This window comes from Lichenostomus cassidix, chromosome 5 (genome assembly GCF_008360975.1).
Source record: "Lichenostomus cassidix isolate B80296 chromosome 5, HeHo_3.0, whole genome shotgun sequence".
NCBI lineage: Eukaryota > Metazoa > Chordata > Aves > Passeriformes > Meliphagidae > Lichenostomus > Lichenostomus cassidix.
Window position 1 is genome coordinate 60,973,964 of NC_139486.1, and position 131,466 is coordinate 61,105,429.

At 42.7% G+C, this 131,466-nt stretch overlaps 2 protein-coding genes and 1 long non-coding RNA gene across 7 annotated transcripts in view; all 3 read left to right on the forward strand.

Annotated features, from left to right (window-relative positions):
* Positions 1-2,754, forward strand: part of LOC146436933 (uncharacterized) — a 3,130-nt gene extending 376 nt beyond the window's left edge. The window contains exons 2-4 of the long non-coding RNA XR_014852938.1: positions 415-481; positions 562-644; positions 2,316-2,754. This is a non-coding gene — a long non-coding RNA (uncharacterized LOC146436933). The remainder of the gene's footprint in view (positions 1-414; positions 482-561; positions 645-2,315) is intronic.
* A 47,209-nt stretch (positions 2,755-49,963) lies between these two features.
* Positions 49,964-121,551, forward strand: ANO1 (anoctamin 1). 5 transcript variants are annotated; one of them, XM_085063331.1, is made up of 27 exons: positions 49,964-49,982; positions 80,102-80,271; positions 82,856-83,182; positions 85,535-85,633; positions 86,597-86,748; positions 88,015-88,069; positions 90,417-90,468; positions 92,991-93,056; positions 93,554-93,609; positions 95,111-95,152; positions 98,174-98,238; positions 98,772-98,906; positions 100,166-100,326; positions 103,188-103,270; positions 104,861-104,872; positions 105,687-105,758; positions 108,894-108,968; positions 110,353-110,554; positions 111,017-111,128; positions 111,300-111,357; positions 111,471-111,571; positions 111,697-111,842; positions 113,000-113,152; positions 114,601-114,653; positions 116,171-116,355; positions 118,043-118,148; positions 119,040-121,551. In XM_085063331.1, the coding sequence occupies exons 2-27, from the start codon at positions 80,164-80,166 to the stop codon at positions 119,286-119,288; spliced, it is 2,925 nt and encodes a 974-aa protein (XP_084919457.1). In that variant the 5' UTR covers positions 49,964-49,982; positions 80,102-80,163; the 3' UTR covers positions 119,289-121,551. The 5 variants fall into 5 exon arrangements, with proteins under 5 accessions (XP_084919457.1, XP_084919453.1, XP_084919454.1 ...); XM_085063327.1 differs by lacking the exon at positions 49,964-49,982 and adding an exon at positions 50,203-50,364; XM_085063328.1 differs by lacking the exons at positions 49,964-49,982; positions 104,861-104,872 and adding an exon at positions 50,203-50,364.
* A 9,405-nt stretch (positions 121,552-130,956) lies between these two features.
* FADD (Fas associated via death domain) overlaps positions 130,957-131,466 on the forward strand; it is a 3,818-nt gene continuing 3,308 nt past the window's right edge. Inside the window, exon 1 of the mRNA XM_085063332.1 lies at positions 130,957-131,466. This exon is cut by the window's right edge and continues 279 nt beyond it. Within this exon, the coding sequence (XP_084919458.1) occupies positions 131,154-131,466 (313 nt within the window). The 5' untranslated portion in view covers positions 130,957-131,153.

A 131,466-nucleotide genomic window follows, 5' to 3' on the forward strand; every position in this document is an offset into this window, starting at 1 on the left:
TCATGACACAGGAGGGGCATGGATCTTGTGGATGAACATCATGATGGATAGTCAAGTCCATCAATTAGTTAAACTGGAAATATTATCCAAATCAAATTTAAACAAAAAAAATTATTTTTGAACATGACTGTAGCTCAAAGAACACAAACCACTTGAAGATGTGCAGCAGAAGTCTGTGAGATTTTAGGTGCTGTTGCTGCACCTGTGTAACTACGGACAAGCAGCAGGATATATCATAGACACATTTCTCAGCCCTGAATGCTGCAAGCCTGGAATCAAGGCAGAACCTGCTCTGGGAGGAAAGCAATCAAAAATATGACCTTTCATGTAGGCAAGGAACACAGAGTTACTGGGGTTTATTCCTTAATTGCTTTTTCTGGAACATTACCCAGGCCCTGTGTTTTGCTTTTTCAGCCTGTTGAAAGTAGCAAAGTCATACTGCTGACTTCCTGCTCATTAAAAGAGGAATTCCAACAGATAAGTCAGTCATAGAAAGAAAAATAATTGTTAAAAGCAAAACAATTGGTGAAATAACCATCAATGATAAACTTCTAATTGTAGGGTTTATCTCCGCTCTGCCTTTCACCACCTGTCACAGATTTGATGGCTTATCATCATTTTCTTGTTTATTACTGATATCCCAGGTGAGTAATACGTGAGAGGGCGTATTCCAGGAGTACCATGCAGAGCAACCATTTATTGGGATTAATGAATGCAAGGAAACTCATTAATCCCTATGGGAGGTAGCAGCAGTGTTGGACATAGTCGTGGGGAGAAGGACATCTGAGGCAATGATTTGATTAAACATTAAAAAATGGTCATTTCTAAATGTGCATCCACATTTCTAGCTAAACCTGACACACCTCTTAGCCCCTCTCTCCCCTTGGTCTATGTGTTTTACATTTGGTAAACTCAGCACCAAACCCAGTGCAACAGAATTCCCAGTCATCCGAATTTGTTTGAAATGTAGCCATTAAAAGCTAGTAAAACATTCCAAACTCCATAGAGGAACAGTTTAACCAACCCAGGTAGTGAAGCTCCTAGAGAACATCAGTGTAGTTTGGTTTTGCAAGTGTTTCTTAGGGGGGGAAAAAAAAACCAACCAAAAACTAAAAAACTCCTGAGTGTCTTCAGATTGTGTCTTTACACCTGTGAATGTCAGCGTAGGTCAGAGGTGAACTGTGGATTTTTGCTGTGGTCAGGGATGGCAGAAAAATCATCCAAGAATTTGCATTTCACCCTGTGTGTAACTTAACTTCTTTGATCTCTAAGAAATCAGGAATCCTCTAGTAAATCATAAAATATCTCAATTCATACTAAATCCCAAAAGATCTCAACTCTAAAACTAGCTGATGATAGCCACACCAAAGCAACAGTGATGTCAATACTGTAGACCCTTTCTTAAGAAAAGTATATCCTCCAAAAATGTGTAGTCTAATACGTGATTTTTTTCAATGATTAAAGTTCTTTTCCTTTTCTTCCTCTGTAAATTCTTGTATCATTCTGTAGAATTAGTCACAGACAGGTACATTATTATACATCTACAGTGCTTACATGATAACACTTTAATTTTAAATCACAGCACATGGGAACTGGTTGCCTCCTTCCATCAGGACTTCTTTGGAAAACCTAGTTTTTGTCTGTAAAAATGTGATCTCAAGTACTTTGCAAAGAGATATACATAACATATACAAGTCTTCCTTAAAAAAATAAACAAAAATTATACAAGCAAAGCACCTATGACTCAAAATATTTGCCGTGTGATGTTTCAGAAGACTTTCCGAAAGAGGAAAGAATCTGGTGGCTGAGACATGATATTTATTCACAGTTCAGATTGCAGTCACTCTGGGTGTCTGGATGATGGAAGGAAAATCTGTTTCCATTCTCCAGCAGCCAGACTTTCAGGCTTTCAGACTTTCAGGGAAGCTCTCAGGGAGTTTTGGCCCAGGGTGGAAGCAGATGAAAGTGTGGAACTGAGGAGCTGATGTCTTGGCGTGACACCAGAGCAGAGCACCAGCCCAGCACAATTTGTGGAATGGCCTCAAAAATGTTGGCATTTTCTTACTGCAATTGTTTCATTCTCCCTTGCTCTGGGCACCTTTCTCTGCAATCCAAACAAAACTGCCAGGGATTAGGCTGAATCCACTTGCTGCTAATATTTTAATCCTTTTGCAGCTCATTGCCCATAGCTGAACTAAGCGCTGGTCAAGTGCCATGTCAGTAGTTCAATGGAATTCAGACTTTGGCACTCTGAAAAAGGCAACAGATGTGCTTTAATGATTATCTAATAACTCGGGTTTGGTTTTTTTTTTCAGTTTGCTGTGCTAATGAAATCTAATCTCGTTGACCCAACAGACAAAACCGTAGCAGTGGGGACATTAATGGCAAGACAAAGGACGTGAACAATGCCACACTTTGGAAAAAGGCCAGAAATCCAAGCTCTGCAAAATGTCCTGGGAGCAACAGACAGGTTGACTTCCAATTCCATGAGCAGTTACCTCTGGAACATGTGAATTAACTGCAGGGATATGAATTCAACACGCCTTCATATAAATGTCCTGAAAAATCACTGCTTTTCCTGGGATGGGGAAAGACCAGAGCAAAATTTCTCTTAGGAATCACTAAACATTCCAGATGTCCAGATCACAAGTTTACCCCTGGACTGCTTCACTAAGGGGGTGTGTAAAAGATTCATTCTGTTTATGATGCCTGGTTTCACACATGAAATTTAAATACTGCAGGAAGCAGTGCATTTTAAGGGTCTTGACTTGTGGTCTCCACTTCGTGTTCAGTGGCTCCCAGCTCATGTACTGGGCAGCCTAGAAAAGTAATTAACAACATGGCATTTAAACAAAACTGGGGCTGCTGTTGGAGGCATAAAAATAGGGGTTTGCAAATCAACTGGACTTAAAACCTGTCATCTTTCCCAAACGCATCTGGACGTTGTGGCAGCTGAGTTCACTGTTTATCACCAACCTCTGATGCTCTGATTAAGAACAAGTGCTGAACTCCTGCTGGTTTCTCCAGGGGTTTTAATGGGAGTGAAGCATCTCTGTGCTTTTGTGGGCCTGGTGCAATTTTTCAAAATACCAGAACTTGTCTGGCAATATTTGGAGCTGCATATAGAACTAGAAACAAACCCTGCTTCAGAACTGTCCTTTAGGTCCTACTATCACTTCTGTACTGAGCCTCATCCTATGCAGTAAAAGTATTGTTTATGAGAAGCTCAAAAAGAGCCTGAGAAGGGAGGAAACAAGCAGCTCTCTAAAAGACAGCTTTTTCTCTAGTGCTGATATTTGTAGTATTTTAATATTGCTTTATGACTATTGTTTATTTCTAATGTTCTTTATTTGTCTCAAAATGTTGGGCTGTGGAGCTGCTCTGTTCCCTCAGTGATTCCTGGCTTCATTCAGTAGTGATATTGCAGTTTTACAATTATATCACTAAACAAGGCGATGAAATGTTTGCTTCAGCCTTGTGCAGCTGGAGTGACTAAATCCTGGTGGGCTGTGGGGCATTAAGGAATAACAACGAGCTCAGAATCAAATCCAAGCACACAGATCTGGGCTAAAGCATCAGAGGCCCTGTTTGAATGAAAAAAAATATATTGGAGCCTATTGAACTACAGGGCTTGTTCTCTCTGTACATCTACTTCCACAAGGGCTGTTTTCCTAGTGATCCCTCCTTCCTGGCTGTTTTCCTTTTGCCTTATCCAGGCTGAATTTGATCTAGCTATCTCTGCCTGGAAAGCACCCTTCTGTAGGCATTGCAATATCCTATTTATATCACCAGTGACACGGATGGCAAACGGGGCACATTCGTAGCATCACAGCAGAGTTGTCAGATGTTGAGGCCATGACTTCTCTTTATCTCTCCAGATGACAGCAAGTAAATATTTTGATGTAAGGGACTTAGATAGAAGCCTTTGATCTCCATGTGAGCCCTGCAGAAGCTTCTGGACTCCAGCAGGCATCAGTCAGGCTAATAGACAGCTGTCAGAGGAAGCCATGGAGCCTTTAATTGGCAGATTCTTCATTGATCGCTGAAATGTGGGTGAGAAGCTGAAAATTGCCATTCTGTCTTCTGCAGGCTTCAAGCCTGGGAAAGGGATAGAAAGGGAATTCAACCTACTGGCACCTGTGAGCAATTTTATTGACTGTGGGGCTGCCAAAGGGGACTGACCAAAAGATCAGAGATGAGCTGATTTACCAGCTGCTGGATGTTGTTTTCGTTTGAGCTCCAGTGAAACCTATGTGCTTTTGGGAGCCACCAGAGATAAGAGGAGGAAAATGCTCAAGAGGGAAATGACCTACCTTGCTGGACATAACAATCACTCTGGCAGGAAATTTTGTTGATGGGAAGTTAGAAACATTTAGCCCCATCCTGCAAGGCTTTGGCCCATGGATTTTGTTGGAAAATCTCTCTTGCTAACCAAAGAGACAGGAAGCCTCAGTGATAAGTGCTGCAAACCAAGCTGAATATGTTCCTCTTTCTGCATTTCCCAAGGACAAGGCCAGCCTCCCACGTAACCCATAATTCATCAAGGAGAGATTGAAAATCTATCAGAAATCCACAGCACTTCTGCTTGCAAATGTTGAATTAAGCTGTGGGATACAGCTCCAGGTTAGGACTGGGGATGCTTCCTTCAGGTCTTGTTTGATTGGTGGCCTGCAACGAATGTAAATTTTAGCAAATAATTTCACCTCTGAAAGTATCCATTCAGCAAGCTGTAAGATTAAAGTGCTTTCCACTGCTTTGTAGAGTTCCTTGCCAAACTTTATTTAGGTAAGCACCTAAGTTGTCCAGAATTTAAATCAAAATAGATATGAGCAGGCAAGTCAGTCTATTTTAACTACCTCCATTCCCTGTGACTAAAGCTTCTCTCATCAGCAGGCAGCTCCAGACTTTAGAGAAAACACAACCCTTTTCAAGTTCCATTGCGTTTTGCAGAGAAAATTTATTTACTATGCCTAAACTGTCATGGTCTTACAGCAATAAAACACCCTTTGCTCTAAATTTGATGCTTGAGGGTATCGCTGGCTCTTGGAGTGTTGGGTTTATTTTAACAAATTCTCTTTCTGTTTTTCTGTCAGCTTCTCTTTTTCCTGTCAACCTCCAGTTTCCCATCTCTCCATCTCCGTGGCTTTGAAGCTTACCCCTGATAAAAGACAGCACTTATGTCAAAATACACTAATGTCACTTTGACACACAAGTGCACAGTCTGGAAGCCGTTTGGCTTGGCAGAATTATCTCCTTTGGCAGCCTCCCCACAGCTGGGTTGAGCTGCTGGGCACTCGTGTGTTTGTCCCATTCTTTCTGCCAGAGGTAAATCCTTGGGACTTTCATCAGCTCACATGAAATAAACACCAGTGAAAATAGCTCTGGAAAAACACACCAGTCTGAGACTCTTTTCTGGGAAACAGTTTCTTGTTAGTTTTGGGGGTTTAATTCAGGGCACCAGGGTAATCCAGGGAAATGAGTAACAATGGCAGACACAGCACTAGCTCCTGTCCTTGCTCTTCTTCTGCTAAAATGTTTTTAGTGAATGGAGGTGATAAACAGTTCAGAACTACTACAGATCATTTCACTGGTGTTTCTGAATAACTCTGTCGTGCTCCTGACTGCAGATCATCTTTTTACTGATTACTCTCTAGGTGACCCATATTAATAACAGCTTTTATCCACATAGAGAAGAACAATCTTGTGACTTGGAGACTGGGCTTTGGGTCTAGATCCTCCTTTCCCAGTCTGACAGGAGGAGACAAATACTGTCAGCTACATGAGCTGTAGGTCACAGGCCCTGCAGCTCAGTGTGAGTTTTGGAACTTACAGTGCTCTAAAAGCAGCTCTCTGGAACTTGCTGCTCCTCAGCGAAACAGGACGTTCCTTACCTGGCACTACCCTGACCTCTTAAGGGCAGACTGCCCAGTTATTTTGAGCTTATCTTTCTCATTTAGGGCTAAAACTTGCATTTCTCATGATCTGGTGCCTGACTTGATACACTGAGTTTGTGGGGTAACAGAGCACTCAGAGGACCTACTGAAGAAAAGCAGCATTTCCCCGAAAAATGAGTGTGCTATGTGATGTTTACACTTTGAATAATCAGATCTCATGGCTCTCAAGATGGGTACCTGCAGCCAGAGAATATTACTGATCTCTCAGTCTCAGCTGTGAGCTGTAAAATGACAGTGTAACACCCCTTGTCACCTCACAAAGATGTTGTGAATACATGAATATTCCTGCTTGTGTTGCACTTAGCTACCGTAGTGAGAAGCACCATAAAAATGTGTGAGGAATTTGCACAAGTCTGTGGAACAGTGGTGCAGTTCAGTCAATGAATGCTGCTGGGTTGGTTTTAGAGTGGAGAATATTTTTGCATATTGAATGAATTACACGAAGGGGAAACTTAGTTGTGTAGCAAACTTAAAAAGGAGGAAGAATACTTTTGCTTAAATCCTTCAGATCTTAAGTAAATAACTGCAAGCAAATCCCAGCTAGTAAAGTAGAGGAGCTGCTGTTTTCTCCCCTAGAGTTAGAATTAATTCCGCAGTGCATATTACAAGTACAGAATAGGCATTATGTGCTAATGCTACATGTTTTAATGCTCCCACAAAACACATTCAGGACAGTGGGTCTTTCCAAGAAGGCAGCATGGCTGAGAAAATCATGACAATGAAATCAAGGCTTAAAATTATCACTGAATAGCTTTCCATTGAAACATGGAAACACTTTCGTAATTAGGACAAAATCAGTAATAATGAAGATGTAACTGAATGTATTAACCCAGAGCCATTTAAAGAACAGCTCTCTGACCACAGCACTAAGTGGTGATGGAGCTTTCCACAAAAAGACTCTTTTCTGCTTGGATTTAGATCAGTACTTTGTTCAGTGACTCTTGATGCTTCATGCATCACAGTATCTCTAGAAAGAAGAAGAAGAAGAGCCTTGTCTCTCTGCGAGCTGAAAACAAGTGATGGTAGTAACAAAACAGTTGCAATATCTCAATACATCATTGTTATTAAGGGGATTTATTTTAAAACATGACTTAGAGAACCGCAAAGGCCTCATCATGTTCTCAAACCAAAGTCAAGCATCATCCAGCAATTCAGAAAATAATGAATGCAGGCAAGGACCATAAAACTGAAAGTGCTGTGAATTTAACTTATTTTTGAGCCTAGATGAGATTACAGCCAACAGCACTAAATAGACACATGAAGATCATTTTACAGATTAGGCTGGGGTAACCATACAATGGGTTTGATATTTAAAAGACACCAGCATTAAACTTTTAATGAGAAAACACTCTTTCTTGGATGAGTAGTCATCTCACAGGTGTGAGTGCTCAACATTGAACTTAAAAACAAGGGAGAGAAAATGAGGGGTTTATATCTTCTTCATGTGATCTCTAGTAAAATGAGTTGTAAAGAGAAACAGGCAAAACACTTCTAACCAGAATTCTGGCTTTGGGGGGCACATTTCTTTGGAGTGAGAGGTTCCAGGGGAACTTGCAGCAAAAGCCCACTTAGCCACACTTGGGGAGGTCTGTGCCGGTGTCCCCCAGGTTGCCACAACAGCTGGTGAAATTCAGCTGCCACCGGGGTGGGCAGCAGCAGTGGGGGGCCTTGCTTGTTGTCTGGCCACGGGGGACCACTTCTGCAAGCTGTCATCACCCACCTAATGAGGCTGAAACCAGAGCAAAGGCTCCCTGGCCGCACTTTTGCTATCTTTAGGAGGGGTGGCACCGACCCACGAGTTCCGTGTGTGGCAGCACCAGTTGGAGGAGCTCTGGGGAATGATGACAGAGTGTCAGCATCAGTTCACACACTTAATCCCGGGCTCAAGCAGGCAGGCTCTGCTATTCCCAGCATACAAGCACACATGTGCTTTTGCTAGTTCAAGCTTTAAAAGATCTTGTGATTCTCTGAAGCCCTGGTGTTCAAAGTAAAACATCCAGCATCCTGATTTTGGAAGCCTGTCCTTTGGGTGGCCAGTTTTTAAAATTTTATTTATTAATGGCTCACTTTTATGGTGGAATAAATCCTGGGACTAAACAAAGTGTGTTTATAAATGCCATGGGCTGTCCTCAGTTACATATGGATCAACATAATAAACATGGTGCTGTACCAGCAACTGCATAATGATTTAAGAACATAAAGTCCTCAGCAATAAAAGCTCACTGAACAACATCAATACCTTTACGTCCAGGCACAGATTTTTAGTATATCAGCTAGATTTTTGTCACTGGATTTTTCCATCCCACTATGAGGATCTGTGCCATTGGAGGGATTTGACCTCAGGTTTGCAGGGATCTGCAGGGTGGAGGCAAGGAGAGCTCCTTCCTTGGCAGATGACAATGTTGGCTTCACAAACCCTGTGCTCACTTTTCAGAGAGAAGCCAAGGGATGTGGCAGTCAAAACAGCATGGGGAAAATACCTGTGTATTATCCATATCTCAACATATTTATCCTCAGGCCCTGTTGTGAGTTATTTATATATATATATCCATTGTGAGTTATTACCTGCTGAATCAAGCCTTAGGCTGCTTTAATTACAGCTGCATCTTATGAAAAGGGAAGGAAATTAAAAAGAAAATCAAGACAATGCTCCTGGAGAACCATCTGCATCGCTGTCTGGAGCTCATGACACATTTCAGATCTTAGAATTAGCTATCTCAAATACATCACCCTCAAATATCAAGGAATAATTTTCTTTCAGATGCAGGATCTCCTCATCCTCAAGATGTAGGATCCAAAGCCTGCAAGTGTTGATTTGGTATCTCTAAAGTAAAAATGAGCTCAATTTGAAATTGGTTTGTGCATAAATTTCACAAATTAAAAAAAAACAACAATGCAGCTGGCTACCTAGAGGTTTTCAGGATGACAAATTTTAAATCTAGATCTTCATGAACTGAAGGCATTTTAACAAAAGTGATTGGTCAGTGAGGGCTTTACTATTATTTCTCACCTCACACTCCTGTGCAATTGGAGCTTCTGTCTTCTCATCCAAGGCACAGGAAACTTGGGGTGAGGGAAATCTCCTGTTAATGTCTGCTAGCAGTAAATGAAGGAGGGCTGAAGCACCAAACTCAGACTGAAGTTACTAATACCAGAAAACCCCAAAGATTTGAGTATATTCCTGGCAAGAGGATTTGGCCAGTGTTATGAAACCAGCTCCAAAATGTGGATTTAGATTCCTGTTACTACCAGAAAGTTCACAGGCATTTCAGTCCCTAATTTCAGCTCAAACTTCACTTCATTCTCATGCCAGAAGTGCCATGGCTGTGATGGTAACAGAAGCAGAGAATGCTACACCTAATGTTTCCTTTGCTTTGTCTATAGGGTAGGCTTAAGATCTCCAAAAAGTTTAACCCATGGATTAAAATACTGGATTTTTAAGCAAATAATTTTTTTCAAATCTCTTCACTGACTACAAGGATAATGGATACCTAGCTCTTTGGAGGGGGAAAAAAAAAAGCCATTGTGGAAATGCTTATTTTGGTTTGAAGGTATTGGCATTTTCTTGTAAAACTGGGGCAGGAGAGCACAGCCAGGAATTGAGCCTTGCAATCCTTCTACAGCTGAATATTATTTGCTTTTGTTACTGGGGACACCTTGCAGTGTAAGGATGTTAAACTCCATGAATCAGGCACAGGGATTTGGGCTACTGCTTTTGGGCTCAACCTGGGTATGTTTTCCCAGCAAAGCCCTCTGTAGCCCCGAATTCCGTTGCAATTTCAAAATCAGAGGTGTTGATTTTAAAGCAGCAAATTGACTCGAGGCTGAATCTTTCAGCTGTAAATGACTGCTGAGATGGAGAGAAAGTCAGGACGGAGTGTGGAGAGCAAAGGGATCACCTCAAAAGGAAAATGCTGCCTAAAGCTGCATTTAACTTCACTTAAGAAACCTGGATTTCACTGAAATATGTCGAGGCTGCCATCTGCTGACAGCAGGAAGAGCCTGGCTACCTACAATGATGTTATTTCAAATATTCTTTGGAATAATGTCATTTCAAAGTCAACTGCTTTCAGTTCTAGATAAAGACTTAATCTTTAGCTAAAACTGAGAGTTTTCTTGTCTAAAATGTAGCAACAATTTCTTTGAACATTTACTTCTGTTGTTTCAAACCAACACTTCAATGTAAAATTTCATTTCCAAAACTGGCAAAAAATAAAGTGAAGAAAAGGACACAAAAAAGGTGTTTGACTCTGAAATAATAGTTTGGAATTGAAATGTTTGCTTCTTGTTAGCATTTGCCAACTAGTCATATTATATTTGGAAACAAAAATGGATTGATTTATTGAAAATCTTCTAAATGAGAAAATATGTATTACAATTAGTGGAGCTTCTGATTTCCCTGTAGTATGGTCACATATCCCAATTTTTTTTTCTTTTTTTTTGGTAATACAAGTGTAACTTTTAGGAGTACAGAGAGGACATTTTACAGGTGTGACACGAGTTTTTATATGCGTGAGCAAAATTGAAATATTTCTGCAGCTCATTATATTTTCTATTCCAACATATTGGTGTTTGGGGCTTGGAACCAATTCAGAGCAATGTGCCCTACAAGCCATGTTTAAAAAATTAAAATTAAAAGTGTAGAAAAACAATCCTCTTCCTCATTCTTCCAAATATTTTGCAGATTCATGGTAAGGTTTGGGTTTGCCCTAAAATGAAACCACAGATATTTATTTTTAAGGAGAAATCAAAATATGCTCAGCATCCAGTGCACTTGCTTCTCCTAATTAGGCCAAGTGGGGAACTGACATTGAATTCTATGAATCTTAACCTATCTGTGGTGTTCTGATTACATTAGCTCCTGTATTTTTAATCAGGAATTTCATCTTTGTCCTGAGAAATCTCTCCTAGAGATTTTCTGCTGAACTGAAAGTTTCTGCTTCACTCAAAGGTGTCTTCTAAAAGGTTAACTTGCAAGTTGTTGGTTTGTTTGCTTGTTTGGCTGCATTAGCTTCTTCAGAATTATTAATTTATTCGTACAGCAGAATCCTTTTTTTTCTTTTTACAAGCTTCCCTCAAGGGAGAGCTCAGAAGGAGGAGGATGATGTAGCTTCATAAGGGTTTAGAAGACAGCATGGGAGGAAGCAGGGCTCTCTAAAGTTTGGAAAAGTAGCAAGTTTGCAGTGGGAAGCTGCTGCTCTCAGGGGTTGATTGGGAGTCAGAGGTGATTAGAGCTGATGCTTTGGAGCAGCTTCAGCCAAATGCATTTCCATCAAAGTATGTTTTCTTAACTGGAGTCAAGCATTTCGCATCAGATTAGAAAAAAAGAAAATCTAGTGAAACTTCCCAGGGAAAGTTTGGTTGGGAAGTGTGAAGAAGATGCAGAGAGAGAATGCACAGACAGATTGTACTCCATCCCAACTCGCAGGAAAATGAATTTTTCAGTCTCCAAATGTCCATGATGTTGCCTTTCCCTACTGGTATTTCAGCAGAGAACAGGGAGAAGCAAGGTGCAATTCTGAGAGAATTTCAAGGTCGAGACAAGTCTGTTTTGTTGGATGCAGCAGAGATGTGAGATTGTTCAAAGAGAGGAAGGCCATGGTCAGAGCAGCAGGAAAATAGGAGGGAGCTTTGTGGCAATGGCTCTGGAAGGGACAGATGTCAGGGCAAAAGGGAAAACTGCTGGGGTAATTGCAGAGTACAAGTTATGCACATAAAAATACACCCAGCAGAACAGTTTGTAGATTTAAAATATGCAGCACCAACTAGTACAGCAAAATGCAGGGCAAAATTAAATCCTCTCTGTGGTAAATCCTGTTATGTCTTACTGCATTAGGCAGAGCTGTTCAAATCCTTGTTTTTCAAGGAAAAGAAGGACAGCAAGGATACCCAGAAAACATATTAAGAAAAATAAAGATTTTTTACTATTTCTTTATTTTTTCTCTCATCACCCTACATTTTCTTTAACAAGCTGTCAGGATACATTAAAATATTCTTGAAGCCCATGTCCAGTTTAGAGATTCATTTTGGGACTGTGAAGACAAAGTCCTGCAATTCTGTACTTAGAGGGGCAGGAGAGGAGGGACTTTTCCCCAGTTATGTGTCATCTCCCCGTTCAGAAATAATCAGAAGTTGCCCCCAGCCCTCTGCTTCCTTATCAGATGACTTTAGGCCCAAATTCCCCAAATATTTCTGCATCTATCTCATCCAGATTTCTGTGAAGGGAAATGTCTGCTCATGACAAATTGGCAAGGCAAAATAAAGAGCGTGAAGTTGTTTGGATACTGGAGCACTGTTGCTCCCCATATTTGACTGGTGAGCTCTCTTCTTCCAGTTATCAGTGCCTTAGGCTGCTCCAGGAAATACTAGAGGAGAATTTTGCTCTTAGTGAAGACAAATTATGTGATTTGAGATACCAGCATTTCCCACTGAGCACTCTGAGAAAAATGACTGGAATACTGTCTCAGTGTCATGAAAGTACCAAAATATGCTTCTTTTATTTAGTTTATTTCACATTTTGACTATTTAAGGACCTTGGTATTAAACTCAAGAGTCCCAGTTGGTTAGTCCCCTTTTTCTGAATGAGATTACTTCCATATCTACAGCTGAATAAAATCTTCCAGGATGCTTAAGGCAGTCAGAAGCTGCTACAGGCAAATCCTTTATAAATCAGATATTTCCCTCACATTAATGAAGGCAGGTAAGGTGCTGTTCAACAGTGGAACAAGAAAAATAGTAAAAGGCTGGAGTGTAAAATTGACATATAAAGCTACACCATATGAAGTCACATATTGTCTTACACATTTTATGGCTTAGGGTGGTCCTGGAGGAGGGGATTTCTGTGGAAATCTCCCCTGAAGGAGTAACAAACAGTTGTGTAAAAATAGAAATGAAAAAAATGAATGGGACAGTCAAGGACATCTCTAAAACAGAGCTCCATGGCTTGCCTGAGAAAAGTTGTCAGGCTCAGTTGGAAGCACTGGAGGAATTTCAAAGAGGGATTTTGAATGAGGCTGAATGAGGAGGAAGATTGAGGATATGAAGGAAGTGACATGAGCAAGTCCAGGGTCATGACTCTGCCAAGGATTTTGGAACAGATACAGGGAGACAGGAGAGTATTTGCCAAGAGCAGAGCTGGGCAAAATAGATTTAATTATTTAGTGAGTTTTAGTCGAAATGAGTGCCTAAACCAAAACAGCAAGAGAAATACAGGAAAAAAACCCAAACCGACGCACACAGAAAACCACAAACAAACCAAAAAACCCAATCAAAAAAGTGATTATGCTTTCACAGTATTTTCAGTTGGTGCTTTTATTAATCTTCCTATTGATAGTGTTATAAAATTACATTGCTGTTGTTCCTAAGCTTGAGAAAAGTAAACAGGGAAGGTATTGTCAATGACCCAATGCCTTGGAACAGAATTTGCAAGAGACTAAAGATGGTTGAAAAATAGCAGATACATTATTTATGTAGTCACCAGTATTTTTCAGATGTGATGAAACAGACACTTTTCTAGTAATTACATCTATTTAAATACATAAAGTGGGGACAGAGGGACCAAGAGCTGACCTTTGGGAGATCTCCCTCCATTCTTGCCTCAGGAAAGAGGGAAACTAGCCAGGAGAGGGCAGAGTCAGAAAAGCTAAAGGGAGGAAAATGTTGGAGCTTGGAGCTGATGGTCAACAGTACAAACTACGGGAAAATGGGGAAGGGATTGGGTTTCCCAGCTTCACCTTTGCAGCAGGATGAGCTCTGCAAAGAGAAAGGGACCAGGGCAGCATCTGGGCCAGATGAGCAGGGGGGAAGTCCCAGTGGCAGCTGGAACATCCCCTCAGCTGACTTGCACTGCAGATTAACAGGACTTGCTTGTCCTACTTTCCTAATCTTGGTCCATGTAAGGCTTCAGCATAGAGGCTCTTTTGGAAACAGGATGCAATTTCAGGCAAGAATGTTCCCTCAAAAGTAAATAAACATGAAACGGATAGGATGTTATGTTCTATTAACACTAATCACAGACTTTGATTGTTGAGTTTTCTGAGCACCAGATTCCTGTCAAGACTGTTCCTGCTTTCTCCTTCTTTTTCTTTTTTCGGCTCAATGAGGTTAAAAATCTATGATGTTTATTGTACATCAGTCAGGAAGAAATGCACTTCCTCAAGCCTTTTATATCTTCAATATCTTGAAAGTAATTTGAATTTGCATGAAGCACTGCTATACAAGCCTTGCTGTTCTGTATTTGAGTTGCCTGATTTTATTTTATCATGAATACACACAATTTAAATAGTGCCCATTGACTCAGTGTGACTTTAGCATGATGTATTTTTATCTCTGGGTTATCAGAAGTCCCACCTGACATAAAAACTGCAGGTACAAGGAGCAGTTGCCCTTCAAAATGATCATTGAATTTATTTCCAGTCTCTGAGATTTTATACTTGAAAGCAGGCAGAGTGTATATGAAAAGGCAGAGTGTAAATAGAAATTATGAGTTTGAGATAAATACTGACAAAAAATTAATTTTGTCTTCTTGGTTGAAGGATGAGATGTGTCTCTTTTTGCAGCCCACATTTCCTCAGCTGCTGTTGTTCCCTGCTCACTCACATATGGCAGCTGAAGGGAGATCTCCCCTCCCTTTTTAATCATCTGGGGACTATTTACAGGTATGAATTGCCCTCCTTGATACCACTAAAGAGTGACTGAATTAAGGATGAACCAGGCAGGTCACAGCCTTGTGGAAATCTGTCTTTGGGATGTGAGCACCACAAGAAACAGATTCCTGCAATCTTCTCTGGTTTAGCTGTATGGATATTGTTATTTATGCACAGCTCAGCACCCCATGCAGTGAAAGTCTTTTCTCCTATGCTCACATAACTCAGCAAATATCACAAGTTTGAAAATACAGCTGATATTTAAATAAAATGGATTAACATATAATGGAATTGGACAGAAATTCTGTGGAATTACCTGTTTGTTTTTTGCAGATAGACCCAAAACACAGTGTGCTGAGTTACAAATTTTGATGCCAGTAGATGGAGCTTGACACTTCTTGGCAAGATCCCCTCATGTTAGAACAGAATGGGAATTCTTATTGAAAGCAGAAAAGCAGTTTTTCTTCTTTTCCTTTCAGCTTAATTTGCTGTTGTGGGTAAGATTTGGAATGAAAAATACTGTCCAAACACTACCTGTTGAAAGGCATTTTCAGATCCTATGACTGTGCAGGAACACAGTGGGGAAGCTAATTGGTTCTGCTTTAAAAGCATCGTGCCTCCAAATTGTTCTGGACTGTGTATTTTGGCATAACTTTTCACAGAGAGTCAACAGAAGTCTTGTGCTTATGTGAAACTGAGGGCAACAGGACTTAGTTTGGGGCTAAAGAAGGCATGTTCTGAAAAGCTTTGGCACTTAAGGATAGAGTTGAGCAAAGCTTTACATGCTTTACTGCTCTTGGCCTTGGTTTGCCTAGTTTTTTACTAACAAACACTGAATAACGTAGGGATGTTTCTCTCTTGAGAACAGAGAAAATTCAGCTCTTAGTCCATATATTTAAATCCTAATCAGAAGGGTCTCTGTCTCAGTTTTTTGTCCTCAGGAAGACTTCACAAAATTTGTGTTTACAAACTAATAACACGCTAACTTTCCCTCCAGAACTGGTAAGATAATATACAGGCTCTCCCACCTTGGAGTTAGGAGTACAGCAAGCTGTTCACTTCCAGTATTACAGGTATTTTTTTTTCAATAGGATGGCTACTTCGTGCTGTTTTCTGGGAACATAATCCTCCACAAAGGAGTGACTTAGAAGCGTTTGGCCCTCAGGACAGCAGGAGAGCCATTCCAGCTGGCGCGGCACCACAGCACCGTGGGTCATGCCTCCTTCATTACGGAGCCACAGATATCCATCTTGAACGACGTGGGGAGAGGACTCCTGCCAGGCCTCCGAGTCCTCAATAAAACATGCAGAAGAGCTGAAGGGATCGAAGGTTGCTGTGGGAAGCTGTATTTCATGCCGAGCCCCAGCACACGCCATGGCGGTGACAGCAATGGCGGCGGGATGGGGACAGAGCGCGGCCGTGGGAGGGTGGCACGGCCTGCATGAGTCACAGCGAGCCTGCAGATAAAACGCAGCAAAACAGCTTGGCCAGGACAGCGTGAACACACACGAGGAGAGATAAAGTCAAGTGATGCTTTGAAGGTGGTCTGATCTTTAAATGTGCTGCGGATTAGAGAGGCTGCGAGAGGCCTAGGCCGCGCTGAGCAGGCCTTGGGTCGTAATTCCCGACTTCTTCTCGGCATGAGGAAATGAGGGAGCCGTGTTCCTGCAGATAACACAGCAGTGCTGCCCCAGCCCTGCTGCCAGCACTGTGCAGCCCTGCCTGGTGTCAGTCACCTCCAGAGCCAGCCCAGTGTCACACAGGGACAGTCCTGACCTCAAACGATCCCACTGCCGCAGCACACTGTGGGGGGAGCTGACTGTATTTTTTTTTAAATTCTTTCAAGTAAACTTCTGTCAATGAGGACGAAACAACATGAAGGAATCCCAACTACTGTTAAAGCTCATCCCAGTGATCTTGCTTGGGGTACTCAGCAAGTGGCACCAGTGGGTGTCCTCAGCACAGTTCCTGCTTCGTTTGTAAGCAACTCCACTTTCCCTTGTGCCTTGTCCTTCTTCCTTGGAAAAAATCACATTGGACTAAGCTCTGTCCTTTACTACTTTCCAAACTCTTCAGAGGTTATTTCCTTTCTTGCTTAGCACACGAGAAACAATCTTAATGGTACAGGTAAATATTCAGAAGTACATATTTTTTGAACAAACTTGTAGGAAATTAATTGTTCATTCAGACAGCTTCAGTGACACCAAATCAAGGCCCTGCTCAGCAAACCTATTATCCCTTTGTTGTTTTGGTTATCTTTTTATGTTTAATCATTCTCTTAATTTTCTGCTGCTCACCTACTCTGGATACAAAGGATATCCTACAAAGGATATCCTTCAGTCTGGTGACAGCAGATTATATGTCTGGCAATGGGTTTCTTACTTCTTTTCTGAAGCAATTAGGATGTCTTCAGGCTCTGGAGCAAAAATAAATGCTGACTAGTCCTTTTGATGCAGAGGAATGTTACAACATAGTCCATTACCAGATGATTAGAGGAGCAGAAATAAACCTTGAGCATGAAGCTGTAGTTCCCTGCTCAAATGACACTGACCCTATTTATAGACACAGAGTAAGCAGAAAGGAGATGAGGAACCAAAAAATTAGGGAAATAATTTTCCCAGGCACCACCAGACAATGACAGAATTATCTCAGTAGTATTTAGCTTTTGATATTGGAGAGCAGGAAAGTGTGTGAAGGGCTCTGGGACAGGCTCCCTGCACTGCCCAGGAGGAGCAGCACAGCTTGGAGGCAGCTGTGGAAAGGCTGAACAGTCTGAGGTGGACAAAGGCCTGAACAGAATGTGCAGTGTCTGCGTTTCCAGGGAAGTGACTGAAATTAATGACATCCTTCATGATATTTTTAGGCTTTCTCTAATCCCTTACTCTTGAGGGCCGAATGATGAGCAGAGTGGAAATGATCGTGATGGGAGAGTGCCAACATCCAAAGCTGGCAGATGCTAAAATTGGAAGCACTGAAAGGTTGATGGATGGTACAAGATTCTAAAAGATTTGAAATTTTTGGATGAATGTGTTGAAAGTTGGACACACTGAAGTGGAAGAGTTTTTATTTACTGACTCCATTCAAATGACACAATCACATAAAACACCATCCTTGGAGGAGACAAGAACCCAACTTCTACTGTAGTCACAGACTTGCAGAATAGAAGTCTGATAGAAATTATACAAACATTGATGGATTTATACCAGAGATGAACTTGGACAGAAAATATTTTGCACAAAAATTAAATTTAGGCCTGAGTGACTGGGATTTGTCGTGAATTGCCATCAAATCTTTATAAGGAGAGGTTCTGAGGCCTACAGCAGGTTAGATATCACAGAGCTCTGAGCCAGTCTTCTGGGTTTTTGCTAAAGAGAGGGTTTTTACATGTTAGCTCAGACAAATTATCAGTCTGAATGTGTTTTCCTACAAAAATGTTACAATGAGAGCAAGTCTACTTTAGAAGTTGGCCTCTTTTCTTCTGAAATTACATGAAACTCACTGCTTGGAAGGTATAATGTGAGATATGTAATTTGAAATCCATTTCCTTTGGTTTCAGTGGTATTGTTCAGGGTTTATGTAGACTTAAGTGGCAACAATCTGCAGCCTGGCCATAGCATCTATTTCACACAGCTGTAGAGAAATTAGCTTTTCTCAGGAATTCTTGTTGCTACAAATCAGCCAAAGCCAGGGTCTACTGAGGGGAAACGAGGAAGGTAAAGAGAGAAAGGGGAAAGAATCAGAACATGTATATGAAGAAGAGAGATTAATTCAGTGAAAGAAAGAGGTTTAGTTCTAGAAGTAGTGAAAATGTGTAATGAATCATCATAAAACTGAACAGGAAACTACAGTGAGAATGGCACATGCAGAATGAAAATGGAAAATTAAGGCCAGACTGAGAACTCAAACTCTGAGGTTTCACCAAGGTAGTAAACACAGGAGTAATTTGCCAAGTAAGGTCACTAAGGAAGAAAAGGTTGGATGACTTGTGAGTAAGACAGATGTTCTGCACTTGAGAGTGGATTTAGGGTTTTACTGGCACTTCAGGAACAGGGAGAAGAGATAAATGTAAAAGGCTTGTTGGACTCGGGACACTTTTCCTTTTCCTGTCCAGCAAGGCCTGTTCAGCGCCTGTCTCTGATGTGCTGTTCCAAAGGCAAGCACAGGTCAGGGGAGGACAGCTCAGTCAGGTAGGAGAACACAGCTAAATGAGCTCTCAGTGTAAACCCACTGAAAGGAAGGCAGGAAAGCAAGTTATGTCAGAGAGGAATCTGAATTGATTTGTCATTTCGCTGGAATTAGATAACAGCTCTTTCCAAATCAAGGATAGAGCATATGAAAAATGTCAATAACTAAAACCTGTCTCCTGGAGAGTTTCTTTCCAAGACCGGGGCCAGGGAAGGAGGTTTTTTTTCTCCCCCTTCCTTTGGCAGCTCCTAAAAATGTTTTTAATGAGCGATTCAAATGTGCTATGGACGGAGCAAAAGGTGCTCAGGCAGATAATTCCATTCTTCATAAACTCATTAATGGCAAGCTGGTGGGAGGCAGATAACAGCAATGGCCATGTCCCATGACAGGTAGGAGAGGAAGAAAGCAGGGAATACAAAGTGCAATATGCCAGAATAAGCCCTCTGATCCTGTTGTGTGGGAACGTGCTGAGTTTAGCACCAAGAACAAAGCATTGAAATCTGTCCCAGCAGCTCTGTGTGCCATGAGGGAAGGCAAGGAGTCCAGGAGGTGTAAATCCTGTGGGGAAGCCAAGAGCAGTGCTGAGGGGAGCTGCTGAACCTGAAAGCCAGGACAAGTTGGGATTTTAAAAGTATCACAAGTTTTGAATGCTGCAGACTCCTAAAGGTGGGAAACTCAAAGGTATCATGTGGTTATGATGAATTACTGTGAAAAGAGGGATTTAGGTAAAAGGGAAGAGAAAAATAACTTTCTTTCTTTTTATTTGCTTATTTTTATTTTCTGAGGAAAATTCTTGTAGGCAGTGACTCCCTAGTGAAAGGGAAAACCAAAGGGTCTAAAACTCACCTGCACTACCTGATGAGGCAATCAACATTGCCCCCAAACTGCAAATTCAATGTGTTTCAGTTATTATTGGTCCCTTCACAGGAATATTTTGTGTCTGATGCACTAGAGAGCAACCATCTCTAAATAAGCACTGAAGAGTCAGTTGTTTCCATACAGCCCTGTGACCAGAAGCTGATGTTTCACTGTAACTTTTCCTCAATTTTTATTTTCACTTCATAGATTTTTATTTCTTTTCCCACAGAGAAAACAAGCATATGCTTTAGTCTCCCTATAGTCTTACTGCTTTCTGCTTTTCTTTCCTGGACCCCAGACCAGTAGGAATTTTTCAGTTTTTTCTTCATTCTTTTGGGGAATTAACTACAACTTTCAGTACTGATCACTTGGAGGCTATGATCTCTTTTACACTCATCCTGTGAAATAGACATTTCTATGTCCATGTGGTTGTTGGATGCAGAAGAAGCTGTAAAAAGGGCAAACATTCTCTGAGATACCAAATTTCACACTTTTCCTTTAGTTTTACCCTTTATGGAAACTCAGGACAGCAGGCTGGGGATTGCATTAGGCTGCTGTTTTTCCAGGTTAGAGCTGTCACTACCAAGAGTTAGCAAATAAGACTTGAAGCTCCAGGATTTTGGTGAACCCTGCTCTGCAGAGTTGTCATTTCCCACATCTCCTCCCCACCTATTTTCTCATTCATCCCTAATATTATGGGAAGAGTCATCCTAATTTCTTGCTGGTCTCAGTGTTTTATTCCTGCTTGGATTTCTCAGCCAACAAATCAATTTTAAATCTCTGTCTCAAAGGACAAATAAATCTACTATTTTGTGCCTTCTGCCTCTCATTTCTCCTCATGGGCTTTCTTGCTATTTTCACTCCATTTTATACTTCCCACCAAACCTTTTCCCATCCTGCCCTCCTTTTTGCCTCTCTTCCAGGTTTCCCTCTTTATCCTCTGCTCATTTTAAATAAATTCCTCCTTATAACACAGTTCTTTCAGCAAGGCTTTTGGTGATGATCCCACCCACACAGCCTTAATCAAAGCCCCATTGAAGACTGTGGAAAGGCTTTAATGGACTTTGGATCATGCACTGAAAGTGGTGGTCCCTGAGGCTGCCTTCTGTTGCAGTCTGTGGAATAAACTTCAGGAATATTTAGTGAATCTAAGTTAGTTTTCTTCCTGAAAACTGAGGTTTTGGTGTGTTTAAAGTACACCCGCTATTTTACTCAAGGTAACTGGATGTATTTGTAAATTTAATCTGAAAAGGAATAAATCTTGGATAATGTTCAAACCCAGAGATTGTCTAAATAAGGAAAGGATTGAAAAGAAAGGAAAACACCAGGAAAGTAATGGATTGAGAGCTTCCTGGAGACAAGAAGCAGGTATAGCCAAATGCTGGAGTCGAGGATTATTTAAAATTCCTTTGACCAGTGTATTTCTTTGTGAGATGGATCAAATACTGTTTCTATTAGATGTCAGGGGTTCATTTCCTTTCCTTAGATAAACACTTTAAGGTGCCAGACTCCTCTGTGAGATGATAAATGACTTCCTAGACGTCATCATAAAGGAAGTTGTTCCTTATAACTGTTCTAAATCTGTTACATATCAAATTTCCTGTGCATGGCTGCCACTCTGCAGCGCTTTCCAAACTGTATTTCACAAATGCACAGTGTGTCTTGTAACACCAAGACACTCCTTTTCAGGCTCCATCTTTAGCCCTGTTCTCAAAACACAGGAGGTCACGGATTGGATTTAAAAGTTAGTATAACACATCCTGCCTACCTTGAATTACAAAAAATACACAATCTGGATGAGTGATTAATGAAGGCAGAATTGCAGATAGGACTGCTCTGTTTCAGTTCAGCCTGGCGAAGCTGAGAACAGCTGAAATCTGCTTATTTCAGCGATAGGAAATTCATGAAGAAGGTTATTGCCCTCTTTGTTTTGGAAAATGCGGATTGTGGTTTATATGTCCTACTGGAAACAACAATGGAATCTGCTTGTACTCATGTCCTTTCAGATTGCCTGATAGACCAATAAATATCATGCCAGGCCTTTTGGGTCTTCATCCATTTCCACTGGCAACAAATTGTTAAAAGAAGCCTCTCTTTTTGTGGCACTTGACATTTGAAATTGAGTGCTCATTGTCAGAGCATGTATTCTTATCAAATTAATTTCTCCAGTGTCATAAAAGAAAATTGCAGAGTCATAGAAAAGTAGAGAAGTTGTGGCAACTGTATAAGTAGAAGTCCAAATACCTGATATTTGTCTCTGTGGTTGTTCATCACCAGATATTCTTTATGTTGAGATTTGAGTTTTGTATCTGAAAACACCTCTTTTTAACTGAATATTTTTATTAATTCCTAGTCTTGAGATACATGAGAGACACTTGGCTCCTTTGAGCCTCAGCCATTTTTTCCTGTCACTGGCTCTGTGTGACTGACAATGTCCTTTGGTGCTCCTTGGGCCAAGATTCATGTGGATTTCAGGTGCCTTGAATTTCCATCACCAAGAAGTCCTGTAAGACAAATGCAATTCCTGTGACCTTTTCTTCCACCTCCCAAGCTATTCCAGTTTTCACAGACCCTTGCTCTTGATCTGGTTCTGTAACATCCTCTTCAAACAACACACCTTTTTGAAACTGCTTTCTGGATTAACGAGTTCACATGCAATTAATTCAAACCACTAAGGCTTAAACATGTAGTGACCTGAGGCACAGAGGCAATCCCAGGAAAGGCAGAAACTGGAATTACTTGCTGGGAGTGAATGCTGGGAGAATGTTTCAGAATGGCTTGAACAGTAAGAAATGTGTGTGGGATGGTGAAAGGAATGGTGAAAAAGCACAAGTCCTTGACTTTAAAGCTTTTTGGATCATGGTCATTCCACAGCTTTGCCTTCCAGTGACAAATCTGAAGGTCTTAGAAAATAATTGTTTAAGTTATTCCAGGCTGGTGTTTACTGAGCAACCTTTGAAACACTAAAGATTTCAAATCCCAGTCTGGTTTGGTTAAAAAAAAAACTGAGCAAAGCAAACTGTGTGTTAGCACAGAAAAAAATCCAGCAGCAATGGGATCTACCCCAGGCTATCATAAAGTCATGAAACAGGAGGGCTGAGAACCACCACTCTGAAATAAAACAGTGCAATCAAGGCACTTGTTCTTGCACTGTAGAGATCATATTTTACCATGAGGTGTCTAGTTTGGATACAGGCAATGGCCCCGAATTTAGCCCAACACTGATGAAACCAGCTCCAGCATTTCCATGCATCTCCCAGCTCAAGGAGATGCAATAATTTTTCTGCACATTTTATTTCATTGAAGGCTTCACCAAAGAGGAAAAGACAAATGTATGATTCATATTCCAAAGAGTCTTATCAATATTTTCATCTACCAGTGAACAGTTCATCTACTATGTTTTGAGAGGTAAATTACAATTTCATCTATATAAATGCCAGGCTGTCCATTAGCAGAATAGGCTTTTTAGCTGTTTTGGTGGCTTCAGTTTCCCTAGCAGAAGAAAGAAAATGATTGCCCAGCCCACATGGAAATCAGGCAGCTTCAAGATGTCTTCAGTGGGAATTCAATTCCCAGGAAAAAATCTTAGGCTCAGTTTGCATGGACTGCTTATGATACTGATTTAGCAAGGTGTGCCTTCAAATCCATATTTTGTTGGAGAGAATAAAATACCCATGGCTCTATATCAGATGGTATAACTGGGACAGCATTTTCCAGGGAGTTTGCAATTCCTTTGTCCCTGCAGTCTCTCTTAGTCTGCAGGACAAACATTCCCAGGAAGGATAAAGATATTTGAATACAGGTGTTTTACCTGAGCATAACAGTAACTGTCAGAGCCCTCAGGAATACCTAAATGCTTCAATCACCTGGAGACACTGATAGCTGTACAATCTGTTTTCTTGGGGAATCATCACTTGGCTTATGAAAGATCAGAAGACAGCTCCTGTGAAATGCAATGTTTGTAATGATGTTACTGTAGCCAGTAATTATTTCCAGCATTTTTCTTCCTTATTCTGTCAAATGTCAGCCTTCAGAGAGGTGATTAGTATTGGGTTTGAAATCTTGGCCTCCTTTAGTTTTTACCAGGGAAAAATTCCTTTCTATTCTATCCCTCTTACTGTGTCTCCAACCAATCCTTCAGCACATCCCTGAGGAGATCCCATTTTCCACCTTCCAGCTTAGTGGGGTTTTGTTCTTCATACTGATGACATCCCCAACATCAATTGCCATTTGATCTTAATTTTTACATCACTTAGACAGCCTAAAAATGTCAAGGTGTCTGAGAGTGGGACCAAGACCCTGTGACTAATACTGGCCCTGTATTTCTCCATTTTCCCACTGAATGAGCAATATTTTAGCATCACCTTTTCTATTTTTCTATTTTTCTATTTTTCTATTTTTCTATTTTTCTATTTTTCTATTTTTCTATTTTTCTTTGTTTTTATTTTTCACAGCTCCCTTCAAGAGGCAATTTTTCTGGGCTGTGTGGCACAACAGGCCGGGGTAGAAGAGTGACTTCTTACCTCTGCAGCTCCTAGGATGGGAAAGTATTAGATGAGGACATGTTCTTACACCATAATAATTCCAAAATATTTACTTTGATTTGCATGTTTTTCAGATCTGGCCGTCCCCATCAAAGATTCCTCTGGTGATGAATTGTAGCCCAGAGCTCAGTACAGAAAGTGCAGAAAATGCCTTTCCCCAAGAAGCTGTCAGGGAAAACTCTCCCTAATGTGACCTTGCCGGTGAGCCTGGATGTACTCCAGCCCAGGGGAGCCCTTTGAATCTAAAATGTATATAAACACGAGTACACAAATCCAGTAGCAATACAGAGCTGAAAAAACGTCAGGACATTGTCTTTGCAATAATAGCTCCGGAGCAGGACAGCTTCTCGTGGCTGCTCTGCCTAAAATGGGAAGCAGTGAGCAAGAGCAGCCCCTGGAAGGAGGCACCACGACTGGCTGGAGCCTTGGGCTAGGTGATAGAGCACCACACGTGTGAAAACAGAGAGGCTGAATCCCATCTGATAGAGCTGGTTTGAAAATCTCTCTAATTTTCAGTGCTGGAGATAAAGTCTCTTATTTATGAGAGCGAAAACTCCTCTGCCCTGAGAGGGATTAAATACAAACATCTGCTAAACCTGCTGCCATGAGAAATCCATCTGGGCTTGTCCCTTCACTTCTTGTGTGCCCACAAAGAAAATACACTCCAGCTTCAGACGATGCATTTACTCAGTACCAAACAGGATGTAAAATAATAACACATAGAACTAAGAAAAACTGTCTACATTTCCGGCTGGCTTTATTAAGTGACAGATCTCCTGCACTGTAAAATGCATCAAATGCTTCCCCTTTGAAAAATGAGGCAGATAATGGCTGACTATTAGCACTAATTGTACTGTTATGTTTGGGAAAACTCAGAAAAGACTGGAAGAACAGCCAAGAAAAGCTGAGAAATCACTACAATGATTGATTTAATGAAGTGATAAGGTGTATAAAACACTCTCTGCTTGCAAGTGAAAAGACACTTCTCCTGGTTTTGATTTGCTGCCAAAAGTAATAAAAGATACAACAACTGTGGAAAAACAAAAGCAATCAATAATGCAACCTATCTGCATGATCATTCTCCTGAAATAAAACATCTTGGGAAATAAAAAAGTACCAGGTTCAAAGAAAAAAAAGAAACTTGTGCCTTGATTTGAATATTGCTGCATGCAGAAAAAAGGAATGGGAAATGATTTTTCTGTACGTGGTTATAAATCACATGATTTAAAATCGTTCACTTAAAATCATAGGGCGAAAATTAAAGATGGTGACAAAATTTGAGCACCAGACACTAAAACCCTGGAACATTAACAGAAATTGATTTATTTATTTCCCCATGGCAGAGAGGAATGACCCCTGGAATTGTAGCTGTACTTCTTGCCTGTTCAGCTTCACCCTTTTCAAGGCTCAATATTAGTTTTGCAATAAAACCACTCTAATCCACCAAACTTTTTGATTATTCAAATGTTTTTTTCTAGCCTAGTTTTGGGGAGAGTGACCTTGTGTTTGAATATTAGTTGTATCCTTTATTCTCTCTAACTTATTTCCCACAAAGAAGAATTCATAGCACTCATGGAAATAATTTGGCAATTGTCAATTGGCAAATTCTGCCACATGAACAATCACTTTTGATATGTTTTTATGCATCTTCCTTTGTTTTTTTTTCATACCAGGCTCTAGAATCTCACAGTAGGCCCTGCCACTATGCCAGAAAAATCAGTTGTAACATTTTTAGCCATTATTTATTTGGCTCGTTCGAGTCCTTACCCAAAATTCCCATTTCTAGGAATTGCATCAAGCAGTGCATATGTCTGAATGGATATTAAATATTAATATTGGGAAAAGGAAGACTGTTCTGTCTTCTTCCTCTTGTAAAGTCCTCCTTTGATTTACTGCTTTCTGTAGACCCAAATGTAAATAGTGTCACAGCAAATAAGTGTTTAGTGTCTGTGAAGTTTATTCTATTGGTCTATTTAGGTTCTTAAGTCTGAGTTATAATGCATATAAATTAGTGGCCAGTGAGTGTTGTTTAATTATCTGGAAGCCTTGTCACTGACAAAGTGAACTGTGCTGGCTGTCTTGCCAGGAAGGATTGAAGCTGTTATGCTAAAGTCTGGACAATTTGATGTAAATATTTACCCACCCAATAAAGAGGTGTTAAAGCTAATTCAGCCTCAGGATGTTAACTCCTGGAGATCACACAAGTCCCCATGGGAAGCCAACTTCAAGTTCCACAGGGAAGCTTCAGATCCTGCCGTGGGAAATGAAGAGATGCTCAAACAAGGTGATGATAAGGAGAAATTTGGGCTGGATCATGAGCTTGCCTGGGAAAAATTATCTGCACACAAAAAGGGATCCACATTTGGAGCATCTGAGATGCACCAAAGAATTCTGCTTGGTTTGTCCCTGGAGCTCCAGGTATGTCTCCCAGACTGAATATCTGAGCTAGGCTGGGGTGGCTCACATGGCATGAGACAGCTGTGTGTGAGCAGCTGGAGCAGCTCCTCATCCTCAGCCAGTCAGGATGATGAACACCAGCCCAGGGGCTGCAGTTTGGGGCAGTTTGGACACTTCCTGTCAAAATCACGGTGGCATAGGGATGGTGATTTTTGCTTCAGCAGTTTGTTTCTGTATCCCTCCTCTGACAGATGAGCTGACACAATATTTCTGGGATGACTGATGTTTACTATCTTCTTTTTTCTGCTGAGACTTTGAGAGGGCTTGATGCCCAGGACAGTATTGGATCCATTGACTTCACACTGCTCAGAGAGCTTCTCTGGGTGTCCATCACTTGTGGACAGTGGAGCAACCAAGATCAGTCCCACAGTGTCGGTGCTTAGCCAGCAAATTTTGGATAGGAAAGGGCTTCATGGCCTGTGGGCACAGGGATTTGGACCACAGGCATTGCCAGGACAGGAGTTCCTGAAGAGACAGGGTAGGAAAAGCAGCAGATCCCACCTGGCACTGCCTTCCCACACACTTTGGAACTCCTTGGTGAATTACAAAGTTGGGGTCAGCCAGGCTGAGGGTGGGGTGCCTCAGAGAAGCTGCAGAGCCCCCCAGAGACAGGACTGACCTCGGATGACTCCTCTGGGGACCCTCAGGGTGTCCCCCAGGCAGGATAGAGCAGAGTCCTGTTTCATCAGGCTTTCATCTCTGTAGCTGCCACTGAGAAAAGCATGAGGACACTGGAGAGGTAACCCTTAACGTCATTAGACAGCAAGCAGGGATATCCATGTTGAACTCACACCTTCCTTTAGAAGCACAGCCTTGTCCTCAAAGCTCTTTTTTTTCCAATAAAAAAGTAGGGAACAGAGAAATCCGTTCTGCCTCCGCTAAATTAGAAAACTTATCTGTGTATTTGCTGTCTGATGCAGATCAAGGACCAACATCATCAAGATTGTAAGGGAAAGTATATTTTCTCTTCACTTTCAGGAAAAAACGTAGACAGAATTAAAGCAGATCTGCTGAGCTTAAGTTGTTTTCAACTTGTTCCAAGAGAGGAATATCCCAGTTTCCAATTTCATCTTCCTCAACCAGTGATGCTTGCAGAGAATTACAGCAAGCCTTTTCCCAGGATTTTTGCTAGAAGCCAGCAGGAACCTGCAAAAGAAACGACCTGACAATGCCCGTGTATACACATATTTGAAATGCCAGAAACTGCTTTGCCTGCATTTAAAACCACCCAGACAACAAGGTGACTGGCTCCACACACCCCAGCACTGCCTCTTGCTGGCCACACAAAGCAGAAGTGTCTGCTCAAATTCCAGGTAAACACAGCAACAAATAAGAATACAGGAGCAGGATTTTAGGCTATGTTAAGAAAACAGAGCAATGCCATTCTTGATTTGGTTCATGTTTGTCCTAAAGTGGGAGATGAAGAATGCAGAAATTTGGGTTTAGGGGCTAATTCTGCTCCTTCATTCTTCGCGACATAAAATGCACCAAAATTGCTAATTGGCATAACCGAGGACAAGTTAATTTGGATGTCAGAGAATGTGGCTCCACATGTCTCAGACTGTCCATCCTGTGTCTCTCTCTCTGCTTTTCCCTTGCTGTTATCTCCCTTCTGTCTCTTGTCGGCTGCAGAAGGGAAACCAAAGGCTCCGACCACCCACGGTGCCTCCTCAGCAGCTGCAGAAAACAAAGGTGCCACGAGCCAAAATGCCTCTTCTCCAGCAGTGGCATCTCCTGTGGCTGGGCCTTGGGTTGGCATCAGGGACCAGGTCTGATGTCAGCCAGGGAATTTCTTTGAAAATGCAAAAGGAAAGCATTCTTGCAGTGCTTCCCTCTGAGTGTTTCCTCTGGGGAATTTGCTGCCCTGTTGGATATACAAAAAGAGGATCTTTTTTTGGGGTGCTGGGGGGCGTGGTTGGGTTTGTTCTCTGTTCCAGGCCCAAATGGGTTGAGGGTTCTCAGCTCTTTATGGGAAAACAGGCATGGCCCACCTTGGCTTTTATGGGAGAGGAGGAATGCGAATCAAAAATTAAATTCACAGAACTTTGTGGGTGGCCTTCCCTGCTACGCAGAATATCTTTGTGTACACTCATGTCTGCCATGACTTTGAGAAAAAGCCCTTTACTTGTATGGCAACAAACTCATAAGTCAGAGTGTTTACATTCCTCAGCACTATATCATATTTCCCGACAAAGTTAATGAAACAAATTAAGCAAAACTCCACACAGATTCCTGCGTTCACAGAAAACTTTGCACAATTCTTACAGCTCCTGGTTGTGGTGGTAGCTGAGTGTGCTGAGCCTTGTTTTCCATCTGCTAAAAAATCACGGGCTGACTGGCCTAGTCTTGACTTTTTTTGTCTTGAGGAATGGAAGAGTAGGTTAAAACACTCTTTAAAACTACATCCGACTTCTTTCAACTGCTCCAAAGTCAGTTTTCAGAGTGACCCAAAGGCTTGGTCAGCCTCACAGGGACCTGACATATGTTTAAAGTTAAGAAAATGATTGATGACAGGGAACTCTGAACACACATTCTGCTGACTTGGGTCATTAGGCGAACGAGTCACTAAATCCATTCAATGAGAAAGCTGCAGAAGCATCAATATACAAGTGGTTGCCATGCTGGGTTATTGATGTGGTGTCCTCCAGAGAGATCTCATCAGGTCTTAGAGATGCCAGGGAAATGTGCACAGCAGTGCTCAATCACAGGAAACAGGACTGTGCTTCTCCACTTATTTTATATTTTGGATCAGTTTTGAAACATAAAAACAATGGAGTATCCAGATCTGCAGCTAAAGAAAAAGGCTTTTCTGAAATACAAGTGGATTTTGACTTTCAAACTGGTTTTTCACACCCATTTAATGCAGCTTCAGACTGGTTACATATTCACTTTTCGAGGCAAGGCACCATGGAAAGACATTTCAGCATATAAATGGGAAAATGTTGCTCAGGAGATACTTCTCCATTTACCTAATCATACTTCTGCAGCCAAAACTTTCTTCAGGAAGGGGCCTCAGGAAGTTCCTCACCCATGAAGTCCTGTTGACTGTAATGGAATGGGGAGATATGAGTAACCAGCCCCAGAGTGTAAAGCCAGCTCAGAAACCATCTTTTTACTATCAAAATTCTCGAGTTTTTCGTTTCAGAGTTTCACATTCATGCAGATTTCCTACACTATAAAAATTTTCCAGATGAAAACTGTATGTAAATTAAGACTATGCCATCTGTTGTATGTATAGACTATGGATAATATGCAATAATATTCTAAAATATATCATGTTTTAGATAAAATGAGAGTTGAATATTTGGATCTTAAAATATGGATTTTCAATTATGCCTTACCCCGACTTTCTGTTGATATTTTTTTTTATATATTAATGACATAATTTACCCAGCAATAGTTGGATTTTTCCACATAGTCTTTCTCCAAATTCTCCAATCTTCATCTAACAAAAAATTTCAACCCTTCTGAAAATTTGTTGAAAACACTAATATAAATTGACAGGAATATAACGTATTTTTTTAAAATATTCCTTCAAAATCACCCTGCATCTCACATAAAAAGGAACAATTGGATTCTAAACTATGCACAGTTCTAAAGGCTTACTCCAAAGCATCCATTTTTAGAAATACAGAACAATTCCTCCAGCTTTTTAAATAGCTGAGACTTAATATGCCATAAAAACATACTGTAAATATTTCTGTTGCTGGAATGGTGTCTCTGTTACCACAAGGAGTTGCTAGGATATTATCTGTGCCAGGAAGTTTGTTGTGCCTTCATCAAGGAAAACTAACAGTCATTTTGATGCATTATGCAAATAATATCCTGTTTTCTCAACAGATTCCTTTGGAGCAATCAAAAAAAAAAAAAATAAAGCTCCCAGCCTCTGAGCAGATTTCTGTACTCTGCTGGCAGCTTCCCTGCCAGGAACACTTCCATTTTTCCTAAAGTGATCACAGTAGTAAATAAACCTGTGCTTAATTGAATTTAGTCCTCGAGATCACACTGCAGACACACCTCAAAAAACCTCTTCAAACCCAGAAACAGGAAAATGTTTAAAATGTTATAAATACATCGTTTTTATCACCAAACTAATATACAGAAATTACTGCTAAACTGACACCTCTGTTTCACTGATGGTTATTGACTATGATGAACTTAATAGAGGAGTAAAGTGGTGAAGTTAATCACTGTAAAAGAGAAATTTGGGGTTTAAATTTTTCTGGCCCCTGTGATTCTGACACCTTAAAAGAACCTGTGCTAGAATTTAACATTATTAGAGCACTTATAATAGAAAGAGGAAGTTGTTTTCTCTTTAAGACACATAATTTATGCTTGACTTGTCTTTGAAGTTCCCAAGGTGGTTTGGTTTTTGTTGGTTTTTTTTCTAGTGTCAGAGGAGGAAATCACTTCAGTCTAGCTTAATTCTAGGCAAGTCACAACTTTGCTGTGCTGAGTTTGAACTTCATTACACTTTTAGGTGTTATTTCAAGGGTTCACTAATTCCTCCCTCATTTCTGTCCATTCTTGTTTTCTTTGTCTGAATAAGGACTGAATTCAAGTTAAGGCCACCAAATTATGTCTACTGTTCCTTGTGAGAGAAAACAGTGATGTTGGTCTTTGATGAAATGTATAGGATATAAACTGTAGTCCCAAAATCTAACCAAATATACTGAATTTTTTTTGAGCTTGGAAAGCCTTGAAGTTTGTGTTAATTGTTGGCGTTGCTTGGTGGTGCAAGAAGCAAAGGCTCAGAGCTGCACAAGAGCATTCAGTGCCCTGCTTCTGACCCAGCAGGGCGAGGAAATGGCAATATGATGAGAAGGTCTCAGGAGATCTGCAGTGGGAATTCCGGGGAAAAGTTATTCAAACAAGCATGGAGTGGATTTTGCGCAATCTATTGCAGTTTAGCTCATTAGTAATTTGGTTTTCTGATGACCATTGAGAAATTGAAAGGGTGAGAGGAAGTGTTTTTCTGAGATAATCTAAGTGGAACCTATGGTAAATCTGGTTTTATCCAGCACTGGACTCCTAGTATTTGTTCTTTAGACAAAGGGAGCTGTGAAGAGGAATTAGATATCTTCATAAGATTTTTTTTCTTAATTATGCAACTGTAAGCTAGGGGAAAAAAAATCCTGTATCCAAATATATGCCCTAAATGGTTTTCAGATGAATGTCAAGTGCAGAAAATTTTTCCCACATGTTGATAATGTATGACTACTATTGACTGGTAAATCAGAATTATTTGGGTTTTAAAGCCACTGCACAGGACCTGCTTTAGCAATGAAATAAAGTTAATGATGAAAAAGAGAGAGGTTAATTATTATTTCATCAAAGGAAAGCCACTCTAAATGTATTTAGCATTTATATCACTAATATATTTACAAAAAAAGTTAAGTATCAAGTATTTATCTTAAAATATGCATAGGAATAAGAATGGAGCTCTGAAGCACTCAAAGGTCTACAAATCTATTTTTCCTCTATTCAACTGTCTAAAATTTTAGTGGGGTGGTAGCAGGATTGGATAAAATACACATACTGCTGTCTTAAAATATTAAACCATATTATTTTGTTATTATTACTTTATTAAATAATTAATATTTTATTATAAAACAAAATATTAATATATAAATAAAAGAAATATGAATATATTTATTAAATAAATATAGACAGGGTAATGAAGTATAAAAATAGATATTTACTATCATTCAAATGGAAAAACAGTTCACATCTGTAAAGCAGTTTGAACAGTACATGACACCACCATTACTGTAGCACAGTTCACACAACATATAACTAACTTTAGCTGAGAATATTACAGAGAACTATGATTTTCTAAGCCCAAAGGCTTTTAGTGAGATCATTTAACTTGAAGAGAACAGAATGTATTTTGAAGGATTGAAGTGAAGCAATAATACCATCATGCTGATTAAGATTTTCAGGGAGTCTAAGCATTTCATCTCTGCTAATTCCCACACAGCATCACCCATTTCTTTTAAATACATGGCTTAATTTTCATTGTGTAAGGAATGAAAAACAGAGGAATAACTCAGGGTTTTCCTCTGTTCTCCTGACAAAGAGGTGCATTTCAGCTGTTTGCCATTCAGCTGCTCTCAGCAATTACTAAATACCAGCCTCCAGCTCTGTTTACCTGATATTCTCTTTCTACCAAGATTGCTAAGAACCTTTATTTTGCTTTGAAATGTGTGAGGTGTTAATCTTAATCCTCCCATTTCTCTAAAGGGCTAAAACAAGTGTCCCAGTTCCTGGTGATACAAATTCCCATTCAAATAACCAACGAAGCTCAGACATCCTGCTGAGGGGCAGAAGGACCTGACTGACCTTTTTGCAGTGGCAGCTGTGTTGATCCTTTCTGAAAATGGGAATCCACTTGGAGAGCAAAGAGTGTCAGCAAAAACTTGCTTTGTTTTGGTACAGTGTCTGCAGCACAGCGAGGAGGACTGCAGCTCATCATCAGATTAGAAAATTTCCAAAACACAGTTATGTGCAGTCTTTTTAAATTAAGTAGATACACATTCTCATTTCCTTAGGGAAATGCACTTAAAAGGAGGTCTCTTTGCAGTGGGAAGAGAAGGGCAATTTTTAAGGCACAGAAGAAGGAGAAGAGGGAATAACAACTTCCCCCTAAGCTTCAAACTGCATTTTCCTTGGTAGCAGTTTGCTGTTAGATTTGTTGAATCCCAAGTTTCTGCTTTTGAGCAATAGGATTGACTGGGGGGTAAAAACTCCTGTATTTATGGGGTGATTTGAAAACAGCCACAATGCCAGAATCTCCCTCTTCCTCCACTGGTACATGTAGAATAATATTGGTGTCAATTTTAGAGTGAGCAACAGGGACAAAAATCCAGGAATCCATGCCTGGGTGACATTTCTTCCAGTATTTTGACTTCAGTACAAAATCCAGATTGGTAATTTTATCTGTAATGGATGCAAAGTGAAAATCTGAGCTGTGCAAAGTTCTGATAGCAAAGTGCAAAAAGAGATGTTTATCTATTCTCACATTTTCTCACTGTCTAAGGAGTCAGACTTCCAAAAAAAGTTTGGAAGCATTGGTGAGCCTCACAAACTACCTGAATTAAGTTTTGAATTCCAAAGCTGCTTTTTCTTCCAGGCTTGGGCAAAAGGTGCAAATCAACCTGCAAATCTTCAACGCGGGTCAAAACTCAGTCCTGAGCAGTAGATGTAGCACAGCCTCACACCAGAGACTCTGCCTGAGGTCCCTCTGTGCCAAGGGCTGTGTGTAGATAAATACACTTTGTTAGATGTCCATGCACCACAGAATTTAAAATCCAACCAGGCAAGATGCAGAAAGTAATCCAAACTCCTTGTTTTACACATAGGGAGTGGAAGCACAGCTGAATACCTGTTTAAGTTCATGCAGGAACTCTGTGCTGCACCTGAGATGTGAACTCCATTCTCCTGAGTCCTTGTCCAAAGCACCTACTTAGAACCAACTCATTTTTCAAAATGAAGAACAGTTTTATTGAAAAAGGGCACAGATAATGCCCAAATATGATGAGTGTTTCTAAGAAGGCACAATCTAAGCAGACCAAGAATAGAGAGAGATACAGGCACAGGGAGATAGTAAAGGTCATGCATTACGTGAATAATTACAGGAATTAGGTCCTCTGAGTACTTACTACCCTGCTGTCCTTTTTTCCTGCAGCTTTTGCTGGACTTTTGGGATTCCTTGGTGAATCAAGACATGGAAACTCCCATGGACCAGCACTTTGAGGCAAGCATAAGGGCCTTGAGTAATCTGCATACCAAACAGGCCAGGTTTCTCACAGTTTCATCCTGAACATTGATCATATTTTATAATTACATCCTATAAATTTGATCAGTTTAATTCAGCCTATTTATGCTGTAAAGCATCTCCTTCATATAAAGCAACTCCACTGTTTTCTGGAACCTGGGTGTTTTCAAAGCACAGCTTATGTGAGAGAAATTATAAAAAATTTCTCTCTTGGTTAAAGGTCTTACAATTGCTCAGTCAAGCCTATAGCTTGCCTTGACTTTAGAAATGCTCCTGGACTTTTGAGAGAAACCCCTAATTATCAACTGCTGTTAATAAAACAAGAAACATCTTTGACCAGGTTGATGTAGATGGTCCTCCCCTGGTGTGGTGGAGCTCTCCAAAGAGGGCAAAATTCCCCTTCTTTGCATGTCCTGGTGATCTCCAAAGCAGCTGGGGACCATCCTGAATGTCACAACCTTCCAAACAAAGTTCAGGGAGCATGTCTGGGAGGTTGATCTCTCTCTAATTTGCGTGCAGAGCTCTGAGTGCCTCCATGCACATGTTGGGGTGTGTGTGTATCATAAAACACACTCCACTGATCCCACTTTTCCCACTGGGAGGGACAAGAGGGATCAGGCACATGGCACATGTCAGTCCTGTTGCTCGAACACTGCTGAAGGGCATTTGGATAAAGCAGGAGCAAGTGGGGTATAGAAATCCATGGAAAAGCTGCATTTCTACCCCAGAGTCTGTGCCATGACGAATCCTGCTCTGCCCCTGACTCACCCTCCCAGGCAGAGGCTCTCCAGTTGGAAAATGGGAAAGAAGAGACCTCAGAAGGAAATGTCAGGGCAGTCATTTTCTCATAGGGTTCTTTTTGGCAGCTGGAGCCCGTGGCTGTGTGACATGCTGCAGTTTGGAAGGGGGATTCCTCCAGAACGGAAGCATCCTCAGAAGGACCATTTCCCTGGCTGTGCTCAGTCCTGTGGGAAACTCTTACCCTATGACGAGTCCTTCTGAACTAGATGGGATTTATATTTGTGCTTAAATGGTGTCTTATTTTTGGCAGCTCCCCCACTGTTGGCTTGACATCTCAGAAACGAGACCCTTCAGATTCTCAGAAGCCAGAAAGGCTGCTGACAAAACTAACTCAAAACTGTCCTCGTCAGCCCTGCTCACTTGATAACATTTTCTTTCCATTCAGTTATTCCCTTCCCTGCTAATTCTGGAACAGTTTTGGTGCACATTAAAAAAAAAATAAAAATTTAAGACCACTCTGCTGGATGCACATAATCCAAATTAAGAGAAGCAAAGAAAAGCTTTATCTGCTTAACCTGATTATATTTCTAGTTCATGAGGTTTGGGGTTTTCATAGTAAGACTCAGAGAAAGGTGCTGAATAAATCTTGTAAAACAAGTCAAATTTGGGGATGTCATTTTAAATGTATTTTGTGAGTTTTGGGGTACCCTAGATTTGTGTCTAGAAGATTCCATTCACTCCACTAAATTTCAGTCACAATTTATCTCAGCTATGGCTGTAATGGCTCAAGTGGCATTGAGCTTCTTGTTGTAGCATTTTTTTATTCCTTCCTCTGTAGACTTTGCAATCTCAGTCTGAGAGCTAAGAATGAGCCTGGATTCATTTCTAATTGCTCAGCTTCACGAGAAAGAACAGATTTGCCAGTTTGCCCAATGTCTCCAGTGATATTTCTTAATCTCATTAATCCCTGGGACTCTATTAATGTGAAGTGTACTCATGTAATAGACCATTCTGCTGATTATGTGCAGTGTGTGGGCAGATTTGAGATCAATATTTTAATTTTACTGGTTGTTCACATTTGGCAGGAGCAAGGAAGAGTAAAATCTGCCTCTCAGAGATGGAGGGATTCCACACACTGACACTTTTCCACATTCCAAACAGAAGCACAACCTCATATTTTGCTATATTTTGTTCTCCACCTGACTTGTAACTCTTCCAGTTTTCACCCAAGGGTGAGGATTTGGTGACTTCAGGTGTTAAATTCCCCACCAGACTCTTTAGTTGCATTCAGTACCAGCTACTGGAAAAGCTGACAGGCAGAAAAATTAAGGGACTTTTTAAAAATACAAAATTAAATCCTCTCCAGAGTGATAGAGGCTGGGTTAGGTGCTCAGAGTTTAGATTCCAAATTTATTCCAACAGACAGGTAATCTGAATGTTTATGTTATAGATGTGTTTTCTCATGGCCGTGGATAGTAAAGAACAATTTAAAAAAGTTAAAATCATTGAACTCTCCTTTTTACTGTAGTTGAACTTGGAAAAACAATGCTCAATTTTGATTTTTTGAAAAGTTCAAGAGGATTTCTGTTTCATTTTCTAAATTGTTGGGTTTTTGTCATTACAATCTTGAGTTATTTGCCTGGCAGTGTCAGGCACTTACAGAGCCACCTTATGTCGAGTATTAAAAATCTCTTGGCAGATTTGATCCCATACCCCCCAAAACCACCCAAAATTGTGAGTCTAAAACATTCGGGACACCTTCATCTGAAGGTATTAATACTTTTTGGTGGTTTAGCACCTCTTGGAAGCAGACTTGCCACCCATGGGCAGGCAGTGGCAGATGTGGTGTGAGATCAACTCTTTCCTCCCAAATAAATGCCATTAAAGAGTGGGGGAGTTCCGTGGTGATTCAGCCCTGAGCACTGCAGACAAAAAGCACAAAGCTCTCAAATGCTAAGTTTAGGCTAAGATTGCAACAGATAACCAACCTGGGAAATGGGATGCAGAACAACATGAGGATTCTGACACAGACTAGACTTCCAGTCACTGAATATTACATGATCTGAGATAAACAGAAATCTTTGTCGTGAAGCTTTAAAAATAAAACCCTCAGGATGGAATGCTTGTTGAACATAATGCTGCCTAATTTCGACTCTGTCAGCCGTAAAATTCATCTCCTCATTAAAAAAAAAAAAAAAGTTAAATAAACCAAAGTTTATGAAACATATGTTTGCATTTAAAACTGTTTTGCTGTTCACTCTGAGAGGACTTTGGAGACATGGCCTGTGTTATAATACCACTTCCATTAAACATTGGAAGCTCAACTTTTTCACAAAAAAATTCACACAAACATTCTGCTCTTAATCCAAACAGAGGGGTTATGAACTGAACCTTCAAACAGAGACTTTCAATATTTGGCTTCTCAGCTCAGTAGCACCAATCTGGGATGCCAGCTAGCATGCAGTGTAATTAATAATTGTTGTAAAAAAAAAGTTCCTAAAGGCAGAATACCCAGTGCATATAGCTTGTCTGCTTTTTTAACCAAATAAGGGAACAGGGCATTTCACTGTTTATAATAGCAACATGAAATACGATGTTTCAAACTGTTAAAGAAAACACTTTTAAACTTTTCCTGCCCATTTGCAAGTTTCTTCAACTTCTTAAGAAAAAGAAAAAAAAACCAAAAAACCAAAACCAAAAACCCAAAGCTGGCTACAACTCTCTGGCAGATTTATAGAAACCTCCGTTTTTCACTTTTCAAAACACTTGAACAGAGCTCCAGAGATGAACCACACATCACCCAAGTTCTGGCAGTTAGGCAAGGATTGTACACACAGTTCCCAAAGAGTAAACACACAAAAATCAATCCCAGGGAATGACAGAAAGCGGAACTAATTAAAGACTCCACAGCAAAAGAGATCATTTTCTAAGACAAACATGTCAATATTTATCACACGAGTGAAGCTGGTGCTACAGTGAGTCTGGTGGTATTTATAAACACACATCTGGCACAACAGCATGTTGGTAATTGTAAAATGAATGCTAATAAAATATGTATGAATACTTAAGCCCCACACTAGGCAACTCTTAAGCTGCTGCTTTAGCCTCTTATCAAAACTTAAACATTGGATTGTCTGACAGCATCCTAAAGCTTTTTTAATGACCAAACATTTGTTACTATCCCCACTTACCATTAAAACTTTTTGACTTAGCTGGAGTTGCCTTTGATTACCCCAGCGAAAGGAGACAGATTTAAACACAAAGTCCTCATTACCCATCTTTCTTCCCTGTGGTTTTATCACCCTGCAAGCCCAGGAGCTGCTGAACAGAGTTCCTCTGGGATCTCCTGGGGGTTATGCCCTTCCTACCTAGTGCTGATTGCCCCTTCATCCTGCTGGAGGCTTCCCTGGCACCAGAGCCAGGCCAAAGCAGATGAGATACATCCCCAGGACTGTATTCCCTGCTTCTAGCCTGTGTTGTGTTGTGTTGTGAACTGAAAGTTTAAGTCAGAGGGTTTTCACTCCCCAGAAACAAGGGCAATGAAGAGCATTTAGGAGGAAAGGACTCTTCCTCCAGCCTGACAAAAATCAAGAGAGCTATTATGGTTTTTACAGCTTCACAAGGCTCAGGGTGCTGCTGGCACAGCTCTGCCAGATGAGGTTTTTCTCACCAGCCCAGTGTTTGATGTTCAATAGCAGCACAGCCATGCACTCCCAGAGTGCTGAAAGCACGGCTGACACCTCCCTTTTCCCACAGCAGCTTCTTTCCAGGCAAGGAGTGTGTGTTTATCAGAGCTTTGTTTTGTGTCCAGCAAGGGGTGCAGCTGAAGCAGAGGCACCTGAGGAGGAGGCAGCTCTTTCCCCATCACTGAAATGGTCCTGTGTGGGCTGGGGCTGAGTGGTAGGAAGTGGGGAGAGAGGATGGGTGTAGGAATGGGTCTGAGTTCCATGAGCTCTGTGCACTTCACTCATGTTATTACACTTTTCTGATTCCCTGGTGTGTTTTATTCTCTAATTCATCTGAGGTTTCCAGCTCCTTCTGGGTCTTGCAGGTATCAAATGCATTCAGGAAACACTAATTCCATTTAAAGGACAGCTCCAGAGCTGATGAATAAAATTCAGCTTTGCAGATCAAAGTGCCTTTTCCCCCTCAATACAAATTGAGTATTGCAAAATGAAGGGGAAATCTGCAGCACACCTCCACAGCACAGAAAAGAAACAGCACTGTGGCTCAAAAGTTTTACTTTTGAGCTTGAGTCTTGCAGTTTGGAAAGGTTAAGGTACAATTTCTTTCTATGTTTTTGATTGTCTTGGGTGGAAATTTAAATGTAACAGCAAGAAAGCCAGGTTGTATTCATCACTTGACTTTATTTCTACTTGGTTGGTTAGTAAGAGAATTTCCTGTCTGCAGGAAAGCTCTGTGCTTTGGAAAGAACACTTTATTTTAGAGTGATTGAAACACTATATGCCGTAGTTGACAGCGTGAATGAAATAAAGTTCAGGAAGTTTTCATTGCTGCCTGAAAGGAAATTTTATTAGACCTGACATTCACCATGTTAGAAGCTTCAGTGCTCACAAAGGGCCATGTCTTAACTTTTTTGTGACTGATTCCAGTTCAGGCTCTGGTACCACATTCAGCAGCACAGGATTTAGGATTATTTAGGATTTTATAAGTAACTCTTTCCCCTTTTCAGAGCTGCCTCCTGCTCTGGGCCATCACCAGCATGTGTGCTGTCCTTGTGAGATGGTTTGAGGAACTGGTTCAACTGCAAAAAACCCCAAATCTTCGTTTTCTTTTTTTCCCTCATTCAGGTAAGTTGCCTGGGTTGTTTCTCACAAGCTTCCAGAACCACAGTTCAGAGGAAATAATGACTCCCAAAAGGTAAGCAAAGCACACTGAAGGCCTGAGCTAAAGCACTGGGTGATGATGCTCAGTTTTAGTGAAGGAGCTGATTGTTGAATGTCCCAGCAGTGTCAGAAGGAGCAGCTCTGCTTGAAGAGATGTTGTGCAGTTCAGCACCAGCAAAACTCAAGCTCTTGCAAGTACAGGAATCAATGCTGCAACCAAGAAACACACAGAGAAATGCCTGCATCATGAACATGATTGGAGACCTGGGGTATAGTGCAAGGAAAACTTCTGGTATTTTTGAAATTAAGTAAAAAAAGAGAGAAATTAGGATTAGGCAACTGTTGGACACTCCTAAGCTAACCTGCTCCTCACCTCCACTCCATCCCAGCACCTAATGAAGGTTAAGTGATTGAATAAAAAGCCCCTCACTCACCTACAAACTGCATTAAGTCAGAGACCCCCCTGATTTCAAGGGCTGCTAAGTGCAGTGGGAGCTCTCATGTCAAGGCTGGAAAAGCCAAGCTTTGGTCCCAAGTTTGCACAAGTGATGGGTTTTTTTCCTCATAGTTGGGTCTGGTGTCAGTAGTGCACAAGGTAAACATTCACACGTGAGAATAAAGCACAGACAAGTTCTCTGACTCATGTTCACAAGAAAGGTGTGAAAAGGATTTATATCTCCTGCCTCTCTCTTCTATGTTTTATCCACAAATCCATTTTTGAGTCATGGGAACTCTCTGGCTTTCCCAGGAATTTAAAGAACACATCACATCTTCAGTACATACATACTTAGGAAGCCCAAAGAGTTTTCTCGTTTTGGAAACCATTTATCAAAGGTTTTACCTACCTTAAACAGGTAACAAACACCACAGGGAGCAGGCAGCTCATAACCTAGATGAACACAGAGAATGGGAAAAGCAGCTCTGTGCAGGTCCAAACACAGTCAGTTATCAGGAAAATCTGAACCATGAGATCTGTGTCACTGTAGAACCATTTTCCCAAGGTGAATAACAGAAGATTGAAACCTTCATACCTGGACCATCATCTCATGGATGGAATAATCGACCTGTGCATGGTCTGACTACATTGCAAAGACATTTCACCTCCACACAGAGCTCAGCTGGGATTTTAGATGAGTTAAACCAGTTTAACACTTGCAAAAAGAAAGTATTTCCTCCTTGTGCTTGTTACCTGCTGACTTAAGGAATCCACCTCAACGAGCTCTCAGCCAGGGATGTCTCCCTTGAGACCTCATGTTGACCTGGAAAGTGTTGATTCCTTTGAAAACTCGTTCTGCCAATGTTTGTTTAGGCTGGGAAGAGGGAAGGGCTAGAGGAAAAATTGCCTCGTGAGTTAGGAGAACATAAAATAATCCAAGAAGAACGAGAATGCACCTAAGAAAGCAGGAAACTCCACAGGAGGAAACCTTCAATACCTGAAGTCAAAGAGGAAAAAAAAGGAAAGTTAGGAAAAGTTAGAAAGGAAAACACTCAGTCAAAGGCATTCCCTGAAGTCCCAGAGGTGCCTTGCTTTCACTCATTGCACTGAAATGTGGCATTCCTTTGAATTCAGCTCCCTTTTAGGAGCAGCAGTTGGAGGATCTCAAGCTCACCTCCTTCCCTGGGAGGATTCCCTAGGTCTGTGTGCACATCACCCCTATTTCAATAGATGGGGTCACATGGCATTAAGAACTTCCACATCTGAATTTTCATATAATAACTTCCTTTTTAGTCAGCTTTGTTATGGAAACACAGATTGATTGAAAAAGAGCTGGGGATTTGAGTAACATAAACATAAACATAAACATTGCTATTTCAATGGTAAAATAGAATAAAAAGATCTAACAGTCCTTCGTCCCAGCTTTGCATTTTGGGGGGTATTTGGCATCTTTTAGCCTCAAAGCTGGATTCCTCCTTTATAAAACCATGGACACAGGATTCCACCTTCCTCGAGAACCAGCTGTGGTGGGAAATAATCCAAATTCTAGCTAGTAAAAGAAATGAGGCAGCATAAGATGCACATGGCAGGGATTAATTTATCAGTCTTTTCAGATGAGGGAATGATAAAATGTCACATAGTTTTCCTTTTTTTTTCCCAAATCTCTCTCACTTGACAAGGCTATCAAGAGTTGTAACAGGGTTTTTTTTTTTTCTGATTTATTGTATAGGAAACGTTTCTATCTTGCTCCTCTGGCTTTTTGGTGCCCCCTCGTGTTTAAAAGAATGTGATAAAGATCAATTGCATCTGTGTGTCTTTTTAAGACACAAGATTCATGGAGAAGAACTTAAATAACTCTGCCTGAGAAAGGTGTGAAAATTAGGGCATAGGGAAAAAAAAAAATCTTAAAAGCTTTTTTCCAGAACTGAGAACAGAGTTTTAGCTTGTAATTTTTAAAGATTGTTTTTACATATTTCCAGATATTACCAAAACCACTGATAAATCAAAGGTACTTATAAGTTTATAATAGGTGCATTTTTTAAAGTATTTAAGAATATTCAAAAATAACATTGGGATTTCTTCTCTTTATTCTGTTCAGGCTTATTGTCCATAATCAATAATGAAATTACACTCCTTATGATCTGATGGTGAAAGGTATCTGAGGACTTGTTTCCAGGTACCAATATTTTAAGGTGTGTGAGTTACTGGGTGTGCAGGCTGCACATGGGAAAAAGGAGTTGGAGCAGAATGAGCCACTGGAATTTCTCCTCTTGTGTCACTGGTCCTTTCCAGACTGTGTGCCAAGCACCTCACCTCAGAGCTATTGATATCCTCATCCTCAGGGTATGTGCTGGCATCTTCCCAAGGGAATTAAATTTGCTGTTAAAAGAATTCTGTATACATATTTTAAAAATAAATAAAAAAATATATGTATAAAAGAACTTGGTTTTCATCATTTGAATAGCTGATAAAATAGGCCAAAGAAAGATTACATATCTTGAAAACCCTGTGTTTTGAAAAGGAGCATTCAGGAGCTGCTTTTGTAAAGAAACCACCAGAATCATTAGAAATCTGTGTGAATGTGTCTGTTTCCCACCTTGACCTACATAAATGATACACACAGAACTTCCTGAACCCACTCAAATTCAGTTTTCATCTGTGGCCAGCAAGGGGCTGCTGTGATTTGAGCTCTCCCAAAAGGCAGCTCACAGCTGAAAGAGAAAACTCCTTCATGTGGTACCTCTTGGATCCCAGTCCTGACAAAAATAGCAGTGGAACACCCTTTCTTCTTTTCTTGCAGACAGATTTGACCGTCTGGAGGGGAGCTACAGAGAAATTCTCCCATGACAGATTAACTCCTAAGTGGTGCAGTTAAACAGATTTATTGAGATTCAGAGGAGAAGGTGGCACTAGAGCAGGAGGAATGGCCTGGATGTCACACCCACCCTGACAGGAGGCAACAGCTCCTCAGAGAAGTTTGACTTTGGATTAGTTGTGGTGAATAAGACACTGGGAGTTTACAAATTTTTTTATCACACTCTTTTATCTCTTCTTGTCCAGCCCTCCCCTCTTACCACTAAACCTAGCCCACAGCTCCAGGTTTTTGCATCACCTTGGTTTTGTCATCTCCTCCAGCTCTGCCTGACTTCCCACCCTGATTTTTCCTTGAGGGAAGCAGAGACCTGGGCTGTGGGGACACACAGGACCCAGGGTGGGCTCCTTGCTTTTAAAACACCAGGGTGTGCTGTGAGTGGTGCCTTTTTATGGCACATTTGTGTACAGGAGCAAATGGCCTGGCTTTGTTAATCTTAAGCACCCATCTGGATATAGACAGGCTACTGATATTTACAGATATCACACAGGAAGGTATGTGGTGCTCAGTCTCACCAGGAAACAACCACTGCTGCATTATTTTATTTCTATGGATTCAAAGACTGTATAAAAAGGTCTGTATTCTTTCTTGGATCCATGTGACACTCAAACACATGCACATGAGGACACAGCCATTCCTGAGTACTGAGACCAGGACTCTGCAGCTGCAGGTGATGCTCTGTCTTGCTAACATCTGTCTCAGAGGGGTGATTGCAGATTGAAACATCTTTCTCCCATTTTGTCTCCGTTTCTCTCTTCCAACACCTGTCCTGCAGAAACACAGAGGTCTGGGGCTGGAAAAGTGAACACAGCTGCTCCTTTAAGCAGCTCACCATTTCTCATGCTTTGGAAAATATTGGTGAATCTCTCTGAACCTGCCACTGAGTCACCCCTGGACTGGATTCTCAGCTCATTGTCCTCTTGTTCCCAGGGAGTCTTCACAGAGATCCCGACTCAATTCATGATTCATGTGTTTAAACCACAAACACCTTGGAGATAAACTGTGGATATTTAAAAAAAAAACCCAAGCAACCAAACACACAGAAAGCTGTGACCACCAGTTGCAACGGAATATATGAAAGTATAGAATTTAAACCTACAGTTCAGTGATACTCATATGTGTAAATTCATCAGCAATGTGTTGCAAAAAGGCCTTACAATATTTGCAGGTAATTGCTGTGTGCAGACCATTGAGAGCTGCACTGCACTAACTCAAAGCAGAAAAAGCAGATATATGAGTGTCATATTATCCAAATCTTAGTGCAACAGGTTCTTTGCTGTTACACCACAATCTGGTGCTGCTGTAACTTCAGGTCTGCACTCATTTACAGAAGTACAAATTTGGTACTTGCTGTGAAGTGTTTTCAGGAAAGGGAGGTCAGTCTGGGCTCCTGGCTGCTTAGCAGGAGGGATGGACAGGGAGCAAAAGCCCATGGGTTGGGTCTCTAGGTGTGATCTCTGTTATCCTTGGTGGCCTCATGGATGGGCTGGGAGCATGGATCAGCATCTCCTTTGGGAAGTGCTGTCAAAACTCTCCATTTTACAGAGGCTAATCTCCAGTGGGTATCAAATGTTGAGCTGTTTTAGTGGATATCTGCTGATAACAAAGGAGGATATGAAATATTTAGGTCCTGGCATGTGAAAACCATCGCTGCTGATGGCAAAACTCCCATCTCAGTTAATGAAGTGTTAAAAACTTTTCTCCCAGTGGGCTGCCAGCCCATGAAGTCTTCCAGCATCCAAGCCACTTAAAGGGTATTAACCTGACTCAGTGTTAGTGCCTCTTTGTGTTTTATAGCAAAAGGCTTTGCTGCCTCAATTATAAATGGTGAAACCACTGCAGGTTCAAAACGAAATTGCAGCAAACACCTGCAATAAATGTGTGTTGAGGGAGATGCTGCCTCCTATAAATGCAGAGTGGCAAGTGGAGTCACAAGTGAATGCTTCACCCTTTTTTCCTCTTTGCAACCCAAGTGACTAAAGCTCTGAGAGGAACTTCAGCTAAGCAATTTTTTTTTCTTTCAACCTTCATTGCTTAAGACCAAAGACACAGAGGCAGGTTGTAGCATGCAGGAACATGGAATCACTGTGGGCTGACTTTTGCTTTGGATTGTACAACTGCAAAACAAAGGAAAAGAAAACCATTGAGAACCATTCTGCTTTTTCCTCTCCTGGTTACCTGAAGACTCAGTTCAAGAAGGTAATCAATACATGCTGCTGCTAGTCACACAGATCAAAGAGCAGGAACACACACTGCTGTGTGATGGAAACGGCCAGGGACCAGCTGACTTGCTCTATAGCAAGAAGTGCTTGAATTAGGAAAAACCTTTCTAAATGGATAATTTTAAGCACAGCACCAGAATCCCACAGGAGCTTGAGATGGATGATGGCAATCCCACCAAACTGGAAACTCCGACCAGCAGCACTTTGGCTCCGGTTCAACCTGCTTTGGGATGGAGAGGGGGACTGGATCCAGCGGCAGGAGGTTCAAACAAACCCGTTTACCTCCCCACCCCTCTGAGCGGTGCAGCTGAGCCACGGCTGTCCCCATTCCCTGCCGTGAGGAGCGCGGGGACAAGCAGGAGCTGCTGTGACCCACTGGGTCCGATCAGCCTTGTCCCTGAGCTGCCGGGAGAGCAGCTCAGCATCTCCCCGAGGCATCCCCAGGGCTTGCCGGGGTGCTTGGCTGGTTCTTCTCAGCTGCGAGCTGCCCAGGGAACGAGTGGGAGGTTCCTGCAGCCACTTGTGTAAAACGACACTCGGAAACTTCGGCGGCATGGATGGGAAAGCCCGGGGTGTTTCCCACATTCGTGGCTGACGGCAGCTGGGGAAAGTATTTCGTAGGGATCTGGGAAAAGGGAATAGTCTTGCTCCTCCTGGACATTAGTATTTACAGGCAGGAATATTTTTCTCACTGGGCTTTGAAAAAAGTTAAATCACACTCACAAAAAAATTTAAAAAAATTTTTTTAAATTTTAAATGGAAGAAGCAGAGACTGCTCACAGAAGTAATATTTAATAAAAGCATGTGCAGAAGTGCCTATGCTTGACCTAAATGAGTTCAAGCCAAATAAAATGGTCTGTGCGTCAGGTACATGGGCTCTACATAAATTCTAAGGCACTTGCCACACTCTGAGGTCCACCAAGCCCCAGGACCACTGCCTGCCGGGGGTAAGTAGCAAGGGAAGGAGATGAAAACAGAACATCCTTCCCCCAAAATGCCTCTCCAACCATCAGAGCTTTGGGAGCTTACTAAGCTGAAAATTAGAGTCAGGCTGCTTTGTACAGTACACACTATTAGAGCTATTTTTCACAAATATTTCTCATCCCTTTAAAAAAAAACTTCTGACTTGACTTGCATCTCAGGACAATGTCACAATGTTCTGTATTCTGTATCTAGTTTTGTTCTATTTACTATTATATAGCAATTTACTTAAGAATCTTATGGTTTCAGTGTACCACATGGAAATGACACTCATCCAGTTCATTTAATCTTGCCACCTGCTAATTCCTCTGGGTATGCCTTAGCTTTTACATTGTGCCTCCCTGTTTATCTTTCTCCCATTGCCTGTGCTTTCGGGGCTCTCTGGAACTTGATTCCATACAATATATCCATTTTTTTGGCCATGAGTCCACAGCAGCCAGGGCTGTGAGGTGCTGAGGGTCAGGAGCAGGGGCTGTGCTGCTGTCCCAGCCAGGGCTGTGCCGTGCTGAGGGTCAGGAGCAGGGCTGTGCTGCTGTCCCAGCCAGGGCTGTGCTGTGCTGAGGGTCAGGAGCAGGGCTGTGCTGCTGTCCCAGCCAGGGCCAGGGCTTGTTTCACCATCATGTGATTGTGTTCACGCTGCTCAGGGTGCCTGCCAGGGATAGGGGCTCTTATCTCTGGGTGCCCCAGCTGAGAGCAGAGCTGGGCTGCATGCCTGCCTCCCCTGCCTGCCCCTCAGACGTGGAAAAGACTTCAGAAATACAGTCCAGAGAGGTGGCTGAGGTGGGTTGGTTTGCTGCTTGGTGGGGCTGGTGCCACACTCAGGCATTTCCTCAGAGCCAGGAGCACCCAGAGCCTTCACTCAGCTCCAGAACCCAGCAGCCCAGAGCTGTGTTATTATTGTTAGGAAGGCACACCATTCATTTCACAGACTGTAAATATTTCCAGCAAGAGCACTCACTGTAGGTGTGGATGCCAAGCCCTGCTGTCGCCTTCCTAACTGCTGGGAGAGCATTTTTGTTTTACTGCACAGACTGTGGGCTCTCCAGCCCCCCACCACTCTTCTCACAAGTATGTGTTGGGATGGCACACTGGGTTTATCACAGGCTGAGGAAGAACACTGGAGCTGGAGGCTCTGCTTCCTGTCATCCCAGCAGCCTGTTTTAGCTCGTGGGGCTCTTGAGAAGACAAACTGCATTTCCTCTGTGCCTGTCGGAGCCTCAGCAGTGCCACAGCTCAGCCCTGTCACCTCAGGTGAGTGGTGCAGCCCTTGCCAGCCTAATTCCAAAGTCCTTATGCCCAGGCAGAGGAGGGAATATTGACAGGTGAAAGGAACAGTGTGGGGAGAAGCACAGGGGGATGGAGGTCAGGCAGGCTCTGCCCAGACTCATGGCTTTCCTGTCATCTTTAGAGCAGTTTCCAACCATGGGCTTCTCCAAGGAAGTTAAAGGATCTGCTAGAGCTCATCTAGGGCTGTGGGAAGGGAGTTTGTTGTCCTGCCTCTCAGCACTACTGGGTGGAGCACAGGTTCCTCAGCACACGGAGATTTTTCCATTTCCACCCAAATCTGGGCCGTGTCAGCCCAGAACCTTCTAAAGTAATACCAGGCAATTCATGTATTTCAATTGTGAGGACACTTTGAAGAGAAATAATTGTTCATTAAGACTTAAACACATGGAATGAGGCAGTAATGTTAGGGGGTTTTTTTTTCTTTTTCAGGTGTGAAGCTGGAATACAAGCCTAATTTTTGAAATCTGGCTAAAACTTCCTAAAACCTGTTACAAAATGATGCCATCAGTCAGCTGATCTACCTGTGGCAGGGCTTTCAGTAGGGAGTTACCCACAGGAAAGGTGGCACTTTAGTGATGTTGGCCCTGTGCATCCATCCAGGCTGAATTCCCAGCCCAGCTGTGTCCAGCAGATGCTCACGGAGCTTGTGGTGATGATGAGATGGGATACTGGAATCCAGCACTATTTCCAGATCTCTTTGTGTCTCACATTTGTAAAACAAATATATATGTTGGTCTGGTGCCCACAGTTGGGTCTGTCGCAGATCTCCATCCAAAATAAATTAATTACAGGCGAAGGGAAAAGAGCAAGTTCCCAAGTGCCTTTGATCTGGGGTTAAGCAAGCTGGTGAGTGAGGCTTCAGTGCAACACAATCCACTCGCCCCTTCCCCTGCTAATAATAAACCCAGTGATGTGCACTTTAAAAATAGCCCCATCCATACTGTCCCAAAAGCAGCCCAAAAGTTAGAATGGAGTAAAAAAGATAGGAAATGTAGCCTGAAACCACCGTGACTCAGGGCCTCTGGGGGTTATATGCCATGAAGGAGAAGTCCAGATGCATAAATTCCCTTGTTTAAACACTTACCACAATGAGTTTTCTGTCTCTTCTGTCAAACCCCCAATCAACCCAGGAAGAGATGCTTTTATGAATTTCCAAAAAACAGCCCCACAGAGACACCTAAGCCATAACCCACTACATTTTCAGTAGCAAAGGGGAGTTCAGAGTGGAATCAGAGCCATGATTTGTAGCCTGGGGACAAATGCCACCAGCGAGATGCCACTCAGCAACGTCCCTTTGGTGGTTCAGGAGGGCTGGGAAGGGCCTGGGGTACAGCAGTGTGAGGAGCTTGACTCATATGGCAAATGTGGGATACTTGGGACCTGCCTGGCAGAGTTGGGGAGCCTTCTGAGCCTTCTTCCTTCTGGCAGAGCCCTTGCACAGTCCAGCTTTGCATTTTTGAGGGGTAAGTGCTTGTCTGAGGTTGCAATAATAAAAAGAGAAAAGTCAGAGAGAATGGTGCAGATAAATCTGTCTCAGTGTTGCCTGAGTGGGTTTCGGGCAGCAACTTTGGAGAAGACCAGGGAATCCCTGTGGGGCACTGAAGGGGGGAGTAGCCCGGAATCCTATTGAAACCCTGTGCAAACACTGTATCCGCTCAGCGGGAGGTGTAAAAAGAGCGTGCCAGCTATTTTACACCTCACTTTTCTAAAACAAAAAGTTTAAGAAAAATATTCTCCGAGAGCCTGAGTGGGTTGGCGTCTACGGTGACGTTCAGAGCATCCCTCCAGGACCTCACCGGGGAGAAGCAGCTTTCCTGGGCGACGGGCTGCCCTGGCTGGGCGGAGGAGAACCTTGTCCCCGCTTCGCCAGCTGCGGATCCCGTCACCTTTCCCACCGGGGCGGCAGGGACGCGGGGAGTGGCCAGCCCGCCGTTCGAGCGCTGCCGGGGCTGCACCGGCGAGCCCAGCCGCGCTCTGCCTTCCCCCCGCGGGAAGCGCGGCCAGGTGCGGAGCTTTGGGGAGGGAGCCGGGCAGAGCTCCGCGGCGGGCTGGCGGCAGCGCTGTCCGCAGCGCAGGGCGCGCTGACCTTTCCGGCCGCGCTGTCCCCGCCCGCAGCTGCCGCCGTCGCTCCGGCGCCGCCGCCCCGCGCCCAAGGTCAGCGCCGCCGCCGCCGCAGGTACGGCGCGGGGATTGCGCGGGGGCGGCCGGGCGGGGAGGGAGGGAGAGCCGCGGCGTCACCGGGAGAGGGCGGGAGGAGGGCCGGCTCCCCGCGGAGGGCCGCGCTCCGGCGGGCCGGGCTGGCCGCCGCCCGGCGCCCGTATTTAAAGTGTGCCCGGGGGCGGCGGAGCTGCGCGGAGCGGCTCGGGGAGCAGCGCGCCCGCCCCGCGGCGAGGGGGGGACAGCGACAGGGAGGAGCGGCGGGAGGAGGAGCGGCGGGAGGGATCCCGGCAAGTTGGCTTTGGTACCAAGGGGCAGGCGGGCTGCGGGGCTCGGACGGGCGATGGAGAAGGATGAGATCCACCTGCGCAGGCTGCCGGCCGCCGCGCCCTGGGGACCGCGTAAGTGCCAGCCGCCGCCGCGCTGGGGACGCTGCGGGATGGGGTGCGCTCCTGCCCGGCCGGGGACGGGCTCGGCGGGCTGCCCCGGGTGCCCCGATAAGGGATTTATTATTAGCGTTTCATCGACTATTTTTAAAAATCCAGAAATAATCGCCGCGGAGTACCGGTGAAACGAAATAGCTCGACTCCCATCTCCCGCTTTCCGCCGCCCCCCCGCTCCTCCCCGAGCGTAAAACAGTGTAAAGTCCTTTTAACCTATGTTAATATCGTAATTAAAAGCTCGTCTAACCCCAGGAAGCCAATGTAATTATGAAAAATTGCTGGAGTATGAAGTATATGTGACAAATCCTTGAGTTGATGATTGCTGTTAATTCACACTGTGCTGCGGAAGAGGAGCTTAAAAAAAACCTTACTAAATGAAATGGATCTGTCTGAGATTGTCAGTAATGTTTTTACAGAACTGACTAAATCATGTATCTCGGTATCATTAACTAATGTGTGCAGCAAAATAAATTATATATATTGGAAGGGGAAAATACATTCCTTGGCTGAGAAGTTGCAGAATGTTTGGAGCCAAAGAGCAGATCGTTTAAATGGTAGGGGGTGGGAATTTCCTTGGCTTCCCTCTGGAAATAAATCACAGCTCAGTGTCTGTGTGCAGGCATGTGCATCCACATGTGCATTTATATAAAATCTGTGTGCAGAAAACCCTCGTGCACACGCACTGGGACACGAATTTTGCAAGTACTATTTACTGAGCTCATTTTTTCTACCAGTTTGGAGACAATAAAACCAGAACTGAGATGCTAACCAGGAACATACTGGAGCACTTCTGATTATCCGGCTGAATTGTATACAAATGAAGTAAATTTAGCATGGCACCATTTATAAATTCCATGCTTTACAATCAAAATTCCAAATCTAGCTGTTTGCAGCTAAGAATAGCGTGGGGAGCCCTTTTCTTTACTCCTTCTTTCTGGATTCCCACGAAAACCGTTATCCTAGAGCCTACCCATTAAATGGCCAAGTATTTCACTGGAGTTCAGCCCATTTCTAGGAGAAATGCTGTGTACTCAGCAAACCTAGGCTGGTCAGAGCGCTCAGAACTGAAACTTTTTGTTTGATGTCTGACATGAAACAGGTGGGTTTTCTACCCAAGGAGCAGGGGACAGGGTTTCTGCATGACACTGGTTGTCTCACCTTAACTTCTCCCTGGGAATGAGGAGCTCAAACTTTTCCAAACTGCGGTGGAAGGCAAGCAGAGCATGGGAAGCTGAAGTGTTGTGGCAGTACATTAACAGAGATATCAGTAAGAGGACTAAATGATAAAATGGCACTGGGAACTACCATTACTCATGGGGCAGGTGGCAATTTATCACGAGGTAATCGCAGCGAGAGGGTGGTGAGAGTCCTGAGAAACCGTTTGAGTGGCTTTTTATCTTTGAGAAGCACAGTCTTTTACAGTGACATTATTTAATTTACTGAATCACCCTTTAGCAGCATGAACATTCATTGATGAGTTCAAGGAGCAGTTTTGTTCTCGGCAGTGAGTGTTTGTATTTCTGTTGATGACCTATCCAAAAGAGCTTGTTTGTAAAAGCTGTTTATAAGACAAAGCTCCTGTCTAATGGCATAGCAGCATTGGTGGTACAGATTGTTTCGTAACTTCTGTGTTTATTGCTGGAGAGACGTGTGGAGACCCATCCTTGAAGTTTTTACACTCAGTGAAATCCTCCTGCAGGCAGCAGAGGAAACTTGCTTGTTACAAGGAGTTAGGGGAAAGTTGAGGGCAGTGAGAGGATGATGGAAGGCAGGAAAGCAAAAGGGAAACTGTGCTCCCCTAAGCTCTGGGTAAATACTATCTGTTGCCTACATCCAAAGTACTGTTTCACTTATCACTACCAAGGAAAAAAGTGACCTCAGCACATTATTTTTGGCCCTGTCGGTGGCATGAAAGGACAGGTGTCCTGAGCTACATCTGTGCCCTGAGGAGCTGGGCACTGCAGCTGATGCCTGCCAGCTCATGGTGTGCCCACTCCTGCTTTGTGCCCTGCTGTAATGAGTGTGCCTGGGGAAGATGGGCTGGGGTCACGGCTGGGGTGGGCTCTGGGGTGACAGAGTGGCACATTGGCTTCTGAAAGGACCGTGGTGAGATCCTGTCACTGCAGAGCAAAGCTTGGAGGCACAGGGACAAGTGGCTGGGACTAAGCACAGCTTTAGGAGTCAAGTTCTTTACCCCTTAACCTCTCCGCAGTCAAAAACTCCCTGAGCAAACATCTGCCCCGTTTGAAAACAAGCTTAAAAGTTGTCAGACCAGCATCCCAAAAAAATGAAATGTTTTTTCCCCTCTGCTCTGGAAGACTTTGTTCAGTGCAGAGCTGGGAGTTCCAGCATGTCTCCATAGGTTTCTGGTGTGTACTGCCCAGCTTCCCCTGGTACCACTGCAGCTCCTTCCATTAACAGTGAAAATGATGGAGCATATTAAGCTCATAATTAATCAGAGATGACAAGGGACTAATAACTGTATTGATTTAATTAGGACTTCTTTTCCAGCTCTGTAACTTGCAGTCATGCACATCATTAGCTTAATATTTTAATTTGCTGTAGTAACTTATTAATTTCTGGGGGTGAGCGTGCTCACAGCTGGGGCAGCAGCTCTGATTTGTGCTGGACTGCAGGCATGTGCCATGGGGAGCATTCCTTGTCCTGCCCAGGGCTGACAGCAAGCAGGGCAGCTTGGCAGTCACTGGGAGCTGTGACAGGGCATCAGCATGGTGGGAAATGGGGTATTGTGGAGTCAGGAGTGGTGGATGTGCTGGGAAGATGGTGTGGAGCTCTGGGGCCACATGCTGAGGCTGCACAGGTGTGACATGAATTATAGGGTGAAAGCAACATGCCAGAACAGAAGGCAGGCAGCAGAGTGACCCTGGGAAGTAACAGTATTTGTTGGCATCGGGAAGGGAAAAATGCCCTTTGTGACTCGAATTGCACCCGTTGGGTTCTGGCAGTTTGGAGGAAAGGAAATGCTTGGGGACGTGCTGTGGTTGGAAAATAAGGCTCACTTTTATTTAGGATCACTTTGGGGAAGAGGAAGAAGGGAAGAGGCTGTGACAGGCATGACAAACTTGAGGACTTTGCTGTGTGAAAGGCTAATGAATGCCAGTTTGGTCCCACCTCCCATTTTACAAGGATACTTGGCACCAGCTGGAGCATGTTTGGCAGGTAGCACAGCTGGGTCCTGAGCGAGATCCCCTGGGATACACTCCTGCCCAGAAACCTCTCCAGCAGGAAGGAGCTGTTCTCACTGAGATCAGAGTGCTAAAGAGGTGTTGGTATCACACTGTACAGCAAGGCTGGAACTCCTGGGGACAGAGACTCCACACAGAGCTCAGCATCCTGTTCCCTATTGTCCAGGTGCTTGCAAATCCCTGTCCTGTGCCCTCGGAAGGTTGGTCCCTCTGCTGTATCCTCGTTTGCCACAGAGGGCAGTCAGCACAGGGATGAGATCTGGGAAAACCAAAGGCACCGAGCAGGCTCCAGAGCAAAGCCTGTCCCAAGTCCTTGGCGGTGTCCTCCAGCAACATGATGGGGAATTTGGAGTATTTACACAATCAAAACATGGATCTCATATAGAATTGTTGGGTCACGGTGTGCTCCAGGAATGAAGGCACCACTCTCCTTGTTTCTTGTGAGTGTTTCCAGGGATTCTGAGAAAGCCCTTCTGCTCACAGCCTCACATTTTATTACACAAGCCAAGTTAGCAAGAGTGGGGTGAAGCAGCTATGATTTCAGAGACTACAGAAGGTGCTCAGCTGGTGTGGGGTTATCCACCTTCCCGACCTCACCATGTTTGCAGCCAAACTGGAGATTAGGACAAGCCTTGCAGTTCTGCCATAGGTACAAATCCCAAGGGGAGGGGGTTTCACAAATGACACATTTCCCGGGGTTGGCAGCTTTGCTGAGGCCTGTCCCAGGGTTATTTTCAGTGGTGCTAAGTCATCTTGTGCCAGCTGTTAGATCTAAGCAATGCCACTGGCGCTGCGCAACTTTGCTCTGCTGCTTTGAAGAGCACCGAGATAGTGGTGTCTCTGCTCTTCCTGCGAGCTAATTTATGGTAAATGTGGGCCTTTTAGCAACGACCACAATGTCTGCCTGGCTTGGGAGGCTCGGAATGCACAGGAAGCAGAGCTCCTCATGCTGGGCTGCATTAGTCACCACGGCTGCGTCCTAGGCGAGCCCACATGCCCTCCAGGGAAATAGACTCTTATTTATTTGGTTTAGGCTTTGATTTGTATCCCTCGTCCCTCTGTTTCTGAAAGCAGCACTCCATCCTGGTGGGAGGGCCAGCCCTTCTGCCTGTCCCTAACCTCGCAGCATCCTTTAGCCTTTCCGTGCAGCAGCTGACCCGCGTCCTGCTCCGTCCTCGCCTTGCCTTTGTTCGTGCCTTTGTGCTGCTCCGGGTGTGCTGTGCTCCAGCCCCCTTTGCTCTCTCCAGCGCCTTGTCCCTGCCTCTCCTCTGTGGCTGGCCCACATGCCAGTTTGCTGTCTTCTTCAGACTCCCACAGTTCACATTTTTGAACCTTCTGCTGGCAGTCTGTCCTTCCAGCCATTACGGAAACTATTTCCAGATTGGAAGCGATGGGAAGATAGCAGTAACACCAGATCCAGTGCCATTCCTCTCTAATATCTTTGCCTGCTTACCTTATCTACATATCTGATTTATTCTTGGCAGCCCTCTATCTGTGCAAGGACCTGGATGTACATTCTTATTCCTATCAGTGGTATATTAATAATGTATACAATTACTGAGATGGCCTTTCGGACTGCAAAGGCAGAACCTCTTCTTTTCTGAAGCTGACACAAACACCTAGGACTTTTCCACACAACTGGAAGTGCTCCGAGGGAGTTTTAAACCCTGAAATCTGCTATGAAAAGCCTAAGTGGTTTGCAGGCATTAACTGCTCTTTTCACATCCTATAAATTATTGAACTCCTATCATGACATCAGTGATACACAACATGAGTTATGCATTCTGGCTCCCACTGCTGCTGGTTTACCTCTCCCTCTGTTTGTATCCTGATGAGTACATACTAAAACAAGAAAAATCTCTGTTTTCTAAACACATTGCAAAATAGTTGGTGCCCCTTGTACATCTTCATTGACGTCAGCTGATATCCTGCTTGCAACGTGCAATAGGGATCCGTGTGTTGATAAGTAAGGTTTACAGGGAAAAAAATGTGTCCAGGGAGAGAGAAGTACATTTCACAGCATTCAATTAGTGAAAAAAGGGAAAAGTCTAGCAACTAAATTACATTTTCAGAGCAGATTCAGGACACTTTGTTAAAAATTGAATAGGAAAAGTGAGCAGATAGCGACTTCAGTGACATCATGGAGGTAAAAGTAATGAACTCTGAATACATTTTAAAACTCTACTTTTCAACATGATATTGCAGGAGTTTTGTAATTTTTCTTAAGAAGTGAAGCAAGAGCCAAGGTGGAAATTTCAGGGCTGAGCAAAGTTTTAGTTTTTTACTGCTTTGAGGTAAGGATGGTGACAGAGGCTTGTCCAGAGCAGCATCAGCAGTCAGAGCAAAACCTCCAGTGTGTTTATGTCTGACCATTTGTATTATGGCATCTCAGCTGCCCACACACTGCAAGACATGTCAATGAGTGTGCCTTGAGATTCTTCCCGGATTTTGGCAGGCAAAGGTTCAAAATATGGCGTGACTTTATGCTTGTGGAATGGCAGCCCAGAAAAAAAACATCTTCTGCGGGCTGCAAGAGATGGAAGCTTTTATGCAAATCCCATTAAATTCATCACGAGGGGGGTGCAGCACTGTTGTCCTGAAAAGGTTTTCCACTGATGGATCAGGGCTGTTTTGGCAAACCAGCAAGAGGAGGAGAAGCAAGGGGGCTGTGGGTGTGCTGAGGTCACTGCTTGGTGTTTGGGAGTTGAGCATCCAGCTCCACATTTAATCACCTCTTTGGGTTTGGTTATCATTGGTGGGGTTGGAGTATCCCAGAATGGTTTGGCTTGGAAGGAACCTTAAAAGTCTTCCCATCCCAAGTCCCTGCCATGGGCAGGGACACCTCCCACTGTCCCAGGTTGCTTCAGCTCTATCCAACCTGGCCTTGGGCACTGCCAGGGATCCAGGAGCAGCCACAGCTTCTCTGTGCACCCTGTGCCAGGGCCTGACCACCCTCAAAAGGAACAATTCCTTCCTTATATCCCATCTAAACCTGCCCCCGCTGTTTGAAGCTATTCCCTCTCATCCTGACACTCCATCCCTTGTCCAAAGTCCCTCTCCAGCTCTTCTGGAGCCCCTTTAGGCACAGGAAGGGGCTCTAAGGTCTACCCAGAGCCTTCTCCACACTCAGCATCCTCTCAGCCTGGCTCCACAGATGGCTCCAGCCCTTGGAGCATCTTCATGGTTTCCTCTGGACTCATCCCAGCACATCCACATCCTTTCCATGCTGGGGCCAGAGCTGGATGCAGTGCTCCAGGCAGAGGGGCAGAATCCCTTCCCTCACCCTGCTGGCCACACTGATTTCCTGGCACCCCAGGACACACTTGGCTTTTTGGGCTGCCAGCACACCTTGACAGCTCATGTTGAGATTCTCATCAGCCAGCAGCCCTGAGTCCTCCTCCTCAGGGCTGCTCTCAACCCACTCTCTGTCCAGCCTGTATCTTGGGATTGCCCCAGCTGAGGAGCAGGACCTTGCTCTGTCCATGTGGAGAAGGCAGTGTGGGCCCTGGGACATTTTCCCTAGTGTTGGACACTGCTGGTGGAGGGTGTGTGGACAGCAGTTTGGGATGTACCAGCTGGTGCCATGGTGCACCTGGAGGGAGGAATCAGCTGTAGGACCACTGGGAGGGTGAGACCAAGCAGCTTAGCCTGTGTGGTGAAAGCAGCCTTTCCCACTAGTGGAAACTACTCTGTTATTGCCTGCATCCTGTGTTCCTGGCACTGAGTCTGGGATTGGTCTAAAGATGGCAAATGCTTCTCTGTGTGTAGTCTGAATGTTGGTATGTGGTCAGCAAACCCCATCCAGATGCTTGTATCTCACTGCAAACTTCTGAATGTTCTTCTCCTGATGAATGGCAAGAACAGGTTTCTAAAAATAAATTAATGGTTTTCCCTTTTTACTTCCTGTGACTTAATATACTTTATTTATCTATATAACTAGTAGTCATCATCATTCTTCAGCTCACAAGAGTATAAACAGAAAGGAGCCTGAGTCACAAAGCAAGGATGTGGAGCCAGGCTTTTTCCAGGATTTTCGCCAGGTGTAGGAGTTGCAGCTCTGGGGTCAGTGAGGGAAAGGCTGGCTCTGGGCTTGTGCTTCAAGGGTCTCACACATGATGTGGGCAGCAGGGAGTTAAAAGCTCTTTTCTGCATCTCTCTCCAGCATGGTGAGACCTTGCAGATCAGAACAAAGAGTTTAAAAAATTGTTAGAAGTGGAATTCTTAAGGTTAGTTTATCACTACAATAATAAAAGGGAGATTCTAGTTAATTATTCATCTCCCACTGTCCCTAAGGTTCATCAAACCAACATCCAAAGCAACTTACTTTCTTTTAATCAGCTCAAGCAAGGTATGTTCACCAATTTAATCTCCTAGGGCACACAGTCAGTTCATCAGGCTGCTGCCCCAAACCAACATTAAATTTGGATCAAACAGATATGAAAATAAATGATTGTTATCAGGGATTTTAGGTAGAGGTCTCCTTTGGGTGATTGCCTACTGAAATTTATGGCTGCCTCTGTACAACAGTAGCAGAAGATGCTGTAATTTTGTTCACTCCTTAAAAATGGCAAGTAAGCTAAGCTAAAACATGCTGAGCATCATTTTCTTTGCCAGGATGTATCTTGGGAATACCTCTCTTTGTGGCAAACAGAATAATGAAGAGTGAGTGTCCACATACTCCAGTTTTTAATATCAGCATGTCTGATTTTAAAGATTTTACAGAGGGTGTGAATTGAGCAATCCTTAACTTTCATTTCAAGGTTTCTGTGGTACCAACAGTGTAAAAGTAGGGCTGTGTTTGCAGGCTCCTTCAATTTGTCTTCTAGGGCTTAGCATTGACATCGACAGGGACATGGATTTGAAATGTTATTTCATCTTTTACATCTTCACTGCTGTCAATAACCCATTTGCCAGAAAGCTGAGACCAGCTAAAGGCATGAGAGAGCAGCTTGAGATGTGGTGCCAGGACACACTTCAGCTAATAGGGACAGCTGGTCCTGTGCTACAGACTTCCAATTCAGTCATTTTGGAGAAATATTTGATTTCGTGTGCCCTGGGATGTTACATGGTGTTTGGGCTCTTGGAATAGGAACAGATCCTGTTTCTGAACAATTGTACTCAAGGACACACAGGTGATCCTCCTTTAACTCCCAGGTTGAGAGGCTGAACACCAAAATCATGTCCCAGCCCTTCTGTACATGCTTTAGCAGGTATTCCTTTACCCACAGATTTTGGAGGACTTCACAAATTTTAGGGAGATCTCAGAGCCCATAATTCCATTTGCATTGCATTCAAGTGACAGAGCTTCTGGCATATGACAAGAGTGAATATGTTCAATTTATGGGTTTGACAGGTAACAGCAAACAAGAATTGTCATTTCAGTTCACTTGAAATGGATTCAGCTGAGAGAAGAGAGCACTTCCAGGGTAAGACCCTGTGGATTGTGTGGGTGAGGAAGAAGCAGAGTGCTGTTTGTCTGCCCCAGACTGCACAGGAACAATAAAATTGCTCCAGGTGCTCCTCAGTTCAGAATTGGAGTTCAGGCTGTGGGGCTGTGCTTATCCACTCTGCTGCTCACTTTGTAAGGGACTGATGAGTGTCCTCACACCATAAAACTTAAATAGCTTATTTTGTAAATTTGCAGATGCTCGTTTTCATTTGAGAATGGATCTGCTCTCTCAACCACACTGAGAATAATGACAAGTCATTGGCTGCAAGAGCAATTGTGCTCACCAGTGACATCCCTACACTGCCACAATGACTTGTCTTTGGTGTGTTGGGATAAAGTATTTCTGATTAATCTTAACCATTTAAGCCCATCTAATAATATAAATGAATAGTTGGGTAATAAAAACCAGAGACCATCTACTAATTATCAGAGGAAGAGCAGAAACAGGTCTTGGTTTAGATTTTAATTGTTGTTACATACCAGAGACACAGAAATCACGTCTGAGCCAGTTTGGAAGGGAATGTGTGGTGGTAGTTCAGGATTTCAGCATCTCAGCAGTCACAGCACTGAATCTTTAAAGCAAAACCCAGCTGAAGCAGTTCCTGTGATTGATTTCAGTCCAGCAATTACTCGGTATTGACTGACTTGAGCACATTTTCCGTCAGGAGCAGAGTAGTTTGCGGGAAGTTTCATGTTTTTCCTGTGGCAAATAAACTCGGGGACCCTATAACCATAATTCAACCTCCATGTGAACAACCTGATGCTTAAAAATAAAAAAGGCTTTTAAATCCCACGCATTGTATGTGTGCTGTCATTTAATACTGAAAGTGGGAAAATAAATATTTTTCATAAGCAGATTATTACAGGGCAGTGTCTTTCCTCTGGAGTATGGCATTGCTGTCAGACTAAAACAGGGAGCTAATTCCAGCTTTCACCCTTTTTGAGTGAGTGCTCATTCTGTTTCTTTGCACCACGTTTTTCTTGCCACTGCTTTCTTTTTTACTTTTTTTTTTTTAAATTCATTTTCAAGATTCAAAAGAAGGAGAAAAGAGGATATTACAGAAATGAAGACTGAACTGGGTAGAGAAAATGTTTCAGCTCTCCACAGGCAGGAAATCTGAGCTCCTCTGGAACCTGAATGAGTCCTGGAGCAGCCCCGTTATTTTTACATATTTATTTCCCTGTTTGACTGCTCTGCCTGCTTTTCCCACGTTATCATCAAAGTGGCCCCAGAAGGGACAGTTGTGAAACAGAAACTATCTGTGAGCAGAGGAACAAAAACAGAGCTTTTGTTAAGCTTGGTTTTAGCAAAAACAAACAGCTTTAATTGCCACAAGTATTTGCAAATGTTGCTGCTCTCTTCTAAGTGGGTTTTGAAATGGGGGGGAAATGGGGAAATGCAAGAAGAGATGCTGGTGGAACTCCATCTCGTTGGAGCTTGGGTTGAGCCAGTGGTGGTGGCTTCTCCCTCTTCCTCCTCTGTGCCCTGGCCAGGCTGCAGATAGGTTTGCAGCACTGAAGGAAAAAATAGTTCCTTCCCCTGGTTCACATGAACTGCTCTGAACTGGAGCAGATGTGGATGTTCAGAACTGTCTGCTCACAGAGGCTGTTCCATTTATAACCACGGGCTTTCTATTCAGGTCTCTTTATCATTTTAACTTATTTTCTGTTTCCATGTCCTTTTCCACAATAAAATATTCTTAACTAAATGGGTTTTCAGCTCACAGCCAGAGCTTTTGCCAGGGCTATTCCTTGCAGGAGCTTACAGTGCCAGCATTATTGATTGGTGACTTTTTGCTGATAGTGGTGCCCAGCAGAGGCAAGGCTGAGTTTGGGTTTGTGGGATTTGTCAGATGGGGTTCAGAATATCAGTTTATTCCCAAATCAGGCAGAATCTGGAGTCTGATGGTGCTAAAACCTCGCAAGAGGTGTTTGTAGTTTCTAACTTCCAAATGGCATTTCTGTTAATTTCCTGCTTTGTTGAACTGTGTTTGGCTCTGGTGTACAAAGTAAGTTTGTGTGCAGCCCAGACCAAAATGGTTCCAGGGAGTCCAGATAAGAGATTTGCATCCAACCACAAAAATTCGGTCGATGATGTTGGATTTGCTTTGTGTTTTCCATGAACTCGTACATCAGAGTGTGTTCATTCACTGCCTGATTTGATTAAATGCTCAATAATTAATTCTGCCAATGCTCTGCTGAGTAAGAGGTGAGTCCTGCAGTTCCACCAGGAATGTGTTCTGGGGTGAAGATGAAATGCTTAAAGCAAGAGATGAAATCAGTAGTGGTGTTTGGGTAAAACTGATCAGTTTTGCCTCTCCAGTCCTGCACTCACTTGAGCAGACCATGTGGCCTTTATTACAAAATCAGGAATTCATTTTTTTACAGTTATTTCAGTTTGTTCTCTGATTTTTCTATGGAAACAGCCAGTTGTTTGTACATTGGAGACATGTACATGTGTCAAATTCTTTGTTTTAGTTCATTGCATTCGGTCGACACAGAAAACAAGAATTCCATCAAAGCTGTGGAGACAGATAGGATTTTAATCTAAACCATATTAAAAGGCTCTGTGACTGGGGGTTTTCCTAGGGTTCAGCTTTGAACTGTCCCCTGCAGTCCTTTTGGGAAGGCCAGAGATTTTTCTTCATATCTGAAGGCACTTTTCTGGTTGGCTCAAAAGCACTGGGTGATAGAATCCTATGAAGCAATGCTGTGTTGGTGTTGGGATGCTCTAAGGAATGCTCTAGGAAAGCAGGGAATCCTGGATTCCTCACAATATTGGGTAATAAACACTTTGCTGTTGTTAGGTTACCTTCACAGCACTCAGGCTGCATTGAGACAAATGGAAATAAAAGTAGATACAGGGTGGAAAAGAGAGTTTCAGTTGCTGCAGAACAAGAGATAATTAGGAAACAAAATGAATTTTTGTGCTGAATTTGGTCTTAGCAATGTGAACAGGTAAGATCTCTCTCTCCATCTGTCCAGACTGGTTTCTGACACCCAATTTGCTCTTGCTCAGCCTCAGATTCTTGTGCTCTTGCCCTCCTGGGTGCACCTTCCAGAGTGAAGCATTTCTCTGCTTCTTTTCTCCTTCCCATGATCCGTACACTTTCTATTTCAACAGCTGTGGCTTGCTTTGTTTGCTCAGTTTAATTTTCATTTAAAGTTTCTTCTCAGGAAAAAAGTACAGCAATTCATCTGCAAACATTTTTTAAATCTCCCTGAATGTTTTTGGTGACACAGCAGAGGAAACCCTTTCTTTCCACATTGTCCCCACAAGGCAGAACTGTTCTCCCGAGCCCTGCTGGTGTCCTTGCACCACCTTCCTGCAGTTTGAACAACAATTAAAACTTCACCCAGTGCACAACCACATCAAAGCTGGGGTGGAAGCCCAGTTTTCAAGCCAAGCTGGCCCAGCCTGGTGTTTGAGCTCTGATGTTGTATGTTCTGCAGAGATCTCTACGTGCAGCTCTCAGCAGAGGCTGGACAGCAGACAGAGTTCCCAAGAGCTGATTGCTGTCTGGCCTGAGGCAGCATCTCCTTTATCCATTTCTCTATCCACATGAGTTGTTTCATCCCCTCCTTCACCACAGCACCACATCGTTTGTCTGGTTTTAATACTGACCAGTAGTAATTCCTCAACGTGAAGAATGTGCCCTGCAGGAAAATCTGTTTACAGCTCTTTGATAGACCAGCTCCAGTTTTGTTCACATTTGCCAGTTTCATTGACTTTATTTCCAAGGGAAAATGATTACATGGAGTCTGGTTTTAGTCGAGGGCTTTTCTGGTTTATGTGAAGAACAGACAAAGGCCTGTCACGTCAGAAGGGTAAAATCAGGTGGGGGAAAAATGTGTTCTTTCCCTGCAACAAATAAATCAAGAGCTTCCACCCTCCAAGAGTACACAGTAATGTAACACGTGTGGGCACTAAGGATAAGCAGACACATCAACAGAGGGAAGTCTTTGACAAGTTTTAGGTGTGTCACTTGGTCATGGGATGTATCTCAGTAGACAGTCTGTCACTTTTATTCCCTAATAACGTTTTGACAAGAGACAGATAATACCGCAGAGTTTATTTTAAGGTAGATTGTTTAATTTTGTGTCTGTTCTTTTTCTTCTTGGGGTTTTTTTTTTCTTCCTTTTTTATTTTTTTTTCTTGTTTTGTTTTGGTTTGGTCTTATATTTTATATTTTATATGTTATATTTTTTATATTTTATATTTTATATTTTATATTTTATATTTTATATTTTATATTTTATATTATTTTGTATTTTATATTTTATATTTTTGCACTTTCATCATAAAAAAAATAAAACAGTGCCCTCCTGTCCCATCACTTCCCACAGTCACAGGGCACTGGGGAGGAGCAGAACCAGTGGCTCTCTGCCTTCTGGGGCTGGATTTTGGGATGGAGGATTAAGGACCAGAAGGACCCTCTTGGGATGGACGTGGGAGCACCAGGGCAGTCCAGAGAGGCTGCACCTGGGGGCAAAAGGATCTTTTTTTAAAGCTGTTGAAAGCAGGTAGATCTGGGTGATCTCTCTCTTCCAGCTTCTCATCTTACACAGCCTGATTGGTTTTACATCTGTGGCAGGATCGATGGATAAAGCATGGGAATATTTCCTCACCCAGTTTGGAGAGCACTGAAATTCGCTGTGGGAATCCAGGCTGGATGTCCAGCCAGCCCCAGGCTGCCTCCAGACATGTCTGAGCAGGAGGCAAGGAGCCTGAGCCCAAGCAGAGGGGGATAACCTACCCTGAAGAGTTTGCTCTCAAATTCGTAACTCCTGAGTTCCACACTGGTGGGTAAAGTGTGGTTTGAGAGGCTGGTTTTGTAAGAACATGTCAAAGTCTTTCCTGAATCCAGCATGCTCTGCTCTGGGTGGTGTCTTGTGGTGAGGGTTTGTCAAAATTTGTGTGAGCAGATTTTTCACTTCACATTTTCTGTGTTTTAGTAGTGGTGTACAGCAGTGGGAGATAGGATCAAGGAACTCCATTAGAAAAAAAGAGGAAAAAGCCCATCTTGCCTCTGTGAATTCATCCAGTAAAATGATGAACTTGGCCCATGAGGGTTATAACTGCAGCATTTCTGAGCCCTTACATCCACAAAGTGCTTTGCTTTCCATTGTGTGTGGTTTTAGAAGCAGAGACCTTACAGCAATACCAGCTTTAGCTCATTAGCAGATTTTGCCCCATCCTCAGCATTCTCTTGCTTAAACACTTGATCAATCATTTATTGATTGAGTCTGCTACATGCAGCCTTCACCCTTCTTTGGACTTGGTAATGCTATTTCATTCCACCCTAATTTACTCTACAATCTTACAGCTTAAAACTTCAATCCTGTCGTTCCTTACAAATGTAAAACTTTAACCCATCAAAAGTCCAGATAAAAGTGAGCAGATGGGTGTGTACCTGCATGTCTAAAACCTGCTAAACCTTCTGAGAGCACTTATCCTTTAAGTGCTTTATTCTTTATGAGGGAATCACTTGTAATTTTCCTCACCAGGAAAAATAAATGCTGCCACGAAGTAAAAAACAGTCAGGAGTGAGTGAAATTGATAGCTCACCAAAGTATTTGTTGTAGTTTGGAAATGCCTGTGAGAGGCTGTCACTGAGAACAGGCCAAAAATGGAACCTGAGAGAAAAATTAGAAAGGAGGTGGAATGTTATTAAAGCTATAATTATAAACATAGAAGGCACTCATTGTTTCTTTTCTTTAACATTTCCATGTGAACAGGACTTGCTGCATGGGCTCCAGGAACCCTTTTTTTAGGACAGAGGAGAAGATGCACATTGCCTCAGCAGATTTATGTGCTCAAATCATGAATCTGGACCTGAGGTGTTATGAACTGTAGGATTTCTGCTATTTCTGTAAGCAGCAGGCAGGTAATTGATTGAAAGAAATATGGGCTGGAAAATGTTTGACCCCCAACTGCTGCAGAAATGTGAAATCCCTGAAATCTGCTCCTGGAATCACACAGTGTGTGGACACAATCCATCATCCAGCTTGCAGATGGAAAATGGTTTTGGAAAGGGCTTTAGAAAAGCAGTTCTGCCTCTGTTTTCCTCAGTGCCAGCTGAGAATAAAATGAGAGCTGTTTCCTTTGCCTCTTAAGGAAAGGACATGTTAAACTGATGCTCATGGTTTGTGGTGCATGTTCAGATTTCCTGTGCTGCGTGTTTGGTTGGCTCCAGGAGCACCAAAACATCTCCAAGGCCAGAGGATGGACTCCAGCAGGAAACACCCTGTGTGGGCACCAGGAAGGAGCCACCCTGCAGGTGCCAGCCCTGCTCTGTGCTCTGTCACCCAGGGTGAGCACTGCCCGGGGTGGTGGCCCTGCTGGTGGCCCAGCGCTTATTCCATGGGCTCCCACTGCTTATGCCATGTAATTAAACTCTCCAGCAGCACCAGTGGGCAGCAGCTGCTTTGCAAATGACATGATGGACACGTGTCAGGGCATTCTGGTGGCAGCAAGCCTGTGCATGCTTGCAACTGAGAGCTGCTGCCCCGCTCAGTTCAAATGTCCTTAAGGGTGGCTGGGTTAGGGAGGAGCTCTGGCTGACTTGCTGAAATTTGGAAAGCTGTGGTTCCCAGAGCATGGGTGTCACCCAGGGCACGTGGGCAGCCTGGTCCAAGGCTGTTCCCATGTGTTGTGCTCATCTCCAGAGCTTTAGTCACCCTTCAGCAAAGTAATTAAAACCACTTGATGGGCGAGCCACAGGTGCTTCTCCATCCTCCAAAGTGTTTCAATTTAATTGCCAATTTCATAAACAGTCCAATAGGTGCTGGCACATGTTGTTCCTGAAAGGTAATCCTGGCAGCACGTGCTGTCTTGCAGTTTATACATCCAGAGTGTTCTAAAAATTGATGTTAATTTTTTTGTGGAGCTTGTGGACCAGTTCCAGTTGTGCTCTCCATGCCCACAGCTGGGGCTTTTATAGGAATTTTGAACTGAAGAACACAGGAGATGTAAATAGGAAAAGTGGGGGGAAATTATTTAATGCTAATCGCATTTCTGAATTTTTATGGTATTTTGAAGATTATCATATGTTTTTTGATGCCCATCAAAAATCACATCATGATACTGAGAAAATTCACTTTCCATGGTTTGGCTGCAGAGAGTGAAAATGAAGTGTATCACATGGACATTATGTCTTGTGGAAATGGAGGGATTGATGGTGCAGCTGGAATGGGTTTTTTCCCTCCTTGTGGTGGCTTTTGTCTTCACATATTTCATTCAGTTGCAGTCTTGGAAAAACTTTAGCTGTCTTTTTAGTTTTGTCTTGAGCTGTGTCTTTAGTGCTTTGCTTTGGGTGACTTTCTGGTGAAGAGTGTTACAGGATATTATTTTACTGCTGCATGGGAGAATAAGAAAAAATGGTATGTTTAGAGAAGCCCCAAATTTCTGCCCTTTTGCTTTGTGCTGTTATTTCTCATCCTGTCACCACGGGAACACCAATGCTTTAGGAAACACCTTTTCAGCTTGATCCTACAGTTTAGTCAGTAGTGAACCAGACCTACCCAGCCTGAGAGTTCTTCACCTGCACCAGCAGGACCAATGGCCTGCTGAAATATCCCCAGCTTGGTGTTCTCCTCCATCAGGACTGACACGTTTTGCCCTTAGTGTTGTGCTCACTTATTTCCAGGTTTTTCAGAAATAAGAGCTCTTCAAGTGGTGGGAGCAGGAGCTGGCAGTGTGGTCTGGGCTGTGCCTGTGACTCAAATTGCACTGACTCAACAGGCACCTCAGCAAATCCAGGCTGCAAACTGAATTACTTACAATGATTTCAGTAAAACTGTGCTTTTGGATTTAGCTTGGGTGAAGGAGAAGTGGTTTTAAAGCCTTTTCAACAGGGGAGTTTTAACTGAAGAACAGGGATTTGGGGTTTTTTTTAAATTTTAATCCGTGTTTGTGTTCTGCTGCACCGTGTGTTTATTTTAAAATCTAGTTGTGCATCAACACATTCTCAATCTGAAACGTAGATCTCAGACTGACATGTTTTAAATGTTTGAACTGCATCCAGTTTTAAAGTACCACAGTTATCTAAGAAGTACATCAAAGTTTCCTTCAGTGTTCATTTCTCATTATTATCTGTTCTGGAGCACTGATTGTTTTTTGGTATAATTAGTGTAAGTTCTCCTTTTGATCTCCTCATCAGATGTGCTCTCATGTTTACAGAGAAGAATCTCCCCCAGTTTTACTCCTCCTAAGTTGTACTGGGTACAAACCAAACTTTTGCCCCGATGTCACAATTTTAGGTATCAGATCTGTGTGGTATCAGATCTGTGTAGTATCAGGCCACTCCAAAGTATTAGTTTCATTTCCTTTGAGTCTGGTCACATGTGGTTTGTATTCCTATCAAATTCCTCCAAAAAAGCACCCAGATGGGTTAATGGCAGCTCTGTTCCTCCATGCCAACTTCAGGCTGGTCATGGCAGGACAGTTGATAATAGATCTAAAATAAAGCCTGCTGATGACAAACTGCCCCACCAAAAATTTCTTGAAACTTGAACCTGTAAAGTTGGTCTGTTCACCCTCCAGCTTTTTGTGTTTGTGACTGTGGAGCTTTGGATCTGGGACCAGCAGCCCTAAATCTTGCATTGTTAAAGCAGGCTTGTTGTTGCTTATCTTCCTGGAAAAGGCTGTGCTCCCATGACTGGAGATGAGAACCAGACAAGTGCAAAATCCTCCATCTGGGTAGGAATAATTAGCCAGTTAAATGGCAGCTCCTCAGAGAGGGGTCTAGGACTCATAAACTAAACATAAATCCACAATATCTCTGGGTAGGGAACATGCAGTAATGCTGCTCAGGGCTGGAAAAGCCTGACCTGAAGTAGTTTATCCTGCTTCAAGCATCTTTTCACAAGAAAAAATGCATAGCATACAGCCTAAAGCTGAGAGGAAGGCAACAAAAATGAAAAGAAATCCAGGGAAATATGTTTTGAAAGAAAGAAAAAGAAGAGAGGCATTTGGCCAGTGGGGTTTGCAAAGTTCCCTTTGGCTTTCTGGGTAGAGTTGTTGTTTGTGGGGCAATTTTATCATCCTTGTCCTGGTCTGAGGTGCTCTCTGTTAATGCTGAATTTTGTTTGTGACTCGGAGGGAAAAGCCCATCCTGACTTTTCAGGGAGAGAGAACAGAGGGAAACCCTCTGTGCCAGCTGCTCTCGGGAGCTCCTGGGGTCACCATGTCCAAATCTTGGCTATTTTGGGCAACCACATCACAGAATCCCATTCATAAATTTCTCAAGTACCATTACAAAAATAGTTTAGGTTTATTTTATTTATATATTTATTTATTTTAATTTTTTTTTTTTGCCTCCGTTGCCCTGGTATGAACCTCTGCTCTGGAGCCTCATCTCTAATGACTGCCTTTGAGGGTTTTGAATGTTAATTAATCACTTGGGCACTTTATTTGTTCTTCATTGCCCTTTGGCTTATTGACCATCCAGTGCAGGATGGGGAAAGTGGGTAATGAGAGGGTAGACTTTTAGTATTTTATTGTTTTTCTAGACAGATGAGCTCCTCCCTCCATCACTGCCACAACCCCCTGTGTCATTTTTCATCTGTCTAAATGTGAGTTCCTATGTCTGACACAGCAGGTGATGAGTGCTGCAGGTGAGATCCCAGAGAAAATCTGCTGCTGCTTGTTCATCTTCACTGGAAGCTCCTTACCCAACACACCCTGAATGGTAATTCTCCTTTTTCTGAGCTGTGTCTCACACAGGGACAGCTGTACTGACCCAGAATGAAGGAATCTGCAATGCCAGACAGAGCTAGCAGGTGCCAGCCCTGGAGGAGGTTAGGAACAGCCTGTGTTTAAGCAGAGCACCTCACACTGAGCTGAGAGCTCTGAGGAGCTCAGGAAGGATTTCCAGCCATGAGAATGGCATTGCTGTGGGTGCTCCTTGGAAAGGAGGAGTCCTGCTGTGTTTGGGCACAGGGTGGGCAGGCAGTGGGTGTGCAGTTTGACCTTGAGGTGTTGGCTTCCAGCTGGTGTGAAGCTGTTTCCTGCAGCTCTGCCCTGAGAGCTCCTCTGCTACCAGTGGTGCCTGGAGGTTCTCAACAGAAAGCATCTCCCAAAACCAAGGCTTTGGGACTTGAGCAGAAACAGACTCTGTTTTCAGCTCCAAATTAAGGAGAAAGCAGAGCCATCAGTAAATGGTGCAATCAATAATATCCTTACGCAAAGCAGAAGAGCCTCCAGCTCAAGGGCAGGATGGACCCTGTGTCGGTGGTGGGGATAGTGTGGAATTAAGGGAGCACAGGATCTTGGCATCCCAGCTGGAGCTGCCAGCCATTGTCCCCCGAGGACTGTGACCCATGGGGATGCCACCAGCGTGGCTGCTTTGGCTCCTGGGGGTGAAGCAATGAGGTTTCCCCCAGAAGGGCAGAGTTCTCAAAGGTCATTGCAGGTGGGAAGTTTTATCTGTCCAAGTGCACCAGTAATTTACAATTGGTGAATCTTGCAGCTGTGTGGTGTGCGCCCCAGTGGTGCTGGTGGATTAATGAAAGAAAACTGGCTGTCTTCACCAAAAGATCCCTTTTCCCCCTGCTCTTTTTTCCCCTCAGGCACAGCAGCAGCACAAGCAGTGCCTTTGGTTGTGCTGCTGCAAAGTGTTTCCATATTTAAACAGTGCTCCAGATTGTTTATTGACGTGGGTAAGTGATACAGCATCCGAACCTCTGGGAATCGCACCACAACTTTCCCAAATAAATAGGCATGAGGAGAGAAGCCAAACAGGATATAAGTGCTCAAAAGACTCACGATCAGCAAGAAGTGTCCCTTTCTGTCAAACCAGCAAGTCATTGCTTTGCCATGGAAAGCAGCATTTTGGATACAGACTTTTCTGCAAATGGCTGATTTTTGCTGCCTGGCTCCTGAAATCTTGTTGAAAAGGTCTGGGCTGAGTCCTTTCTCAGAGCCTGGTGGCTGATTAGCAAGTGTAAAGATCAGCACAGTGAGCACTCAGTGTTTTCCAGCCCAAGGAGATCCTGATGGGAACAGTGGGAGCTGGTGTAGGTGTGATGATGGGGTTTTTTCCACTGGAACATGACGGTCAGGAGTGACAAGGTGGCTCTGGAGGTATTTTTTTCCTGTGAGAACCAGTGCTCCAAAAGCCTTGGGTGGAGTCCAGTGATACCTACATTTACACTTGCTCCAGTTTTCAGTACCACTGGAGCAATCCAGCCTTCCACGAAATACACTTTTGTGCAGTACCCCTGTGGAATGTTAATCCAGAAGGCTTGGCTTTGTGCTGTGAGGTTTCCTTGAAGGATCTTGTCGGACTGCCTGGAGCTGTGCTGGGGTGGCATTCGCTGTCCTGCCTCTCTTCAGTCCCAAGGAGAGGCAAAAAGGAGCCTGAAGGGGAAAAGGCATAAAGAATTCAAACTGTTGGTCTGAGTTATAAATAACCCCTGAAGGAATAGGGTTAAGAGGTGAGAGTTTTCAGGAAAGAAGGGTTAAGTTTCATCTAAATGATCAAATCAAGTGGAGGAAATAAGTAGCTACAGAAACATTGCAAGTGCCCTCATGGAAATGCCTTGATCCTGAGCTGGGCTGAAGTCTGACAGCCTGAAAACAAACATTTACACCATTAGACTTTTTTTTTTTTCACCCTCTGCAACTAATTCGAAGGTTTTAAATATTGTACATCCCTGAGACACAAAAAATGCATTGTGAAATATCATAACAAAAACCAGCAACTGCTACAGACCCCAGACACCCAAAAGGTTGGTGAAGCAGATGCTTCAAGGATGTTGCTAGCAAGTGATCTCAGATTTGAAATCCCTCAGAACTGCAACACCTTTGGTTTTATTTAGCTAGTTGCCCTCTCTTCCTTAAAAATACCAATGTTGATATCATTACTGTAGTCAGAGCTGTTCTGTCTCTCCCCCAGCAATGCATTTATTGCAGGTTGAAAAGCAATCATTTCAAGATAATTTCCAAAGATCTTGAATATTTAAAAAAACCCAAACAAATGAAACTAAAATTACAGAGACTGTTCATGAGACTAGAAACCTGGCTGACAAAAATGTGGTTTGTAAACTGGTTTGACAAACCCACCAGCATAGAGTACATGCTATTAAAAAGAAATTAAGTTTGCAAATAGCCATTTACAATATATTTTTTTTAAGTTTATGGAATAACAGATACTGTCCTTTAGTGTATCCAAAAAATTACTTTTCTAAACATTTTGGTAAAACAAGGGGCTTTTTTGTCATGCAGAGTATTGTTTCTCTAAGTGTTTCAGTGCTTGAAGATAAGCAATATATTAAAGTTTAATTCCATTTTATTTTATTGTTTAGGGGTTTTTAACACAGAATGGATAAACATTTACCAGATAAATGAACAGCACATTTTCCTTTTTTTTAAAAAAGAGAAGACAAAAAATGAAATATTATTCTGCTAACCAAAACAGAAAAAGCCCACAATCAAAACTTGTCTTCAGCTTATAAACTTAATCACACTTTAGGGGAAAATAAATTCTTTTCCTAAATTCTAGGATGAAACCTTGACCCTGTGTAAATAACAAGGTTACATCTTCAATGTGTTTCTCAGGAAATATGAAAACAAATGATGTTTTCTCCCTTTCTCTCTGTGTTGATGTCCAATTCTTGCTCTTGGCAGCAGCTGCTGTTTCCTTTCTTACCCAGAATATCTTCATGCAGCCCATCACTGACCATGGGATGAATTTTGGGCTGTTTTGTGGTGGAAAAACTGTGATTTGGGAATTAGCAGAATATTTGGCTACAGGAAAGATGTGCTGTTAGAAATTCTGTAATTTCTGGTTTTGCTTGTTTGGGCCATACATTTGTGGTGCTCAGAGTTGTTTCCTCAGTGGAGGAGGATTCATTTCTAGTACTAAAGAGAGAGTGTTGAGGGTTTGTCGTGGGAAGAATGATGTCCCTCTGGTGATGTGTGTGATTGTCTGGTGATGCTCTTTCTGGGGATGATTTCTCACAGAATAATGAGCAGAAAGATGGCAAAAGGGAGAATCCTATCTCACACTTTAAAAAATAAAATACTGAGCTAGAGTTGCCCTTTATTATTTCTGTTTTCATTAGTGTTTTCCATGATCATCATAATTACAAAAAGTCCCTTTTCTGTTTGTTTTTTGTAGGCCATCTCTCATCTCTTTTGTTTGGCCAAGATGTCCTTGTTTATACACAGGCTGAGCACAATGATCTTTCAAACCAGGTCTGTCTTAGGTTCTTGTGGTGTAAACTCCTTGGGTTTGCTGTTTATTTTTGGGGGGAGCAGTGCTGAGCACCCACATGCTGATGCAGAAAGCTGCCTCTTTAATGCCCATGCCTTCGGGCTGGATTCTGAGCTCCTTTTGGAAAAGTGCTGCTGCAGAGCAAACAGGAACAAGTTGGGAATGAAGCTTAGGTATTTGGATAGGGATTTTGGCCCTCCACGCTCTGGTTCTTTCCATTGTACAGGTGACAGCAATTTCATGGCAATTTCCCCTCCTTTGTTTTTGGGCAGGAAATGTGGATTGACCAGTGTACCTTTGGATAATCCAGCTTTATTAGTAAAGCCTCTCCCCTGTTGCAAAACCCACAGGGCAGCTGTTTACACTTAGGATCTTGACTGCTCCTTTGATATGAAGATGTATTACATAATAAATACTGTCGAAAGCTCCTTAAGGAGGAGATTTGGTGAGCCTGGGCTCAGCCCTGCTGTCATTCCCAGCTTCCCTGCCCAGGGCCAAACTGCAAAGGGTGTCTATCCTCAGACATTCCAAGTGTGCCTTTCACCTGGGGGACCTCAGGCAGCCTTACCAGGTCACTGGCCCAATCCTGCCTCTTGCTGGCCCCGAAGAGAAGCTGTCTTTGCTGATGGATTAGCTTTCTGCTCCAAGAATTCTGCCACCCAAGATGGGACGTCTGGGAATGCCAAGCAGGAGTATCTGATTTTCCTGCAGCATGCGTTTCTGCATCCCCTGGCACAGGGAGAGCTGGCTGGCTGGGACATGGCACCTTCCCAAATCTCAGCTCTTTCTAAAAAGCAAGGAGGAGAGTGCCTGGTTGCACTGTCACTTCTTAGGTCTTCTGCCTCTGCTGTGCCCCAGCTTGGTTCCTCAGGACTGGGGAAGGCAGGGAATGGCATTCCCATGGACAGACAGGAGTTGATAGAGCTTTTCCCAGTCATCCATTTGCATTCTCTTGCTCAGGGAGGGAGATTCTTCCAGCTGCCAGTGGAACTTGCCCCTTCATTGCCACATGTCAGTGCTGTTCCAAGTTCCAACTCCAGGGCTACGGAGAAAAGTCGGGAGAGCCAAGCTTTTGCTCAGGGCAGGATTTGGGTTGATTTCCTCAAGGAGCACAGGGCAGAGGCTGAGCAGGGCCCTTGGCTGGATATGACCCAACCCATCTCCTCACCACACCAGCTCCACCCCCCTGGGCACTCCCAGAGAACATATAGAACCAAGGTGGAGCTGTGCCCTGCCAAACCCAGCCCCAAATGTGCCTCTCTTGGCCCCAGTGTGGAACAGCAGCTCCTGAATGCCATGCCTGTGGTCAAACCCTCTTTATCAGGTGAGCAAAGCCTTCCAAGACATCCGTGACTGCGCAGCCCGAATGCCCTGGTGGCTTTGCACGGAAATGTAAACACGAGTGCAAATGTCTCCAGATTAGGACTTTAAATGGGAAAACCTCAGGGGTAAAGAGCAGCTCTGCCAGGCAGCACGTGGGCCATGGCCTCAGCCCAGGCTGCAGTCTGTGGCTGAGATTTGAGAGTAAAATTGGTAATTTTTGGATTTTCATTTTCACGTGTTTGGTGGAAAGAGCCTCTTGTTACAGCCTGGTAAAGGAAAACATAATTCATGTTTTACATGCATTTAGATCTCTTTTATATTTACACTCTGGTGAGAGTTTAGGTATTGACCATCCCAACAATTACCAATTCTCTCACCATAATCTCTTTTTTAGTATTTTTCCTTTCATCTTACTGCTCCCATTGATAAAAACTGCCTTCCCTTGGAGCACACAAACAAAAATGATGAGCATCATAACCCTTCAAAACAGAACTAACAGGATTCACAAAGCATGGATCCAGTGGCTCTCCCATATCCAGTTTTGTTTTCACCATAGCCTTGAGCATAGTTTGAGTGCTGATTTTTGTGCAATAGCAACAGGAGCAATTAATATTTTTCTGGGGCCTGGCAGAAGAAGAGTGCTCGATTTAGGTGTATTAGAAATGTGTCTGAAAACAGATTTACTTAATAGACCATTAAATATTTGTTGGTAGTTGGGAGGAAAAGAATGAAATTTGTCTTGTGATGTGGGGCTGTTTCTGTGTTTTTATAACATGTCAGATTTCCTGTGGTCTTAATAAACAGGCAGTAATGTAATGGTAGAATTTGTATTTCATGGTCCATTACGTCCTGTTGAAAATGCCATTTCAAGCAAAATGTTTATTATCATTACAAGGTTGAGGTGATTTTATTCCTTGTTTTTACATTTCACAAGGCCTGTGTCAGATCAGACATGTTCAAGCCCAGGGCTGCATCCTGCAAACAGAGTAAACAAATCTTCAAAAACAAAAATAGACAGGCAGAAATAAAAATGATGTCACAGCTGTGTGTCCTTTTAACCTGCTTGTAATATGTTGATGATAATAATAGATCAATAACTTTAAAGCTGTAGACAGCCTTCCAGGAAAGCTGCAGAGACCCACCATTCTCAGTAGTGAGAAACGGAGCTAAGCCAGCTGACCATCCAAATAATCCCGGCAGGAGCTGAAGTTTTTCCACCCGTGTGACTCCCAAACACTGGACACAAAGTGTCTGAGAGGGCTCTGCCATCCTGTGAGAGCTGTCACCATCAGGTACATCAAGGTCATCCTGCTTGGAAAACATTTCTAGTCTGCAAGGGAGACTGTCTGTGGAATCCAAGATTTCTTTCACTGTTTGAGCTTTTTTTTTTTTTTTTTAATAGATTAGGTCATAGCATCATGTTTGATTCATTAAGTTAATAACCAGCACAGACCTGGGCTGCATGTTTTAAAATAAATGGAAAAGCAAAGGCAATGGATGAGTTCCAAAGTGTCCTGCTCAGCGTGGTGTTAGAGACGGTGAAGGAGGCAGGGAGTCACCTTCCTGCAGATGGATGGACAGGTGTCACCATCCCTGAAAGGATGGGCAGGAGGTGACAACATCCCCAGAGGTGTTCATTCACCCTAGGGGAGGTGGGTTGCCTTCTCCAGCCCTTTTGCTGCCAGGCCAGTCCGTGGTACGAGTGAAACCTGCTGCCTGCCCACAAGCAGCACAGCTAGAGGCAACATCTGGCTGCTCACAGCTGGAGACGCGAGGGAAAATTTACACCCCGTGGTGCCAGATGTGGAGTTAATTGGGTGATGAATGCTGCTCCTGATGTCAGGGCTTGGAGCAGAGCAAAAGCTCAGGTCGTGTGCGGGTGTTCCTTGGAGAGCACGGCGCCTCCTGCCCAGCCTCTTGGTCCGGGGCCAGCGCTCCATAAACAGGTGTCAGCATCCCAAAAAAAGAACTGCCCTCCTTGCCAGCAGTGGGTATCCTCGCTGGCATTCCAGCATCCTCGCTGGCATTCCCGGGCACGGCTCCTGGGGCCGGCAGGAATGACCTGGCAGTCGGGAACCAGACCTGGGGTGGCACTCTGAGCCTGCCTGCCCTTTGCCTTGCCTGGTTCTTCCGGGGATTTTGGGGCTCCACATCTGACAGCCTTGGAGTAGTGTGTCAGGAGGTGGGGAAGAGAAACGGGGAAGTGATAGGTGAGTCACTTGCGGGATTTATCCTTATTTTCTTTTTAGGATTAACCTCTAATTTGGAATTTGGGCAGTAGAGGAGGTAAAGGAATGGGTGAGAACGTGCTGAAGGAGGATCTGCTGCTAGGGGGCAATATGTAGCAAGCAAAACCCCACTTCAGCGTTTTATCTCAGTATCTTATCAAACCTTGTCTCAAAAAAAAGAACCTAAATCCAAAAGGCATCCATCGCATTGCATGTACTAACTTTTTCTTTTTTTTTCTGCAGAAAGAGCATATTATCAACAATTATTCAACCTTTACTTATAGGCTGTGTGTATTTCTTTTAGCATATAAGTGTGTGTGTGTGTGCACATGACTTTCTTAATGTGCTTCCTCATTACCTGCAGGATTCTTAATTTTTAATTCTGAATCCTATAATAGTTTATATAAAGCAAAAGGATAACGATGTGGACGTTTCAAAGCCTTGAATCACATGGCCTTGTAACTCTCCTGCTGCTTCCCTGTTGAGAACAGCTGGGACAGCTAACTCAGAGGTCTTTGTGACTTTTTTTTTCCTACCACTTTTTTAAACATACTCCCTAAAAAAGAAAAACAAGAGGAAACAAGGGGGGAAAAAAAGAAAAGAAAACAAGGGAAGGCAGCTCCAGTGACATTACTGGTTTCAGGTTGAGCAGGGAAATAGTTGTCCATTTGTTTAGATGTACTCATGCTGACTTGATGATGCTCATTTTAGAACTTGTGCAGGGCGTTTCTTTGAAAGTTGCATTGTGTGAATGCAATTTTTAAATTCATTTGAATGACAAAAATGCTTTTTGCTGGGCAATATTCAGTGGCTATGCATGATTATGACTACAGTATTAATGGCTGATTGACATCGGTTTCTACAGCAAGTTTTTGGTTCTGGTTCACCTGGTGTTCAACATCCAGTGAAGAATCATTGTCTAAATGAGGAAAGGTTACAGCAAAACGTGCCAAATTTCAGTGGTGGAAAAGTTATAATTAATTCATTAATTTGTGTTAATTTTTGCAAGAAGAGCTTGAGAATTTTAACAGCTGTGACTGAAATTTGAGCTGAGGAGGAAGTGTTTTCGAGTTTGAGGGATTTTTTTATTAGTTCAGTCTTGTTTCCCATATTGTTCAGAGTGAGAGACTCAAGTATGGGTTTCAGTCTGTGTTCCAGGAATATTGGGGATTTCTGCTGACTCAATATCCATGGGGTTTTGAACAACATCAGCAGAGTGGATGCAGAAGAGAAAGGGAGGATTGGTTTTATGGCTGTGATGAAATACATTGAGTGCTTCTTCAAGCCTTTGTTGTAGTGTTTTCTGCTTAAGAAACAGAAGAAAGAGGGTTAGTCAGCATTAGAAGGCAGCAAAGCCAGCAGTTTTCACTATGCTCTCCTCTTTCAGCTCCCAACAAAGAGATTAGGATGTCACTCTGGCTGAATTAGGATGTTAATGTTCTTTGCAATCCCCACCTTACCTCTACTATCTTGCCATAAATAATTCTGAACGTGAATTTATTTTGAGATTAAATTGTTGTCTGTGTTTAATATGATTAACATAAAATATTCATGGGTTTAAGTCTTCGAAATGCTATGTAAAAAAGAGGTTTTGTGTTCTGCAACAGAAGGCTTTGACCTCTGCCAAATCAGTACAAGTGAACCGGTTGTAATCCCTGGCTGTTTGTAATTACCAAAGTGGTTTGGATGGCTTTACTTAGTATTAAATCTTGACACCACCTTTAAGTACAGAAATCAAACTTGGTGTAATTAAGATTCTATCAAGAAAGCTCTCCCAATTCACACATTTTCCAGTAGCCATAATAAACCAAAATTGTGTGATTCATTACCTACCTGAAGCACTTGTTCTTTCCAACATTGCCAGGCTACTGATGTGTAAACAGCAATGTAAATACCTGCTTGTGTCAGGGGGATGGTTTGGGTTTGCACAATGGTGCTGAATCACCTGAGCAGGTCTCCTTGCTCTGTGCTGGGACTTAGCAAACACTGCTTGCAAGTGCAGCTCCAGAGTACAGGGAGGTCGTTTGGGCTCAGTGAAGCTTGTGATTTTCTCCTCTCTGAGCCTATTCCGTCCCAATGGTGATTTCTAAGGTAGCACTTTTCAGTTCACAGGTCCATTATTCAGATTCACAGGTGCTTCTTTTCCAAAATCCTCTGCAACATGCTGAAGTAACTGGGTTTGACTTAGCACATGTGTGAAAAGGAGGGAAAAGAAGAGAGGACTTTTAAAGTTTGTTGTTTCAGGCATCCTTCCAAACAAAAATGCAGGTTGTTATGCCTATGAGGTTCCAAAAGTTGTATTGTTTTTGAGTATTTTACAGCCATGGAATAAAGGCTTGAGTACACAGGATTCTGCAGCTGACCATATGTGTTTCAATTCCCATTGTTCAGGGAGTCTGCCCCTGTGTGTCTGTGTGTGTTGGGAAAGAGAGACCATGCTCATGTAGGGAATTGTTACAAACATTCCAGTTGCTCCCCAGAGACAGCAGATTTTTGGCTACATCTCTGTTACCCCTCAAAAAAGCTTCTTTAACTGTTACAAATTGCTGTTCAAGTGGCTCACTGAGTTTGGTGATGCTGCCCCGAGATCTCATGAGTGGTGTTTGCTCTGGGAGAACTATTGGAGAGTTTTAAAGAAAATCCAAGAACAGCAGCCCAGATCTGCAAAGGTGTGGGTGTTACATGCTGTGCACAGGAGCATGTAAAGGATGATTGCTGCCCAGGTTTTATGGTGAGGTGGGGATGTTAAAGAGCACTGGAGTTCCTCTGACAGCAGCTTGGGGCTTTCCAGATTGGATTGCCCAGAGCTGAAATGAAGATGCACAAACTCGTGACGTTTGCAAGTTCCAGTGAAGCACAACTGCAAATTCCACAGAAGCATGGCTTACATAACAAGTATGTTTATCTTTCTCTGATAAGCTCAGGAGATGTGCCAAGGCTTTAGCTGCATCCTCCTCCTCTGCCTGCTGCAGGTTGTTGTCCAGCTCTGACCTTCTCCAGGCATGGATGGAGATTTGTAGCTTTGCTGGTTCCTTTGCCACCATGTGATCACTCTTATTGTTACAAAATTTAAGGTTTTTTTATGTTTGGTCATAATTTCCCTTGTTGCAACTTGTGTCTGTAGCCTCCCACCCTTTTCTGGTGCACCTATGTGCAGAATCTTCTGTGTTGGTGGCTGAAGGCAGGAATAGAACTCCACCATTTCGCTTCCCTTCTTTGGGCTGCATAAGTGGGGGGCTTTTTTGAGTTTCCATTTTTCCAGGCTGTCAAGACCCCTTGAAGAGGCAGCCTTGCCCTCCACCTTATCAGTCACACTCCTCAGCTTCACATCACCTGCAAATTTGCTGGGGAGTAGGATTTTCCTTGTCTCTTTCTTCGACATCATCCCTGAAGTTCAGCCAGACCCAGACAGGGAATTTGTTATTGTTCTTTGGGAAAGCTAATTTAGTATCCATAAATTCTGAAATTCTTGCTTTATCTTCATTCTAGAGACAAGCAAGTCCTGCTCCTGTGTGGTTGTTTTGGGTTTTTTTTAAGGGTACAATGCTGCAGTATTTTATTTCAATGTCAAAATTTAAAAAATCTTGGAACACTTTGCCTTCCATTGCTTGCATAAGTATCCATATGCAAACACCAGTTTGCATTCTGCCAATTACCTGGTTGCTCAGTTTGTAGGGAAAACTTTGTATTAAATCCTTTAGCCTGTCTGTGTACTTCAACAGTAAGTGGAAACAGTTCTGATGTTTTCTTCAGGAGCAGGTTGAGAGGGAGAAACCAATAGACTTTCAAGACTACTGAAATAAGAATGATTTGGTAAATCAGATGCAGGGTGCAGGTACTTGAGGGGAAACCTTTGAGTTAGTTTTTCAGCATAAGCAAGTGCCTGTTAAAGGAGAAGATGCCTCCTGGAAAGGGGAAAGCACCATGGTGCCTATCCTCACCAGCAGTTTTCCTCTTTTCCCTCCTTTTTGCCTCCTCTTGCCAAGAAATATAATCATTCCATGAGCCCACAGAGTAAAAACATCCTGAGACACCAGTGCCGGATAAAAGTTAGCTGAGCACTCTTGCTCTGGAGGAGGAGGAGACCCAGGTGGGGTGAGGAGGGCTGAGAAAGCTGAGAAGGGAGGCAGGGAGAAGGGGTGGGAGCCCTGCACAAGGGCTCATTGGCAGGAGGGGCAGAACAGGATACGTCTGAGCTTTTGGGTGGCTCTGGGAGGAGCAAGTGTTGGGATTAAAGTGTCTTGATAAAACTGTTCCGTTTCCTCTCAGACGCAGACAGCGAGTTTCATGGGGTGGATTTCCTGCCAGAGGATCTCAGCGAGGAGACAGGAATGAGGGTGAACAAGAAATACTCCTGTCTGCCTGCTGAGGAGAAGGGCATCCACATCATCAACATCCGAGCCATCGAGGACATCGGCTATGACCAGCACGAGAGCACAGTGAGTGACCACGGCCTGCTGGGCCACAACAGCACACTGCACTTCACCCCACAGCTTATTGCCCATCCTTTCCACTCTCAGGATGCTCTGAAATCTTCTCCCTCCATTTTCCAAGGTGCTGGGAAGGATTTCCACCTGCCACAATCGCTGCTAATGCAAAGAAATGTTGTTCTTTGACGTGTGAGAAAGGGAATCTTGTTTAACCTGTAGCATAAAAAAGGGGCTGACTCTTCTCAGAGTAAGGAATCTGGCAACAAGGCTATGCCAACCTTTACATCTTTTTGCAATGTAGAGAAGAACAGAAGAGAATGTCTAACATTTCATGCAAAAGCCATTGTTAACATAGGTAACACTAAACTGATCTTCTGCAGCACAAAATAGAGATCAGATTTCCAGCGTCATCAATTGCTCCTTGGTTAAATTCTTTATCACAGATTTTAAAGGAAGTTAGTAATATGAATATCCAGCATGATTACGACTTGGTTATGTAATTAACACATAAAAAGAAGTTTATTAAGGTGGAGTGGGCTATACAACAGATTTGCTGGGGAAAGAGGTACCAGAAAAAGCAACATGGGATTTATTGTGCTTGTGCTTAAAATTAGGATGGAGCATGGAGGAATAATTCTGTCAGAGTGTTAAAATCCTCCCTCCGGGGTGAAACTGAAATGTCTTTTCTCTGTCTCATTCCCAGCTGAAGGGACATGAGCTTGACATGGTTTAAGTCAGTGCTACTCCATTTAAGCACAGCAGAACTGCAAGAGAACATGTGGTCCATGAGTGCCTTTCAGCATTTTTACACCCCATCCTTAAAATAATCTGACCATTAATTTCTTTAAAACAGAACCAAGTTTTTTGGCTGCTTCCTCTTTGCAGTGGGATATAGCTATTCTCATATATTAATAGATTCATTGAGGCTTTAGTAGCCACAGTGGTGGTTCAGCCCAGTTTTTCAGAAACTGCTGTTCAATTATTTAGTAAGATCAACACATTTTAAAAAAATTAAATGCAGTCTTGTTAGTTGCCATTTGTTAATATTCTGTTTCTGTAGAAATTTGTATAAGTGAGTTGCCTGCCACAAGCAGACTGTCAACTTGATTTAACAAAAAATGTTCTGAATTGACAGGTACCTGCCATTCATCATGAGGCAATTGGAAAATAATAGTAATTCATGGTCTTTATATCTAAGTTAGGCTTAAGAAGTTAATGAGAATATCTAGATAGGGCACAAACATGAACAGCCTGTGCCCTGCAGAGTTTGGCATGGCTAAATAACTTTCCCTGTTTTCATGGAACAGGGAATAGAGGGATGAGGACAAAGAGTGAACTCCTTGATGGCACCAAAAGGTGTATTATTTTATTATATATTTATTAATTTGGTGCAAAAGCTTTAGGTTAAATGGGAAAGAGGGCTGAGTTCCTAAAGGAGATAGAAGCAGACAGCAGAGGCAGCAAAGGCTATCTAAAATAACGTACATTTACTGTTTTATGTATGAAATAAGCAGGTGTGCTCATGCCAAATAGATTTTAGCCTTTTGCAACTGATGGCCAAGTGCTCTTTTTTGGAGCACAAGTCCTTTTCCCTCCATGGAGGATGGACATTCTGCTATAAAACTAAAAGCTAGAAAAGTTCCCTTGTCTCTGAAAAACCATTCCTGTGGTGAGTCTTTTTTGTAAAAATAAATGCTAATTACTAGTGAATTTTCTTTCCTTTTTTTTTTAATAGTATGTGGATCTCCAAGGGTAAAATTGTGAATTATGCATGGGAAGTGTTATAAAAGTAGAAATAAATTAATTGTTAGTACCTTTTTTGTTTGTTTCTTTGTTTGTTTCTTTGTTGCTACAGTTGCCCTGTGCAGTTTTCAGATAAGTGCTTGGAAATGAAATTGTGTTTTAAGCCTTACCTTTCATGTATCTTGCACCACTTAGCCAGCATTAACTCAGGCTGGGAATAAAGCCATTGCCACCATCAGATTGCATAGTGACATAGGTTTTATAAGTGGGAAAAAGAAGTGGTGAACTCAATAAGCAGTGACCCCACTTCCCTGGCTGCTTTCCATCCGCGTTTTTGGCCGCGCTGCAGGACCAGCTGGCTCCCTTCAGTCTGTATCTAAGATGATCTCTTTCTCAGATGATACGGACTTGCAATGAGAGATAAGAGAAGTGAGAAATGTTTCCACATGATATTAATCTATTTGTCAGAATTGCAACATTGCAGATGTCATGGGTGGAAAAGGACAGACGCTCTTAGTGGCGATTAACCCCCAAAGGAGAAAACCAAACCCACCAAGTAGCTGACTTATGAACCAGTGTGCTGGTGATTAGATTAAATCCCAGTCATTTCATCTATTTATTACCGGCCAATAAAATCCCAGCTGGCTATCAGTAAAATTAAAGGTGTTAACTTGCAAAAATTTTCAGAGTAAGTAGCATGGGGTGGACTCCTTCCATCTGCTGGCTGTCTGGACAGAGGGCACCGTGTGCTCCAGGCAAAAGGAGCCTTGACAGGAGAGGATGGTCTGCCTGGTGCTGATGTTGGTGTGTGCATTCATTATTCTTCTCTCTCCCTCTCTCCCGCTTCCAGTTATTAAATTCCCTATCCAAAAATCCGGATGCTGACTGCAAATACGGCCTCTACTTCCGAGATGGCAAGAGGAAAGTGGACTACATCCTGGTTTATCACTACAAGAAGTCCTCAGCTGGGAAGACCCTGGCCAGGAGAGCTCAGCAGAACGATTCCAGTGTCCGAAGCAGCAAGCAGGACCAGCCTCTTCCTGGGAAGGGGGTGCAGCTGGAAATGGGAGAGAGTGAGCCCCACATGGATTACCATGAAGACGACAAGAGGTTCCGCAGGGAGGAGTATGAAGGGAACCTCGTGGAGGCTGGGCTGGAGCTGGAACGGGATGAAGATGTAAGGATGCATTTAAAGCGGTTAAAGGCAGAGAGGGTGACTGGTGGTCAGCTCCTGGGGGATGCTGAGCTGTCCCTGTGAACCTGGCTCTGATCAAGGTTGCACAAGTTCAGCTCTTCCAGAATTTGATTGCAGTTCTGGCAGTCAGTGCCATCCTCACCCACTGATTTAGTTTGCTGCCCAGGAATGTGCCACGGTGTTGTAAATGCCCCAGTGAGGTGAAGTTTCTGACTTGTCTTGGCCAGGATTCATGGCACATCCACCACTGCAACATAGCTGTGCTGTCCTGTTGGGAAGTGAGGCTTAAATTGCTCTGAACACCAGTCCCAGTTTGGTGGGTTTACAGTATGCAGTGATTTGGATCCACTGGTAATGCCAGTTCTGAGAGAAAAAAAACTATCTGATACAGGCAGTGTCATCTTTATTCCTCAATATAGGCTTGAGGAGAATTAAATTTGCTCAGGAGGCTCTGGTACACACTCCTGCTGGAGCACATGGGTCCGTGTTACAGTTTGCTCTTTCCATTCTTAGACCTGAACAGTACAGCTTGTAATGTCTTCCACCTGCACCCTGAAAACAGGATATTCTATTAAAAGCCCATTAGACTGTGTAAAAAATGATGTGTGTGAAGTGCTGCCAGTGTGTGATCAGTAGAAATGGACACAGAAGTATTAATTTCAGAGAAAGCTGTTACAACTATCTGAACCAACCAATGTGCCTCAGACTCCTGAGAGAGAGGGTAAACATTTCTGCTGGTTTTATTTACAGGATCTAAAAGCTGAGGTAAACATTTAGACCTGGGAACAGACTGTTAAAAAATAAATCAGTCACCCATTACTCACAAATTACAGACATTTATATCTTTTATATATTTTGGGTATGTAATGTATACACTTAATATGGTGCAATGCAAGAAAAGCCCAAAGCTTCTCCTGCCGTGTCTCCCAGTGAAAATCAGACTTGCTTTCTGTCCAGCTTGCAGGTTCCTGTAGCAAACTGGGAGTTTGCCTGTGCAAAGCCATAGACATTTAAATCTTTTGCAAGATGGGAGGTTCCACCTCTGACATGTAATGTGATTTCAAATGATGCAGAAGGGCTCTGGGGTCAAGCCAGGATACTGCAAAGGAGAGGGAACTCTGTCCTTTCAGTGCAAAACACCAAACCACATGAGATGAAAGTCTAGAGATGAAAGCAGGACTCGGGGATTTACTTCAGCTTCCACATAGGGCACATCTGTGTAGGGGGAAAGATTTGCAGTCACTTGGGCCTGAAGATCCACAGAGCTGCATTGGAGACCTCACTGCTTCCAAAAGAGCAAAGGTTTCTTGAACACATGGAGTTTAATAAATCACTTAAACTCTCTTCAATGAAATAGAAACACACAGAGAGTTGTGGTCAGCAGCTCGATGTCCACAAATAATTGATTAAAACGAGACCAGGTTGAACAGGGTTTGGGGCAGCCTGGCCTGTCCACAGCAGCAGTGCTGGAACTCACTGATCTCTAAACTCCCTTCCATCCCAAACCATTCCATGTCCTCTGAGTAACCAATTTCTAGGAAGCACTGAGAATACAGCTGTGTGAAAGCTGGTTATTATAACTGAGTTGGTGCAGCAGCAAGATTAGAAAGATTCATTACAGTTCATGTTCTCTCCTGTTTGCTGAATGCCTCCTGATCAGATATCGTTTGTCCAGTGCCTCTGGAATGGTTGCTCCAGGGGGAGCAAACATGGGTGGGTGTGGGAGTGCCAGGAGCAAACATCCATGTCCGGCCCTCTAGAGCACAGCTCAGAGATTTACTGGGCTGCAGGCAAACCACTAATATTGCCATTAACTTCTGTCCTCCTTCTGCCTTGTTTTGGGCAGTTCTTCCTGCCAGCTTTCCTAATCCTAATGCCTTGATGGAGATACTCACATTTGATTCTGAGGCTGCTTTTTGAGGTATGATCAGCTCTCAGCAGGCAGCAGGGACTCTGTCAGCCCCAGCAGTTACAACACACTCACAAAATCACACCATTTTGGCTGGATGCCTCTGCTTCAAATTTAACTGGCTCTGCCTGTATTTGTGTCCACAGTCATTAGCTTTTATTTCCCAAACAGTTTTTATCTGTTTAACCTTGTGGTAATTGTTCAGGGAGACAACAGCATTTTCTGAGTCACGTTCTATAGCAGCTCAGCACAGTGAGGTGTTCACTGATTGTCCTGTTGTTGGAAACCAACTCTCTCAAACAAATGAGATTTATCATGTTGGCCCTGATGGACTGCGTGTTCCTTAAATATGTATGAATCACAAGGGGTAATAGATTTAATTTCCTGTCACACTTTCTCCTGATTTTATTTATTTTTTTTTTAAGACTAAAATCCATGGGATTGGATTTGTAAAAATACATGCACCGTGGAATGTGTTGTGTCGAGAGGCAGAATTCCTTAAGCTCAAGATGCCCACAAAAAAGGTGAGTCCTGATTTTATTTTTTCCTCTCATGAAGGCATAGTTTAAACATATATTCCTCTCAGAGCACCTTACAAATGTAGAATTTTCTTTCCACAAGCATTTTGAGAACAACTAACTCATGTGCACCAAAAATGAAAGTCACAAATGTACATACTTGGGGCAGCAGAAAGAACAAGTGGAAGGAGGAATGGAAATCAAGAATTTCTGCCTGATTACCACTGTCTGTGCATGATGAGACTGATTTAATCCTCAGTATGTTTTAAAAGGAGAGCTTGCAATTGATGATGGAATTTCTGTGTGCGTTTTGGACATTTTTTTCTCACCTGAAGACTGCCAAAATGAACATAAGAATTAGAATTTATCTCACTGGGTTTAGTGACTATTCATATACACAGTCAGTCACGTTTGCAGGAGCCGGGGCCACTCTGCCACAAAGTAATAAATTACCTTTCAGAATATTTGAAATGTCATTAAAGGAATGACAGTGTATTTTCATCAGTTCTAAATCACCCATGATAGATAGATAGATAGCTACCTGTTCAGTGAGCACAGCTCAGAGATGGATTAATATTTAAACACAGGCTAAGTGCAGGTCCCAGACTGCACAGGGAATCCATAATGGAGCAAGAGACAGTCTCCAAGCCCAGCATCGTTTATTACAACACTAAAACCACACTTTTGGTTTGGATTCCATATTAATCCACATTATTGCCTCACTTACTAGGGATTTTAATCAGAAGCACAATTAGATAAAAGTCTGTTGTGATCCTGTGGTTCCCTAACCCTTGGTTTGATTTTCTCATCATTTTCTTTCTGGATGATTTCAAGAAGGCAAACCACACACCCTGATAATTTATTTGGATATATTTCTTTACTTGTTGGTTTATTCCTTACAGTTCAATCTAACCAAAAAGCAGAAAAGTTTTATGGGTTGTTTTTTTTTTTTTCTCTTTGCCCCCTCAGGTGTATCAGATCAACCAGACCCACGGTCTCCTGAAAAAGATTAATTCTGTAATTCAAAAAATAACGGAGCCCATCCAGCCCAAAGTAGCAGAACACAAACCTCAGACGGTGAAGCGCCTCTCCTACCCCTTCTCCAGAGAGAAGCAGCACTTGTAAGTGAAAGCTTTCCCTACATATCCATGTCCACAGGTTCCAGCCTCTCTGACAGCAGCTCAGGCACCAGAGGGTGAAAGGGAATATAAACACCAGCACTTTGGTAGGCATTGCTGCAAAGAATGTTTCCATTCTGCAGTAAATTTACTTCTTTGGGATTTTTTTTTGTCCCACTGGTGAGGAATGAGAAATCTCTGTGTTTTAGCTGCTGCTGTGGCACATAATGTGCATCTGTACAACCATACACTTCACCTGTTAGGCTGCCAAAAGGGGATTTATAATGTGGTTTATAATAGTCTCTTCTCCACATTAAATTAAATGCTCAGTAAAATTTGTAGGCAGAGATGTGGGCTGATAAATTTCAGAATGATTTCATGTATCTGGTGTGGGTAGCTGACACAGGTAGTGCCAGGCAGGCCTTGCCTTTGGAGTGCTGTGAAGTCAGAGGTGGCTTTGCCATCGATCCCAGATCAGCAAGAACAGCTGTAAATGTGGGTGCAGGGAAAAAACCAGGAGGCAGAGCCCAGCCAAAGTCTGGGCTGCCCTGGATTGCTCTGCTGCTGCTCTTCCTTGGCCAGCATCCCAGAGGAGTCTCTTTGAAGGCTGTGTTTATGGATGTGCCAGCTGGAAAAGTGACAGTCCTAGGGTAGGAGCTCGTCCCTGCACATGCAGGGTTTGTGGTGTTTCACCAGGGATGCAGAACCCTGGTGGGGTTGTGTGTGAGTTGGGCCAGTTGGTGTGACATCTGAGCTGTCCTTGGGCTAGCAGGAGATGTATTTGTGTGTTTACTGAGGGTGCTCCTGGAGGCTCAGAGAAGGTCCAAAAGATGCTCTTGAGTGTAGACATGGATGGGCCTTACACCCTTTGCAGGTGGCTTTTCCAGTGACACCAGCTGTGTCTCTGCTGAACAAGGGAGGAAACAGTGGCCCCACAGGGAAAATTAAAGATTATTAGGGGAAACTCAAGACCAGCAGTGGTCAAGGATTCAACTTGACCATTCACTTAAACGAGCATCAACACTCTTTTTTTTGTGCTGAAAAACCTATAAAGATATAATACCAGTGAAATGTATAAGCAGCCTCTTTAAATTGTGAGAGTTGGGTTGGACTTGCCTTTTAACAAGGTTTCTACAAGCTGCTCTTTAATGTGAGTTCTGAGAGATCCCCAGGAGAAATGAAAATATTGAGGTGGTCAACAAGAGCAGGAAATTAATCACTTTTTTTTTTTTTTTTGACCTAATGGGCTTCCTTCTAATCTTTTAACAGGTTTGATTTGTCTGACAAAGATTCCTTCTTCGACAGTAAAACAAGAAGCACTATAGTAAGTACTGCCTGTAAATAATTTATGGTGGATGTTGCCTTGGTTGTGGTGTTAACAGCTTTAGTACAGTGCCTGTTCAAGTTTATCTTTCTTAACCAAATGCCAAGGATCCCCTGTGCCATCAGGCACTGAAATGATAAATAAAGCACCTCCAGGTTTAGTGCTGAGTACTGTTTGATGCTAACAGGTTGCTGCCTTTTGGAAAATAATTTGGATCTTCTTTCTAGTGCACTGTTAATTTTCTTAGTAGAGATATCACCAGCTGGGAATATTTAGATTTTACCATTGGTTCTGCCACCAGTTGCCTGCACCCATTTTGTAACTATACATTATTCTTTTTGCAAAATGCTGGGAAATTCCAACGAAACAGCCAGGTATTTACAGGGAATTATCTATAGTTTTGGGGGGAAATTCTCTGTAATAGTGTCAAAAGTGTTGAGGCTGATGGCTTTTATCTAACCTACAGAACACAAAATAGAGTTGGAGAGGTGTAGCCTCATTTATAGCCAGCAAAGGAGGAGTGGAAAGGCAATCCTGTGTGACATCCAGGGCAGCTGGAAGGAGCTGTGCCAAGCAGCACTGGCTGCAACACATTTCAGAGGATAACAGGGACTCTTTGCCCCATTCCACTGCTCCTAACCGGTGCCTTGGAATGTGGCTGCCAGCATGCTTTTATCTTATATTTAACATCAGCCTTTTGGGATGCCAAGTGGTTTCCAAAAGAGCTTATATCCCAGTCATAGCTGCCTGTCATTGCTGTGGTGATAAGGGGTGTGAGATATCCAACTTCCCTTTCCTGCTTTGAAATTCCAGCCTATTCCATGGTGTATTCCACTCAAAGTGCAGGGGTTTGACATGAGCACAGGTTATGGGGGTGAGGGGAACTGGGCATGGGAAGGCAGATACAGGAGCATAGAATGGGAAAGAAAAAGGCAAACGTTGATTTGGTTTCTTTGCAAATAAAACATTTAACTTGGGATTGGGGCAGGAGGGGAAAGCCTGGGGTTTGTTTGTAGGCTTTCTTTTATATGTGCAAATTATAGAAAAAAACTTTGTAAGTACAAGGAACTTAACAAATGGAGAGTTAAAATTCATGACAGGCTGAGCAAGGCAGCAAGACAGAATGGGACAAGAGGGTGAGCAAGACTGACTGAAAATGGATTGAAAGAGGAGCTCACAGAGGAAGAGGAGGGCTAGGGGTTTTTTAAACAACTGAAGGAACATTGGGCGTATAACAATAATGCTGGTGCTGTGCTGCTTTGTGTGAAATCCCTGTAAATCACCCAGTAATGAAGAACATATTGAATGTTTCCCAACATCATTTTATTCTGTGTGCATTTCTGTTTGTATTCTTCTTTCTTAAAGTTCTCCCCTGCCTTTCTCATATGTATTTTTGAACTGCAGTGCAAATATTGACCCTTCTGCCTGCTGCAAAATGAACAGGAATCTAGTCACTACCTGTGAGTCTTTGATGAATAGAAACTAAGCCAAAGACCTTTTAGTTATTAAAAAAGAAAATAAAAAAAAAATTCTATAACTGGAAATCTCTCAGTGACAGCCCTTTAACTCACTGGGGTTGCAAGACGACAGACTGGCGAGCTGGGGGAGCTGCCCTGGGTGCTCTCACTTGCCTCCTCCAGTGAGTTGGGCAAGAGTCAAGTTAGCACATGGGTTAGGGAGCTGGGAAAAGCCCCCAGCTCCCCAGCCAGGCCAGGCAGTGGGCAGGAGGTGCCTTTGCTCCAGGTTCTCCTGTGCCGCCTGCTGCATCGCTGCCCGGGAGCGGCCGAAAGCCGACCCTCGCGGGCAGCCTGCTGAGCTGTGCAAAGGTTACCAGGCAAGAAATGCAATAAATCCCAAAATAAATACATGTGTTTTGCCACCGAGGTCAGGCAGGCTCAGAGATGTTAAGGTCAGCCCGTGTTAGTCCGGTTTGATAAACGCCGCGTGCTGTGCGGAGCTCGACTCGCGTCCTTGGGATGGAGCCAGCCTACACCCTCGGAGGCGAGGCAGGAGCTGCTCCAGGTGGGAGAACACCCCTGAGCTTTGATCAATGCCTAACCTGGGCAAAAATAGCGTTTCTGTTCTGCCAGGGGGCAGATGTAACCCCGTCTGCCCCCATCAATTCTCCCGGTAGCTGACTATTTGGTTAAGCTTTTCTCTCCTGCGCAGGAAGCGCAGCATGGAGAGCTCCAGCCCTGCTCTCCTGAATACCATGACTTTTATTAAAGAATGATGACTTCATCGACATCTTGGTTTGGCCAATATTTGAGCTGTACACAAAAAGATCATGCTTTTCACTGGCAGTGTCTGAAGTAACCCTTTCCTTTCTTTTCTTTTGCTTCTGTAGGTTTATGAAATACTGAAAAGAACGACGTGTACCAAAGCAAAATATAGCATGGGTAAGGAACTTTATTTAGCTTTAAAATCAATATCTTTTTCAGGTATTGGAAATAATTTCACATTGTAAATGGCTGTGGAGTTTAGGTTTTTCCCCTGTTCTCTAATTTGAATTATGTGGATGTAAGTGTTTTATTTGGAAATTTAATTTAATTCATGTAGCTGTTTGACACTTTTTCAAATGTGTATTTATAGATTCTGCTCGAAATTAAATGGTAAGTGAGCATGTAGCCCCTGCAGGTGTGACTTAGGGCTTTTGCAGCAGGGCTCTATGGTGACATAACACAGCAGGTGAGATGTGCTCAGTGTTCTACACTCCCTGAAATGGATGAGGGTATTTCCATGAATTCCAATAACTGCAGTGAAAGTCTATGGCTCGGCCCATTCCTTTCCAGCAGGAGCCCCACATTTTAGAGTGGGATGGTTTTTGAGTGAAATGGTCTTGACTGATGACTGTCCTGAGTGGAACTGAGATGAGCCCCATGGAACAGCCATGGACTAAGGCTTGCACTGGAACTGGGCACCCCAGCTCTCAGAACAGTTGTGACAAATCAGGGGATGTGAAGTTTGTACTGCCGCAACCAAGCGTTTTAGGATTTCAACCTTAGGGTTTGTGCTGAGAGAATTAAAGTCATGATAAAGATGAATTGCAAATCAGGCCAACTGAAAGATTTGTTGGCAGCTTGTCCTGCTCAGCTGTTACATGCTTTATTTTATACATATCATGATATACAGGTATACACTTGACTGTGGGACCAAAGTTAACAAATAGTCAATGGTAAATCAAAACAAATAAGGTGGAAGGGTGAATTCCCAAACAAAGCGAGAAAAGCACATGAACATGGAAGAAAATGTTTGGTAACTGTTGAAATCTCTTCTAGAGTTTATTTGCCTACAAGCAGTTCAATAAAACAATGGGAACTTGAATTACAGGTAGTTCTGTTCAATATTGACCCATCAGCTGCTTAGAAAGACATCAAATAACAGAAGAACAATTACGCCACAAATTATTTCCATGCTTTGACTTTTGTGTTGAAGTAACAACATACAATGCACAATTGTTGACTCCTTATATACACTAAAATTTGGTGTTCAGCCAGTATTAACAGAAATGCTGTTCTCTGTAGCATGGGAAATCCAAATTATTCTGTGACTTTCAGGACCCTTTTCCAGTCTGGTGCTGGATCATTTTCATTGGAACTTACGTCTTTGGACTCTTGAAAGGGGAAGGTCACACAGCTCTGTTTGAATTCTTGTCTTGGGTTGGTTTCTCAGTTGATTTTTTTTCTTCCTTTTTTTTTTTCTTTTTTTTTTTTTGTCCAGAAATGGGAAACACAGTAGGGATTAGTTGAATAGGGAAGGCATTAATGGATGGTAGAGTGTTAGAATTCCTGGATGGTTCTTCTACCTGAGACTGGCAAGGCCACACAATTTTCCTAACAAAAATGCCATCAGGCTAGCCCAGGCATGGGTATGCTCAGCATAACTCAATCAACTCCTTTGTGTTCCAGTGGTGGAATGCTGGGTTACAACCCAGCAGAGGTGGCCAACAGATTTAAACAAACACAGATAATGCTGCAGCACTGCTGCCCAGCAGGAACAAGGCAGCTGCCCAGGAGAACACCGCAGCCTTTGTTATTCATTAGGAAAATCTGTGTCGTCACTGTTAAATCCAGATATGTAGAAGGGGACTATGTAGCTCTTCTCATAGCCCTAGAAAAATAATTTATCTGCTCACTAGTTGTTTCTGGCAGGAGTGTGGAAACATTTGCAGACGATTCATAGACCTGTATAATCTTAAATAGGGCTTTGAAAATTAATGATACTGCAAGATACTGAGCACTCCTGGAGCTGTTCCTCCAGCAGGTGATTAGTACCTCGAAAACGTTAATGAACTTGAAAAATCCTCATTTCAAGAGCAATCAAAAATGACTCTACAGTGAGCTGGTTCCTGGTTCACAGTTGCTGTTCCTTCAAATCCAATCCCACACTCTTTTCTTAGCCATGAGCTGATGGGAAGCATGGAGCACACTGTAGCACCTCATTTTTCTTTTATTTGAGTCCTTTCAAATGCCAGTGGTCAGATTTATATTTTTTTTCTTTTCAGTTGACATTAATCACCATTGCCCTGCACAAAGACAAGTGCTTGACTTAGCTCTGACTCAGCACCCAAAACTGGTTCATTCCATCCCCAAATGTATGTTCATGGGCGACACGGCACCTCCGGACGTGCTGGACAGAATTGGAAGTAGCTATTTTAAAGCCAGCAGCTGCTGGAAGAGAGAACATTAGGGAATTAATGAGCTACAGCCCTCCAAGGTCTAGGTCCAGCCACCTTTGGGAAGGTGCAGTGCTCCTCCAAACTTCCACACCAACTCCTCCCTCTGGCCCCCGTTTAAGGAACGACACCACCCCTGGGAAGGGCAGGACTCCTGCCAGCCCCTTGTGCCACAGACATTTAATAGATGAAGCACTAATTGCTCTCGGCCTCATGCATGTCACTAATAAACGGCTGTGTAAACAGGGAAAGGAGAGGGAAGAAAGAAGGAAACTGCCCTTTTAAATAAAAGACGAAAATGTGGTAAATATGGTAAGTATTAATGCCAAGGTCTTCGCAAAGGCTTTCCCTACAATTTCTCTGATCAATCTGACACCTGAATTCAAAACTTTGCGTGGGTGATGTGTGTGGATGTGTGTTCCCTTATGCCATCAATTCCAGCCATATTCTTCTTGTGATCCAGCCTTCTGCTGCACTTTCAAATCTTCAGGCTTGCCCTTAAATCAAACTGACTTTTCAGAAAATGTAATTTATTTTAATGACTAATTTCAAGTCATTGGCTCCTAATTCTTGATTCTCAAATATATATGACTTCCTCTTGCTCTCTGCAGTTTTCCATTTCATAAAATGAGTCATGTGTAATAACCTATATGATTAAAAATGAAACTACATGGGAAGGAATGAGATGGCAAAAAAATCATTATCTGATCAAATGGCTGTTATTTTGAGGGAAATCTCCAGGAAGGATTATTAAGTGAGGCTGTCTAACCTTGAGATTATAAATAACTATTATGTCTTTATTTTTCAAGGGATTACCAGCCTGCTTGCCAATGGAGTTTACAGCGCTGCATATCCTCTGCATGACGTAAGTGATCTCGCAATATATTTTACACGTCTGCTGTCTGTTACCAGGAAATCCCTCGTGTGACGTGCTGGTGGCATCATCCCAAACATGACTGACTCTCTTCTCGCTTGTGTCACGACTGCAGTAACCTCTGCAGGTTGTTTCCATCCCTCTGCTCGCTTTTAAGGAGTTCTCCTCCTCTGCTCTACGTCTGATGATCATAAATTTGAACGTAACATTAGAAGAGTTGTTTCAGTGTTTTAGCAAATGAAATGCTTCTGTTGTTTCCTGACTTTCTGCTTCCTGGCAGCAGTGCCAGGGAACATATTCATTCCCAGGGCACCAAGTAGCTGCTTCCCTTGTCCACATGTTCCTGCAGAGGTGTCAGTAGCTGTGTGTCCATGCAACCAGGAAAAACCACAAGCAAGGATCTGAAGTCACATATTTCATGGGGCTAGATGTGCCTGCAGACCTTCTTACTGACAAAATCTGCTTCTGAGCAGCTCAGTGAGATGTCAGGAGTGTGTTCAGCTGAGGTGCTCATGGAGAGGGTCAGTGAGAGTTCAGGAATGCTGGTGGCACTCCTAGCCGAGCTGGGGACCCCCATCCTGCCAGAGGTGCCCACAGCTGGGTGCTGGTGCCCTTCTGATCTAGAGCTTCAGGGTACAACTGAACTGGCAAACACCTGCTCCTAGCTGCAGGAAAGCTTGGCACAAGTCATGGGGACGTGGCAGCCGTGCTGCTGCCTCCTGATGTGCTGCCTGTGCCAGTGTCCACGGGCTGGCAAGCCCATTGCTGGTTTTCCAGCCTAGGATGTGAGGATGAAGTGTTTCTTCCTGGATTACTGCTCCCCACACTCACACTGGTTTTACACGGGACTGTGAGAGCTTTATCTTGGAGCACCCAAGAGCAGAGCAGCCTCTTTGTCTGCCTGGTGTTTGTTATCCACGTCAGGGCTCTCAAGCCATAGCAGTGCCGTGCAGAAATCGAGGGAGAAAGGTTAAATAAACTTCTCCTCGTGCTCTTGCCTCACCTCTTTAGACAGCTGCTGATAGTCTTGTTATTTGATGACTGATAGAAGTTGTTTATTGCCTTCGTTTACTCCTTTATAATATCAAAAACCAGCTCCAAATTAAAACCTCAAAACTAATCAGCCGTGAGTGTTTGGAGAGTCTGGAGAGGGATCAGCTCTCTCAGCTGGTCTCTTCTCTATCCAGTGGACTGAGCTGAACCCCAAATGCCATGGCAATACCGCATCCTTTCCCTTGACATTTTTAGGCCACCTTTATCACTTATTCATTCCTTTTCCCCCCATGACAGACACTATTGCTCTTCCCTAATGTGCCTGACGACAGAAGACAAAGTGTGCCGTGACAAATGGGCTCCTAAAATACAGCATTATTTTACAGATTGCTTTTTCTGGTTTTGATGCATTAAGTGAGTGGGAGACATGGGTATGCAGGATGCAGAGCAGTTCTTGGCACAACCCGCTGGATGACGCAGATTTTCTCTCTTTTTAAAGGGTGACTATGAAGGTGAAAACGTGGAGCCCAATGACAGAAAAGTAAGTTGATGCACAGGGGGGTTTAACGTATTCACAAGAGTACCAGCCTGAAGAGTCACCTGTTGGAATTTGGATGTTTTTGCCAAGATCCCACAGAAAATGCTGTAAAAAGGCACTATATGCCAAGCAGCATAAGTAAAAAAGTGCTTTCCAGCATTTAAATTTGCCCAAATGTGGAATGTAGTGTGGATATGTATAAAGTACTCGGCTTAGTAATAATACATTTCATGCCACATTGGTAAGAATATTGACATATAACTCCTCCTATAGTTCAGGTGATGTCATTTCAGGCCAGCTCTGATGAGAATATGCTCAGTCACATTCTGGTATCTGTATTGCACATAAATCCTGCTTCATTCCCTGGTGTAAAGATCAGAATTGGAGTAATGGGAGGGAGAGGCAGCTGAAAACATAAGCATAAAAGTGATTGGGAAAGATAAATGGGAAAGATAAATGGGAAAGATAAATATTGAATATTTATCAGGAATTAGAGGTTCTCAGCAGTGCTTTAATGTGTGCTCTGCAGCCAGAAGCTGCCCTGTGGATGTACACAGAGGCATTGCATCACTTTTTGCTGGAGTTAATGCTTTAAATTGTGGTTTTATTGACTGTATAGTGAAAAACATTGGTTCACTGTTGTAAAACAAGTAGAAATTATTCCAAGTACTTTTCCTAAGGAAGTAGGAAGTCACACTTTTTACTTAGGAAGTATGAGAAAAATCCGAATTTTTCACCCTCTGTGGAAATGCAGATTTCTTAAATTCAAAACTCAGTGACTGTACCCTCCCCATCACACTTCCCCAAAGAAGGGTGGCTTTTGTCTGTGCATCGGACAAAAACTGGAGAGGTGACAATGAGTTCTCTCAGGACGAGCTACTAAATTTGGGTGTTACATATGCTGGGCTTTCAGACTTGAAACTTTGCCTTCCCTGTTTGTTTCATTATTTTTTTCTCCAACAAAATGCTCTGGACATTCAGGTCATAGCAAAAGTGGATTTAAACACCTTCAGGCTTTATATATAAAAATAGGTACCCAAAATTGACAGTCTGCTGCTCCGTCAGGTGCAAATGGCTCATCAAAAGGCAGTGGATGTTATTTCCCTCCCTCTATTGATTTGCGTTAAAAATACCACTTATCTGTCTTTTCATTATTAAGCAACACATTGCTCAACTAAAAATAGCATGAAAGTCCATGTTTCTGAAAGTGTCTAGATTATCTTCTTCATGACTAACATTTCAAACCTCACAAATTCACGAATTTCACAAGTTCATTGTGTGTTTGGAAGTGTTTACGTTGGCTTCTGACTTTCAGTTCCATCAAATAATCTTTTGGTGTGTTTTGGCATGTCTCTTCTGCTTTCTTGAAGCTTTCTTTAATCTTATCCAGTGCTAGGCTAGTCCTGTGCCTTTTTTAACAAGAAAATTAAAGATTTGAGGCATAGAAATGAAGTAAATATTTAGGTCTAGTGTGCTGATCTCCTCTAATCATGTCTTTGAAGCTGTGCTTTGAATTTCAGGCTGATAAATGTCAGGATAAATGAGATAATTCATTTGTACTTCAGGCACGAATCTGGTTTTGAGTTGCACAAAACTAAAACATGGCACTGATGCAAAATCTCCTCAGCTTAGTGTTTTCTTGATGTGCCTGACCAGCTTAGATCACAGAAAAGGAATCTAATTTCCAGCACAAATTTAGTTTCAAAAAAAGAAGGGGCTTAACTGGTGCTGCACATGGAAGTTGAGGTGTCCCAAATCATTGATTCCCAGACACAAGCAGTTGGCCTTAAACTTTTGGAAAATGTGGTTTAGAGAAACCTGAAGCAGAATAAAAATAACATTTGCCAGAATGTTGCTGTTTAATAAAGGCCTGCTGTTAAGATTCAGTTCCTGCTCTTACTGTTGTAAGGAAATTAATAATGATTAATGATTTTGGGTTGTAGAGGGGAAAGTCCACAGCCCACTTATATTTTCAACATCATGTTTCTGTAAAAGCTGACAAGTTGCCTTTATTTTTTAATGAGTCAAACCATTTGTATAAGTACAGCCATTCAGCTTGGAAATTCTCTGTTAAAGGCTTGGCAGGAGAATTCCCAAATTGCTCTGGGGACATTGTTTGCTGTGGGATTTCTCTGTGATCACACAGGAGGAATGGGCATGGGCTCTGCCCTGCCCTTCTTTCCTTTGCTGCATTTCACTGGAGACATGAAGGAGTGTGACAGCTGTCACGTTTGCCATGATAAAATAGCCTGGAGTTTAGGGGATAACATCCTGTTTGGTCAAGGAACAAGATTAATCCTGTTGCCCTCCCTGTGCTGATCCTGGTTTCGGTCTTGGTTCCCCATTGAGTTGGGTTTCTTGTTAACTCTGTTGGCTGAATTGAATGAGGGGAAAAAATCAGGTTTGAGAGACACTATTTATATATTTTACAAAATGAAGGATAAGCTGAAGGTCTCAGAGGAACCTATTTTTGTGAGGGATTCAGTTTTGCGCATCAGTAACGGAGATCATTGTTTTCCTTGGCCCACATCCTGACAAAAAGGAGGAGTAGAAACCATTGGCTTATTGTGGTTTAAAGCTGAAAAAAAATATCTTTAATGCAGCCTTTGAGGCACCTCAGCACAGCACCTCTTGCTGGATGCTGAATTGTAGACTTTGTGTAGCAAAATGGCCTGAAGTTGTGTCGGGGGAGGTTTAGGTTGGATGTCAGGGAAGGGTTCTTCCCCCTGAGGGTGGCTGGGCCTTCGGATCACAAAGCAGGCCTGCTCCCCCTGTCTCTGCCGGGGATATCCACCAGCCCAGCTGCTGAAGAGCCTTCTGATGTGCTGCAGTTCCTCTGTGCTGTGCTGGAGCATGCCAAACCATGCCATTCATTTTTAATGTTAGCTCAGGCTGTGTGTGCTGGCATGGCTGGGGCTGAAGGCCCGACGAGGTACGAGCAGGCCTGTAGGTTCTGCGGTGGCCGAAGGACAAACCCCTGGTGCTTTGGCTTTTCTCACCTTTCTCTGCCTTTCTGTCTTGCAGCTGCTGTGCGAGGAGTGGGCGAGCTACGGAGTGTTTTATAAGTACCAGCCCATCGACCTGGTGAGGTGAGAGCTCAGCCCTTGCCATTAGCTTTCCAAGGGGCACAGCTGAAGCTGATGCCCGTGTCCCTGGGGGATTCCAGAGAATGGCAAATTCACTGGGAGAAAAGGAGTTTTCTGTGGGTTTAGACCGTGTTGGTGTATCCCACCTAGCGTGAAAGCTTGCAGGGGACGTACTTTTCATTAATTTTGTTTGCTCAGGGTGAGACCTGAGATTCTATGAAGAAAACGAGGTGTCTTTTTAAGAGGATTCATTCACAGAAGGTCCAAATATACCAATTTGCACAGCAGAAACACAGTGGGGGGAAAAATGACCAGTGGGACAAACTTGTTTTCAGGGTGCCTGTATCTCTGGATGGACTCCAAGCATCATGAGACAGAGAGTCCTCTGAGAAGAAAAAAATTCCCACAGGTCGTCAGATCTTGCTTTCTCCATGCCTAATCCAGATGTGATTCATAATTTTAGCCACGTTATATTTTAAGAAATAGGAAACATTTCTCTCTCTCATTTCTTTTTCTTTTTTCTAAATGTATTTCAGAAAATACTTTGGAGAGAAGATCGGGCTATATTTTGCCTGGCTGGGAGTTTATACACAAATGCTCATTCCAGCTTCAATTGTAGGGATTATCGTTTTCCTGTATGGCTGTGCAACTGTGGATGAGAATATACCCAGGTAAAATGGATAAATAAATGGATTCTGCTGTAGGAGGGCACTGGAAGCTCCAAGTTGCCTGTCTTTAGAAATGTTTTGTCAGTGATATTGAGGCTGAGCACAGCTGAAATTGTGGTTTCTTGTTCCTGGGTCTTGCTCTGTGCCACCCCCATCCCAACACCCTGTTCCTGAGGTCTGTCTGTGCTCACTGGCTCTTGCTGGAGGACAGTGTGCTCCTAAAACTCTCCATCCTCACACTTCATCTTTTGGAGGCTGTGTTTAAAATGAATCCACCTCCACAGACCCCCCTGATCTCAGCTTCCAGTAAACCACGGAGCTCTCCCAAGGGCACAGAGCAGCCCATTTCTATCTCATTAGCATTCATTGTTAATATGACTTGGGGAGTTTGCATTGATGTCCTAAAAATAATTCTTGGCCGGCTGCTCAGGTGGTTGGGTTTTTTCCCAACTGAGATCATTATGTTGAAACAAACCAGCAAAATTCTGCTAATGATGGGGTTTGGTGCTTCCCAGCACGGAATGCTGAGGAGGGCATTGTGTGACAGAGAGATGCATCAAGAATATACATCCCTCAAATAAGCAACTGTGATCACATCAACAAAATCTGGACATCCTTCTACTTTTAATCTTTTAGCAAGTTTTGTGTTAAAACATTTTTAAAGCCCTCTGATTTTGCATTATTTGCCCTGCATGTATTATCAGCTGGGGATGCAAATCACATGGTTTGTACAACAAGCACCAGCCCTGAATAACAAAGCAGATAATGGATACCAAAAAATAGAATTAATTTTTTTTCTTCATTAAGATTGCTTTGTACTGCTTCCAACAGTTGAAGAAAGTCAAAGAGAGGGTCACTGTTGCTACTTCACAGATGGAGTGCAGAGGAGATAAATTGGTTGAACTCCAGTCTCTTGATGTTCAGCACTTCCCTTGTACCTTATCTATCACTGTAGTTTGTATTTCAAAGCAAGAATGTTTTCTTTTATTTTTATTTTATTTTATTCTGTGAGATCTTGGAGTAGAAAGCATAGAGCCTTATATCTTTCTTAATGTTCCCTCTTATTCCCTGGAATGGAAATAGAGCTGGGGAAGGGGGGAGTGAGACAGCCTTACATGAGGATTTCAGCCCCAGCAGTGGTGTAGGATCATATCCAATGATCCTACAGAAACAGCTGCTGTCCAGAGGAGAAAAGATCACCAGAGCACGAAGCTGGAGCCATCCTGACCGTGCTTTGCCCTTCTCTCATGGCTTTGTTGCAGTATGGAGATGTGTGACCAGAGGAACAACATCACCATGTGTCCCTTGTGTGACAAAACGTGCAGTTACTGGAAGATGAGCTCTGCCTGTGCCACTGCCCGTGCGAGTCATCTGTTTGATAACCCTGCAACTGTCTTCTTTTCAGTCTTCATGGCTCTCTGGGGTAAGAAGATCTATGCCTTGATGTTAAGCTTTTAATTATTTAAAATACAACAGGAAGAAACAGAGGAGATAAAACACTATATTTATACACAGGCAATTAATGATACAAGGAACTCCTTTTTTTTTTTCCCTTCTCCTTTTTTTTTTTTTCTTTCCCATGAAACTGTCACACCCAAATTTATATTCTGGACTGGAGGCTAAAATTCAAAAAGTTGCTCAAGCTGAATAGCAAATGAAATTGTTAAGCATCTGTCATAAAACTGCTGCGTGGTATGTCAAAATTTCATTAACAGAATTGCACAGCTTGCCAAAAAAAAAAAATCTCTTTGCAGAGCCAGCTTCCACTTTAGAACATTACAGAAGAAATGTATTAATGTACTCTGGGGTTGAGGGGAGGGCTCTGGGGGGAAGTGTAATGGCCTTTAGCATCTTCAGGACAAACCAGCATTGATTCCTGAGTGTGCTCCGAGACACAATTAGGTTTATCAGCAGGCAGACATCATGCAAGGAGACTGGGAAGAGGGAGCAGTGGTGGAGAGGGATTTTTCCTGATCCTGATTCTGCCCTCGTGTGTTGAGCACATCACTTAGCCTTTCTGGGCATGTCTCTAGACCTTGGGTCAAAATATGAACCCTCTGATGAAATCTTTGTTAGGATGTCTTCAGGAATGGTCACGAGGGCTCTTCTCCTCCCTGCTTGAGGAGAGATGGGGAACCTCCTTGCTTCAGGAATGGGCTCTGGGGGAGAGGAGCTGTGATGACCACATATTCCCAGAAGTAGTGAGAGCAGCACAAGTCTTTGTGTACACCTCGTTGTGGATTAACATAACCTGCTCTGGATTATATTTCATCCTAATAATATACCCTGAGTTTTTATCTGGTCCAGTACATGGGGAACTGTTTGTGCACTACCATTCATCTGAACTGATTTAACCACAATTCAACAACATTCAATTTAATTTTCATTTTTGTCCAAGGTCTGTGTTTGTGATGACACTGTTTTAGATGCAATACTTATTATCAAGTACCACAAGGAAAAGGACAAGTACAGAGGGATTTTGGTAACAGTGGGGTGCAGATTTGGAGGGAAAGCTGTGGGGGGAGGTTGAGCTCAGCCAGGTTCACAGCAGAGAGGAGGGATTACTGTCTTATGGATCATCACCTTGCCATGTAGCACATAGAGAGAAATACCCCAAAGCAGGATGCAGTGTCAGGGATTTTAAACAGTCCAGTTCTCTCATGTGGAGAGTCAAGTGTCAGCTTTGGTCTCCCTCATTTACCAGTATTGTGAGCCCCACATGGATCTTGGCATGCAAAAAGTAACAGTTTGTGTCCTTTCCCACAGCAAACAACTCTGGGTCTCTTCATCCATTTTTTTTACACTCTTGTGCAAAGTTAGGCAGATTGGCAGAAGCAGGTTTGGGGCTCTGTACAAAATCTGAAGTGGGATGTGGAATTCCTCAAGCTCGTTGGAGTCAACATAAAGTTTTCCTGTGGTACAACACCATATAAAACAAATGTTGTTTCAAATAGGTCTTTTTCAATTGGAAAACTAAGAACTTTCTCCACATAGTTTTGAATTAGTGTCATTAAATTCACATACAGTTGAAACAGGAAAGTGCAGGTGCTCATGGCAGAGCTGGGGTGCAGCTCCCTGGCACTTTCCCCCAGTGCTCCTGAAACGACACAGCATTCCAGAACCTGTCCTCTCCTTTTGCCCTGCTGTAAATCAGTGCCACAGGAGGGTTTCCAGCAGCCCCTCGTTCGTTTCCCATATTTCTGGCTGTAAATGGAAGCTGCAGCCCCCAGTGTGAGAATTGCTGATGGTGAGGAGGGGGAGGCAATTCCAGACCCACAGCATGGACCCTCTCAAGACACAGCTCTGGCCATCCTGATCCACAGGAAGCCTGTGGCCTGTGAAGGGGCTCAGCTGTAGCTTTTCCATGTGAGAGTTTTGCTTGGAAGGCTAACAAATGTCATGGCCCTAGCCTGGCCTTAGTCAAGAGGGTGTCCTTTCCTCTCTGTTACACTTTGTTACCCTCTCCCTGCCTCTGTTTTTTCTGGATATGAACATTTCTGAGCACATCTGTTAATACTCACTGTGGGAAGCTCCCCTGGGAACACCATTTCTTGGTAGACTTGCCTCTTTCATAATCACTTATTTATTATACAACACTGGTGTATTCCCAGCATCTAAATATGTCCTCTGAGAACTCGCTCGGTCTCAGGGGCAGATAGACTGATATAGACTGGGATCATTCATTGGGACTCAAAAATTGCTTCAACAAGGGGTTATTTCTCTAAGCCTTTTCCATCAAAAAGAAAATGGACAGGTTTTTAATTATTAAAACCCTTAAAGGCTTCCTCTTTCACAGCCTGCCCACATGTAGATTTCACAAGAGTATTTGGGTTTGGGTGTGATGATTAGAGTCAACCACACTGTTTTGACCACTAGATGGATGGAATTATAATGATTAAAAAATGCTTTATCCTGATATCTTTGAGGGAGTAACTCTACCATCAGTACAAGTGAAATCATTCCTATTTTGTACAGATAAGACTCAGGTTTCTTTTGGGCTTACAGATGAAATTATATGCAGATGAAGACCAAGAATATCATTAGTCACACATATGGATATTTAAATAAATTGGGGTGCTTGACTTTCTTAGACCCCTTAAAAATTGCAGGCATCTTCCAACATGAAGCTCTGGATGTAACAAATGCCCTTTTTTTAGCTTACCTGGATAAAACATTTGGCTCCTGGCACATCAGCATTTTCCAGCCAGACATGGCTTTTGAATAAAAGAAAGCAAAAGCGAAGTTAGGTGGTAATATGTGTTATGTGTCAAACTGTTGTTTCAGCTGCCACCTTTATGGAGCACTGGAAGAGAAAACAGATGCGCCTCAACTACAGGTGGGACCTGACTGGGTTTGAAGAGGAGGAGGTTTGTCCCTTCAGTTCTGACTCTTTGCCTTCCACCCTGCTGTTGCCCTGACCTGATAGACTTTGCCTCATGTTCTTGGGATGGTTCCATCCTTTAGAAGGAAGGAAAATCCCTACACATGAACTATTTGAGGTTTTTGTACCAAGAGCATGACTAGTTCAGTCCTGTTGCCATGGAAGCGTAATTGTATAGCCACAAAATGTAATTTTTTTTTTTTTTTTGAAGTGAGTAGTGGGGTCACACCTAGCAGTGTAGGCATGGAATATACAGCTCAGACCTTCTGCTGGGCTGAAGTCAGGGTGCCAAGAGCCAAGGACCTCATTAATCACACGCTGCTGTAAATCAGAAATGAGGGCATTGAGGCTGATAAAGTTACAGCGCTGTAAAAAAATCACTGAAAAATTCCTGTTAACTTTAATGATGCAGGATCAAGCCCTGACTTGGAAAATACCTCAGAAAACTTTGCCAGACCTGTGGGCTTGAGGCATGGGGAGGGACACAGTGTGGAGGTGGTGGAGTTTTTTGCAGTGGCTAAAAAAAAAGTAATATCCCCGGCCAGGTTTATACTAAATCTGCTGAAGAGCATAATGGAGAAAAGGGCCAAATCTGTATGACAAGAGGTCTTCAAAATCAATGATGCTTCAGAAGGAAAGGAGAGAAAATTCTCAGTCAGCTGAGAAACTGTTTCCCACCTTTTTGGCTTCAATTTTGCCACTTTACAAAAAATAAAGGAGACAGAGCCCAGCCCCCAGCCTTGCCCTGCTGCTGTTGTTAAAAGAAGTTTGACCTCCCTTGCCGTGTCTCTAGATGTCCTAAATAGATACACAACAAACGCTGCTCACGTGAAACAAAAGCCCCACCAGCCCTGCAGCTCCCTGAGCCTGGCACAGCCCTGGCTCCCCTCACCCCCAAAGCCTTTCTGTTGGAATTATCTCCCCCTAATATGTTTATCTCCTCCACAATAGATTTAGGTGCCCTGTGCCAGCAGCCTCTGTGCTGCTCCCTACCTATTTACTGGGAGAGAATATAGGGATTTATTTCCTGGCCGCTATATGCTCCTTTATTTTTGGTAACTTGTTAGCATACATGAAAGGGGAGAGGATTAAGTGTATCTTTCCAGTGTCTATCCCCTTCATGTCTGAGTTCAGAGCTCTGCACAGCTAAACCAGCAGCTGTCAATACAGTGCATTGTGTTCTGTGTTTTGGGTGGGCAGTGATAAATAATACAGTCATGGGTTTAGCACAGAATTTAAGATTCACCTATTTCTAGAATTTAAGGTTTTCTTATTAAGCTAGAATCACATTGAAGAATACAAGTTTTGAGTGAAATACTAAAGCCCAAAATGTCTCATCCTCTGGTGTTTTTAGGGATGCCTGGTTCATACAGTACTTATAGTAATGTTAATTAATATAGAACATGAATAGACTGTTTTTTATCTGAACGTGTCTAACCACCCACTGTACCTATGTTTATGTAATTTTTTAATATATAAATACAATATGACCTGCAACAGTTCAGTAATCAAATTTTTGTTTATTTGTTTTTTGTTTTTTTCTTGTTTTTCGTGGGTTTTTTCTCGTTTCCTGAAGGAGGCAGTCAAGGTTTGGAAAACATTTTTTTTTTTTAAATCGCTCCTACCTTTTTTATTCCATGTCTACTGATGAATGCCATCTTTTGATCTCCATTTCTCCTTTTTCGAGCATCAGATTTTCTTTAGAACTCCCACTGATTGCTTTCCCTTTACACCCTTCCCCTCTCCACTTCTTCAGACTTTTTTCAGCTCCGTTCTGTTTCCCATCCAATGCATAATTTTGAATTCTGACTCTTTTATGAACGCATAACTATCGGGAATTCTGAATCCATGAATCTTCCTGAATCTTTTGGCTGTCTCTTATTTCCAAGTATTTCCTGCACCTTCTCCTGCAAAGCGGATGGAGAATCTGTGGATGCTGTCCAGGACAGAATTAGGGGAACACCCCAGCTGACAATTTTATGGGATCCCAAAGCCAAGTATTTTGCATACTTACAGCAGAAAATGAATCCCCTCAGGAGCTAAGGATCACTGAAATTAGTTAATGACATTTCGTTTTTATCAAAAATAGAGGTTAATTGAAATCCAAGTATTATGAGCCATGCTGTCTGCAGGTTGTGCTGCATATCTCATAGATTAAATTTAATCTACATAGCACTGCACATTGCTGTCCAAACCATTCTGCAGTTGCTGCTGCAGACACAGGATTTAACATTCATTTAATTACAGTCAACTATCAATTGAGATGAATGACACACCAAGTGAATTGGAATTCAGTTAGAAAACTCAGAAATTATCAGGAAATCGACCTGCAGGCAGTTCCTCTGTAGCTGATAGAGAAAATAAGTAATGTTGCTTTTTATTAAATTTGACTTCTTTCACAGGATCACCCAAGAGCAGAATATGAAGCTAAAGTTTTAGAAAAATCGCTGAGAAAAGAACACAAACATAAAGAGGTATGGTAAAAATATTCATTTGTTTCACTCATGACAAAGAAGGTTGTTACAGCAGGCAGTGACCCAAGACTAAGGAATAGGTAAAAAATGGTCACTGCTCACTGTGTTTAAATTCCAGGTGTCTCTATCCATCCATGGGATGCTTGGGGTATGCCAGGCACAAGACCTGATTAAATCTAGAAATGCCTTTACTAATTAGATTCAGGAGTGTGGCTTAGGGAAACTAATTGAGCCTCATCAAAGAGTTGCTGCTGTTACACTAATAAATTGAGTTTTAGAAAAGTGTAATAAATCAAGTTCGAGAAAACTGTAACAAACCATCTTGTTCTGTGAAATAAAAGTACATAAAGCCTCTCAGGAGAAGTTCTCTGTCTTGCTGGACTTACTCTGCTGATAAAAATATTAAGGAAAATACTAACCCAAATTTCCATGCAGAATTCCAGCTTTGGCAATAACTCTCTGCCTTTTAAAAACACAACTTCCCTTTTATCCCACTGAACAAAGCAGTGCTCACTTATGCTTTTGACTTGCTATGAGAAAGGTGCTGCCAGTCATCCCAGGAGCATCTGCCTCTTGCCAAGGGATGCTGCACTCCCTACAAGCAGCTTCCCTGCCCTCTCACCGGAGCTGTAACTCCTTTCCTGTCAGCAGCAGAAAGATTTGGCAAAGCTCCTTTTCTCCCCTGAGCACTGATGCTCATCCTACCTGAGGTTATTCCCCCTCAGCTGCCAGAATTGAGCCATTTGTGTGCCATGATTTAATGAGAGAAGTAAAACTCCAGCACAAAACCAAACCTGTTGGCAGAATTTCCTCTCTTGTGTCTGTTGCCAGTGGCACCATAACGTGGCACCATTCCCTAAATTGGGATTTTATGCCAACCCTGTGAAAATACAACTGCAACAACCACATCTACATTATATACTCTTTAGGTGCAGCACATAGAGATGGGTACTAAAATAAATTTATAGTTGAGTACCACTGGGCCCCTCTTAAAAGATGCTACAGAGGCGCTGGTGGTGTGTTCCCACTAATCTACAGGATGCTGTGTGTAAGTGGTTCAGGGCCATCTGCAAATCAAATCCCTTTCAAATCCTTTGCAGGAGAGAAAGAAATTGGGTTGTTGCCCTATGATAGGTTGGGTAAATGATTTTGAATACAGACTTTACTGTATTCTGCTAAAAACCTGTAACTGGCTGTATTTTGAGTATGATCAGAATTCGGGTCTTAAATGTGGAAGACTAATCAGACAATTAGTGAATGGTGGCCCTCTAATATTGGGGAATGAGAGTTGAGCAATTAAGAATAAATTTTTTCTTTTTTTCTGACCAGACTATTTATAAGTTTTTGGGCTGCGTTCAATTTGGATGTTACTAATTTGGGAAACGTGAGAAAAGAAGGTTTTTTCTGAAAGACTTGGTGGTTATCTTTCATTGAGATCTAGTGTGTTAAAGTTCAAATTCAACAGTTGTAAGACAACTTGGAAACCTTCTTGAAGAAATAAAATCTAAAGCTAAACTAAAATTGCTTATAGCTTTTTCAAGGGAAGTCCAATTAAAAAAAAAAATAAAGGAAAACAAATTTTGGGCACTCTTTATGCTTTACAAAAAAGAAAACACAGCACAGTCCTATAAATAAAAAAGGGAATATCCTTTGCAAGATTGCCTGATGTTCCCTAGGATTTGGGCTAAACATTTGCCTTCTGTTGCTGTTATGTTTTATTAACTTAAAGCTGAAACACAAAGCCTTAAGCAAACTATCAGAGCATTCACTTGTGCTGAAGTGCTGTGTCAGTAGAGAATATGGAATTAATTAATGGAATTAATGGAGCAGTGCTTTGTAATGCCGTATTGCCCGACCCTTTTCTGTTTCCTTTGACTGCCATCAGAAGCACCGATATTTTCCAGAAGAGACAGCAAACAAATGGAGACAAAGAGTTAAGACAGTCATGGCTGGGGTGAAATTGGTTCTTTTTATTCAAACTTATGAAGAAACTCAAATTATGAGTAATTATGGAAGACACAAATCAATTTGTTTTTGGCTGTTGAACCTTTGTTTAATATTCACCTTCAGTTCTGGGTTTCTTCCCCTTCCTCCCCTTGTTTCTTCAGCACTTTTTGGGACACTGTTCTCTGAGTTGGGAATGGCACTGCATGGCTAATCTTAGATTTCCCATCCTGGATGTTATGTTTTGCAGTGGAGCATGTGTTGAAAGAGTTGCTTGTGCTTCCCTGAGACAGCATGCATGCCATAAAAATAGAATTTGAGCAATATTTGTATGTCCATTACAACATGTGCATCATCTTCCCTGATGTTCCTTTTGTTGTTGATTTTCTGGTGTTTCAAAACAATTCCGGGCATTAAAGTTTGTGAAGGACTCCAGAGGAGCAACACTCTTCTAAATTAATTTCTTGTAGCTGAATTCAGGCAGTGGCTAATTGACTGGATTTAGGGAATTCAGAGAATATAAAGACTTGTGATACAGAAAATCACAGAATGGTTTGGGTCGGAAGGGACCTTAAAGATCATCTCATTCCAACTCCCCTTCCATAATTCCCATTAGTGTAGTCCATTGAATACCATGGAATTATCCAGGTAAAATGAAAAATCACTCATATCAAAGGAATTTCAAGCCTTACCACGCAGCAAAACTAAATCTTCCCTGTCAAGTGTGCATTCATTTTGGAGTTACTCCATAGCGTGAATTAATTTAGTGCTTAGATCTGTATTTCAGTGGAGCCAGTTGTGCAACAGCAGAGCTGCAAACATTCACTGTGGGGGGAGAGAGGAAGGAGGGGGACTTTTCTAGGGAAAGCAAAAGAAAATATTTAACAGCAAGAGAGACCTTACTTCATGTTTTGTGACAGCCTATTTGCACATTTCCCTCTAAAAGTACACAGAAAAATCTGGTTTATTTATACTCCCAGCACAGGCACTCAACCAGTGTGAACCTGGATACGGAGTAAACTATTTGCCTGTGTGGAATTGTGCCTGTAAACACTGTCTGCATCTTCTAACTGGTTGTGGTTTTGCCAGCCTTTTCTTCCCCCTCTCTGTTTTCATCACATGTGCAAAATCACACTCTCCTTCTTTATCAAATGTACCTTTTTTTTTTTTGTTCCCCCCAAAAAATTTCAGACAGATAAAGAGAAGCTGACATGGAAGGACCGTTTTCCAGCCTATTTAACCAATTTTGTTAGCATCATCTTCATGGTAAGCATCACCTGGAAAAAACTGACATTTTTGTTACTGAGTCATTGTATGGGAGAGGAGTGATAGAAACTTTATCAGGGGGATGTGGTTCACAATGGCTTTTTCCCAGTGAAAAAATTCAAGCACTTTATTGGTTTATAACCTGAAAACTTTTCAAGAGCTTGAATTTCTACATTGCCGTCTCTTTCCAATAAAGAAAAAAGAGTACTAAAACAAGGTAGGGAGAAAAGAGGGCACAGAAATGGAAACTACTACCACCACTGATGGGATGAAACTTAAAAAGAACAGAAAGCCCTTTCAGAAAGTGGTCAGGAAGCAGAGAACAACATCATTTTTATAATCAAACTTTTTTAAAGAAATAGCACTGCCAATTGCAATCATAATTGCAATGATTTTTAATAAATCAGTCAAATTTGGAGCTATACCATCTAACAGGAAAATTGCAAACAGAGCACTTAATTCAAGAAAAATGGTGAGAACAGCCTTCTTCATTTGCTGATAAAGCATCAGCATTTAAAACAAATGTTGACAGAAATAATAATAATTCAAGTCATGGGACAGATTGGCAGACAGATAAAAAAAGCCTTAAGCTCATTCCAAAGGTAGAATTCACCCATCTAAATCCATTAATTTGTGGATTTGGGATAGGGATTTTGGTTTAGGGTTGGTTTGGTTTTTTTTTAATATTTGTATTTTCAGAGAACAGAAATGCAGGAGTATTCATATTCTCAGCTGGAGAATCGGTACCTTTTAAGAATCATTCCCTTATTTAAGCAATGAAAAATTGAGAAGGATTTTGATCTGCCAGGAAGTGTGTTGATTTAATCAGATTTAATTTAATCAGATTTATTTTCAGTTTGTGATTATGAGAGCACAGCAAGCCTAAGTAAGGGATTTGAAGGCTGCTTTGTCAAGCGAAGCTGATATAGTCCTGTTTGTTTCAAACACAGGGGGGTTTGTTTATCACAGGGGAAATACGATGTGTTGGTGTCAGGGCTGAGAAAGGAAGACCACTAAGACTTTTAATATTAGTGTTTATATTAATGACAATTATTATTTATATTCATTAGTAATATATAATATTTTAGAAGTTATTTTTTAGTAAGGTGGAGTATTTTTTTAATACTGCTAAGCAAAGAGTTTGCATTTTAAAAAAAAGGTTTTTGCCTGTGATTGTGGCATCATCGTGTCATTTTTTTTCATGTGATTTTCAAGTTATAAAAAAGGATCTTTTCCCACAATTCATCAAAGCATTTGGGACCCTTAGTGCAGAACTGGGTGGACTTGGGGTGTGGCCCAAAGCTCCCATTTTGAAGGTCGTTTCTAAATCCAAAACAAAGCATTTATAGGTAAATCCTTGGTGAGATTTTGTTCCTCCTCGCAGGTTGGGCTGACGTTCGCCATCGTGTTTGGAGTGATCATCTACAGGATCTCCACAGCTGCTGCCCTGGCCATCAGCTCCACGCCCTCGGGGCGCTCCAGCGTCCGTGTCACCGTCACCGCCACCGCCGTCATCATCAACCTGGTGGTCATCATCATCCTGGACGAGGTGTACGGCTGCATCGCCCGCTGGCTCACGCAGATCGGTGCGTTGCAACCCTCCCTGCTGCAAGGGGGTTGAATCAGAACAACCACAGCAATGGGGCTCATGAGCAAAGCCACATTGGTGGCTAAAATTCCACCGTAGGACATTTTTTTAAAAAGTTTTCCAAAAAAATTTTCAGAACAAAAGGTCCAGAAATCTTTTCAGGCTAAGTTTTTGCCCATCTGCAAATGATTGTCAGGAAGGTCAGGCAGAAGTGGAATGAAATTGGAATTGCTGTTGTAACGTGTCTGACTGGTGGGATCCTCAGCAGATTGACCACTGACCTCAGTGCAGCCATGCTGCTTTTACACATATTTAAATATATATTTATAACACTCTCCCTAAATACCCCTATATTCAAAAGGTGGCTGATGTTTTCCAAAACCCACATTTATAAGACCTTGAAATGTTTCTAGCCAGGATAATTCATTACCGTTTCTCACTCATGTCCCGTTGGTTCCAGAGGTACCAAAGACAGACAAGAACTTCGAGGAGAGGCTGATTTTCAAGGCTTTCCTGCTGAAATTTGTCAATGCCTACACGCCCATTTTCTACGTGGCTTTCTTCAAAGGCCGGTGAGTGATGAAAGGGCTGTTCAGGGTTTCAGCTTGTTGGAGGCCTTTTCAGGGCTAAACATTAGGTGGTCTCCCTCAAAGGCATGGAGTAGGACATCAATTGTTTTAGGAATCAAATATTAAAAGTGTGAAATCCATCTGATGTTTGTAACTCTAACCATTGTGCCCTAGATTTGTTGGACGTCCAGGAGACTACGTCTACATTTTCCATTCCTTCCGAATGGAGGAGGTAATTCCATTTCTATCCTGTCTGGGATCGTGTTGGATGGATGGGAGCACCATCTGCCCCTGGCACAGGGGTGGAGGGGATGTTCTGACTGACCTCTCCTCTGTCCACCCCAGTGTGCTCCAGGAGGTTGCCTGATGGAGTTGTGTATCCAGCTCAGTATTATCATGTTGGGCAAGCAGCTGATCCAGAACAATTTGTTTGAGATTGGCATCCCGTAAGTAGCAACTTCTCTTCATTTTTTTGTTTGTTATTGTTGTGCCTGTTAATGTAAAATAACTGAGAAATGAGCACTGAGTGACCAGAATGGAATGCTCAGCAAATTATCTCCGTTTCCCTCAGAAAAATGAAGAAGTTTATACGATACTTGAAATTGAAGCGTCGGCGCTCTCTAGACCATGAAGAGCACATGAAGAAAAAGCAGCGTTATGAAGTGGACTATAACCTGGAGCCCTTTGCTGGACTCACCCCTGAATACATGGAAATGAGTGAGTGAGCTGGAAAGAAGGCATTTTAAGCCATAATTATTGTGACTAATTGGGATGGAGAGCTGAGCCTTCTGAACTGTACATTCAGCAGACAGTGGATATGAGATAACTGAATTATTAACGTGTGCAGTCTTGGACTGGAGCATGTTTCAGCCAGCCCTGGCTGCTGGAGGGCTGAATTGTGCTCTCTGCTGTTCACAAGCCCTTCCTTTAGCATGATTTTTTAGATATTTTCTTTCATCATTTTTGGCATCACTGTCAAATGCAAATGATTAGGTGGCATCTACTCAAGATTGTGAGGCATATTTCACCATCAGTTGAACCCTACACTGGAAATAAGTTAGTTCAGATTTGATCATTTCCACACCAGCGCCTTCTTTTTTTTTTTTTTCTTTTTTTTTTCTGATATCTAAACTACATCTTCTGAGAGCAGAGGAAGTCTGCAGACCTTGTTGTACTTGACAGATCACATAGAATTTTTTTTTTTTCAAGTAGTGTCTTATGTTGAGTGAGACAAATGAGAGTATCTGCTGACCTTGATGTTCAGAGTACTTGAAGCAGATGGGAATTCAATGGTACAAACCACAGGGTCATGCTGCCAGTTCCTAAAAATAAGAAAAGATGCAGTTACTGAGATCAGCATTTGGAAGTCACAGAGGAGGAGAAAGATGGGCACTGGCTGTGCCAGGATGAGCATGATATCCATGCAAAAAGCAAATATGATCCCAGGTTAAAGGAAGCAAGTTATTCCTGGTGGAGGAATTAGAGGAATCAGAGACACTGCTTAGCTGTGTCATTTCTGAAGCTTCCAGCAGGATTGGTGAAGGCCAAAAACCTGCCAGGTGGAACATGACAAGTTTAGGTAGAGCCAACATGGTCACTGCCATAACCCCACTCCTTCAGGTGACTCCTGCCCATGGAAAAATTGTTTCAGGAGCTTCCCCATTGTTTTGGTTATTTTTGCCATGCCTTTTGCAAGGCCCTTCCTTGAACAAATGGAGCAGCCATCATGCAAGCTGTGCCTGACACAGAAAATGGGACTGAGTCTCCCAGAACTTGTCACCTTGTCAGAATTTGGGGGCTGGCACTGCCGTGGTGATGGGTGCATTTGGTAATTACTGACAACAGGCACTGAAGTGGTTTCTTTCTCTTTCCAGTTATCCAGTTTGGGTTTGTAACTTTGTTTGTTGCCTCCTTCCCACTGGCACCTTTGTTTGCTTTATTGAACAACATCATTGAAATCCGTCTGGATGCCAAAAAATTTGTTACTGAGCTGAGGAGACCGGTAGCAGTGAGAGCAAAGGATATAGGTAAGGGGATATTGCTACTGTATCCCTGTTTGTTTATTCCTGGATTGATGGCAGGATATTGTTATGCTGAGCTGGATTCAATAACAGGGAGATATTTATAGGAAAAGTCAAAACAATCGACTGTGGCTTACCTGTGAATTGTCATAATTTATCAAGGCTTTACTTTTAAAATAGGAAAACCAGAGCTTTAAATTCAGATGAATATTTTATTAAGTAAACATTATCACTTTCAAAATCAAAATGATCAATGCAATAGCAAAATATTTCACCCGGTTCTGACATCAACAGCCCTCCCTGGCAATGCAGTTTTCCTGCAGAAGCAAAAATTTCCACATTTAATAACTCTGGACTGGCCTCAGAAATACCCTTGAGAATGAGAGGAGACTCAGAAGTCTGTGGGTAAATGTATCCCTTTGTCCCAACTCAGCAGGAATGTCAGAAGGGTGAAAACTGCAGTGGATGGAGCTGGAACTGGGCTCTGTGCTGTGTGGGGACAACAGACAAGTCCTGCCCTTACAGGGGGCTGACACCTATGGGTGCTTGTAATGGGGGAGCTGTTTCTCCCAAATGCTGGTTACTTATGACTAAAAAGGTCCTTCAAATAAAAATTAAAATAGAAATAAAAGAACTGTCCTTGTTACAGAGCCAGGCAGCAAGAGCAGAGAAGTTTATCTGTTACTAAACTCTATGTTCATTCTACTGCTGTGCAGGCAGAGTTTTTCCTTGGGCTCATCCTTGTGCCCTAGGATCATCCTAGACTTGAAGAACACATCATGTTTTGCCATGGCTTTGCTTTGGGGGTATTTTGTGGCTCCCTGATTTGATGCTGCAGTTTCAGGTCGCTGGTGGAGATGATAGGGAGGGTGATGCTGATTTTTTTTGTTGTTGTGGTGGGGATTTGACTTTTTTTTATTGTTTCTGAGAAGGTGTTAATTGCAATTCATTGCAGCTCAATCCACAATTCTTGAGGGTGGGAGAGCCCCACTTTTTCAGAGACATCCCAAAATCCAACTGTGAGATGAAAGCTGTAGGAGCAGATTTAAGCAGAACCTTAGATCTGGCAGCCCAGCATATCCTGCACCCTGTGTGTGGAGCTTGCAGCTCTCTATCTGTAGCTTCCTTATTCTCCTCAAGAATTGGAGACGTTTGACTGAAATTTTGTGATGTTTCACTTTTCCACCTGTGGCAACATTCCCCTCTCTCATACTTGCCTTCCTCTTCCTCAAAGTTTTGACCTTCAAACCTCAAAAAAATAGGTGCCAAAACACAGTTGGCCTCCCTTTGCTTACAAGCCATTACATTAATTTTTTATAATTAGCTCTTTTTCTATTTAAAATATCATTCTAGTTCAGCACAGTCATACATGCTCATAATTATGTTAACTGAAGATGTAATTTATCTTACTTTAGGAACTAGAACAGCATTCACATGTTTGTCTCCTTCCTTAGGAATCTGGTATAATATCCTCAGAGGTATTGGAAAGCTTGCTGTCATCATAAATGTAAGTAAATCAGCATGAATTAAAATTGAATTCAATAGGCTGGCTTTTCCATTTTGCTCCATTAGTTTTATTTCAGCACAAATCCCTTAAGTCAAGCGAAAGTATATGATTTAGAAATTTTTGGAAATACTAGAGAATCAGTTGCTGTGTTTATTTTAAAACTGTGATAGCAGCAGTAATAATATAAAATAATAAGTAGTCACTGCTGCTTATTTTCCAGAACGTTTTCATAAAACAGTTTTGCCCTTCAAACAAATATGACCACAGCTGCTTACTTTTACTGTTTTGAAATACTATCAGTAGGATGAGATGTATTTTTTAATTTCAGTGCTATTTTGGGTAAGGTGAGAATCAGTTCAGCAAAAAAAAAGATCTCAACATCTTACAAAAATTTAGCAGGCCTTAATATATTAATGTGTGTACTTATGTAGTATTCTGTATGAACAGCCATCCACAGCTGCTTGCACCCCAGCTGGGGAAAGATGAACACAAAGGCCAGCTGAAATTCAACATGTTTGCAATGCAGCAGAGCAGGGGCTGTGTAGGGTTTATAGCCACATGTCCATGGACTCCCTTGGGGTTTTTTTACATCATCCAGACTTGAAATCCCTTCATTTTGTCCCCAGGGTTCTGCTGTGCTATGGCAAACCCATTCTTTTGGTTGTTTGGTATGCTGCCTTAGTTTGTCTTTCCCATTTCTCCTCTTTTCCTTTGGAAATAATTTCTCTGTGTTTTTCTCTTGTGTTCTGTGTAGTCTCTCTTTGTCAGTACCCAGCCTTATTTTTCCCTCTTTGATCAATGCACTGCTCCTCTTTACCATAAAATAAGTAAAACATTTTGTACCGTGTTTGTTCCACATGAACATGAGATTTATGTCAGTGGCAATGTTTCATAATAATGATAAATGAGGAAGGCTAAAGTCATGAGGAACTCAGCCCAATTGGCTGTCGAGCCTTTCCCCCACAATCTTTTTAGAAAATTTTAAATAACTGGATGAAATGCAATTTTTGTGACCATAAAAATAAAACTGGGCTCAGTCTCCTCATCCTTTTATCCTGATGAAGTTAAGAACCACATGCAATTAACGCCCTTTTGCAATGCAAAGAGACTTTGAGGACTCAAATCACCGGCAGTTGTTTGCAGGACGGAAAAGCAGCTGGGAATCAATCCTTTGGACCTTGTGCAAAGCACCAGGGAGAAGCTGTGATGGGGACACGGGGAAGCAGAGCTGTGGGAGCTCTCCTCTGGTGCTGGGGGGTCCAGCTGCTCCATTTTTGGGGGCTCAGGTTGTCACCCACACAGACCCCTCAGCTGGCATGGAACTGCTCCAGGGAATATCTGCACCTCAGGAGAGCAGGCAGTGAATAATCCCTTGTTGGTGCAGGGAAAGCTCCACCTGCAGGGCCCTCAGTCTGCCCTGAGCCGTGTGAGTTGCCTGGGCAAGTCAGGATTGAGGATGTGATGAAAACTTGAGCTGTGCCTGGATACTGCGCTCACTCTCTACTCTTGTGGCTCAGGCATTTGTGATCTCATTCACATCCGACTTCATTCCACGCCTCGTGTACCTGTACATGTACAGTGAGAATGGCACCATGCATGGCTTCGTCAACCATACACTATCCTCTTTTAATGTCAGCGATTTCCAAGCAGGAACAGCTCCCAACGACCCCCTGGATCTTGGCTACGAGGTTCAGATATGCAGGTACTCTCTTGAATGATCGCTGAGATGAAGTGTTCTCACAGCTGGCTAAGAATGTGATACATTTTTACATTCCTGGGGCAGGTCTCTTGTATTTTCAATGCCTTTTTTAGCACCTTGGTAGCCTTTTGTATCAGATGGAGCCATTGCCTTGCACATCTTGGCTTACATATTAAGCAATCACTCAATCTGAATATGATTTACTGCTTATTTTGGGAAATGGAGATTAGCATTAGTAAAATTCAGTGCTTGTCCATGCAAAGATTTTTATTATTTTGTGTTCCCTTTTCCAGGAAAGGAGACGATTAATGATAAGCAGCACAATGATGCTTTAAGGGAGTAAAGTGATGTCACTCTGATGTCATGTCATGCTATTGATATCATGACCATGACCTCTTTTTTTGTCCAGTTTCCAGTTCCTGATGAGAGCAGTAACATCCTTATCTGCACTGGAACTTAGGACTTATTAAAAGTGTCACCACATGAGAAATTTGCATGCCTGTGACAATTTCTATATATTCTTTTCATGTTTAAAGGGAAACTATTGTTGCATATTTCAGCTAATGAAGCAATGCTGAAGTGTACACTCTGCCTAGGCTTGTTTAGATAGGTTTTAACACTTAGAATTGGGTTCCAAATCCAAATCTGACAGTGAAAGCACTTAGACCAGAAAAGCTGAAAGAGGAACAATGGAGAGGGGAAAAGGGAGAGGAGAGCAAGGGGGGAAAAGACATTCCAGGGGAGAAAAAGCCAAACATTACTTTGATATACACATCCTAAAAAAGTCACAGGAACTGACGAAGTAAAAAACCTTGCCTTTGAATCATATTATTTTATATTATATTCTTCATGCATTTGAATAGTGCAAGTTAATATGATGAAATTACCCATAAACAGAAAATTCACTCAGAAGTGAAGACAAAACCAACCCAAATTGCATTTGTAGTAGCTTTGCTTTCTCCTGGTTTCCTCCTGCTGCTCTCTGGGCAGAGGTTAAATGAGGTTGGCAAACATGTTCCAGCACAGAATGGAAGTGTTGGCATTGTGATGCAATACCAAAATGCCAGATTTATTTGCTTTCCACTCCCAGCCTCTGTCTTCTTCCCATCCCATCTATATTCCAAGGATTTTAAAATAATTTGAAAATGCAGAGACCTCATTCTTTAAAAAGATTGACAGGATGTTGTAGTTCTGCATTTGATGTGTTTTTCTTGGTCCTGTTTATCAACACATAGATTTTCTGTAAACCATAGCTAAGGAAAAGTTCTCTTCTTTCCACACAGCAAAATTTAGCTTCAATCATTTGCTAATCATATGTCAAACATGTTCTATGAATCTGAGATCAGTATTTTTGTCTTTAAAAATAGTTTGAAAAATATATTATTTTTCAAAATAGAAACTGTTTGAAAATATATGTTGCCTTTTTATCTATCTTAAAATAAATCACCTGAGCTATTTGGTTTACTCTGTCTTATGCAAAATTTACATTATTTGTACTAATCAGAGGGTATTAAGAAGTATTAACCTTTGAGTAAAACATGAAGGCTATGGGAGACTTTCAGCTCTGTCTTGTTTCTGGGAGGTTAATACAGTGAAGTTTCTTTTAGACAGTTCCATTTATTGCTATTAATTCCTTCTGGTGCTAAAATTTCTGAATGGTATCCCTGATTTACTGAGTCTTTTTTTGCAGGTACAAAGATTATAGAGAACCCCCCTGGTCTGAAAACAAATATGACATTTCAAAGGATTTCTGGGCTGTCCTAGCAGCAAGATTGGCATTTGTGATCGTTTTCCAGGTAGGTTACACTGCAGGCACTTGGAAATAAGTTATCAGGCCAAAGAAATATCTCCTTTCTCATTTGTTTTGTGGAAAAGCCAAAGAAATTTGCCCATCTTCATCACCCTCTTTGTCCCACCCACCCAGGCTTTGGTGTATCCTCAGTGGAAAAATCCATCCCTGAACTGGTTTGATGCAGAAGAACTTAATGACCTTAGAGAGCAGCAAAGCACAAGGCTGATACTAATTAGATCCCACCAATTTCTCCCATAGGACATCAACAATTTCACTGAAGCAGCGTAAACTTAATCCAAAATCATTTTTAGAGCTAGCCAGGAAATGAGATTTTCAAAATTTTTCCAGTTAGAGTTTAACTTGCATCTGAATAAGAAAGCAAAATCTTGTAATTTGTCTTTAAAAGACATAATTTATAACAGTGATGCTGGTTATTGTGACACAGGTGTTTTAAGTCTGCCTTATCTGAAGAACTTGTACCAAAACTTTTTTTGGGGGTTTTTTGATTTAAAAAAATCATCTTTTCGAGAAAGACCTCCCTTTCCTTGAATCAAGGTTTTTCAAACAGAAGCATTTAACTGGAATGTATTTTACCTCTTGTATTTGCTTCTGCCTTCCTGATGTAAATGTCATGAGCCATTTACCAATGACAAATTCCTTTGGCTTTCTAAGTGGCTGTGTCAGGATCTGTACATAAATCATAGAGGTCTATGCCTGATGGATTTCTCTACTTTTCTAGCACACACAAAGCAGTTGAAGGGAGTTTGGTCCTGTATTCCAACTCAAATATTGTCCATTCTTCATTTTTCCTTCCTAAGTGCACCAAACTCAGCCCCTTTCCCTACAGCCACCCTTCCATTTGACCTCACTGACCTTCTCACCACTTCATTTCCAGAACTTGGTCATGTTTATGAGTGAATTTGTTGACTGGATTATCCCAGACATTCCCAAGGACATTAGCCAGCAGATTCACAAGGAGAAGGTTCTCATGGTGGAGGTCTTCATGAGGGAAGAGCAAGGGAAGCTGCAAATGCTGGAAACCTGGAAGGACAAAAGGGAAAACTGTAACAACCACAGCCCCAGGCTCTCCAGGAGCCGCAGTGGGAGCTTGTCCTCCTGCAATTCCTATCCTCTGGACGTTTAGAGGAGGAGGGAGCTGAGTCTGTCAGGGCATTCCAGAGACAGAGCCATGGCGCCAAGGGCACGACTCCAGCGATGGACACCCCGCTGCATGTTGAAGGATGTGCTGCCATTTCGCTCCCATCTTGGTGGGAAATGCCCTTCTTGCAAACATGGAGGACCACGTTCTATTTCTGACAATGTTGGGGTTTTTTCTTTCTTTTGCACAAGCAGTAATGCAGGGAGTTTTTATATTTCATCCGTAGGTAACACTATTGACGTTGGCGTGCATTCGGAAATGCAGGTACTTAGGACGCCTTGCTAGAGATATTCTCTGAGAATCTGATCTTAGCCTATTAATTAGCTAATGAAATAAAGGTAAATTTGAAGTCATAATCATAGTAATAACGCTAACGAGCTATTTTTGGAAACCCAGGTTTGAAGGTCCATGGGGTAACTTGATAAATGATATGCAAAATCAGTCCTAGTATTCCATAAAGCCAACCAGACTGACTTGCCTCCCACGGCTGGGTTTAGCTCTGTGAATCTGAGCTTTGGGGTCACACAGGTGTTGGGGGCACTTGTGGCAGCTGCTGTGTCCCCCAGACTCTCCCTGGGGCTCTGCTGCCTCTGGAAACATCAGCAGAGGGAATCTGGGAAGTTCTTTCCTGGCAGCAGCAGCAGCAGCAGCAGCAGCAGCAGCAGCAGCAGCAGCAGCAGCAGCAGCAGCACAATGGCAGAGATGCTCCCAGCAGGTCCGTGGCACAGAGCATTCTGTTAATTGCCCTGAGTTAATGAGCACACGGAGAGCTCCAGCCACTCTCACTGCCCTGCCGAGCACTCAGACACTGCTGCTGCTGAGGGAATTCCCTTTGCCCCTGGGTTCAACACATCCCTGTCCCAGCCAGGTTTTTGTAGCCCTCTGGAGCAGGAGAAGGCAGTCTGCACTCCTGCAGGCTTTCTGCTGCTGGCTGGCATTTCCCAGAGGCTGTGCCAGAAATCCCAAACGTGTCCCACTTGGTGTCTTCAATGGAAGCTTTGCCTGCACTGGGGCTACAGGACCAGACCTTCAGTTAGTTACAGGACTTTTCTTTTGTCTTAAAATCCTCTTATCTTTTGTACAAGGAGCTTTTCCTTAAAGTATAAGTCTGAAATCCTTACTTACCGTGACTAGTTAAATCCCATCAGTACAGCTCTTTTTAAGCATAATACATTTTAGTTTTGCTTTGTCGACCGATAAACTGCACTACCAAATAATATTGGTGCAATTAACCTAATTTCTTTTATTGCTTTGTCTTGTCCATGGCACTTGCATTATAAAATTGAAAAAGAAAATAAAAAGGAAAGATTTCTTTAAAGTCTAACTACTGTATGGTTTGTTACAAAACCAAACTGTTTTCAAGAGAAGTTAGTTATTTCTTTTCTTTCTTTCTTTTTTCTTTGCCAAACTAATTTAAAGATTAATGCTAGAACTCTAAAAAAATATGCCATATATAGCTTTTGATATATTTATTTGTTTTAAAGTATGTGATAAACTTGATATTTTTCTGTAGTCAGTCCAAAGAGGGTACCAGAAGAGAAAATATGTGGAAGAAAGAAAATGGTATTAACCAAATATTCTTGAAGCTTATTTAAAATGTTGATCCAACCAAAGATTTTTATTAATAAAGGGCTTATATTTTGTTAACTCTTGTTTCTGTTGTATTTTGACTTGCAGGAATGTCACTATTTTTAAAATTTGTAACTTACAATAGAGTGTTGCTGTAGGGCCAAATCCTGCCTGATTTATTCCCACATAAATGTTATGCCTGGTAGTAAATAAATGTTTACCAGATCAGGCCCACTGACTGCAATAGGACTGGGAGTGGGGATAAATCAAGCAGAATTCAGTCCACACATTTTGCTGAAAACCTGTTCTTCCTCTCATTCGTTGGTGGCCCAAAAGATCCAGGAGAAAGCCAAACGTGAACTACCTATTCTGAAGAGAAATCTTAGGGATGGTCCTCGAAGGGGATTTAATCTGTAAATACTCACCTGAAAGTATTCCCAGCTTAATACTGACATTCCTGTAAATGGTAGAACCATATCCTGAACACATACTTATCCGAGTTTTTCATTATTTGCTGAAATTGTGGAATAGTAACAGTTGCTTACACTTTCTTTTGTACAGTAAATTGTTTGAAATGGAATTTTGTATATAAAAATCTGTATTACTACTTAGATATCTATAAAATTCTTTCATGGAATCATTTTTTTAAGAAAAGCAAATATATACTAAATCTGTTTTATTTTGGTTTTTTTTTTTTCTTTTTCTTTGAACACTTATTTGAAATAAACTTCAATATCCAAGAGTTTCTCCTGTGGGACAGGTTCTGTTCCCAACCCTCCTCGTGCTCTGAGTGTACAGAAATCTTCCTAAAAATGTCACAGCTAGGATTTGGTGTTTGAGCTGCTTTAGAGCCCCACTTGGAGATGAGGGAATCCCACCTGAAATCCATCTGTCTCCGAGAGCACAAAGAGGTTTTGGCTGCTTTTGACCTACAGACACTGAAAGTGAAATGATGGATCTTAGCCTGCGAGCTCCCCTTTTCTTCTGATTTAATCTTAGGCATTTAGCAGAATATAACATGGAGGAGTTTTACTGAGATATTTGAAATGGGCTTGTAACGAGGAAGAATGCTATTTGCTTTGTTTCTTTTTTAACTGGAAAGTGTATTGATTATTAAGAATGAGCTGCTGAAACTAAAGGAGTGAAACTCAGGGAGTCCTTTGCCCATGTCTCGCTGAATTCAGCTCTGAGGAGAAGCAGAATGGCTCCACTGTGGCTGTCACATTTTCACGGCCCTGAGGGACCTGTCCAAGCAAAGCTGGGCTCACACCTTGCTAATTGCAATTTTTTTCTCCTTCTCCCATTTAACTGCTCTGTGAGAAGGCAAAGCACGAGGCCTCATGGCAATCCTGCTTTCCTTGACAGAAAATATGAATGCTCCAAGTCATGCAATTTAGTTAGAAGGTGGGAATCATGTCCTGAGAGAATGGATATGAAGAGGTAAATCACAGTCTGGTTGGGAACTGTGTGGGTTTTTTGTCTTAAAGACAAAACAGTACATAGGAGCTCATTAGATATAAGAAAATCCCAGGAAAAGACTTCCAATGCAGTTGTGGTACCTTTCTTGAAAGTTTTTTCATATTTGGGATGCAAAAAAAATAAATTTTTGCTTTTACCAATAGCAAATTTTAGGCAGCATTATGTTAATAAAGCTTTACTGGAATAGAGGGGGGGAAAAAAAGAAACTTAAAATGGGGAAGCAGGGATCTGGAAGTGATCACAGAAAACCTGGACATGCCTTGATGTGACTCACAGTGACCGTGTGGGCCAGGTTTGATGAAGGATAGCAAATCAAATATTTCAGTTGTGCAAATAGAGCTGAATTCTGTGCTGGTATGAGAGCATGTCCATGACACATTCAACCTGCTCTTGGCATGCTTCTGCCCCAAAACCATACCTACAAAACCATTTCCCAGCCCTGCTTTGATCAAAGACAAGTCCCAAACCCAATCTATTAAAGAGGAAAGTTGCTTGGTCCAGGAGAAATTGCAGACCATGGGGGAGATTCCTGCTGGGAAAGGCTCCATGGAGCATTTCTGAACCATCTGAATCCCTGTTGGCTTTTTGCCATCCCAAGTCAGTAGCAAAGACACGACGTCAGTCAGTGCATCCCAGGAGGAAGTGGTACCCACCCCACTGTGAGGCTGACTCTCCTGCATTTCCATGGCATTGTGTTTCCAAGATACTATCCCACAAATATTTTGCAGTCTTAAATAGCTGAAGGGTGAATAAGTCTCACGTCAAGGCACAGACACATTTCTATTTTTAAACCCCCCACGCTCTCTGGTCCTGAGCTGTTAATGATCTTTTTGGCTGTTGTGATTTCCAATAAGCAATAATAATTTACTTTTCATCTTGACTCCTCAGGAGTCTGACCTCTCCCAGAGTTCCACAAATCACTTGAGTGCATTTATATTTTCCTATGGAGTTTTCAGAGTAAACAACTTTTCTTCCTTTTGCCCCTGAAAAAACCCTGTCTTAAAATTTATATGAATTCCATTCAAACTCTGCTTCAATTCTTTGCACATTTGAGCACTATTTATTCCATGACCAAACACAACATGCCATTTTTAGTATAGCAGAGAAAAACCAAAGTTCTTTTTTTAACCTTCTTTTTTTAGCCCAACAGGCCTTTCTGAAGAAAAAACTAACTATGAATGTGGCATGTTTTGAATTTTAACTCTATCCTTAATTTTCAAGGCTACCTGAAGCCAAAGAAAATATTTCCATTGATTCCCTTTGACTTCGGCGTGCTTTGCATGAGGTTAAGCATTACTTATTGAGTGATTGGTTTCACTTTGAATAAAATAAAAACTCCTGACAGTTATTGTAGGTTACTTTTCTAACCCACAGTGTCAGCAAAAGCCAAAATAACTCCATGCAGATGCGTTGTGAGAGCAGGAAAGAGTTGGGTGCATAGTTGTGCTAGTTTCCATGAGGTAAAGGCCTTGGAAAATCCAAGCAGGGCTTGGAAAATTGAAGAAGGATGAAGATTTTGAGGTCACAGCTTTTATCTTGCTTAGTACCATTTCCGTTAAAAAATTCATACCAAAATGGGAAATGTATCTGGTCAGGTGACCGTGAGAAAAAAGAATCAAAATACAAAATATTTAACAGAGTGCTTGTGCTGAACAAGCTTAAAAGTGTAATAAAGTCCATTTTTCAGAGTGAGAGGCATGTGGTTAAGCAATCTTACTGCAGAAGAAGAAGTTATTCCCTATTTTTACTGCTAAATTAAAAAACAGTGGTTATCTTCTCCAGCTGAAGTATGAGATGAAGCTAAGGAAAAGATGCAAAATAGGGGAGGGGAGGAAGATAAGGCTTTTGCCTGCTGTTCTCAGAGCCAAGTTAGCTAACAGCTCAGCCACAGGAGTGGTTTTTCCTGGACAGAGGATGGATTCCTAAGGCAAGGACACGTTGCAGGTGAGTTCTGGGTCAGCCTTTGCCAGAGTTCCCACAGCCAAGTGCCATCCCACCTTGCCAAGGCAGGCAGTGCTGTGGGTCTGGCATGGAGATGGAAGCTGGAAGGCTTTGCTCCTGTGGGAGAGAAGAACATAGCTCACAAGCCTGGAACTCCCATCTGTCCTGGCAGCAGTGTGTAATTGCAGCAGCAGCTCACATTTCTCAACGTATTAATCTTCAAAATACATCTCCAGGTAGAGAAGGAAGGTAATTGCAAGTAATTAGGCATCAAGTGGGAAAGTAATAAATCTCAGCGGGCCAGACTGCGCTGGATTTACTGCTGTAGAGAGGTGGTGTGTCTGCAGGTTGGTGGGCTCTGGCTCCTGGAATTGTTTAGGCATTTTAGTCTCCTCAGGCACTGCTGGGAGTGGAAAAGAGGAGCTGTGAGCAGGGAAGGACTGGTGAAATTCCTGTGAGTAAATCAGTGTGAACTGCAGCTCTATCTTGATCCCATCTTCAAGGAGTGAAAGAAGTAAAGCTGAGACGCAGTTCTGAATTTCTACTGAACCTCTTCACTTCTGCCTCTGAATTTTACATCTGAAATCAAGTTTCTCTTCACAAGGCTTGCCTGGTGAGCTAAGCTGGTAGTCACTTCTGGGGCTCCTGGTGGATAAGAAGTGACAATTAATCCCTGTCAGGCTTAGGTGCTTGGCAAAGATGTGATACCTTTGGCTCCTTTCAAAAGCCTCACTCCAAAACTGGTGAAAAACAGCAAAGCAAAGTATGGTTTTATGGGTATTTGATTGATCAGCAAGGATGAGCTCAGGGCTGATCTTGATATAAGTCATTCAATTTCAGTTGTATCAACACAAGGGCAAAAATGCAAACTCACTATGTGGCTTTTTTGGCACAAAGCTGTGGCATGGGTCAGTTCACTTCTTCTGCAGTGTGACAGACTGTACAGAAAATATATAAAGGCTCTATATTGTATAAGATTATTCCAGCCTTCTCTCAGGAAGGCACACTCCCTTCCTAGACTTTTCATCTCTGGGAACACATGCAACAAGTTTCCCACATGTTTGTGTATGAAAATGGACTCCAAATTGTGGTTTAGGACTAGCTGGGATCTGGTTGAGACCACAGCACAGTGGACTAGCTCAAATTACAGCATTTCTGCAGAGAGCAGAAAATAATACTTCCTCCCCAAAGAATCGAGGGCGAGGGATGATGAAACCAGATTTGCTTTCCTATTTATTATATCCAAATCCCTGTGAGTAACTCACCAGTCATATCCTGTATCACTTAGTGCCTACACAAAACTATTCATGTTTTAAAAGGAAATAACTGGATAATAACTGCACTGTGTTTGAGCAGACAAGGCACTCCCTCTCTGATTGGAACTGAGCAAAAACTTACACCTTCCAACCTCCAGGACAGTGACTCAGATGGAAAATACTGCATTGGCACATTCTGAAAGGAATAAAAATCACAGATATCTAAGGTAACAATTGTTTCTAGGAAATAATCCCCACCTCTTAGTTTGTCATTGTCTCCAGTCACAGCAGTGAGTTTACAATACCTGAGTTTAACTCAAAAATCAAGCATGACCAGGGTCACTAATTTTTATTTATTAAAGCAAAATTTCAGTACCTCTGGGAGACATTTAGATGTTTTCTGGTCTGTGAAGAGCCCATTCTGCAGGCTGGATGCAGAGACCCAGTTGGGAAAAAGTTTACATTTTTCACCAGGTCCAAAGCAGAGTCTGTTAATGCAGAAGAGATTAGAGCTGAATATTCACAGACACCATAAAAAAGAAAAAAAAATCTCTGCTGCCATTATTTGAACTGCAATGCTCTGCAGCAGGCAATGGACTGCTGCTCCTAAGTAAGGAATTAGCAAAAAAAAACTTTCCTTGGGTGGGAAGACGAAGTCCTGTGTACAGGACTGATTACATGCTTGTAAGAAATACTTCCAAGTGGTGAAAAATCGATCAACTTTCTGCAAAATAATTATTTTTGTTATCCTAACCTTTATTTTATAGCTGCTCCAAATATTGTATTTTCTAATACAAAGATGGAGAATGAAGAAAAACACCTCAATTTGCAGAAAATAAATGTTAATGTGGTAAGTATTTACCTTTTCAGGATTCTATTTGGTTTAGGAACTGGCAATACAGCAACTTAGGAAAATAGAGAACAAATTATACAAACTCTGCAGAAATTAATTAGTATTAGCTTCCAAGCCTGGCAATCAAAGCTGCTGGATTATTTCCCTGGATGAATAGCAACTTCCAGTTTGAATCTTAACTTGCTTTCCTTGCCCTCAGCCAGTCACAGAGCAGAAACTGAACTGAATAGAAACAGAAGGGGCCCCAAAAGAGATCTAATGATCATTCAGTTATTTGGGGAGGTTTTGTTGTTTCACAACGACGTTTCTCCACAAACAACCCTTGCTCTCTGTTTCCTCTGCTCTTCTGTTTTTCCAAGTGCAAAATTGATGTTGCAGCGCTTAAGAGATAAATATGGTTTAGAGGAATGAGATGTGCTGGGCTAATATACACACACAGCTTTATTGACATGTGAAATGTTTGTCTGAATGATTTCATACTTCCATGGTATGATGAAAATTCACTACAAAAATAGGTAAAAAGTCAAGTCAGAGGTTTTTAGCCGGAGAAGATAAACAAAAGTCTACAATTTACCCTTCCCCTAAAGTTAAACTAACTTCTCCTGCCAACAATAACACAACAGAACTGTATCAACAGAATTATATCAACACTTCTGCTGTTTCAATATTAAGTTCAAGGATCTGTTAACAACTTATTGCTTGTTGTTGTTGTTACTTGGCCAGATCTTTTATCTGTATACAACCTATTCATGCCAGAGTTCACTCTCTTTTCAGTACTTATTTACTTTTCCCACACTCTGCTTCTAATTTTCTCTCTCAACCCACAATAATTTGACATTTCTTACAGGCCCTTTTGTCAGGGACAGTTTTCTCCTAAGATCCTTAGTCTCTTCACAAATAAGTTTCTTTACCAAAGCTCTTCTTTCTACCCTGGATGTTATAGCAACAGAGAGGTGATAGCTGACAAAACAAACATGTACAGATCAATTCATTCACAAAAGAAAATACAGAAACTGTCTTTTCTTTACTGAAAATGTTCATTTTAGGGTTTTGCAACAAAAAAAAATAAAGGTGAGAGGCATTGAACAAACACATTAAGAAATTTTATGGAAACCAATTTATTCACTGTGGGAGTAAAAAACAAGCAAGCCAACTAAAAACCTCTTGCAGCCCAATTCTGCTAGTAAGGAGGGAGTTGCATTTTTTTAGTGTAAAATCTCCTCTTATCTTGAAAACATCAAAGAAAAAATGAGATGCTCTTCATTCCCTTGGCAGACAAGTGTAGGTGTGTTAAGAGAAGTGTACAATTGACTGGACCTCAAAAGAGAAACAGATCCTCAGCACTGCCTGTGCCAAGATGTTGCCCAAGTCTGTGTCTCAGAACTGTCAGGGACGAGGATTTTAAATTCCCACTGGGTTATCTGGGATCGCATTGTGTGGTAAATTAAAGAATTTATCAAAGCTGCTTCACTTAGAAACCTGGCAGCTCCTAAATACTCCCTAAAAACCCTAAATAATCCCTAAATACTCCAGTTTCTGTGGACCAGCAGAGTGTCAGTTGCCTTGGCTGGAAATCACAAAGCATCTTCCCCAGTTTGCACACAAACACACCTCAGGCACACAAAGTTCACACTTTGTCATTTTTGCAGTCCCCAAATGAGTGGGTTTTTGCCCAAATGTCCTGCTGACCGACACCTCCCTGAGGGCTCTGCTGAAATTAATCCTTTTCCGCTCCTCCGGCGATGACTGTGAAGTCAAAGGGAAGTTTGAAACACTCCCAGGCTTCGAGCTCCCTCTGCAGTATTTTGCAAGGACTCATCTTGCCACAAGAAACCTGAGGATTATTTCGTTAGGAACCCAATCATTCACAGCACTTAAACTTCTGGGAGACTTCCACTGAAATCTGAGCTGCTCTAATAAATCATTTCTATTAAATTTTATTCTGATGTGGAAGCGCTTACGATCTGTTAGGCTTGGCTAATAGTTTCTTTGCCAAACTCCACGGACTGCTTCCAAAAGAAATCACTGGAATAAAGCAAGTTCCTGGGGTATTTTCATTAGTGAATATGTCCAAGTCAGATTCAGAAAGAATAAAAGAGCCTACTCAATCACTCTGAGTGGGTTAGGAGTGAGTCTAAAAGCATTTAAGAGTCTTAATTAAATATTGATTTGTGTCTTTTAGTTTCATATTTGTTACTAATTTGGACATATTTGGTACATATTTGGACACCTTTGGAATTACATAAATGTACAGCATCCCTTTCACACTCCCCATACCTCTGAATCTGGCCACTAAATTAGTGTGTGCTGACTAAAATCTCAGTTGATGCTGATTTCAATTGCATGTCAAGGTATAGAGAATAAAGGTATATATTTTACTAATTTAGACTTCTCTCATGTTGATTTGTCTCTGAATTTAGCTGGCTGCCATCACCAGGCACCGTGAGATTTGGTCCCTGCTGTTTGTAGAGTCACCTTCCCTGGCAAAATTAAGTTAAATTTTATTTAACTGGATTTTATACATCTTATATCATTACAAGGGTTACTCCTGCTTCATAAATTAACTCACACATAGCAAATATATTTCTCCTACACTACCCTTTTCGTTAATGTCTTTCCTTGAGTTTAAAGTATATTCAGGGCTGCAGAAAGAAAACAGATTACTTAACTCAGGCACATCTCACCACAGCTCAGATTCTCAGTGGCAAATCCTCTCACTCTTTGCTTTACCACAAGACCCTGCAACAGGTTAATTCCCTCCAGTTTGCAGCATTTAGGGAATAAACAAAGTTATCTAGTGGCTTTATCTAAGGAGGGCTTGTGCCTGTGGGAGTTTTAGAAATGTTTTGGGGGTAGGAGTTCACATCAGAATGCAAGAGTGGAGATGAAGATGAGGAAGACGATTGTGTTTAAGTCCATTTATCAGACAGAATCCTTTTACGATAAGAGAACATAGGTCTGTTAGTATGTTGTAACAACAATAAATTAAAGTGTGCTGGAAACAACTTTAAAATGGGGTAGCTTGGGGAATCAACATGCCAGTGCTCACAGAGGAGCAAGAAAATCTCTGAACTATCTACATGTGCCGAAGAACAGCCATCCTGGCACCTACAAAACAGTGGGATGAACTTGATCTTTCCCATTTCAGCAAAGTTCACAACCTTCCACCTCGTGTAACAGTTGCCTTCAAAATACAGGGACTTAACATTTGCCCTATTTGCTCCCTTTGAAAGGTCAGGAGGTGCTTTGTGTCACAGTTAATCTCTGTGAGGAACAAAGCCCAGGCTGCATGCCCTGTGCTTCCAGAGACAGGTTGGGGGGAGCTGAGGCTGATTTCTGGGCAGGACACCATGGGGACAGCATCTCTTTGGGAACAGGGCTCTGCTGTGGCCTTTCTTGCTCTTGGGGGAGAAAGCCCTTTATAGAATCATAGAACCATTAAGCAATTAAGGTTGGAAAAGACCTCTAAGTCCAACCATTAGCCCAGTTTTTCAACCCAAGTCCACCACCATGTCTCAAAGCACCACATCTGAACATCTTTTAAATCCCTCCAGGGATGGTGACTGCACCGCTTCCCCTGTTCCATTGCCTGTCCACCCTTTCAGTGAAGAAATTTCTCCTAATATCCCACCTAAACCTCCCCTGGTGATTTCCCTCTTGTCCAGCCCTTTTTCCTTGGGAAAAGAGATCAATTCCCTACTGTCTACACCCTCCTGTCAGGGAGCTGTGTTGAGGGAGAAGGTATTCCCTGAGCCTCCTCTTCTCCAGGCTGAACATCTTTGTACTGCTTTTCTATCCACCTTTTGGGGGAAAAAAAAAAAAAAAGGCACAGAGAGTAACCCTTATAGAGGTAAGTGTTCACAAGAAGTCTGATAATTTAGCATTAAGCAGGAAAGCTACAGTTCCCCCAGCATCAGGCTTAGACTGGTGGGGTCACACCTTGAGTCTTGTGTCCAGCTCTGGGCTCCTCAATTTAGGAATGACATGAGGGGCTGGAGGTGTCCAGGGAAGGGGATGGAGCTGGGGAAGGGTCTGGAGCCCCAGGAGAGGCTGAGGGAGCTGGGAAAGGAGCTCAGCCTGGAGCAAAGGGGATCAGGGGGACCTTGTGGCTCTGCACAACTGCTGACAGGAGGGGACAGCCGGGGGGTCAGGCTGTGCTCCAGGGAACAGGGACAGGAGGAGAGGACACGGTCTAAGCTGCGCCAGGGGAGGTTTAGGTTGGACATTAGGAAGAATTCCTTCCCAGAAAGGGCGGTCAGACACTGGAATGCGCTGCGCAGGCCGGTGGAGTCACCGCGCCCAGAGGTGTGTAAGCAAACACTGAACATGCCTCTCAGTGCCATGATCTGGTTGATATGATGGTGTTCGGTCATGGGTCGGGCTCGATGATCTCCGAGGTCTTTTCCAACCGAATTAACTTGGTGATCCTCTGCCCCGGCCGGCACTGAGACACTGAGGCACGGCGGCCCCGCTCGCGGCAAGGCACCGCCCGGGCCGAGCTCGGCTCCAGCACCCGCTCTGCATTCAGCAGCACGAAACAAGCCCGTTCGCCTCGGGGCGGCTTCGGGGCAGTGGGTCCCCAAGCCCAGCTTAGGCGGCGGCGGCGAGGGCACAAACACCGCTCCCTCACGGGCGGCGGTGAGGGCAGACACCCCTTCCCTCCCAGGCGGCGGTGAGGGCACAAACACCTCGCCCTCACGGGCAGCGGCAAGGGCAGATACTCCTTCCCTCGCGGGCGGCGGCGCGGCCGCCATGTTGGGGCGGGCGGGGGCGGGCAAGCCGCGGTGTCACGTCAGTTCCGCGCGCGCTTCGCGGCCATCGCGGCGGGGCAGGCCGGGTCAGCTGCGGCCGGGTCAGCTCTGCTCCGTCCCGTTCCGTTCCGTCTCCCCGCTGTGCTCTGCCCGCTGTGCTCTGCCCGCTGTCTGTCTCTCCGCGCTCCCGGGAAGCCGCTGTGCGCAAGCAGGAATGGATTTGGCCCGCGGAGGGTGGGCCCGGGACGCGGCAGTGCCCCCCGCGCGGCCTGTGGCGGGCGCGGCCCCCGGCGCCGTGGATCCTCTGCTCAGCC

What these genes read in the sequence shown, in the direction of transcription:
- ANO1 (XM_085063327.1), top strand. Translation starts at nt 50,307, where the DNA reads ATGGAGAAGGATGAGATCCACCTGCGCAGGCTGCCGGCCGCCGCGCCC. An exon ending in TCAAGATGCCCACAAAAAAG is followed by an intron (nt 85,634 to 86,596) that starts GTGAGTCCTGAT and finishes TTGCCCCCTCAG; the next exon opens with GTGTATCAGATCAACCAGAC. An exon ending in TTGTTTGAGATTGGCATCCC is followed by an intron (nt 111,572 to 111,696) that starts GTAAGTAGCAAC and finishes CGTTTCCCTCAG; the next exon opens with AAAAATGAAGAAGTTTATAC.